General features: G+C 43.5%; 2 protein-coding genes across 2 annotated transcripts; one reads left to right on the top strand and one right to left on the bottom strand.

Moving 5' to 3' along the window:
* Positions 1 to 20,011: 20,011 nt before the first annotated feature.
* Positions 20,012 to 84,699, bottom strand: LOC137347457 (xenotropic and polytropic retrovirus receptor 1 homolog). The gene is made up of 15 exons (XM_068011900.1): positions 84,631 to 84,699; positions 77,553 to 77,604; positions 44,970 to 45,071; positions 41,887 to 42,104; positions 40,508 to 40,657; positions 39,159 to 39,242; positions 37,804 to 37,885; positions 35,302 to 35,489; positions 34,159 to 34,338; positions 32,852 to 33,020; positions 31,839 to 32,033; positions 29,572 to 29,744; positions 27,704 to 27,840; positions 22,868 to 23,077; positions 20,012 to 20,075 (listed from the first exon to the last, which is right to left on the bottom strand). Exons 1-15 carry the CDS (start codon positions 84,697 to 84,699, stop codon positions 20,012 to 20,014), a joined length of 2,073 nt encoding a protein of 690 aa, XP_067868001.1.
* Positions 84,700 to 107,378: 22,679 nt separating this feature from the next.
* Positions 107,379 to 136,753, top strand: ubac1 (UBA domain containing 1). The gene is made up of 10 exons (XM_068012223.1): positions 107,379 to 107,730; positions 118,567 to 118,687; positions 122,273 to 122,346; positions 122,751 to 122,858; positions 124,348 to 124,450; positions 126,446 to 126,554; positions 128,321 to 128,534; positions 129,908 to 129,994; positions 130,878 to 131,016; positions 133,089 to 136,753. The coding sequence occupies exons 1-10, from the start codon at positions 107,593 to 107,595 to the stop codon at positions 133,202 to 133,204; spliced, it is 1,209 nt and encodes a 402-aa protein (XP_067868324.1). The 5' UTR covers positions 107,379 to 107,592; the 3' UTR covers positions 133,205 to 136,753.
* The last annotated feature ends 7,426 nt before the right edge of the window (positions 136,754 to 144,179 follow it).

A 144,179-nucleotide genomic window follows, 5' to 3' on the forward strand; every position in this document is an offset into this window, starting at 1 on the left:
ATGTAGTCTACATGGACTTCAGTAAGGCTCTTGATAAGGTCCCACATGGGAGATTGGTCAAGAAGGTAAGAGCCCATGGGATCCAGGGTAATTTGGCAAATTGGATCCAAAATTGGCTTAGTGGCAGGCAGGAGGCAGAGGGTGATGGTCAAGGGTTGTTTTTGCGATTGGAAGCCTGTGACCAGTGGTGTACCACAGGGATCGGTGATGGGACCCTTGCTGTTTGTAGTGTACCTTAATGTTTTAGACGTGAATATAGGCGGTATGATCAGTTAGTTCACAGATGACACGAAAATTGGTGGCGTTGTAAATAGTGAGGAGGAAAGCCTTAGATTACAGGACAATATAGATTAGCTGGTAAAATGGGCAGAGCAATGACAAATGGAATTTAATCCTGAGAAGTGTAAGGTGATGCATTTTGGGAGGACTAACGAGGCAAGGGGATATACAATGAATGGTAGGCCCCTAGGAAGTACAGAGGGTCAGAGGGACCTTGGTGTACTTGTCCATAGATCACTGAAGGCAGCAGCACAGGTAGCTAAGGTGGTTAGGAAGGCATATGGGATACTTGCCTTTATTAGCCGAGGCATAGAGTATAAGAACAGGGAGGTTATGATGGAGCTGTATAAAATGCTAGTTAGGCCATGATTGGAGTACTGTGTACAGTTCTGGGCACCACACTATAGGAAGGATGTGATTGCACTGGAGAGGGTGCAGAGGAGATTCACCAGGATGTTGCCTAGGCTGGAGCATTTCAGCTTTGAAGAGAGACTGGATAGGCTAGGGTTGTTTTCCTTAGAGCAGAAAAGGCTGAGGGGGGACCTGATTGAGGTATACAAAATTATGAGGGGTGTAGATAGGAAGGAACTTTTTCCCTTAGTGGAGGTGTCAATAACCAGGGGGCATAGATTTAAAGTGAGGGGCAGGAGGTTTAGAGGGGATTTGAGGAAAAAATTGTTGGAATCTGGCACGCACTGCCTGAAGAGGTGGTAGAGGCAGGAACCCTCACAACATTTAAGAAGTATTTAGATGAGCACTTGAAACGCCATAGTATACAAGGCTACGGGCCAAGTGTTGGAATATGGGATTAGAATAGATAGTTGCATGATGGCCGGCACAGACATGATTGGCTAAAGGGCCTGTTTCTGTGCTGTATGACTCTATGGGCACTTGAGGTGCATATCCAGACTGCTTTTGAATGAGTTGAGGGTCTCTGGCTCAACTATCCTTTCAGGCAGATAGTTCCAGACCATCACCAACTTCTGGGTGAAAAGGTTTTTCTGCATTACCCCTCTAATTTTTCTACTAATTGCTTTAAATCTGTGCCCCCTTGTCACTGACCTCTCTGCTAAGGTGAATAGACACTTCTCCACTCTATCCAGGCCCCTTAAAACTTTGTACATTTCAATCAGATCTCCCCTCAGTCTTCTCTGTTCCAAGGAGAACAACACCAGCCTATCCAATCTTTCCTCATAGCTGCATTTTTCAAGTCCCGGCAACATCCTCGTAAATCTCCTCTGTACCCTCTCTAGTGCAATTACATCCTTTCTGTAATGAGGTAACTAGAACTGCACACAGTACTCAAGTTGTGGCCTAACCGATGAGTTATACAGTTCCAGCATAAGCTCCCTGATCTTGTATTCTATATCTCTGCTAATAAAGGAAAGGATTCCATATGCCATAACCACCTTATTGACCTGTCCGACCTTCAGGGATCTGTGGGCATTCACTTCAAGGTCCCTTACCTCCTCTACACCTCTCAGTATTTTCCCATTAATCGTGTATTCCTTTGCCTTGTTTGACCTCCCCAAATGCAGCATCTCACACTTCTCCAGGTTGAATTCCATTTGCCACTTTCCTGCCCATCTGACCAGACGATCAGTATCTTCCTACAGCTATCCTCCTCGCTATCTACCACACGACCGATCTTTGTGTTGTCCGCAAACTTCTTGATCATGCCCCCTACGTTTACGTCCAAATTGTTAATATACACCACAAAAAGCAGGGGACCCAGTACTGAGCCCTACGGAACGCCATGGAAACAGCCCTCCAGTGACTAAAACATCCGTCAACAATTACCCTTTGTTTCCTGCCTCTGAGCCAATTTTGTATTCACCTTGCTGCATTTCCCTGGATCCCATGGGATTTTATTTTTTTAACCAGTCTGCCATGTGGGACCTTGTCAAAAGCCTTGCTAGAATCCATGTAGACCACATCAACTACACTACCCTCATCTATCTTCCTTGTTACTTCATAAAATTCGATCATGTTGGTCAAACAAAATCTTCCCTTAAATCCATGCTGACTATACTTCATTAACCTGTGCCTTTCTAAGTGACAGTTTATCCTGTCTCTCAGAATAGATTCCAATAATTTGCCCACTACTGAGGTTAGACTGACTGGCCTGTAATAATGCGGTCTATACTTCACTGCCTTTTTAAACAGAGGTACAACATTAGCAGTTCTTCAATCCTCCGGCACACACCTGTATCCAGTGAGGACTGGAAAATGATGCTCAGACTCTCTGCTATTTCCTCTCTCGCTTCTTCTAACAGTCTAGGATACATTTTATCTGGCCCTGGTTATTTATCAACTTTCAAGGATGCTAATCCCATTAATACTTCCTATCTCCCTATATTTATCACATGCAGTACTTCACACTCTACCTCCTTAATTACAATATCTGCACTTTCCCCCTCTTTTGTGAAGAAAGACGCAAAGTATTCATTAAGAACCGTACCAATATCTTCCGCCCCGACACATAGGTTACCTTTTTGGTCTTTTATGGGCCCTACTCTCTCCTTAGTTATCTTCTTACTCCTAATGTATTGATAAAACATCTTTGGGTTCACCTTGATTTTGCTTGCCAATATTCTTTCACGCCTTCTCTTTGGTTTCCTAATTTCCTTTTTGATTTCACCTCTCCACTTTCTATACTCCTCTTGGCTTTCTGTAGTATTGAGTTTTCTGCCTTATCTTACTCTGTAGGCTCCTTGACATCCATGGGGCTCTAGATTTGGCTGCCTTACCCTTTTTGTGGGAACATGTTTACCCTGAACCCCTTGAATCTCCCCTTTGAATGCCTCGCACTGTCTGACACTGATTTACCTTCAAGAGCTGTTTCCAGTCCACTTTCGCTAAATCACTCCTCAGTTTAGTAAAATTGGCCTTGCCCCAATTGAGAACTCTAACTCTTGTTCTATCTTTGTTCTTTTCCATAATTAGGTTAAAACTGACTGAATTATGATTGCTATCACCAAAATGCTCTCCCACTGCCATCCCTTCCACCTGCCTATCTTCATTTCCTAAAACTAAGTCTAAAACTGTGCCCTCTCTTGTTGGACTTGCTCCATACTGGGCAAAAAAGTTCTCCTGAATGCACTTCAAGAATTCTGTTCCCTCAATTCCTTTCACACTAATACAATCCCAGTTAATATTGGGGTAGTTAAAATTCCCTACTATTACTGCCCTATTGTTCTTGCACTTCTCAGAGATTTGCCTACGTATATGCTCTTCTATTTCCCTCTGACTGTTATGGGGTCTATAGTACACCCCCAGCAGTGTGATTGCCCCTTTTTTGTTCCTTGGCTCCATCCATATGATGAACCTTCCAACATATCATCCCTCCTCACAGTTGTAATACTTTCCTTAACCAAAATTGCCACTCCCCCTCCTTATCCCTCTCGCTATCGCGTCTGAAAACCCTGTAACCAGGAATGTTGAGCTGCCATTCCTGTCCCTCCTTAAGCCATGTTTCTGTAATAGCTATGATATACTGTCATGTGTCTATCTGTGCCCTCAGCTCATCTGCTTTATTTGCTATACTCCTTTTATTGAAATAGATACCCTTGAGCACTGCCAAACTTTAAAAAAATTTTCTAACCTTTGTTTCCTCTTGTCTTCCAGACTCATCCATTAATTTTCCACCTTCCATTTTAATTTCTGATTTTGTCCCAGCTGAGTCTACCCTCCGGTCCCCATCCCTCTGCCAAACTAGCTTAAACCCTCCCCAACAGCACTTGCAAAACGTCCCACAAAGAACTCAGTCCCGGCTCTGTTCGGGTGCAACCTGTCCGGCCTGTACAGGTCCCATCTCCCCCAGAGCCGGTCCTAATGTCTCAGGAATCTGAAGCCCTCCCTCCTGCACCATCTTTCCAGCCACGCATTCATCTGTATTATCTTTCAATTTCTATACTCGCTTGCGCGTGGCACTGGGAGCAATCTGGAGATTACTACTTTTGAGGTACTGCTTGCTAATTTCTTATCTAGCTCCCTAAATGTTGACTGCAAGACGACATCCCTCTTTCTGCCTATGTTGTTGGTTCCGATATGGACCACGACTGGCTGTTCACCCTCCCCCTTCAGGATGCTCTGCAGCTGCTCAGTGACATCCTTGCCCCTGGCACCAGGGAGGCAACACACCATCCTGGATTCACATCTGCGGCCATAGAAATGCCTGTCTGTTCCTTGACTATTGAATCACCTATCACGATGGCTCTTCCAGTCTTCCCTGTACACCACCCCCCCACACCCCATGCAGCTGAGCCACCTGTGGTGCCATGGACTTGGCTCTGGCTGCACTCCCCAGGTGAAGCATCACTTTTCTCAGTATTTAGAACTGGATACCTGTTGGAGAGTGAGATGCACTCGGGTCTCCTCCACTACCTGCCTGATTCTTTTTGACTGGCGGTCACCCATTCCCACTCTCCCTTCCTACTCTTAAGCTGTGGGATGATCACATCTATAAACTTGCTATCCATGTAGCTCTCATCCTCGTGAATGCAGCGCAGTGTCGCCAGCTGCCGCTCAAGTTCCAAAACCTGGAGCTGAAGCTGCTTCAATTGACAACACTTCTTTCATAAATGGTTCTCCAGGATACGGGAAGCATCCTGGAACTCCCACATAGCACAGGAGGTGTACTCTCGAGGTTGAAGCAACCCTGCCATTCATTGATTTATTAGTTGACCCTTTTAAGCTATTGCTTAAAAAAAACTTACCAATACTAAACAGCTTAGAATTATTAATAAAACCTTACTAGTACTCCTAAATCCTACTAAAAATCAGTACAGTTCACTAGTTAAAATAAACGTTACTCAAAACAAAATACCAGCTACTCGCTTGTTCCTTATTAAGCTATTTACACATGCAACCTAACAGTAGTGTACTAACCCAGCTATTCTTCTGCTCTGCTCGCTCTAACCTGTCTCCCTCTGAACTTGCTGCACTCTGTTCTCTCAGGTCTAACCCCGACATTGTCATTTAAACCTGCAGACAAGGGTGGTGCTGGTGTTGTCTGGCATACTGACCTCTACCTTGCAGAGGCTCAGCGCCAACTCTCAGACACTTCTTCCTCCCTCCCCCGGACCATGACCCCACCACCGAACATCAAGCTACTGTCCACAGGACTGTCACTGACTTCATCTCCTCTGGAGATCTTCCCTTTACAACTTCCAACTTCATAGTCCCGCAACCCCGGACAGCCCGCTTCTACCTCCTTCCTAAAATCCACAAACTGGACTGTCCTGTTAGACCCATTGTTTCAGCCTGTTCCTGCCCCACTGAACTTACTTCTTCCTATCTTGACTCTATCTTTTCTCCCCTGGTCCAGTCTCTTCACACCTACATCTGTGACTCTTCTGATGCCCTATGTCATTTTGACAATTTCCAGTTTCCTGGCCCTAACCGCTTCCTCTTCACTATGGACATCCAAACTCTCTCCACCTCCATCCCACACCAGGAAGGTTTGTGGGCTCTCCACTTCTTCCTTGAACAGAGGCCCAACCAGTCCCCATCCACCACCACCCTCCTCCACCTGGCTGAACTTGTTCTCACATTGAACAACTTCTCCTTCAACTCCACTCAATTCATTCAAGTAAATGGTTTTGCTATGGGTACCCTAGTTATGCCTGTCTTTTTGTGGGATATGTCGAACATTCCTTGTTCCAGTCCTACTCAGGCACCCTTCCCCAACTTTTTCCAGTACATTGATGACTGTATCGGTACTGTTTCCTGCTCCCAACCCGAACTGGAAAACTTTATCAACTTTGCTTCTAATTTCCACCCTTCTCTCACCTTTACATGGTCTATTTCCAACAATTCCCTACTCTTCCTCGACTTCTCTGTCTCCATCTCTGGGGATAGGCTGTCCACTAATGTTCATTTCTAGCTCACCGACTCCCACAGCTACCTCGACTACACCTCTTCACACCCTGCCTCTTGTAAGGACTCCATTCCATTCTCCCAGTATCTCCATCTCCAACGCATCTGCTATGATGATGCTACCTTCCACGACAGCGCCTCTGGTATGTCTTCCTTTTTCCTCAACCGAGGATTTCCCCCAATGTGATTGACAGGGCCTTCAACCATGTCCGGCCCATTTCCCGCACTTCTGCCCTCACACCTTCCCCTCCTTCCCGGTACCGCGACAGGGTTCCCCTTGTCCTCACTCTCCACCCCACCAGCCTCCACATCCAGAGGCTCATCCTCTGCCATTTTCGTCACCTCCAGTGTGATGCCACCACCAAACGCATCGTCCCCTCTCCTCCCCTGTCAGCATTCCGAAGGGATCGCTCCCTCTGCTGCACCCTGGTCCACTCCTCCATTACCCCCGACACCTCGTCCCCTTCCCGTGGCACCTTCCCATGCAATTGCAGGAGGGGAAATACCTGCCCTTTTACCTCCTCTCTCCTCACCATCCAAGGCCCCTAACACTCCTTTCAGGTGAAGCAGCGATTTACTTGTACTTCTTTCAATTTAGTATACTGTATTCGCTGCTCACAATGCAGTCCCCTCTACATTGGGGAGACCAAATGCAGATTGTGTGACCGCTTTGCGGAACACCTCTGCTCAGTCTGAAAGCATAACCCCGAGCTTCCGGTTGCTTGCCATTTCAACACCCCCCTCCCCCCCCACCCCTCTGCTCTCATGCCAACATTTCTGTCTTTGGCCAGTGTTCCAGTGAACATCAATGCAAGCTCAAGGAGCAGCACCTGATCTTCCAATTAGTAACTCTCCAGCCTTGTGGACTGAACATGGAGTTCAATAACTTCAGAGCATGACTGGTCTTTTTTAAATTTATTTTTTAATCATGTGCCCGCTTTTCATGTAGTCAGAGCTGCTCATTATTCCGCTGTTAACAGTCTCTCTGGAATAATGCTTTGTCTTTCAGCACAAGCATTAACACATACTTTGCCTTTGCCCCAGGACAGCTTTGTTATTTAATCACCCTCTGCCCTATCAAACACCTTCCCCTTTGTTCTCTTCCCCACCCCCCTCCCCTTCACTTGCTTAAAACCTAAATCTTTTCTAACCTTTGCCAGTTCTGATGAAAGATCACAGACCTGAAGCGTTAACTTTGCTTCTCTCCACAGATGCTGCCAGACCTGCTGAGTATTTCCAGCACCTTTTTTTTTGTTCTAGTTATTTACAGTTATTCCCTAACTGCAGTTACTCACCAACCAATCACCTTGCAGCTTTCCTATGACATCACTGCTCACTTTGTTTTCAAACTCTGGTGCGCCTAAATTCCTCTCCGTTGCTCTCCTGGAAGGTAAGTGTTCTAGGCCACGATCCTCAGGCTCTATTTAACTTCTCCCCGCTTCGTGTTCTTCCTGCAGGTACGCTCCTCTCCGGAAGGTAAGTGCGTGTAGCATCGAGGCTGACCCTACAGTGCTGTGCTAAGGGAGTGCTGCACTGTTGGACATGCTGTGTTTGGAATGAGATGTTAAATTGAGACCCCTCCTGCCCTCTGAAGCAGACGTAAAAGATCCTGTAACGCTGTTTGAAGAAAAGCTGGCAAATTCTACTGGTGTCTTGGTCATACTTATCCCTCAACCGGCATAACTAAAACAGCATATCTGGTCATTTATCTGCTTGTTTGTGGGACCTTGCTGTGTGCAAAATGGCTGCTGCATTTCCCTACCAAGCTTCAACAACTTGCATTTATATGATGCTCTAATATAGTAAAACATCCCAAGACACTTCATGGGCATAATTAGACACAGACAGAGATATTAGGACAGGTGACTTAAACAATGTACTTCATTGGCTGTGAAATGGGATGTCCTGAGGAATTAAATAAATGCAAGTTCTTTCCCTAGCTCTTTGTCTTGTGTTTGAAGCTCACCATGCTTAGAAACAAACAAGGTTATGACTGATTAAAATTTCCCTTCTTCATGTAAGAGTACTGAGGCCAATTGCAGCGTTCCTACCAGCGCTCTGCACAAACTGGGGATCGAACCTGGGACCTCCCCAGCCTCCGTGACTCATTGACTGTACACTGAATAAACAGGGCCATTTTAAAGAGGGAATAACGGAAAGCAGTACTGGAACTAGGTCAGTTAGTGTTTGAAAGGTTGCTTCAAGTGGAACTCCTGAGTTCCATCCAAAATGTTAACCTTTGTTTTTCTTTCAGAAGCTGTTGTGCATTTCTGGAATTTTCTATTTCAGCCGTTCTGAGTTTTTTAAATTTCTGCTTATCCTGTGAAGTACTTTTTAATGTTTACAGTTCTATTGAATGTACTGTAAATTACTGAACCGTCGGTTCAGCTCCCAAACCTGTACAGGACGAGTGTGCGCACGAGTGGCCCTAGCCGCAGTTAGTTTTTAGTTTAGAGATACAGCACTGAAACAGGCCCTTCGGCCCACCGAGTCTGTGCCAACCATCAACCACCCATTTATACTAATCCTACACTAATTCCATATTCCTACCACATCCCCACCTGTCCCTATATTTCCCTACCACCTACCTATACTAGGGGCAATTTATAATGGCCAATTTACCTATCAACCTGCAAGTCTTTTGACATGTGGGAGGAAACCCACGCAGACACAGGGAGAACTTGCAAACTCCACACAGGCACTACCCAGAATTGAACTCGGGTCGCTGGAGCTGTGAGGCTGCGGTGCTAACCACTGCGCCACTGTGGATCAATGGATTAAATCCAGAGATTTGCCAGTTTGTGATTCAGTCCAAATAACTGAGGACAAGGTCCTGAAACAGCCAATGCCGCTGGAGCTGGGCATTAAAGCAGCCTGTCAAGACGGTGTCTATTTTAGGAAGTTAACATCTGTCCACTGCTTGGAGGACATGTTGATGGATTGTACCTGGTCAATCCAGTGGTGGCCTTTGCCATGGCAATCCTGTACAGCCCCAGCCTGCTGCTAGTTTGCCAGCAACCTTATTGTTAGTTAGGTGAGATTATGTTTCAAAACTTCTGTAATCACTAGTTCGTATCGATAACTGGACTAAAAGTGGATTCTGCTTGGCTGCAGTCCTGCACAAAGCTGAAGAAAATGGCCAACTGAGGCTGGAGTCTGTTTAGTGTGGAGCAATATTCACCCTCGTTTAAGGAAATGAGGGACAGGGTTATGAGGTAAAATGCAAACTAAACTTTCCCATAAAGAAAAATGCAAATCTCAATGGGGAATAAAATCTGGCAATACAGAACAAATCAGACTGTACCTGAAAGGGGCAAGGCAGTGTAATGTTTTCAGTGTAATGCTACATCAGATATTGACTTGTGCATTTCCACTTGCATGAAAAGGATCAGTGACTGAACTGGTTGGTCTCAAATTCCAGTTATTAAAATTCTCCTTGTTTCGTCATAGAGGTATTGACGTCTCTAAAGGAAAATTGGTGAAACCTGCTAGTCTCATGCTAGTTTGTTGGGCACACAAATAAATGTAGAAGGGGCCAAGGTTATCAGAAAACTGTTGGACAGGAAGAAATTAAATGGAGCCAAAAATGATGTACAGCAGAATTGTAGTTCTGGATAAGTTTGTACAGTCCAATTTTCCTTCAGACATATCAACATCGCTACAAGGAATAAAGGGGGATGTTACCAATTGCAGTGGTTTGGGGCTGTATAATTGGAAATCTTTACCAATAATTGCCGCATATACATACAGTCCATCTGGGGTCATTGGACAATGATGTGCAGCGGAAACTATTGCTCAATTTTTTTCTTACTCTTCCACTGCAGTCCCCTATCTGAGGTGCTGAGGCCAAATGAAGCAACAAACCGAGTTGAGATGGGCTAACTCAATGCAGATCACAGACCAAACCTGGAACCTCACTGATCTCTACATCCTAGTGCAGAGCGTGTTCATTACTCATAGAGGCATCTGGCATATATTCTATTAATGGCACTGCAGCTGATCACAATGCAAGACTTGTGCATCATGCAAATGTGGCATAACTGCGTATGATGTGTCATTTGCATGATGCACTGTGGCATTTGTTCAGAAGAACAATGGCATAGCAAATTTAACATTAAAATGAGCCCATTTTAACATTCAGAAGTCATGCTTCACAGCTACTTAAATTTTTTTTTCAAATCGCATTCAGATTAGAAGTTACATTTCGGATAGTCAATTTAGATCTGAACGAGTTTGTTTAAAATTCCATCCGATCTTTATAACTCTACAAAAGAGAGTCAGGTCTGTGTTCTTGGAACATTAGATGAATATCTAATTGGCTCTTCCTCTCAGCTTTGATATTCTCAGTACTTAATCAGTCATTTGAAACCACACTGGAGTGTTAGAGGTATAATCAGTAAATTAACTTGGGTTGTAATGCAAAAAACTGCTGTAAATGTTTTAGTCTTGCTCCAGAGTAATAGAGCTGAAATGGTGTCAGCATGTTCAGTGAGTCAGTAAATGCATAACTTGTGGTACAGAACTGTACAAACCAGGTTGGTCCCACATTCTATTCCTGGTCTTTGTTGAATTATTCCGCCAAGGCAGAAGTGAGCTTTGGGCCCCAGAATGCTCATATTAGAATCGGGGTATGTTAGCATAGTGGTTATGTCACTGAATTACTAGGCCAGAGGTTTAACTATCAAAACGGAGGCATGAGTTCAAATCCCACCACAGCATCTGGGAAATTTAAGTTCAATTAAATAAATCTGGAATTTAAAAGCTAGTATTGGTGATTATGAAACTACTGGATTGTCATAGAAATGCATCAGGTACGCTGCTGTCCTTTAGGGAAGGGAATAGCCATCCTTATCTGGTTTGGCATGATACATGCGGTTAGCTCTTAACTGCACTCTGAAATGGCCTCACAAGCCTCTCAGTAAGGGCAACTAGGGATGGATAATAAATTCTGGCCTTATGAGTGATGCACACATCCAATGAATAAATAAAAATACCATCCATTCTTGCTGGGAAGTGGGTGCCGTGGTGTGGACAGGATTGGTTCAGGCTTTGCCCTTTTTACAAGTGAATTGCCAGCTTGCCATTCTGTGCACAAGCTTGCACACCAAGCCTGGTCAGAGTGCTAGTGCACAGTAATCACCTTTGAAATCCCATAGATACCACAGTAAAGGTTGCTGCCTTCAGGAGACTGAGGGAAGAACATAAAGGGAAAGAAAGTCTTGTATTTATATGCAGCTTTCACAGCCTCAGGACATCCCAAAGCACCTTACAGCCAATAAAGTACTTCTGAAGTGTAGTCACTGTTGTAATATAGGAAACACAGCAGCTAATTTGTGCGCAGCAAGATCCCACAAACAGCAATGCTATAATCAGATAATCTGTTTTTGTGATGTTGATTGAGGGAATAGCGCCTAAAAGTCTTTTACATTCACCCAAGAGGAGAGACAGGGCTTCGCTTTTACATCTCATCTGAAAGACAGCACCTCCGACACTGCAGCACTCCCTCAGTACTGCACTCAGATTTATGTGCTCAACTCTCTGGAAATGCACACAGTTGAAATGCCAGAGCAAAGTAATCGCCAGTGAAACCCAATAGATATCGCAGCATGGGTCACCGCCTTCAGGAGACTGAGGGAAAGACGTACACACAGCTGGTCCTTTTGAAAGATACATCTTGCCAATAAATCTGAAGTTGGGCATCATGGGCACAAATGTACTCAGAACAGTATTAAATCATTGCAAGCTGTTTATAAGAGGTTTTAAAAAAAAAACTCAAGTAATTTAGTTCATCTTCCTGTCCATCAGATTGAATTGAAACCTCTCGGGGGAGCTTAGGTTGAGTAGAAGACTAAATGGTCTTGATCTGAGTGTTTAACTCCTATTTTACTGAGTTCTCTAATCTCGAATGGGACAGGGTGACCGAGACAGAGCTGGGGTCTACAATTGTCCGCTTGGTTAGGGAAGGATAAAGTTGGCCAGGGCATCAGCTCCAGGTCGCCACCCAGTGACATCTGCTGGAAATTACACTTGTGAATGTCTCGTGGATGTTACCATCTCTTTTCCCCCATGTCAAGGGGGAACATGCCAACACTTGTGTAAGCTGACACGTAAAGCACGCGACGTGGATGAGATACCAGGCGGTGGTGGCCGAGCTGAATAAATGTACCTCAGCACCTTCAGCAGAGATGGAGGGAAGGGAAATCTTTTAATAGCTAATCGTGAAAGCTGTGGAACGATTTGATTCATAGATTCATAGCTTCCCTGCTCTGTCTCCACATTTTGAAGTGCTAGGAACCATTGAACGTTTTTTCTGTTGCTGGTGAGCACTCTATTGGTTTAAAGAATGTAACGGGTTAAAATACTGAATAGCATATTGGATACCAACAATTCTAAGGATAGAATTGTTTTTTTTCCAGCTTTAATCTTGTAATCTAAAAATTGAAACTTAAACAAAATAAGAGAATTGTTAATGCTGTTCAGAAAAGCATGCAGAAAATGTACTTTTTGATCCAATTGTTTTGGGAACTAAAGTCAAGCTGCTGAATGAAGATTGGTGAAGAAGGATATCTTGTTCTTGTGTTCAATCCTTTAGTTAGCATATGGGGCAAATATGTTGTCCAGCTCAAATGAGATGGATGTGCCTTGCAGAATGGATCCTGACCAGTTTTTTCTGTTTGTCTGGATTATGTATATGTGTGTCAGAAAATCTATGTTTGAAACTGTATGTGTATTCATCAAGCTATCTGAGAATGCATTAATGTGGCTAGTTCTCAGCCAATCACACACACATGCATACTCCTTTGCATCTGTCAGTAACTGTGGATCTCTACCTTACATCAAAGTGTTTCTGCTTGACTTTTGCTGCAATGGGACTTTCTCGGGGTGGGGGGGGTGGGGGGCTGCTCTTGGTGTGCAATCTCCCCATGCTGCCACTCGGTGGCAGAAGGTTTGCAGGATCCGGTTTGTGGCTGGACCAGGGGCCGTGTCCTGTAACAAGCCGAGGATGTCAGCTCCTGTCAAATCCAAAACCAGACAGGAATTTTTGGTAGGGGGTGGGCAGAAGAGGGGGGAATGAGTAAGGAGTTGGGTGGAGGAGGAACAGCTGGGGAAGGAGGAGAGGGAGCAGAGAGGGTAGAGGAAGGGGGAGTGAGGAGGGTGAAGAATGGGTGGGAAGAGGAGGGGAGGGTGGAGGAGGGCAAGAGTGAGGAGAGGAAGAGAAGGGGTGGGGATGATGAGGGAGGAGGAGGGGAGGATTTATAGGATTGTGGTTTGAGGCCTTAATTTGTTGCAGAGAAATATTTTTCTATCCTTAATAAGTAGTGACTCCACCAGAAGGTGAAAAAAATGTTTTATGTATTAATAATGAAAGTGTGTTTGGATGGGTGACAATATGGATGCAAAACTTTCTCCTGCCACTGGCAATTGATCATCAGCAATCTGAGTGGCAGTTACTAGTGCTAGTACATGTACTTCCTGCAGGGTGAGGAGCTGCTCTGATTGCAGGTACTGAACTGTACCAATACAGGTTCTACCAGCTTGTCTCTGGCTAACACTCTGAGACCACCAGCAGATATAACGTTTACCCCAGGCTAAACATTCCAGTGCGCAAAGTGACTCCTGACAATGCAGCCAAGCAATGTCATCAGAGCATTCCCAGATGTGCAGAATGGTTTCTTCCTGCCAGTGTGGTGCTGTGCATGTGCAGTTTACGTCAGCACCTGGCTTGCCAGGAGTAATTTGCGCACATGCTATAAAACATCATCACATGCTGTAACGGGGCTGCCCGATCCCCACCTCCCCACTGCCCTCCCTCAGCCACTCTCTCCCCACCTCCCCGCTGCCTTCCCTCAGCCACTCGCTCCCCACCTCCCCACTGCCTTCCCTCAGCCACTCGCTCCCGGCCTCGCCACTGCCTTCCCTCAGCCACTCTCTCCCCACCCCCCACTGCCTTCCCTCAGCCACTCGCTCCCCACCTCCCCGCTGCCTTCCATCAGCCACTCACTCCCCACCTCCCCGCTGCCTTCCATCAGCCACTTGCTCCCCACCTCACCACTGCCCTCCCTCAGCCACTTTCTCCCCACCTCCCGCTCCCGGCCTCGCCCCTGCCTTCCCTCAGCCACTCGCCCCTGCCTTCCCTCAGCCACTCGCCCCTGCCTTCCCTCAGCCACTCGCCCCTGCCTTCCCTCAGCCACTCACTCCCGGCCTCACCGCTGCCTTCCCTCAGCCACTCGCTCCCGGCCTCACCGCTGCCTTCCCTCAGCCACTCGCTCCCCACCTCACCACTGTCCTCCCTCAGCCACTCGCTCCCGGCCTCACCACTGCCTTCCCTCAGGCACTCGCTCCCCGAGTCAACTCCCCCCATCATTAACCGCTACTTTTAAGACCCTAGGATGAAGTCCATCAGGACCCGGGGACTTGTCGGCCCGCAGCTCCAACAATTTGTTCAGTCCCACTTTCCTGGTGATTGTAATTTTCTTGAGTTCCTCCCTCCCTTCCATTTCCTCATTTACAGCTGTTTCTGGGATGTTACTAGCATCCTCTACAGTGAAGACTGACGCAAAATATCTGTTCAATTCATCTGCCATCTCCTTATTTTCCCTTCTTAATTCCCCAGACGCACTTTCTATAGGACCAATGCTCACTTTGTTAACTTTTTTTAAAAATATCTATAGAAACTCTTACTATCTGTCTTTATATTTCTAGCTGGCTTTCTACTCTAATTTTTCCCTCCTTATCAATCTTTTAGTCATCCTTTGTAGTTTTTTGTATTCTGTCCAATCTTCTGACCTGCCTCCCATCTTTGTGCAATTATATGCTTTTTCTTTAAGTTTGATACTGTCTTTGACTATTTTTTAGTTAACCCAGTTCTACCATGCCAGTCTTTGAGCCACACATTCATTTCCCCAATCTTATTTGCCCTATGCCAATTTGCATGTGGCTCAGGTAATAATCCAGAGATTATTACCTTTGAGGTTCTGCTTAATTTGGTGCCTAGTTCCTCATACTGACCATGCAGAATGCCCTTCCTTGTCCTGCCTATGTCGTTGGTACCTACATGGACCACAACGACTTGCTACCCCTTTCCACTGTAAGTTCCCCTCCAAATTAAAGGATCTCGCAACAGCCCAGTATTTGCTAGAACACTTTCACCAATGCAGACTCCTGGGTGACATTGGGTTTCGAACAGGTTCTCTAGCACATTACCTGCTGCGTGCTGCTTGGTGAATGACTGACTATAAGAGGTGAGGCTTTTACTTCCCATACATTTAATTATCATGTTCCTGTGCTGTGGAATTCTCACCAGCTCCGAGTGCCAATAACAAGATATTTTTATCGGAGATGCTTTGCAGGGAGGCTGGCTTTTGATGACAGCGTTAGTGCATGTTGAATGAAATGTACTGTTACTGTGAATGCCATCGCTTCACGCCCACCCCTAGTATTTTCTTCAGCTGCTTTTTCCACTCTCAGAAGCAGTTTATTAGTTGGTTTAATGGGGTTTTTTTCTGTTCCTAAAAATACTTCTGTTTTTCTCGCTGAGTCTTGCCTAAAATGTGTGGGGGTTTGTTTTTCTTTTGCTTTTCTCAATTGCTGACCCACTGTGGGTGACATATTGGTGTAACTGACTGCCCTTGACATCAAGGCAGCATTTGATCAAGTATGGCATCAAGGAGCCCGAGCAAAACTGGAGTCAATGGGAATCGGGAAAAACTCTTCGCGAGTTGGAGTCAAACCTAGCACAAAGGAAGATGGTTGTGGTTGTTGGAGGTCAGTCATCTCGGCCCCAGGACATTGATGCAGGAGTTCCTCAGAGTAGTCTCCTAGACCCAACCATCTTCAGCTGCTTCATCAATGACCTCCCCTCCATCGTAAGGTCAGAAGTGGGGATGCTCGCTGATGATTGCACAGTGTTCAGTAGCATTCGCGATGACTCAGATACTGAAGCAGCCTGTGTCCCGATGCAGCAAGACCTGGACAACATCCAGGCTTGGACTGATAAGTGGCAAGTAACATTCACACCACACAAGTGCCAGGCAATGACCATCTAAAACAAGAGTGACCTCCCTTTGATATTCAATGGCATTACCATTACTGAATCCCCCACTATCAATATACTGCAGATTACCATTGACCAGAAACTGAACTGGACCAGCCACATAAATGCTGTGGCTACAAGAGCAGGTCAGAGGCTGGGAATTCTGCAGCGAGTAACTCACCTCCTGACTCCCCAATGCCTGTCCACCATCTACAAGGCACAAGTCAGAAGTGTGATGGAATACTCTTCACTTGCCTGAATGGATGCTGCTCCAACAACACTCAACAAACTCAACACTATCCAGGACAAAGCAGCCCGCTTGATTAGCACCCCATCCAACACCTTCAATATTCAGTGTGGCAGTAGTGTGTACCATCTACAAGATGCACTGCAGCAACTCACCAAGGCTCCTTTGACAGCATCTTCCAAACCCATGACCTCTACCACCTAGAAGGACAAGGGCAGCAGATGCATGGGAACATCACCACCTGCAAGTTCCTCTCCAAGCCCCACACCATCCTGACTTGGAACTATATCGCCGTTCCTTCACTGTCGCTGGGTCAAAATCTTGGAACTCCCTTCCTAATAGCAGTGTGGGTGTACTTACCCCACATGGATTGCAGTGGTTCAAGAAGGCAGCTCAAGGTTAATTAGGAATGGGTAATTAATGCTGGCTTAGCCAGTGATGCCCACATCCCATGAATGAATAAAAAAAACTCTCACTAGCCATCCTGTGGCCTTTTCAATTTAGTATCAATCATGACCCAAAGCAATTACCAAACAGGAACTCCTATAGCCAGCAGACAGACCAGATTGCCCTGTGGGTTGGGCTGGTTCAAAAAGACAGACTTGCATTTATATAACAACTTTCGCAACCTCCATGTACTTTTGAAGTGTAGTCACTGTTGTAATGTAGGAAATGCAGCAGCTAATTTGTGCACAGTAAACCATCTGATAATGACCAAATAATCTGTTTTTGTGTTATTGATTGAGATATGAATGTTCACTATGGAGAATTCTCCTGTTATTCTTCGAAATAGTGCCATCAGATCTTTTACATCCAGCTGGGAGGGTAGATAGTGGCACAGTTTGATATCTCATCTGAAAGATGGCATCGCTGATAGTGCAGCACTCCCTCAGCACTGTACTGGACTGTCAGCCTAGGTTTTGTGTTCATGACTCTGGCATGAGAATTGATCCCACAACCTTCTTAAAGAGACGAGTGCTACCAAGTGAGCCACAGCTGAGACCTTAAGCAAGTAATTAGTATCATGTATAGCAGTATGTATGTGTGTGTGTGTGTGTGTGTGTGTGTGTGTGAAGGAAAGGCTGATATTTGCAATATCAAATTCCTTGGTTTCTGGATTAAAAAGATAATACAATGGGCTAGATCTTGCTGGCAAAATAATGTGATGTTTACAGTGCACGTCATTATTAATAGACAAGGACATCCGGGGATCAGGAGGCATACAATAAGCTGCGAATCTCCAGAATTTGCTGGTCGAAAAACACCATGCAAACAGAATCTCACCCTCAGCATCCACGTTATTTTTAACAACCTGCTGGATTTGCATATTAATTGCGCATTAAACTCACTGCAGCAAGTTAACCCTGACAATTAAGAACCTTTTTAACAATGTAATAATCGTTAATGTATTGTCTATCAACCCTTCTGGCCCAGAGAGGAACAATTTAAACTGTTTAATCTCATTCCTGCGTGTTAGACAACTGTTAGAGATTTTTAAAACTCAAATTTAAAATAAATTTTTTGTCTTCCTTTTCCTTTCTGTCACTTTTTTTTTGTCTCTTTTACTCCAATCCCTCTCTCCATCTCTTTATTTCTTTTTCTGTACCTGATTTGGATCTAATTCACCCAATTTCTTTCTCTCTTGTTCCTCTGTTTCTTTCTCAATCCTTCAAGCTCCTTGGTTAAGGAGACAGACTATTGTTTCTGCAGCTCACTGAGGTGGGAGATGCTTGTTGTCCTTACTGCACCATTATCAGCTCACACTTCCAGAAAGTTGTAGCGCAAATATTTGTGAGCTGAAGAGTGCAGAAAATAGTCTAAATAACAGCAAAATCCAGTGTCATATCACTCCAGCAATGGAATAGAGCTGGCTTCACATCCAGTGAATCTCTTCTCCAGAATAATCACTGCCATACACCCAACAGGTTTATTGCTAAGAAATTTAATATTATTCAAAGCAATCGCAAGCGAAATCAATGCACAAAAATACTTTCTATGCAAGAGGATGAAGAAACAAAAACTATGGAGAATTTTCCTTTACCGTCTATTATAAAATGTCATTTTCACTGGAAGGCTATGTACAAGATTAAACCTGAAAAATATTTTGATTATATACACCAGAATTATTTACATATTAGTCTACCTCCTGGTGTTTGTGTGCAGTGAGCCTAGTTTCATTCTCCTGCAAGGCAGTATTATAACCCACGTGATGTTTGATTGACCTGTTTGGATTTGCCCTCGTGGTCAAAGTTGGACACCACCAGTCTGTAGGCACAGCCTCATGCCTTCCATCCTAGTGGCCTCATCGGTGGGTATCGATTACTGATCCTTTTCACATACCCTCTAGGAAGGGTAGTTCACAAAACGGAGTGAGTTGATCCAGTTTTTCCAGATCGTCCATTACAAACATATTAAAACAACTGACTCTTAAGTAAAAGCACAGCGATGATGGAAACTTACCTACGCGATTAGGACATAACAAGCAGCCTCTTGGTGCTACTACCCGACACATGGCTAACACTACAGGGCAGCAGCTGACCAGTGAACTGCCATTACTTGACCTCTCAGTCAAGCTGTTGCACTGTAAGATGAGACCGAGCCTAAATAATCACGTTAAATTCTCGGGTTCTCCCATATTAAATAATCCCAGACTGGGATTTTAACCATCTTTTCCTTTGAGTATGACACGTCGGTCTGGAGTAGAACTGCTTCATTCAAAAATCCAAGATACGATCGGAAACATTCTTCCTCCTAAATAGTCTCAGGTCCTCATTTTTTGCTCTACTTACTCCAGCCATGTATTTCTCTACCAGTTTGTCTATCCAGATGGCTAGCGCTCCACAGCTTTTTCTCAAGCTCTGTGCTTCTAGTATTTTCTATTAATCTGTTTGTCTCTGTGTCAAATGTGTCTCTAGTACCTGCTTACCTGTAGCAGTCTGAGTCTGTCTCTAAACTGTCCACCTGCCCACAACACTTTGTGTGGGTGTGTGTCTGGTTTTCGAACACTGACCATCTCCCTGGCTATTTCTTTTTAAGTCTTGCTATCCAAATTATACGAGATTCTATTACTCAATTTTGTTTCACACAGTCAATAGCAGTTAAATCAGGGACTCTTTTATTCCATTGATATTAACTGTCCGGATCAGCAATTTAGAAACATAACTGATGACGTCAGAAATCCAACATAATGATTGGACAAGGATTCACACCCACAATTCACCATACAAGTTCCTGATCTCACTTGTGTTACCAAAAGAAGGAGAAGGGGGAGGCCAGGCACTCATTCCACAAAGAAGGACAATTAGAGGGTGAACCAGACATGGTCAGAAGCCTGGGAGCGGATATTGGGACCAAGGAAACAGATCGAGCAAGAAAACCCTTTGCAGGTGCAGGAGCATTTGAAAAGAACGATTGCTTTTTTTTCAAAAAAAAGTACTTTGTTTTACAAAAGTATGAACATTGTCTGAAGTTGGTGCCTTCAGAGTCTTTAAATTTTTCTCTTTGGCCGGATGAGCCTTGGAGTGTATAAAACAACCCCAATGTCTTCTATCGGCTGTTAAAAGGAACCTAGTTCAGCTCTTTGTAGCATCGCCCTCCATCTCTTCAATGTGCACTTTAGTTTCCAAGCATTTGACTCTGAAGAACAAACAAGTAGCATTTACTACAAAGACATACCTTTTCTTTAAGGAAAGACTTGCATTCATACAGTACTTGGTCATGTCTTTCCGGAGCACCTTAAAGTGCTTCACAGACAGTGAATTGCTCTGAACTGTTATGCTATGTAGCTAGATCCCACAAACGGGAAAGAGATGAATGGCCAGTTTATCTGTCCTTCCGTTATGGGATTTTATTTTTGATGTCCACATGAAGAGGTAGGCAGATTCTCTGTGTGCTCTAGAAATTGTTATGTTCTAAGATGGAAAAGAGCCTGGGCAAGTTGTGTCTTCCAGAATGCTAACCTAGGGCTTAGACAGATGATACTTCACTGTCACTGAGTCAAAATCATGGACCTCCCTATCTAACACTTAATAAGATCATGGTTGATCCTCTACTTCAACTCCACTTTCCCAACTTATCCCCGTATCCCTTGATTCCCTTAGAGTCCAAAAATCTATCGATCTCAGTCTTGAATATACTCAATGACTGAGCATTAACAGGCTTCTGGAGTTGAGAATTCTAATACAACACTCTGAGTGAAGAAATTTCTCCGCATCTCAATCCTAAATGGCCAACGCCCTATCCTGGGACTACGCCCCCTTGTTCTAGACTTCCAAACTTTTACTACATTCCAAACCCGTGACCTCAAACACCTAGTAGGGCATGGGAACACCACGACCTGCAACTTCCCCTCCAAGTGTCACATCGTCCTGACTTGGAACTATATCGCTTTTCCTTCATTTTGTCACTGGGTCAAAATCCTGGAACTCCCTTCCTAACAGAACGGTGGGTGCACCTACTACCTGCTGGCTCGCCACCACCTTCTCGAGGGCAATTAGGATTGGGTAATAAATGCTGGCCTTGCCAGCGACGCCCACATCATGAGACTCCATAATAAAAATTGAAAGCTGTCTTGCCTGAAAATTGGGAAGGAATTGAAATACACTTTGCTGTCTGGCTCTTCGGTTCTCTTTGGTTCTCGAAATTGTATTACGACATTTAGAAACAAAAGTCCACTATGAACCAAAATTGAAATACAGAAAGAAAATACAAGACCCGAAGCATTTAATTCTTATACTTTTTTTTTTAACCTGGTGTGATCCTATGAATTTACACAGTGGTAAATAAATAGAAAAACCGCAGGTGCCCACAGAAACTGGCTTGTTCATAATATCTTCACAGTCGCAGAATGTCCCAAGCTACTTCGTTGGGAGAGGGGCCTAAATTCTCTGGTGATTAGAAAAATGAGGTGATCCCACTCAAACATAAAAGATTGAGAGGGCTTAACAAGGTAGCTGCTGACAGGATGTTTCCCCTGGCTGGAGAGCGTAGAATTAGGGGGTATAGTCTCAGGATAAAGGGTCACCCATTTAGGATTGAGATGAGTAATGTCTTCACTCAGAGAATGGTGTTTGGAATTCTCTAGCCCCCAGAGGGCTGTGGATAAACTTTTGGACTCTAAAGGAATCAAGAGATATGCAGATTGGGTGCAAAGGTGGAATTGAGGTAGAAGATCATCAGTAAATGGCAGCGCAGGGTCAAGGGGCCTTATGGCCTACTCCAGCTCCTATTTCTTGTGTCCTTATGAAGGACACCAGGCAGGAGTTAAGAGTATTAGGGGGAAAGAACATAACCCACAGTTGGTGAGACAGGTTTTCAGGAGATGGGAAGAGAGATGTGACAAAATGGAGAGGGGAAGATTCCAGAGCGTAAGGGGACAATGGCTGAAGTCTGCTATCACGCCCTGGATTCAAAGGCAGGGCAAGTGTTTTAGAGCAGTGGGAAGACACCTAGAAATACTGACGCAAAAATATGAATAGGATTGATGACATTGGCGGATTTGCCACAATATCTTAATTTGGTTCCGGTTTTAGGGGAAGGTCCACAATACAAATGGTAAGCAAAGGAATGGAGCACCAGCTTCAGCTGGCACTGTTTTGTAATTGGTGCTCGATAGACAATTCACAAAGAGCAGCAGCACCACCTACTGATCATAAATTGCTCCCATAACAAACCACCTGGAAACTGGGTGGATTATCATTTAGTCACAAACTTCAGTTTTGCTCCCCTCTGCCCTTGAAGCTGCTGCATTAATATAGGATAAGTTTGGTCGGCTGTGCTCTGTTCACCTAGCCATTCCCTAATGGATGAATTTATACATTGTTGGTGGGCTATTTGGCTGAAGGGCATGACAGGGGCGCATCGTGTTCCTGCACAGAGCTTTCCAGTAGGGGGGTCACTGGATGGTGACCGGGGCTGATTATACCCCCAGCTCCCCTCTTACACTAGCCCAAGGGCACTGAGGTCTTGGCTAATATCAACTCACTCAACACTGGGTTGGGGAAGGAATGGGAATTTTCCTGGTTTGTATGATTCCATTCTTCACGAGGAACCAAGATTAACAGCTGAGTTGTGAGGCAAGATGGAAACCGAGTGAGTTTTTTTATGGCTATTGCAGTTTTTAAAAAAATAAACATTGTGCTGGATTCTACTGGCTTTAAAAAGCAAACCGTATCTGGGAAGGATCTCTGCTAGATCTCCAATTCTAGCGCATCCCCAATTTTAATCGCTCCACCATTGGTGGCCATGCTCCCTAAACCTCTCCACCTCTCCCTCCTTTTAGATGCTCCTTAAAAACCTATGACTTTGACCAAGCTTTTGGTCACTTGCCCTAATATCCCCTTATTTTGTTTGATAATGTTCCTGTAAAGCACCTTGGGACGTTTTACAGGGAATTTTTAAATGCAAGTTTTGTTGTTTCATAAACTGACCTTGACCGTTTGAAGGAGAAGCTGGTTTTCCGCTTGCCACCTTTGACCTTTCTGCGATTCCTGACCCCTTCTTTCTGGTCCATCATCAGCAGCACAGCTGCCTGGTTGACTCCGTTCATAGGCGCTATGGAGATGTCTCGGACTGCTCGGAACTGGCCACAGTTGTTCAGATGCTCATTTTCCAGCCGGAAGAAGTTCCAGACAAACCGCCTGTGGAGAGTGACGTGAAAAGAAACAAAAATCAATAACCACTCTAAGCATAAATGTAGCAAAAAGCCACAGGAGAAATGAGCCAGAACAAGATTATTTTGGGCTAAATATCTGCACTTTAACAAGTTGAATCTCTCCTCCATTCTCCCACCAACCGCCCTTGCCCCTGACCTCTACCTCCATATTATTGTGATACCATTATTCCCGACCAGAATTAATCAAGGATAATCAGCATGGATTTGTTAAGGGAAGATCTTGTATGATTAACATGATTGAATTTTTTGAAGAAGGGCGGCACAGTGGCGCAGTGGTTAGCATCGCAGCCTCACAGCTCCAGCGACCCGGATTCAATTCTGGGTACTGCCTGTGTGGAGTTTGCAAGTTCTCCCTGTGTCTGCGTGGGTTTTCTCCGGGTGCTCCGGTTTCCTCCCACTAGCCAAAAGACTTACAGGTTGGTAGGTAAATTGGCCATTATAAATTGCCCCTAGTATAGGTAGGTGGTAGGGAAATATAGGGACAGGTGGGGATGTGGTAGGAATATGGGATTAGTGTAGGATTAGTATAAATGGGTGGTTGATGGTCGGCACAGATTCGGTGGGCCGAAGGGCCTGTTTCAGTGCTGTATCTCTAAACTAAACTAACAAGGAGGATAGATGAGGGTAGTGCAGTTGATGTGGTCTACATGGATTTTAGCAAGGCTTTTGACAAGGTCCCACATGGCAGACTGGTTAAAAAAAATAAAAGCGCATGGGATCCAGGGAAATGCAGCAAGGTGGATATAAAATTGGCTCAGTGGCAGGAAACAAAGGGTAATTGTTGACAGGTGTTTTAGCGACTGGAGGGCTGTTTCCAGTGGCGTTCCACAGGGCTCAGTGCTGGGTCCCCTGCTTTTTTGTGGTATATATTAATAATTTGGATGTAAATGTAGGGGGCATGATCAAGAAGTTTGCAGATGACACAAAGATTGGTCGTGTGGTCGATAGCGAGGAGGATAGCTGCAGGCTGCAGGAAGATATCCATGGACTGGTCAGATGGGCAGAAAAGTAGCAAATTGAATTCAACCTGGAGAAGTGTGAGGTGATGCATTTGGGGAGGTCAAACAAAGCAAAGGAATACACGATTAATAGGAAAATACTGAGAAGTGTAGAGGAAGTGAGGGACCTTGGAGTGAATGTCCACAGATCCCTGAAGGTGGCAGAACAGGTCGATAAGGTGGATAAGAAGGCATATGGAATACTTTATTAGCAGAGCTATAGAATATAAGAGCAGGGAGGTTATACTGGAACTGTATAAATCATTTGTTAGGCCACAACTTGAGTACTGTGTGCAGTTCTGGTTGCCTCATTACAGAAAGGATGTAATTGGACTAGAGAGGGTGCAGAGGAGATTTACGAGGATGTTGCCAGGACTGGAAAAATGCAGCTATGAGGAAAGATTGGATAGGCTGGGGTTGCTCTCCTTGAAACAGAGAAGGCTGAGGGGAGATTTGATTAAAATGTACAGGATTGTGAAGGGCCTGGATAGAGTGGATGTGAAGGCCTATTTACCTTATCAGAGAGGTCAGTGACTAGGGGGCACAGACTTTAAGTGATTGGTAGAAAGATTAGAGGGAAGATGAGGAAAAGTATTTTCATCCAGAGGGTGGTAGGGGTCTGGAACTCACTGCTGAAAGGGTAGTAGAGGCAAAAACCCTCAACTCATTTAAAAGGTGTCTGGATATGCACCTCAGGTGCTCTAATCTGCAGGGCTTTGGACCAAATGCTGGGTGCCTCGGTTTTCAGCCAGTGCAGACACGATGGGCCAAGTGGCCTCTTTCTGTGCTGTAAACTTTCTATGATTCTAGGAATGAAGATGATTGGATAATTCCTCCCTCAATCACACCTGCAGACAACAATACTGTAAGTGACTGGGATTCATTTTAAGCACAGAATTTGTATCATGTTACTACCCTCCACTCACTAATTTGCTGGAAAAATCTCCCTGATTTTGTTGGGAGACATTGCTGTAATTTCAGTCACGAGCTCGGTTTGCTGTAGTTTGTATGGACTCTGTTTTTAAATGGACTCTAGTGCACTGTTTAAATGGACTCGACTGTTTGCTGTGAGTCCTGCCCTGCCTCCAACTCATTGGCTGACACAGTGTCAATAGTCATAAGAAAAGAAAATGCTAGAAATACTTGGAAGGTCTTGCAGCATCTGGAGCAAGAGAAACAGTTAACATTTCAAGTCAGTGAGCTTCCAGCAGATGCTGCCTGACCTGCTGAGTATTTCCACTATTTTCTTTTTTTAATTTCAGATCTCCAGGATCTGCACTATTTTGATTTTATATTGGTGTCAACAAACACTCTGGCCATGGTTTCATCCATTTTCCTTTATGAACATATGAATTAGGAGGGGTAGGCCACTCGGCCCCTCAAGCCTGCTCTGCCATTCAACAAGATCATGGATGATCTGATTGTAACCTCAACTCCACATTCTCGCCAACCCCCAAAAGCCTATCATTCCCCTGCTTATCAAGAATCTATCTACCTCTGCCTTAAAAATATCAAAGACTCTGCTTCCACCACCTTTTGAGGAAGAGAATTCCAAAGACTCACGACCCTTAGAGAGAAACAATTTCTCCTCATCTCTGTCTTAAATGGGCGACCCCTTGTTTTTAAACAGTGACCCCTAGTTCCAGATTCTCCCACAAGAGGAAACATCCTTTCCACATCCACCCTGTCAAGACCCCGCAGGATCTTATATGTTTCAATCAAGTCGCCTCTTACTGTTCTAAATTGCAGCAGATACAAGCCGAGCCTGTCCAACTTTTCCTCAGAAAACAACCCGTCCATTCCAGGCATTAGTCTAATAAACCTTCTCTGAACTGCTTCCAATGCATTTATATCCTTCCTTAAAGAAGGAGACCAGTACTGTACACCGTACACCAGATGTGGTCTCACCAATGCCTTGTATAACTGAAGCATAACCTCCCTATTTCTGTATTCAGTTCCCCTCACAATAAATGATAATATTCTATTAGCTTTCTTAACAGTGGTTCTCAAAGTGTGGTCCGTGGACCACTGGTGGTCTTCGAGGGTCCTCCAGGTGGTACGCAGACCAGTCCTAACTGCAAGTCACTGACACACAATACCCGGGACAAGGCTATATGAGAAAACAGGCCAGAACCCTCAACCCTACCACGCACCTGATGTCACACAACGAAACCGGCTCCCACATGCATAGCACGAGTCATCATAAGCATAAGCAACATCAATGTAGTTTTATAAGCAAGATTTATGTTACTGTTGATTTTGTTTGATTAATATAGATGTAAGATAAGTATTAGTTTGTCAGAAGATTATTGTGATGATTTTATAAAACATGTTAGAATGTTTCAAATAAACAAGTTCTCTCATAGTATTAATGTTTGTTAAATGAAAATGTCTCTATGCTCGTTTCAGGGCTGAATTAATATTTTACTTATGATATATAATAAAAATATAAATACATATAAATTACATTTAGTTGTGAAAAAGCAGTGAAATATTTATAGTTTCCATAAGTTTCATGTTACTTCTGATGGGTTTTTTGGCGGTGGCAGGCAAAAGTGGGTGGGGCCGGCCCAGTAGGCCATCCGCGGGGTCTTTTGCTCCGCCTAAGTGGTCCTTGAACGAAAAAGTTCGAGAACCACTGCTTTCAGATTATGGTTGCTGGAGCCCCCTCCTGGCCCAGTTGGTAATTGTACTGCACTAACAGCCTGCATTAAAGACCTGCTTGGGTCTGCAAAAAGAACCCGACCCAAGCCCGACAGAACCACATCCGACCCGAGCCCAACCCGGCCTGAGTCCTTCCATTTTTTCCCACGCCTGACCCGACCCCACCCGACTTAACTTCTGTTTTTCACTTTGTTGCTGATCTGCACAAGCTTAAAATAACTGTAACAAAACCACCTTTCTAGTCCAAAAATTTAATTAACATTGGAGCCACTTACCTGTGATAGAGCATGTCCAATCCATCCCAACCCCGAATGCCGGATCCGGAAGTGCAACTCGTCCCGACCCATGTCGTCAGGTCCCATCGGGTAGCAGGTCTTTAGTCTTCATTGAGCCAAGCCAGAGGAGTGATGCAATTGGCTATTGGCTCATCCAACAGTGTAGTGCCATCTCAGAACTGCACCGAAGCAGCAGCCTGGATTTTGTGCTCAAAGTCTCTGGGGGTGGAACTTGAACCCACCACCTTCTGACTCAGAGGCAAGAGTACCACCCACTGAGCCACAGCTGACACAAGCCAAACACTATCCTACGCCGTAGTGCCCTCCCTCCATCACCTCCGCATTCAAACTGAGACTCATCAGACAATTTCCCACTCGACCTCATTCATCTCCATGAGCTCAAAACTGTGGAATTCCTCACCTCCCTTCATATTCCCTTCCTGCAACACTCTTCAGCCCTTTAAGAACCCACATTAGACAATACCTCACCAATATTTTTTCATTGCCCTTCTTTCCCCTCCTGCTTTTTTTTTTAAACCTTAGCGCTTCTCTGCACCATGAAACTAGGGTCTTGTCCTAGATTTCTCACTGACTGGGAAAAGAAAACAATTAAACAGGGCCAGGAACTTCCTGTTGAGTTGCATCACCTCTCACCTGAAGACTTCTAGAGGAGCCAAGGTCGTTGAGATAATTTCTGCCACATCGGACTGCTTATTCTGAGCGAATAAGATATTGAGGGCCCAGGCAATTCGCAGTACCACATCCTGAAGAATGGCACAGTAATAGTAGACCTACAGGGCAGAGGGAGTCTAGATCAGAACCAATTCTCAACAGCAAATGACTGATAACAACACAGGTTTGAATGAGCAGGGTCCTTGTGCCCAGTTGATCTCATCCTTCCAGAATGTCAACCCTTTTGCATTACATTATATATTGCATACTATTCACAGCATAGAAACAGGCCATTCAGCCCAACTGGTCCATGCTGGTTTTTATGTTCCACATAAGCCTTCTCCCACCATACTTCATTTATCCCCATCAACATGTCCTTCTATTCCCTCATCCTTGATGTACCTATCTGGCTTCCCCTTACCTATGACAGGCATACGGGTTATGTTGCTGCACTGGTAATCTAGAGATTGGATTAATAGAGTGGGAGAGGTGAGTTCTAATCCTACCACGGCAACTTGGGAATTTAAATCCAGTTAATTAAAAATGAAAAGAATCTTGAATTAATGGACAATAAGTGCTCGCCTTGCCAATGATGCCTGCATCCTGAGAATGAATATGTATTTTTTTTTTAAAAGGCTGTGTTTGCTGACAATGCAACCACTAGGTGGTGCAGTACTGGTATATGTGCAAATGCTGCTTCATTGACTGTGACGTTTCAGGCAGCTGCCAGTATTAAAGATGGCACTGCTCAATTTGACACGAAAAAGCAAATTAAACCCAAATGCCGCTTCTTTTCCTTGCTCCCTCCCTCAATCACTGCATTCAGTTTCTTACTCCCTCGTGAAGGGAAGTGGCGATCGCAGGAGGCAGTGGGATACTGAATGCAGCACTCGCAGGAGGGAGTGGGATACTGTTGGGTTGAGTGTGGAAGCAGCAATCGTGGCCATTGAGGGGTGAGGCAATACTAGGACATCATTACGTCTGAGAACATTATGTGGTGATGTCATCGCGCGCGTGATTCAAACTAACAAATGCTCAGAGGCACTGATAACCTCGGCGATTGCTCTGCATTGTCAGGAGATACTTCCGGGAAAAAAAGACTATGCCATTTGCCTCAATTGCTCCATGTGGTTGCGAGTTCCACGTTCTAACGAATGTGTGGGTAAAGGAGTAAATTGTCTTCTCATTACAGCTGTAACAGCCACCTGAAGAGGTGGGCAGGCAGAACCTGGGTATGAAGGCTACCATTGGCTGTAGGACTAACATTTGTCAATTATACCAGGTGACATTCCATGGGAAGTCAAGGGCTGAGTCTTTAGTTGAAGTAGCATTATAGGGCAAGGGTGACACAGAGGTAATTCAGTCCCCATTTTGAAGTCATATATTTTGCCCTTTTTTTTAACGATACTTTAATATTATTCATAATTCAAATTGGAAAACTTGCAACAATTTGGGAAGCAGAGAAGTAGAGTTGGTTGGAGTATGGAGGTTTCTCTGCTTTACTGGCTAAGGAACTGGAAGAGGCAAAACTGAAGCTCCAGTGCCACCACTGGTGGGAGGGTGTAATTACAGTGTGACAAGTTTACATAGGCAATTTCCAGTACATATTGTAGACAGATGAATTTATGATGGAAAAAGTTGACACATAGTGTGGAAAAAGCATGACAACAGCAAGTAAGGTTTTACAGGCAGGAAGTACACCCTGATGGGAGATTTGTAATATATCATAGATAAATACAATGGGTGTTTTCTCCACAAGAAGGTTCCACAAGATGTGATCTTCAGCTTCCTAAGGGATTAAACAGTGAGTTGGTTATTGTAAATGTATTTTAGGTTAAACATGCCCTTACTTTATATTGGTATACTGTCTCCTCCCTCAGGAATTTGTTCTCCTTGGTCTTCTTGTCTAACAGCCCCCAGTCCATCTTCAGGTCCCACCCGACAGTGAAAATGGTGCTGACACAAGCAGTCACAGCCCACAGGTAAAAGTAAACCTTCACACCAATCGTCAGCTGTGAGCGTTCTGAGGAAAAGAGAGTGAACACATCGCGGGCACTCAAGTGTTAGAATTCATTCCTCTGCGACCTGGCAATACGTCAGAGTGAACAATCATGTCTCCCTAACATTGGGGTGATTAATTCTTGTTGGGGGTGGGGGTGCCGTTAGTGATCTTTTTAATGACCAATGGCACTCTACAGCAAGGTGCATAACAATGGCAACACAACAAAATGTTTAGCCCCTCCTCCTTGATAAAATAACCTGCTCCACCGGGCACGTTTCCAAGTCAGTCATTGCTGACAAGCAAGAAAAGTGTTGGCAGCTCTTACCTCAACTTTCTTAATTGTCCTGGCACACACATTTGTCAGGTGAACTTCTGCCAGTAACATTAAGTTGGAGAGTGCCCTGCTCTGCACTTTCTAATGCTAGTCGGTGAGAGGCAGGAGTCAGTCAGTGAGTTGGTGATAAGGTGGAGAGTGGACATTAGTTGTGGCAGTTAGTGGCACTGGGAGCAGCAATATGAAGTAGGAACAGGCACAGATTTGAGTCCCAGTCTGAATAGTTCCAGTCCGAGCCATATTGAGCAGTGAGATGTCAAGTGGAGATTGCTGTATATCTCCAAAGTGGGGCAGGAGGGAATGTAAAATAAAGAGGTGGGGTGTGCAACGCCTGGCCAATCACAAAGGCATATGTGACAGTGATGCGGCGACCCTCCATGCCACCCTGTAGCCATGGCAGGTCAGCTGGGCAAAGCAAAAGGGGTAATTTCGCAAAAAAGACGGGAACTTAACCAAAAAAAAAAAATCGCCAAAGAAATATGAGATCCGAAAATAACTGAATTGGAAGAATCTTGCAAATATTGTGATAGCTATTCATTCACAGTCTTGATTGAACAGAATCAGAAGGACATGGGATCAGCACTGAGGCAGAGAACAGAGGAGGATGCTCAGAACCTGATCCTGTAAGTGGTGCTGAGGGGACAGGACGAGCAGGAACCTTTCCTTATTCTGACTCTTTGGTTCTTTGGAAACAGTTGCCCCATTCTCATTTTGTAAAAATACTTTGAGCCTTATGAATTAGCCCAATCCATTTCTTTTCACTTTCAAATCCAATTTCAATGTCATTGTGCCGTTGGGAAGTTGACTCTGGATGTACATGAGATTCCCTGGGATTTGGGTCCCTTCCTGTTGCTCTGAAGCAGACTAGAACAGCCGTGGGCTGCACAACTGTTAAATAGAGCAAGAACACCAAATTACAATACAACAACAACTTGCATTTATACAGCACCAGTAAACTGTCCCAAGGCGTGTAATCAAACAAAATTTGACACGGAGAGACATAAGGAGATATGAGGACAGGGTGAATAAAAGCTTGGTCGAAGAGGTAGGTTTTAAAAGTGTATCTTAAAGGATGTGAGAGAGAGAGAGAGACAGAGTGGTTTAGTTTAGGAAGGGAATTCCTGAGCTTTACGTTCTAGGCAGCTGATGCCACCAATGGAGGAGTGATTAAAATCGAGGATGAGCAAGTTTTTAAGTTTCTTTCAATTGTTCCTCCGTTCTCTCCCATCCAGTGCATTTGATCATCCTCAGTTACAGTAAACTCAGAGTGGAACTGTTTATCAATGAGAAAAACTGGCCCATTTGCTCAACGCCACTTCATTTAAACTCTTGTAATCATGAATTAGCTGAGTATGTGCTTTTGTTGGTTACCCTCTCAAGGGGACCACTGACTCCAAACCTAATCAGGCTAATCATGGTCTGTGGACTGAATGATTGCTCACATTACAATTTTGAAAAAGCATTGATTTTAGTTCAGCTGCAGAAAATGGACAGTCTTAGGAGTCAAAGGGCTTTTTAATCTTATAAATATGCACGTGGTTTCAGATAAAATCATAGCCTTAAGAATCAGAGAATGCAGAAACTCTTTTTGTATTAGCAAGTCTTTTTGCATGACTTGTACCAGTGTGGAGTTAACTGGTCACTAATTCTGAACTGACACCTGCGCCTATTGACTGCTTCATTAGATGGTCGATCCATAACTGAGCAGAGCTCAGATGCAGTGAAACCCCTGGATAGCGAAACCTCTCTCTCTCGGAAAGTAGACGAGCGATTGAACTTGCCTTTTTCGGTTGAGTACAGAGCTGCAAAGGTCACCATGATGAAAACCGTGGAGTATTTTCCGGCATTTGCTAAATGTGGGAATGCATCCCTGCTGTCCCTGTATCGACGGAGACACTGAGCGAATCGGATCCAGGGTGGAATACACTGGATGAAACAGGTCACTCCGTAGGAGTAACCATTACTTACAAATTTATCTGCGGCAGACAAAAGGGATAAAGTGAATTCGATGTCATGTAGAGGACGCTCAATAAAAATTCAAATACATGATGCGTTCTCTGAATGAGGAAGGGCGGAGGCTGCATACCCTGCAGGGAGTTGTTCACCTCCTGAATCCTCAGAGCCTCCCCACCATCTACAAGGCCCAAGTTGGGAGTGTGACAGCATATTCACAACTCCCCTGGGTGGTAACAGCCACAACAACACTCAAGAAACTCAATGCCATTCAGAAGAGAGCATTCTGCTTGATGAGTGCTCTGGCTTCCAGACTCGGTATCCAATCACTGTGCCACAGTGTACTGCAGCTGCAGTATGTACCATCGATAGGATGCACTGCAGCAAATAGTCAAGGCTTCCTCCCTTGTGACCTCTACCACCAAGAAGGGCAAGAGGACCAAGTTCATGGGAACACCATTGCCTCCAGATTCTCCTGCAATTCACACACCGTCCCAACTTGGACCTATATCATCCATTCCCTTATCGTCACTGGGTCAGAATCCTGGAACTCCCCCTAATGCCATAGTGGGAGCACCTTCACCTCTCGGCCTCCATGGATTCATATAGATCGTCCACCACCACCACCTTCTCAGGGCATCTAGGGTTGGGCAATAAATGCCGGCCTTACTATTTTTGTCCACTCAGAGAACATATAAAAGATGTACAGAGTAAAGCCTGCCACGTCTTTTCATTTCTATATATTCCAAGTCTTTAATGAATACAGAGCTTTGTATTAACGCACGGTTACATCATGTGGTGAGGCTGGCTGACAATAGTGATTTTTAAAACTGTGTTTTACCTGCTGGGGGGCTCAGGAGGCCCTGGTTGTTGTCCCAGTTCACTTCAAACACGTAGAAGCAGATCAAGGACCAGAGGTCGAGGAAAACAGTTCCCATGCTGTTGAGTTGATCCGCCAGCCAGAAATCAGCGAAGCCAACTTTATGGAAGGGAGCAGTTAACACCCGACACTGTTTGGAATGAATTGAAGACAGCAATGACTAAAGTCTGAGCTGCATCACAAATCAGCTGAATCACAGAACCCTGCAGCACAGAAACAGTCCATTCGGCCCATCGTGCACGTGCTGGCTCTTTTTGAGAGAGTTTATCCGATTAATCCCATACTTCCCCCTGCTCTTTCCCCATAACCCTGAAAGTATTTCTGCTTTCGAGTATTTACCCAATTCCTTTTTAAAAGTTACGATTGAATCTGCTTCCACCAACCTTTTCAGGCAGCGCATTCCAGATCATGACAACTCGTTACATTAAAATAAACTCTTGACTCCTCCTTGGTTCTTTTGCAAGTTACCTTAAAAGTGTGTCCTCTAGTCAACAGAATCCAAAACACATCTAGGACTGACATCACTCATCCCAACAAGCACAGAAACTTGGGCCCTCCACAGAGGCCCAGCACAGCCGCAGTTAAAATCTTATATTTGGGTGTAATTGCCTTTCGACTTGACACCTTCAGTGTGAGCATTTCACAGTCCAGTACCCTCCATGAGGATGATGGTGCTGAAAGTAGCAACTTCCAATTCCTACAGTCCCTTTCCCTTTGAGAGTCCAGTGACTGCTGGAAGCCTTTTGATGACGGGGGATGGGGTCTACTTCCTCCTGTGATGCCATGTCATTCCCTGGCAAGAATGGCAGCAGACACATGCTTACATGCCCTCTACCGGTTGCCAAGAGTACCAGAGATGGTGGATGGGGGAACATTCTCCCAGCAATTTCTCTCTCTCTCTCCAGTGGGATTGTAACCTCGAACCTCCACTTGCCTCCTCCACCCAACAGGACAGTGAAATCATGAAAGTCGTGCAGCGAGGATTCTCAGAGCATTATCGTCCAAGGATTGAGTTATCAGGGAGATTGGGAAGCAAAAGCCATGGCTGGAGAATGGGATCCTTCCCATTCGGAGCGATTCACAGCTGGAAAATGGGACCGTTTCCACCCAGGTGCTGTTTTTCCTACATTACAACAGTGACTATGCTTCAAAAACAATTCATTGGCTATGAAACACTTTGGACATCCGAAGGCAATGAACGGCACTACCTAAAATGCAAGTTCTTTCTTTTTCTTTCCCAGTCCAGCTGCCTCCGCTGATGCACTTACCAGGAGTTTTAATAACCAGACCCGGGACTTATAGTAGAAGGTTTTGGTTGGGTTCAGGAGCAGCAACAACATGAATCCGTACAGGACCAGGGGGTTGACTGGCATTGGAGTGTGGATGTAAGAACTGAAGAGGCAGGCGAGCAGACTCGAGCACCAGAGGACCCCCAGGAAACCGGCCAACTGAAACAGAAAGATGCAGGTGAGAAACTCTCACTACTTGGACCTGTCCCAGACAGGACGTACTGACAGCATTGGAGTCATGCCCACACCATGATAAATCACCAAAAAAATATAGTTTTTAGGTTCTTTGTTGGGCATCGCTGGCAAGCTCAGCATTTAATGCCCATCCTCAAAAGGTGGTGGGTCTGGCTGGATGCAAATGAATGGCTCGTTAGGTCACTTCAGAGGAGTTAAGGGTCAACCACACTGGTGGGGATTAGAACCAGGTAAGGATGATAGATTTTATGACAATCAAATAGCTTGATGGTCACTTTTACTGATACCAACTTCTTAATTGCATATTTTTGAACACTGAATTGAAATTCTCAAACTGCCATGGGGTGACTTAATTGAGGTGTATAAAATTATAAGGGATCTAGACAGAGTAAATAGGGGTCAAAAACCAGGGGCTTAGATTTAAAGTAGTTGATAGAAGGATTAGAGGGGAGATGAGGAAACATATTTTCACCCAGAGGGTGGTAGGGACCTGGAACTCACTGCCTGAAAGGGTGGGAGAGGCAGAAACTCTCACCAGGTTTAAAAAGTACTTGGATGTCTACTTGAAGAGCTGTGAGCTGCAGGGTTATATACCTAGTGCAGGAAGGTGGGATTAGGCTGGGTAGCTCTTTGCGACCAACACAGACACGATGGGTCAAATGGCCTCCTTCTGTGTCGGAAACATGCTGTGATTCTATGGATTTGAACGCATGTTCTCTAGATTACTAGTCCAGTGACACAACTGCTTGACCACCGTATCCCTGTATGTAGAATATTGCACCATCTCCTACTCTGGACTTTCAATGGAGAATAACACCAGGCCTGCTAAAATGGGTGTCTGACCTGACCCCAACCCGCCCCATCACTTGGCCTTAATAAGGCAGCAGCTTCCATTGTCCTTTAGGAAAGAGGTACCATCAGACTCACCTCAAAGAATTGCTGATGGGAGAGGTGGTTCCTGGGGTCAAGTTCAAATATCAGACTGTGGTTCACTCCCGCCTTTCTCCAGCCATAGGTGTTAATTCCCAACAGGAAGATAAACTCAATCACAATGAAGCCTCCTCGATAAGCCCTAAGTAGGGGCCACACGCTGGCTTCCTGGGATACATAAATACCTGGGAGGATAAAGACACTCAGCAAGGAACAACATAATACTGCTCTGGCTGTGGATAGGCAATGTGAGGCAACGAGATTGTCATTTAACCAAAGGGCTATAACCATATAAACAAATACTGAGACTGGACAGAAAGTCTAACTAGAGCAGTTCTGATCATCACATTATAAAAAGGTTATAGAGGCAATAGAGAAGGTGAAGAACGGCCAACTCTCATGAATTTATCCCGAGATGCAATTTGTAAGGAAAATTTCACCTCACTCAGGATTTTGTGATAGAACACTCAAAACACAATTTTTTTTCCATTGTATTGAATGGTCTGTTGAAATGTCAATCTTTGCTGCTTGGCTTTGTGATTGGCTGCTGCTGGGACATATGAGTTATGTTTCATCCTATAAGGAGGCAGCTGTTTCAGCCAATCATGACTGTGATGGGAGGATGGCTCCATCTTTAACATGTGGAGATAACAATTGGATTTTTTTAAGAAGTATTTGGTAAAGCATTTTCAGATGCAGTAATATAGTTTTTCTAAGGAACTCTGACCTTTTAGAGAATAAATAAGCTACTAATGAGGTTTAAAAATCAACTGTCAATCTTCATTGGCTTATGTTTGAATAAAATAGTAACTTGTGATGTTTATACCAAATCTCCTCATGTTTAAGAATTTGTCTCTTAATTTATGAGACAATGGGGTCAGAAGTGCAAAAAAGGGATGATTCCAGAACCCGAGAGGCTATAACGATCAGCAAAGATTGAACGCAAGCTGAGGCTCCTTTTCGAAAAGGAAAGGCTGAGGGGTGAACCTGTTACAGGTCTTCAAAATGATGAAGTTTGATAGGATGGACATAGAAAAGGTATTTCCACTTGTGGGTGCCATCAATATAAGATGGTAATAAATCCAATCAGAAATTGAGGAGAAAGGTTTTTACCCAGAGTGTTAAAATGGGGAACTCGCTACCACATGCAGTAGTTCAGATGAATAGTATAGATGCATTTAAGGAGAAGCTACATAAACACATGGGGGAAAGGAATAGAAGCATATGAAGATACATTGATGGGGTGAAATGAAGTAGGATGGGAGGAGGCTTGTGTGGAGCATAAACACCAGCATAGACCAGTTGGGCCAAATGGCCTGTTTCTGTGTTGTAGATAGTATGTAATTCCAGTTACCCTTTTTGAGGGCATTAGAGCTTGGTTTTGGTATAACAAGCTCATATCACAATAAACACTACCCTGCTGCAGTGGCACATTATTAGGATTTCAGTGGTAGCTTTTAATCATAAGTTTTATTTTACTTGTAGATAAAATTCAATTTGTCAACAGCATACTCAACAATAGGGTTGTCAATGCCAGAGGTTTCATCACATGACCTCCTGCTTTCAACTGCCCCACCTGGTTGAACGGCCATTTTCTCCTCATCTCCAATACTTTTACAACTAGTAAATGAAAATGATCACAGAAAATGGAGATTAAAAACTATTTTTTTAATTCCCCTCTGATTTTCCTCCTAGAGTTGCTTGCAGCAATGCCCAGTAGATTAATTATCAATGCCTGGAGGGATGGTAGTGTCAATATGATCTAAGGCATGAGTGAGTTGGATAGGCCGATAAGTGTTGGACACTGCGGTGGGGGCCAGGAAAAGGTTGACTGACATCAAGAATCACCCAATTGGATATTGGAGAGTCTATTCCTTTCTGATTGGGCGGGGGACATGTTGGGCAACCAATGGCAAGGCTGGAATTCATGTGATGAAACCTTCAGAATATGTCCAACTTGAGTTGGCAATCCTACCAATAGGCCTTTGATGGTGTTTGGGCTTCCTTACATCCTTAATTACAGTCTGAAGCAAGTGACAAAGAGGAACCAGAAACAAGAAAGTGTAAGACATCCCATGCCACTTTTCCTATAAATATTTCATTTCGTGAAAGCGTTACTTCAGAGAACTCCAGAGAAAGGTAAAAATTGAACGTCCGCCCTTTCTAAACGATTAATGTTGAGCTGCAGCAAGTAACATTATCCAAGCCCTGGCCCTGCAGTTCCTGGGAGAGTGAGGTTACATGAGACGCTGTAAAACAGGCCTGTGAGTATCTCACTCTGCAGCATGTGAGCTAGGCCTCACTCTACTCATTACCCTTTTGGCAGTCAATGTCGTGCTGACCTGTGTTACTGGAGCCACCTGTCTGCCACAGTCATTTGATCTGCACATGTCGCTGAATTATTCATGCCAACCTGTCAGTAGAGTTGTTTACAAATAACTTGAGAATACACAATGAGACCCTTGCTCCTTTCGCAGTTGGCTGGTTCCAAGTGCTTACCTTTGATAATTATCAGCACCACAAGTGCCATTATCAGTCCACACTGCACCCCCACCCGAAAGGTTGTCCACACCGGTGCTGTCTGACAGGGCACAGAATACGACACATTAATGTTGGATGTTAGGAACTGTTCTGTAGTCATTCAACAACAACTTATATTTATCTAGCGTCTCTAACATAATAAAATGTCCCAAGGGGCTTCACAGGAACATTATAAAATGAAGTATGACACCGAGCCACAAAAGGAGATATTAGGTCAGATGTCCAAAAGCTTGGTCAAAGAGGTAGGTTTTAAGGAGTATCTTAAATGAAGAAAGAGAGGTGGAGAGGTGTAGGGACAGTATTCCAGAGCTTGGGGCCTAGACAATTTAAGGCGCAGCCACCAATGGTGGAGCGATTAAAATCAGGGATGCACAAGAGGCCAGAATTAGAAGAGTGCAGATATCTTGAGGGTTGTGGGGCTGGAGGAGATTACAGAGATAGGGAGGGGCGAGGCCAGGAAGGGATTTGAAAACAAGGATGAGAATTTTAAAATCAAGACCTTGCTTGACCGGGAGCCAATGGAGGTCATTGAGAACAGGGGTGATAGGGGAACAGGACTTGGTGCGAGTTAAGACACGGACAGCAGAGTTTTGGATGACCTCAGGTTTATGGAGGGTAGAATGTGGGAGACCAGCCTGTATTGCATTGGAATAGTTAAGTCTAGAGGTAACAAAGGTATGAATGAGGGCTTCAGCAGCAGATGAGCTGAGACAGGGGTGAAGATGGGCAATGTTACAGAGGCGGAAATAGTCGCTGTTAGTGATGGCATGAAAATGAGGTTGGAAGCTCATATCGGGGTCAAATGTGACAACAAGGACGTGAACAGACTGGCTTAATCTCAGACTGTTGCCCGGGGGAGAAATGGAGTTGGTAGCGAGGAAACGGAGTTCGAAGCCTTCAGGAAAACCGTGAGTCCAACTCTTTATCACCTCCTCAAACCATTTTTTTTCCACAAATATACTTTATTCATTAAATTTGTAAAAGTACATTACATTACAGTTCAAATTTCACATTACATGAAGTGCAATAAAGAACAGTTTCTTTCAATACAGTACATGAGGAGCCTCACTGCACTTGACATTACTGGTTATATTTACAATGTACATTTACATTTCATCCCCTCAAACCATATCCATCCAACACACACACTCCACTCTCACACTGACACTCAGACACACTCCACTCTCACACTGACACTCAGACACACTCCACTCTCACACTGACACTCAGACACACTCCACTCTCACACTGACACTCAGACACACTCCACTCTCACACTCTCCAATGTATTGATCTGTTGGAAGTGGACTGACCTGTGCTGCCCCTAGTGGTGGAACACGAAGCCTCTTCATCGCTCGTGCTCTATCTCCCCCTTCCAGCTGATTGGTGTAGAGTGACTGTGAAGAACATGGAGGTTTATTCACATTTAAATAATAGTGAAGACTTCTTTGCTGTAATAGAAATAATTGTCATTTCTACATTTGTTGAATCAAATCATGCTTTCTGGTGTTACTTTATGGCCTGAATTAAGTCAGTGGAACTCAATGGTCTCACTAATTCTGTGTGCAGACAGCAGCAACGCTTTTTAATATGTGATTGTATGGACTATAACAGTGAGTGTGAATAATTCTCACAACAGAAGTGCCATTGTTTAGCATCTCTGTGTGCATTGTTGGACAGTTTCCTTCTGCTCAGAATAGCTGCCCCTTGCTTAAGATTCAAATTTAAATTACCTTTACATGGTGACTATTATTCATCAATAACTACCCCTCTCCCTCTGCCCATGTATTACCATCTCTGTAACTACCCCTCTCACTCTGCCCATGTATTACCATCTCTGTAACTACCCCTCTCCCTCTGCCCATGTATTACCATCTCTGTAACTACCCCTCTCCCTCTGCCCATGTATTACCATCTCTGTAACTACCCCTCTCCCTCTGCCCATGTATTACCATCTCTGTAACTACCCCTCTCCCTCTGCCCATGTATTACCATCTCTGTAACTACCCCTCTCCCTCTGCCCATGTATTACCATCTCTGTAACTACCCCTCTCCCTCTGCCCATGTATTACCATCTCTGTAACTACCCCTCTCCCTCTGCCCATGTATTACCATCTCTGTAACTACCCCTCTCCCTCTGCCCATGTATTACCATCTCTGTAACTACCCCTCTCCCTCTGCCCATGTATTACCATCTCTGTAACTACCCCTCTCCCTCTGCCTGTGTTTTCACAGTCCAATGCTATTGAATGGAGCAGCTCCTATACTAGCCCATGGGCTGCACTGAATAAATTGTTTGGAACTACTTGACGCAAGCATACAGACATACAGAAGTAACGGTTTTGTCAGGTCACAGGCCTGTGTTGTGCAATTCAAGTGCGAAACAATGTACGGTGGGCCCAGATATATCTCCAATGCAGTGATCTTGCCCCATAGATAGGGGTGTATATTCTCCTCTAACATCCTGCAGCAGTAGCACTTCATGCTCACAGGCTGCTCTGTGAATGTAACGTTGTCTAACAGGCCCGCAGGGCGACGAGTGGCAGGTGACAGTATAACTCAAATCGGAACATAGTGATCATTTTAGCCTCGCTGTTTCGGGACTCGACAATTAAGGGATAAAGAGCCCCTTTTGTTAACCCTTTGTCACACCCTTGCTTACCTCCACCTCGGTTATCAGCTGGTCAATCTTTTTACTAGTATAAACCGGAGAGGCCTCCACCTGAACTGCCTGCCAGCCTGTCCCTTTTGTCGTGTCAAACATCTTGTCATATTTCTTCAGGATTTTGCTGAAACCGGTAAGGTTGAGATTCTGGAACGGAACATGAGGTAGCTCAGTCAGGTCATCAAGATAAGGTGTAGGAGGAGAGGCAGAAGGAATATATTGGGTCGGAAGCGTAATGGCACATTCACGATGCACACTGTTATTAATGTGCGAATCAGCAGCCAGTTCAGGGGATTATAAAGCGACAAGTTGTGAGTTACAAAACTCCAGAACTTGCTGGTCGATGTCATCCATCCTATCCTCAGCCTCCTCACTATTTTTAAGAACTTGCTGCATTTGCACATTAGTTGCCCACTAAACTTGCAGTAGAAAGCTAAGGCTGCTAATGATCCATTGTTTAAACAAAGGCCAGATTGCGCGGTCAGCAGCAAAGCATCAGCGCTTCGTCAGTTTGAATCTGGCGCCAAGTCAAGGGGCTCTCCAGGTATCCAGCAGCAGTGATGTCATCAAACAGTGTAAGCAGCCAATCGCATTGAAGTATTCTCACAGACACCAAACCAACAAGTTAAGTGCACTGATTGTCCTTGACTTTTAATTAAATTTTACAAAGGGCAAAATAAATGAATGGGATATACACATGGGATTAAGGTAGAAGCTGAAATTTGTAAAAAATAGTTTTAAAAAAATTTAAATTATGCAAAAGGTTTTATCATAATGGAGAAATTTGATGGTCCAAAAATATAAAATTAGTTTTTCAGGGCCAGGGAGGTTTTTCATCAGTAATTATGAACTTAGTACACTGTTAAAAACATAGTTACTCCTCATTCAACAAGCTGTAATTTTTTGAACAGTTTTTACAGAGAGACTAATATCATAAAAGGGTAGGTTTTCATCAGTTCAGTGATTTCTACTTGCTTGTAGTCTGGGTGGACTTCAAAGTATAGAAAAACAGGTTCAAAACTCAGTTCTGATGCAAGGTCATTGACCTGAAAAGTTAACTCTGTTTCTCTCTCCACAGATGCTGCCAGACCTGCTGAGTATGTCCAGCATTTTCTACTTTTATCTCATATTTCCACACTCTGTAGTATTTCGCTTTTGTACCAGATATTCTTTGCTCTATTGTGGGTATGAGGTCGATTGAGTGCCCCTCCCCCGACCATGTGCAGACTGTGAAAGGATGGGATGGGATATGATAAATGGTCATTTTGGGTTCCAATGTTTCATTCAACTTATTACAACACAAAATACATTTTTTTTAAAACTCTTTTTCTCCTGGACCCCAATAATCAGATAGGCCAAAATGACTACCCACATACCTGGTAATTCTGCAGTAGAACTAGACTTAGGTAGAGCTCACTGAAGGCCAGCTTCAGGTCACACATTGTCTTGTGTCGTGCTCGGTGTCTGTGAGGCCTATGAAGGATGCTTCGCCAATGCCCTGCTGATCTCGCACTGTCACCTCTCTGCGCATCCAGCACTGCTTCAAGTTCACTCTGTAGCGTTGCTAATCGTCTCTGGGCTTCTGCAAGTTTTTCTAGAATTGGGTGGGGTGGGGAGAAATAGTTATTTCATTGAGGTGTAATGTGACAAAATGACAGCCTTGTATGGAGTTACGTTATCTAAAGTGCTCCCATTCGCAATGAATGTACTTTGGCAACAAAAGTCAAGGATGTACAGGATCCATGACAATGAGTGGGGATCAGTAGGGAACTAAAACACAAGTGATGGAAAGATTAATACGTAAGTAATAAGCCTGCTTCACATGATCGCTTATTCCTAAGAACTATTCCCCATTGTTCATTGTATTCATACTACGTGTTCATCTAAATCTGGTGCAGAACTTGTTAAAAATGGGATAAGTAATTGCCTGTAAGTTTTAGCTTATGGATCAGTCACCTACTGGATGCTATATGGGACGGAAAAACATCATCTTCAGATTGTGGAGCGATGGTGGCCATTTTGATGATAATTGGAGAGAGTTGATTTATTTTAATTGGAGCATCGAAATTTTGCTTTATTAAATAGCCCAGAGCCAGGTGGTGAGTGTAAGGGTTTTTGTTTTGTATCTACATGGTTGCAATGAAGTTGGGAGGTTTAAAAAACCCCTTCCCCAGAGGTAGAAATGTAATTAACCTCAAAGTAAGCATAGATGCTCCAAACAGTTTGAGCTGTTTGGCCAAAGTATGTTCCATGGGCCAAAGGATGTTTTTAGGGCTTACTTTTTTTTACTCTTCCTGGTATAAATCAAGTATTTTAACTGGGATGCAATAATCTTGTTTCAGCTTACTGAATTCCCTATCCCCAACCCACACTTCCTTGGAGCAGAGCTTTTTATATAGAATTACATGGAAACAGGTCCTACTAGTCCATGTTGGTGTTTTACAAGCAGTATCCTAATCCCATGTCCACCACCCCCACCATTCCCTAATCCATTACCCCTTTTTCATTCAACCGCCAATCTAACTTATTTTTCAATGTTGACATGGTCTCTACCTCAACGATAAACACCAATAAAGAAAGTTAGGTCCATAGTATGGAAGGCCACCAATGATGCAGAGAGTAGAGTGAAGACCAGGACATCAAGATGTACTGAATTGGATAATGCCACAGTTGGACCTGTTGAAATGAACGGATAGCTGAGTAGCCGATTACGCTCTTAGCTGATAGTTCCTGAGTTATGTTCATCAAGTTACAGTGCTTCACTTTGGGTTGTTTAGAATGCTGCCAATCTCAGCAATGGTCGCTCCCAGTCATATAATGTTCTGTCCAGTGAGGGTTTCATCTGCTGGGAAAATTCTCCATTTATATCTGGGCAAAGCGTGTTACATCTGGTGTATAACTAAATCTGTTAGTTATTCCAGATCACTGTGTCCAATAAAACATTTATATTTAAATAGGTATTTCATATGATAACAGGCAAGAATACATTTATGCAGCACCTCAACACAAGTCTTACAAACATCCCAAAGTATTTCGCCTAGAATGAATTATACAATGAACAAACAGCAAAGTGACTGCATTTAAATGGATAAACACGGCAGCCATTTCACACAGCATGATCCCACAAACAGGGATGAAATACATTTTCAGTTTGCTTGTCTTGTCCAATGTGACGAAAACAATTTATCTGATCAGTATCTCATTGCTGTTTGTGGAAGCTTACTGTGCACAAATTGGCTGCCACAACAGTGACAACACTCCAAAAAAATATTTAATTGGCTGTAAATCACTTTGAGACATCCTGAGGTTGTGAAAGGCGCTGAAGAGATGTTTGTTCTTTATCACCAATTTTAGCACTTGATGTAATTCCATGTTACCACACTCAAAGAGAGCGATGGTTGGAGAATTGGAATACAATGCAGCAGCCCTATCTCTGATTTGCACTGCCTTTGATGTCTCAGGGAAGCTCTGCTCACAGAAGACCCTCTGTATTTCATTATACTGTCCCAGCTTACATGAAGAGCAATCTGTTGGCGCGAAATTCTGTTTCTTTCGTGGCTGCTTCACGTCATAACTCATAACACAGTGGTGCAGTGGTTAGCACCGTAGCCTCACAGCTCCAGTGACCCGGGTTCAGTTCTGGGTACTGCCTGTGCGGAGTTTGCAAGTTCTCTCTGTAACTGTGTGGGTTTCTGCTGGGTGCTCTGGTTTCCTCCCACAGCCAAAGACCTGGAGGTTGATAGGTAAATTGGCCATTGTAAATTGCCCCTAGTGTAGGTAGGTGGTAGGGAATATGGGATTAATATAAATGGGTGGTTGTTGGTCAGCACAGACTTGGTGGGCTGAAGGGCCTGTTTCAGTGCTGTATCGCTAAATAAAATAAAAGTAAATAACGTTCTGTGAAGCACAGAGAGCCACTTCTTGGCTATTTTATCCATCACAATTGTGGAAATTGTTGACATTTCACAAATACTACTCATTAAACTGATTAGTTTAGAGAGTCACTGGTGTTTATACAGTGTTGAAAATTGTCTAATTTTATGGTTGTTATCAGGCATTCAGTTTTATGGTTTCAGTCAGGAGATTCCAGAACTAATCCATAAATTGAGAATTATTGATGCAAATCATTAGTGATTATAAACTAATTATAGCTAAAGTATGATTTCCCCCACCTGCTAATTGAGGGAAATCAAAGATAGTTGATAGAATCATAGAATCTTACAGCACATAAGGAGGCCATTCAGTTTGTCGTACCTGTGCTGGCTCTTTAAGACAGTTCTCCAATTTAGTCCTATACCCCAGCTTTCTCCCCGTAGCCCTGCAAATTAATCCTCTTAAAATATCCCCTGTCCATTTGCCACCACCCTTGCAGGCAGTGCATTCTCGATCAAGAATCTCACTGTCAGCAACTTTAGGAGGATCCATATATACAAAGAACAATAAAAACAGCAAAGTTTACCTGCATAAAATGTGTTTACTTTGGTTAGTTCCTTTTCGCTTATCTGGAAGAATCTCTCTTCAAATGATGCGTGGTATCGCTGAATGACTGCACGTTCTGTGACTGCAAAGACAAATACAGAAGATACACCAAAAGACATGGTTCAAGTCAACAAGAAATCCAGAGCATTTTACATTCTTTATACCTTACATATGTTAGTAGATCTCCTGTGGCATTGCTCATGATGAGTCTGAGGATAACATGTGACAGGAGGTAAATGTGACTCTTACAGGAACTGCACACCATACACAAGACTTTTAATAGATTATAGATAGGGTAGAATGACTCCACTGCCAGCATAATAGTCCATCATTGGAGGTCTGAGCAACATGCTATAACTAGATTGCAATGCAGATCGTAATAACTAGATAGCCTATCTTAAATCTCAGTGGTAGTATGGGAGGCATGTACTCTGAAAGTAATGTAGCTGTTAGATGTTTAAACTGTTTAGGTATGCATGTTTAATATTCTATAAGGTGACTGATAGTGTTATTCCCTCACTGTGATGGGAACCAACTGCACTAATGTAACTTGCGCCTGCTCTCTTTTCCAAGTTACAGACTAATTTAGAAAGCTTGTATTTATTACTAAGCTAAGGACCTCCTGCTTACTTGTCAACCTTAACCAAACACAGCTACCATCCAATTCTGCCTCTGCCCATTATCTCTGTCTGCCTCAATCCTACCATCAAATAGTTACACCCACAGCTGGCAACAGTTCAGTGGCCATATCTCAGACCATTTGCAGAACTGGATTCAGAAGCCTCATTCTCCTTATGCAAGATGACGCTACTCATGCACAGATAGGCAAGAAGCTGTGATCCATCCACTTGCTCATGCTTAAAGCATACGTGTTGGGGATGGGCTCCAAGTCTCCTGTGCACCTGTATTTTTGCTCCTGCATTGATTGCTTTCCCTAGCGTTAGTCCAGAAACTATTAGACCAATAGGTACACAAGTGGGCTAAAGATGACATGCTTCCTTACTGATCTGGTGGCCAGTTTGTGTTCAATTGTATGCCTGCCTTCTGAAATTTCTCCACACTTAGATCAACCAAAAAATGCAGGGAAAGATAAGGGTTGAGCTGACTATACTGAAGGATAATTACACTCACCCATTCAGTGGATGTAAGAGGGTCCATTCAGTAAGACAGAGGTCAACCATAGCAACTGGAAGGGGACTATTACCTACAGAACTGGCACAGGGAATCACAAATCCATGTGTGAAAGCGAGTCAACATGCCGAGTGAAGAAGGCATTACCACAGAAATTCTGCACCATGGCAAGTTGTGAAATTGAATTTAGAAAAGCTGGGCTGCCACCAGAAAACTGATCATGAAAAGCTTTTTAACTTGTTGTACAAACCCAACTGCTTCACTAATGTCCTTCAAGAAAGAGGTTCCACCACCCCTTCCAAGCTAGGTTTGCAGATGTCAGGCTTGGCTCAGTGGGTAGCACTCTTACTGCTGAGTCAGCAGGTTGTGGATTCAAGTCCCACTCCAGTGACTTGTGCACAAGATCTAGGCTGACACTCCAGTGCAGTACTGAGGGACTGCTGCATTAGCAGAAGTACCATCTTTCAAGTGCAATGTTAAATTGAGGCCATGTCAGCGATTGCAGGTAGATGTAAAAGATCCCATGGCATTATTCTGAAGAAGAGTAAGGGAGTTCTTCCCAGTGTCCTGCTTAATATCCCTCAAACGACATCACTAAAGCAGATTATCTGCTAATTGTGGGACATTGCTAAGTGGCTGCTGCATTTCTTATATTACAACTGTGACTACAGTTTAAAAGTATTTCAATGTCTGTAAAATGCTTTAGAACATTCTGAGATTGCGAAAGGTGCAATTGAAATACAAGTTTTTCTTTTAATTTTACATGTTATAGTGGCCTAGAAAGGCACGCAGCTGTTAAAAAAAACGTCAGAAGGCCCAGCATCGCCTTCTCAGGGTAGCTAGGGATGGGCGATAAATTTGCCTTGTCAGTGATGCCTGCATCCTGAGATAAAGCAAAGAACATATATTTTATTTGCTTTGCATGTGCGCATTGTTATCCATTCCCATCTGGTTTTGCACAGCTCCAGGCAAAACAAAGTCTTCCCTACTGTGCCTCAACTTCCGAAAAGCAGCCCATACTGCATCAATTTCCTTACTGTCAACCAGGCTTCCTTGTGTTAGACTGAGGTGGGAAGAGTGCACTGTTTTTCTCTAGTCCCACTTCTCCATGGGTCATATCACATATTTAAATGTTTTATCCAGTTACCAATATGGCCAATTATATCTATTTTTATTTCAGAATAAAATCCACCAACCAGGTTTCTTTAATAAACAACAGAAAAATAAATTATTATAAAACAAGACTTAGTCAATAAAGATGCAAAGCTTTAATACAGTTTGAAAAATGACAGTAAATATATACTCTTTTAAATGCCCAACACACACACACACACACACACACACACACAAACACCGTTTAAAGGAAAAATAAAGACACTTTGGCCAAATTCTTGCTAATTATTGAAGAAAAAGGATAAGATATGTTCCAGATATCATATGGTCTGGCATCCAAGTACACATAGACAGGTCACTGGGATATTTTAAGAAGCAGCTCATTCAGGAGATGTCGAAAGGAAGTCCTCCAGGAGATTTTCAGGAGAAATGTGGCATCAGGGGTTTTAGCTATCACACACTGGAGCTTTTAAGGTTTCTCAGAGAGGTGGAAAAAGATGAGCTGGGTGCTTCTCTCTTAGCAGGCTGACCTCCAACTAACTCAAAACAGTATCCAAAAATGAAACCCACTCTTGAGCACCATAAATATTGACATGTCACTTCTCTGATAAACAACTCCCATAGTCAGAAGGCACCTGTTGTTTACTTAGCGGAAAACATGTGACATCCAGTAAATGTTTTTAAACAGAGTCCTTCCAGTGACCCTTTAAAAAAACAAAGTCCAGCATCTATGGAATCACGTCATCTCCACAATTCTAAAATACAAGTCCTCAAATAAACCATAAAAAAGCACTTTTTGTAACATATGTTTGATTGACGACTTCAGTCAAACTGTGGGAGGTTTGGTTTTGTAATCCCCCCAAAATCAGTAGGAAATTAACTGAGACCCCTGACAAAAATCACCCACAAGGCTTTCACCCCATCCATGAGGGGCTAGAAAAGTACATATCCCACCTTGACGCCCCAAACCGCATTCTTTAACACATGAACGTTAGAGTTCCAGAGTTAAATCTGTGCAGATTTCCAATTGGGAACTTTATAACTTCCAATAATTTTCCTCTCTGAGTGACAGGTAATAGCATGGAAAAGAATGAGGCTTTAATCAAAATGATGTTGGAGTTGACCGGGCAGTTTATTTGCAGACCAAAATTAGGCATTGGAACCAAGAGGAATGTTTTTATGCAAAAGTAATGGAGTTGTGCAACGACTTAGTAGGGAAGGACAGAAAGGGACAGAGTGGGCTCAAGAGGCAGAAAGATGTGTTTCTAGGGAGAGAGGGTTAAATAAGGATCTGCTGAGTATGTTATCAGATAGGACTGATCTATTAAGAAGGAATAGGCAAGTTGGGTCTTAAGGGCCTTTTCAGTTCTTAAATATTCTTTTATCTATCAGATGATATTACATGTATTTTCAGCACAGAAACAGGCCATTCGGCCCAACTGGTTCATGCTGCTGTTTATGCTCCACATGAGCCTCCTCCCACCCCTTTTTCATCTAACCGCATCAACATTTCCTTATATTCCTTTCTCCCACAAGGGTTTATCCAGCTTTCCCTTGAATGTATCCATGCTATTCACCTCAACTACTCCCTACGTTAGTGACTTCTACATTTTAACTACAATCTCTCCTAAATTCCATATTGGAATTATCAACAACTATCTTCTATATATGCCCCCCAGTTCTGGCCTCGCAAGTGGAAACATCGGGTGAGATTTTAACTCAGTCATAACCCAGCCACTTGGACAGAGTTAAGATCGGGTCCATCTTCTGCATGTCTACCCTGCCAAGCCCTCTCACAACCTTAAAGACCACTATCACTTCTCAGTCTTCTCTCTATTAGAATGAATACAAAAGGCTATCCACTTCTCCACTGAGACGTCCCTTTGGGAATGTTGTATTTAATTACACCCATGGGGTGATTTGCGTGTTTGTTTATGACAGTTTGAAAACTGACTAGATTAATCTATTTGCAATTTGCTCATTATCAGGGAAGGGTTTTTATTCCTCTGCAAAGCTAATTGATTGTAAACTGAAAGAAACAACTCTATCAGGCATTCATGATGGCTTTAGGATAATAGAAAGCAGGAGCTACTGTTTGTAATTAGTTCATCTGCAGATTGTCCCCATTGATTTATTACCATCTGTTTCTCCCCTGTATAAATACACAGGCTGATAAAACACAAGTTCGGGAACCAGGACAAAGAAGCAGCTGAATCGGAAAGAAATTTGTGCTTGTCACATCTAGAGGAGAGAGCTACATTCGTGTAGTGAAGCATACAGGCAAAATATATCCTTATTTGTAATGATTTGATAGACTTGGGTTTAACAGATGCTTTTGCTTGCCTGGGGCTAATTTTGACTTGGTCCCAATTAATTGTTTTCTCAGAATTCGTTAGTGGGACTTTGAACTCACACTTTCAGTGCCACCCGATATTTTAGAATTATTTTTATCCCAGGGAACAGAGCAAGTATTTTGTTTAACTCCAGCTGTGGCTGAAACAGGTCCAGTCTCTTTCTTGGGGGAAGTGAGAAGGAGCTAACATCAAGCTATTGGGACTCAAGGTGGCAGCAGTAATTGATTGCTGTGTTTTTTGGTATCTCTGTGTTGTGTTGACCCCAGCCTAGAGAGCATTGGGTTGCTGTTCCCAAACTTCTCACAAACTAGTTCCTAAGGGGAGCATGAGAGAAGTCCAGGCTGACCCATTCGCAAATTTCTGTTAAAGTAATGCTGCCATTAAAGCTGAAGAGATCCTTTCATTGGCTCCCATCAAAAACACCTTAACCTTTAGCCTCTAATTCCATTCCCCTCCCCAGCTGATCCTGCTTCCAGGCTGCTCGTTCAGGTTTTCCTCAACAATGGGCCTTCCTGGGGTTCTGCTTGCTCCTGAGCTGAGTTTCAAATCCCATGTCCTATCCATCACCAGGACTATTTGTTTTCAACCTCCCCAACATCACTCACCTCTACCCTTACATCTAAGGAGACCAATCCCAGCTTCTCTAGTCTCCCCACGTATCTGAAGTCCCTCTTCCCTTGTATAAATCTGATAAATCTCCTCTGCACCCTCTCCAAGGTCTTGAAATCCTTTCTAAAGTGTGGTGCCTAGAATTGGACACAATACTCCGGCTGTGGCCTAACTGGCGATTCATAAAAGTTTAGCATAGCTTTCTCACTGGCCTATCCCAATCTACCCTTCATTATTTATTTGAAACACCTCCATCCGATCAGTCTTTAATCTTCTCATCTCTTATTTCCAGCTTCTTAATCATCTCTTGAACATTTGATTTTCTTTGCAATTGACAATGACAGAGGTCTGATCAGCTGTTACCAGGAAAGCATTACAGTGTCTTAATAGTTGGCCAATGTTCCCAAATGATGTTCACCCATTGCTTACTGATCCACATTGGCTCCCTCGATGTTAAAATTCTCATCCTCTTGTTCCAATCCCTCCTTGGCCTCGCCCCTCCCTATCTCTCAAACCTTCTTCAGGTCTATAACACCCCCAAGATCTCTACATTCCTCCAATTCTGGCTTCTTGAGCATCCCCAATTTCAATCCCCACGTGCCTTCAACAGTCTAAGTCCTAAGCTCTGAAATTCCCATGCTAAACCTGTCCTCCTCTCTACGTCTCATGGTCTCTTCCTTTAAGACGCCTTAAAACTTACCTCTTTTACCAAGCTTTTGGTCACCTATACTAATATCTCCTTAATTGGCTTGATGTCAAATCTTGTTTGATAATTGCTCCTGTGGGATGTTTTACTGCATTAAAGATGCTATATAAATACAAGTTGTGGTGGTTGTAAATGCTCCTGGAGTTGAACATCGAACCTTTAAAGGACTGTCACTCTTTGGGAAAAGGAAAGAGATGGAGGCTCCAATTGCAAAGACAGGTGTTCGGCAGCAGATTCTTTGTTCGAACCCATGAAGTGCAGCATTGTCTTTAACCAGACAGCCATTTGTTTCATGATGAATAAATACTGACAGCACAAATAAAACGTTCTCCTTCATTAATAATACAAATAGAAATCGATCCCCACTCAGCCATTGGAGTTTCAGTCAGTGCTGAGGTTACAGTCTTTAACGCTAATCTTGGTCAGTACAATGCACAAGTCTTTATCGAATAATCAGCACAAACAAATCTCCTATTGCTTGTAGTCACTGTGTGCACCACCATGACAATTAGGCACCTAGGGTGGGGTTGGTGTACAGGACAGTCAAACAGCTGGAGTTTCTAGCCTCTCATTATGGGTCTCCATGGAAACACCCATGTTCCAAAGCAGCTGCTCTACGGGCTGTTCCCAGCGACGCACACCGAGACAAACATCAACTGCTGCTGGAAGACCATCAACTCGGTGAAAGACGCTCTTTGGTCTGTCCAAAACTTGCTGGTCTTCCAGCGCAAAGAGCTGTCCACGACCAAGTGTTGCAGACTGGCACATTCCAAGGTCCAGGACAATGTGCTGAGGGATGCACTAAAGGTTGGGGCAACTGCCACAAAGGCTCAATGGGGAAAGGCCACAGTCTTAAGGCCCTCCCGCATAGTACATTGAGGGGCTGGAACCCCTCGGGCTGTATGTTTGCCATGAAATGCATTTTGTAAGTATAACCTGTAATTGAGGTGCCTCACTACACTTACAGAGGACCACCTACTGTAGCGAAAGAAATTGAACTGTATTGCACTTCATGTAATTTCAAATTTGAATTATTATGTAATATACTTTTACAAATTTTATGAATAAAGTATATTTTTTGAAAAATAGCCACTGCCTGCTATTGGGTTAACAGTGGATTTTGGAGCTGGCTAGTAAAACAGAAGAACAAGGAACCCCCAAAAGCTGCTCAATGTTGGCAGTGTGCCCATGAGTGTTGGTAGGAAGCTGTGAGTGATTGATCAGATGGTATGGGCAGTTGCACCATGCCGCCCATGTACAGTTAGGTAAAAGTACGGATATTGGGAAAGAAAGTGATTGTGATGAGCAAGAGTCCTGCCATTGATAGAATCTCGATTCTGAGTTCCCTAATGCCTTACCGTGTAAAAGCTCAGTATGAAACTGAGCCATGCAGATCAGGAAGGTCCCAGGTTTAATCTTTTGTCCGTGCTGGGTTTGCTAAACTCAGGCAGTTTGCTAAACTGGTCTAGGAAGGAACCAAATCAGCTATGATTCCTGCTCCAGACAGCTATCCAGCAAACTCAACCAGAAAGTGCACCTGCGTAGACTTTGCTTGGGGACAGCTCTGGGGCTTGCGTGCAATGTTCCTTATGGTAGAAGAGCATTCCAACAGTCACCATCTCGGTTCACCCATGAAGAATGACAAGTTGGTTAGGGTATCGGAGGGTCACCTATACCTATGGAAGTATACCTCATAGTCTTCTTCTTCTTCTTCTTTTTAAGGAGTAGGAAAATCAGAGAACAAAATACCGAGAATGCTGAGACTAGAGAGGTGATGTTACAACTGGAATTAAAGATGGCAACGGTACAATCAGTCTAGAGCAGGGTTGTCCAACATACGGCCGACAGGTATAAACTGTTCCCGGGGCCATTCCTCATCCTTACCATGACTGGAGATGAGAAATTTCCCTTTGTGAGAATCGGCTTTTAAACTATTGTGCTGTCAGTTTCACAGGTGACAGTTGCTGACATTGGGAACAATCATTTCCCAACAGATTCAGGGTTTTCTGGCTGGTTCTGACTTATTTTTAAAACAGCGAGGGGAGGGGGGAGAGAGAGTCAAAGAGTCATTTACCTATGGCACAGAAGGAGGCCATTCTGTCCATCGAGCCCATGCTGGCGCTCCACGGAGCTATGCAGTCAGTTCCACTCCCTGGCTCAAGCCCCGTTGCCCTACAAGTCTATTTCTCTCAGGTGGCCATCCAACCTCCTCTTGAAGTCATTGATCGTCTCCACTTCCATCACCCTTGTGGGCAGCGAGTTCCAGGTCATTACCACCCGCTGCATAAAAAATTCCTTCCTCATATCTCCCCCTGCATATTTTACACAAAACGTTCAATCTGTGTCCCCTAGTCCGAGAGGGGAGGGGGAAGGGAAGACAGATCAAGGTCTCTCCTGAAAGGTGGACACCTATCCAGAATACTCTGCATCGCTACATCAAGTGTGTGGGCAGAGACTGACTACTTATTAAAGCAAAAACAATACCAGATATGTCACTAAATCAGTTTTCAATATAGTGACGAGAAAGTAAGTTAATAAATTAGTCTACTAATTTAAAGCTTCTTCACAAAAATTCACATTTGTTGTTTTTATTAGTAAGATAAAATTTTAATCTTTTGAAATTTGCTCACCGGCTCCCCCCCACCCCCCACCCTCCCTCCCACACCCTGTGCTGAACAAAAATCGCAGTGCGGCCCTCCGCCCGAAAAGGTTGGACAAGCTTGGTCTAGAGTTTTATGCAGGTGCGGATGCGGGCGAGGTTCCTGCAATTGGGGCCTGGGGAAGTGAGCAGAGCAATTAAAAAAAAACTTGTATTTATAAAGCAACTTTCATGCCACAGGATGTCCCAAAGTGCTTTACAGCCAATTAAGTACTTTAGAACTGTAGTCACTGTTATACTTTATGAAATGTGGCAGCCAATTTACACACAGAAAGCTCCCACAAACAACAATGTGATAATGACCAGATCACCTGCTTGACTGATGTTGATTGACGGATAAATATTGGCCAGGAGATCAGGGAAAACTCCCCTGTTCTTCTTTGAAATAGCGTCATGGGATCTTTTATGTCCATCTGACAGGGCAGCCAGGGTCTTGGTCTAACCTCTCATCCTAAAGACGGCACCTCCGACAGTGCAGCACTTTCTCAGTACTGCACTGGAGTGTTGGCTTTGGCTTTTGTGCTCAAGACCTGTAGTGGGACTGAACCCACAACCTTTTGACTCAGACACGAGAGTGCCAACTGAGCCATGGCTGACAATAGCCATGGTAATACTGATAAAATAGGGAAAGAGAAGAGAGGTGACTGAAGACAGGTGACCAGACAGAGTAACAAGGGGAGTGACAGGGGACAGGTGATTGATGAGAGTGACAAGAGATCGCTAGGGATGGTGACCAGAGGGGTGACTGAAGAGTAACTGGGGAAACGATGAACGATCACTAGGGAAAGGCACGGTTAAGAGAAGAGCCATCTATCAGACAAGCTTTTTCTTGTGATGCCAACTCACAAATTACTCTGCTTTGCTCCAGGTGGGTGGGATTGTGCATTGCTTGACTGGTTTGGTTCCTCTTGACTTTCTGCCCGTTCTTGGGCAGAAAGGGTTCTGGGAGCAGGAAAACCACACACCTTATGCAGCCGAGTAATGGTTGAGACATAAGGGCATCCGAAGCACTGAAATGCACTGTGCCAGCTGTTCAATATTTTTAATGTAAAAATAAATATTGATTTTTCCAGGATGCACATTACATTTGACTTAAAGTAAATGGAGATTGAATTGGACTGGATATATATTCCTTTCTGATTAACATTTGTGACCTGTGGAAAAGTGGAACTAGAAAAGACAGTACACTCCTCCCACCTCGGTCATAACAACATGATTCATTTTATCAATACTCTCAGTTACAGTTTATTTTTCCTGAATTAATTTATTTTGTTTGTGATCGTGTCGAATGATCATTTCAAGACAATAGCAGTGAGAAATTTAAAGGCCTTAATAATAATGGCTGCCAAAGCAATCATGAAGCAGGTTAAGTGAATGTCACAACTTTACTTGCACTTTTTTTTGACATTAAATTGATAGCAGCAAGTTTTATAAATCCACAAGATAAGTTAGATCAATAAATTCACAGGGAGTTTTAAAAAGTAAAAGAAGTTTTGGACAATTTTTGCTCTAGCCATAGTCCCAAAGAACCATAGGCATCTCTCCCCATTACAGAGACACAGTTGGTGAAGTACAGCTTGAGGGTTCACCACTTCTCAAGTGTGGGGCAAGGTGAAGAGGCAGCCCTCCATGAGCTACCACAGCTGGCAGGGGGATTGAACCCACACTGTTGGCATCTTTCATGCTAGCAATCTAACCAACTGAGCTAACTGACCCCCCCCCCCCCCCCCCCTTTAGATAATTACAAAGCTAATTTAATAGGATGTTGTCCTGTTTTAACCGGAGCTCTTTCGTATCACTGCTTCTTTACATTTATGTACAGCAAGTTTGAAGCCGCTGCTTTGGTGACTCCACCCTATCCTACACCCCCAGACTTTTTTTCAAAGTTTGGCCAGACAAGAAGTAGTTAACCCGTTACTTCTATTTGACAAGTTGCAATTCTGAGTGTTATGACATCATGCTGCATTAAAATTGACACATGCATGCTTTATAGATTAACCCATTCAAGGGCTCTCCAGAGGCACAACAATGGATTTTCTGTTCTCTTTTACAGCTGATCCTGGTTTTTAGAATCACATCAGTGCTGATGGCACAGGATTATCAAGAGTATTTATTTTACAAGAAGGTAGCAGTTTTTGCTGGAAAGTCAAGGGTGCAAGGTGATGATGTGGGGGAGGTGGTGGCGTAGTGTTATTGTCACTGGACTAGTAACCCAGAGACCCAGGGTATTGCTCTGGGGACATGGGTTCAAATCCCACCACAGCAGAAGGTGGAATTTGAATTCAATTAATAAATCTGGAATTAAAAAGCTAGTCTAATGATGGCCATGTAACCATTGTCAATTGTTGTAAAAACCCATCTGGTTCACTAATGTCCTTTAGGGAAAGAAATCTGCTGTCCTTACCTGGTCTGGCCTACATATGACTCCAGACCAACAGCAATGTGGTTGACCCTTACATGCCCTCTGAAATGGCCTAGCAAGCCACTCAGTTGTATCTAACCGCTAGCACTGTGGGTGTACCTACCCCACATGGACTGCATGGTTCAAGAAGGCAGCTCACAACAACCTTCTCAAGGGCAATTAGGGATGGGCAATAAATGCTGGCCTGGCCAGCGACGCCCACATCCCATGAATGAATAAAAAAGAAAAAAGCCCTGGTAAGAATTTAAAATCAGATCTGCAGACATCGGAAGGACATCATCAAATGTCCCAGCATGATAGCAAGCTTAATGTTTGAAAGGTCTTGACAAATACATAAATAGGAAGGGAATAGAGGGATATGGGCCCCGGAAGTGCAGAAGGTGTTAGTTTAGGCAGGCATCAAGATCGGCGCAGGCTTGGAGGGCTGAATGGCCTGTTCCTGTGCTGTACAGTTCTTTGTTCTTTGTCATTGACCTGAAACGTTAACCCTGTTTCTCTCTCTACAGATGCTACCTGACCTGTTGAATATTTCCAGCATTTTCTGTTTTTATTTCAGATTTCCAATATCTGCAGTATTTTGTTTTTGTATCAATTGATACAAGTTGCTGTTCAAGCACTTGAGAAGGTTAAAATACTTATCCGCCACCCAGCATTGGACAAGCAGAAATTTCCTCCAACTAAACATTGGGAAGACTGAAGCCATTGTCTTTGGTCCCCACCACAAATTCAGTTCCCTCGGTACCCACTCCAACCCTCTCACTGGTCATTCTCTGAGGCTAAACCAGACCACTCGCCACTGTGTCATCTTATTTGACTCTGATCTGAGCTTCCGATCTGATTATCCTCTCCATCAGCAAGACCATCTACATCAACCTCCATAACATCACCCAACTCAATCCTTGCCTCAGCTCACCTGCTGCTGAAACACTCATCAATTGTTCCCCCAAGACTTGACTATTCCAATGCACTCCTGGCTGGTCACCCATCTTGCACCCCCCATAAACTTGAGCTTATTCAAAACTCTGCTGCCTATATCCAAATTGTCACCAAGTCCCGCTTATCAACCCTGTGCTCGCTGGCCGACATTGGCTTCCGGTCCAGCAACATCTTGATCATTCTTGTTATCAAATCCCTCCATGACCTCACTGCTCCCTATCTCTGTAACCAGTGCTACAATCCTCCAAGATCTCTGTGCTTCTCTAGTACAGGCCCCTTGAGCATCCCTAAATTTCATTGCTCTGCAATGGCGGTCTGCTTTCAGCTCCCTGGGCCCTAAGCTATAGAATTCCCTCCCTAAACCTCTCCACCTCTCTACCACTCCCTCTTCCTTGAAGATGTTTCTTCAAACCTACCTTCACTTGCCCTAATATTTCCTTATGTTGCTTGGTGTCAAATTTTGATTGATCGGCTGACGTGTAGCACCTTGAGTCATTTCACTACATCAAATGCAGTATATAAATGCAAGTTATTATTGTTGTTGAAGCGTTCCCATTGAAGAACAGGGTATAATCACATTTCTTCATTAAAAAAGAATTGACTACAAATCGTGAGCACTCTGAAACGGTTTGGGTGTCAGGATCCAGGGACCAGTACTCAGGACTTCCAAACAGGGAAGGGAACTGCGATTATTGAACATTGACAAATCCTGTCAGTCCAACAATACCAGTCCAGTCTGCACCTAATCCTGATGTTGAGGGGGGAGAACTGTTGTGCAAATGGTAACTAACGTCCCTTTTCTTGCATTCCCTCTGGAATTAGTATGATCTTGAAAAGATAAAATGAACTCAGGCACAGTAGAGCAGGGAAAAGGCATTCAAGGTAGGTGAGCTGATGATGTGAAGAAATAAAAGCTATGTTTTAATGGGAAACCGAATGGAATCTATTGTCATCGTCCTAGGTGATCATGGTTGAATTTGAGAGGTTAGGGAGAAGATGTGTGAGTGCATCCACGTGCAATATAAATCACTTGGGCACAACTTGACAAATGATCTTGCTCTACTATCAATACTCAATCTAGTTAGGGTCAGAAAAGAATAGTTCATTGATTGCTTTCTCTTGGACATGGTTGTGTCCTTGGCTCTACTGAACAATGAGAAGAATGCGCTTGATAGCCTGGCCACTAATCCAAACATGCAGGGAGACATTCTAATCAAACACCTCCAGATCCCCCTGACCTGTGGATAGATAGCTTCGAAGGACAGGCATGGCTTGTATCAGATGTCCCGTGCTGCATGATCTTGGGATACGGCTGTGTGTGCAGAAGTGACCTGTTGAGTGTTAAGCAGCCATTAAGCTGGCATGATGAAGATGAACTGAAGAATGAGTTCCAGTCACGTTCAGTCATGCTGAAAGTGCCACAACGTGAAATCGTCAGTGGGGTTCAGGAGAGTGAGAACATATACTGTAGCACTCGTGATTTAAAGACTTTACTCGTGCCTCTGACATATGATCCACAGAGAAACCGATTTTCTGCATTAGGCTGAGTGAAGCAACCGGGATAGAATTAAACGCACTGGTACCAATCAGAGCTATTGAAGTTAAAATAGAGAAGGACAAAGAACTGAAAATTCAAAACTAAGGGTGGTCCCCGAAAAACTGAAATTAAAATGATCCAAATTATGGATAAGAGTAAAACAATACTGGACGATCTTTTAAGTCCAGGTGATACATTTTTGATACTTGGAGTACATGGTGTGAGATACATTTTGAACTTTATTTACTATTCAATGTATGATGATATTCATAATATTTTTGATGAGATGTTAGATGACACCAATGGGCACAGATCTATATAATAGACTAGATTGAGTTAGGCATATGATACAAATGAAATTTTTAGTGTTGGCCGGAAATACTCTAAAGACCACAAAAGGGGGATTGTAAGAAAAGGGTTAATCGAATTGCCCTTCAGTCGGCTAATGTTATACTGCTATTGATTTCTCTTTATATTGCACTAATAGTAACCTTTAGCTTTTGCCTGTTAAGTAAGGAGGTATAAGACAATTTAGTTGCACCACAGTGACCACTGAACTGCCAAGTAAGATTAAACTTAAAGCAATGGTTAGCCTAGTCAATTCAGTAAAGTTATTAAAAAGACATTCCAGTGCAAACTGATGCATATATTTAAGAGAACATTGACCAGTTGATTACAAGTTGATTACCAGGATGTTGCCTGGTCTGGAGGGCCATTAGCTATGAGGAGAGGTTGGATAAACTCGGATTGTTTTCACTGGAACGACGGAGGTGGAGGGGCAACATGATAGAGGTTTACAAAGTTATAAGCGGCATGAACAGAGTGGATAGTCAGAAGCTTTTTCCCAGGGTGGAAGAGTCAGTTACTAGGGGACATAGGTTTAAGGTGAGAGGGGCAAAGTTTAAAGGGGATGTGCGAGGCAAGTTCTTTACACAGAGGGTGGTGAGTGCCTGGAACTTGTTGCCGGGGGAAGGTGGTGGAAGCAGGTACCATAGAGACGTTTAAGAGGTATCTTGACAAATACATGAATAGGATGGGAATAGAGGGATACGGACCCCGGAAGTGCAGAAGGTTTTAGTTTAGGCAGGCATCAAGATTGGTGCAGGCTTGGAGGGCCGAATGGCCTGTTCCTGTGCTGTACTGTTCTTTGTTCTTTGTTCTTTTGTTCTGTAGAAGGAATAATTTATGAATACATCATCCTTTTTACAGGAGGGAGATTGGTATGGAATGGTTCAGAATTATAATCATAAGTTTCGCTTGGTAGGATAGCAATTATATGTAACAAGAGTGAAACTATTGATAAGACAAAAAAGTAGGGGAGTTATACCAGTCTACAAAAAAGAAAAAAAAACTTGTTAAAATTAATTCTCATTAGAAATCTCCATCAGGACAGTATTATGTAATGCAGAAATGAATGATTTGTCATGTAGAAGGGATTGCACAATAATATAAATAGGAGAGCAGATGGATACAAGTGATACAAACGGACATCAATCTCACAACATACATAGGAGGGTTGATGGGATTAAAGGGGCAACATGGATACAAACTGGCTCAGGGATAGAAAGCAGAGAGTAGTGGTGAAAGGTTATTTTTCAAATTGGAGGGAAGAATACAATGGTGTTCCCCAGGGGTTAATATTAGGACCAGTGCTCTTTTTGATATATATTAATAACCTGGACTTGCATATACATGCCATAATTTCAAAGTTTCCAGTTGATACGAAACTCAGAAATATTGTAAACAATCAGGAGAACATAGACTCGTAAAATGGGCAGATATGTGGAAGATGAAATTTAACACAGGGTGTGTGAATGTTGGCCTTGCCAGTGATGCCCACATCCTGTGAATGAACCAAAAGAAATGATACATTTAGGTAGGAGGAATGAGAAGTAAGATGGTACAATTTTAAAGAGGTTGCAGGGACAGAGGGACCTGGGGATCTACATACACAAATCTTTGAAGTTGATAAGGCTGTTAAACATATGGAATCCTTGGCTATACAAATAGATGAATCGAGTGCAAGAGCAAGAAAATTATGCTAAATCTTTATAAAACACTGGTTAGGCTTCAGCTGGAGTATTGCTTTCAATTCTGGACACCACACTTTAGGAAGGATGTCAAGGCCTTGGTGAGAGTGCAGAGGAGATTGACTAAAATGGTGCCAGGGATGAAAGACTAGAGAGACTGGGGTTGTTCATTGGAGCAGAGAAAGTTAAGGGGAGATTTGATTGAGGTGTTCAAAAACAGTTTTGATAGTTTCTCCTTATTTACTCTGTTTCCAGTGGCAGAAGGGTCAGTAACCGGAGGACACAGATTTAAGGTCACTGACAAAAGAATCAGAGGCACCATGAGAAATTTTTTTACACAGTGAGTTGTTGTGATCTGGAATGGACTGCCTGAAAAGGTGGTGGAAGCAGATTCTGTAGCAACTTTCAAAAGTGAATTGGATAAATACTTGAATGCAAAACTAAGGGCTACGGGGAAATAGCAGGGTAGAGGGATTAATTGGATAGCTCTGCCAAACAGCCAGCGTGAAGGGCTGAATGGCCTCCTTTTATGCTGTTTAATTCTGTAATTCTATAATTTTCTGACAGGCACCAATGTTACTCATTCTGATGGAGTCTAGTATTACACACATTCTACACACATTCTACAACTAGCAGAGTTGGTGGGTACCTGTTTTAGACAGTGACATTCATCACCCAGTCCGAGTTCCAGTGTTACATATGGACATTGGCCACTACAAGTAGGAGAGCTGATGTGTACTGAAGTTACACGGAAACATTCACAAAAATATAAATAGTAGAGCTGATGTGTTCAAATGATACACACTGGTCACATATGAAAGTTGCTGGGTACCAACAGATTTTGCACAATATTAATAGGACAGTTGATGGGTACCAGTGTAATGCATTAATATTCATTATACTGTATAAACAGTAGAGCTGATGTACACAATAATATTTATTATTCTCTATAAATAAGGGAGATGATTTGTACCACTGTTACATACCAACATTTATCACATTGTATGGGGTCCAAGTGTTACATAACAACATTCAGCACTCTCTATATTTAGGACAGCTAATGGGAATCAGTGTTACATACTGACATTTATCACACTATAACTATGAGTCTTGATGTTATACACTGACATTCATTCTAATGAATAAATAAGAGACAAACTGACATTCAACACATGCTATAAATTGGAGAGCTGATGGATACAAGTGTCACGCATTGATATTCATCACACTGTATCAGCAGAACAGTGGATGGGTAACAGTGTTAACAACATTCATCATACAATATCAATAGGAGAGCTGATGGCTACCAGTGTTATACACTTACATTCATCATACTGTATGAATAGGAGAGCTGAATGTGTTCTAGTGTTACATACTGACATTCACCAAACTGTATAATTTACTATAAGCCCACTGACTCCTACAGCTACCTTGGCTATACTTCCTCACACCCCATTTCCGGTCAGGATTCTATTCCATTCTCCCAGTTACACCGTCTCTGTCACATCTGTTTGGATGATGCCACCTGCCACACTAGCGCTTTCGATATGTCTTCCTTTTTCCTCAAACAAGGATTCTCTGCCACGGTGGTTAACAGGGCGCTTGACCATGTCTGTTCTATTTCACACACTTTTGCTCTCACTTCTTCCCCTCCCTCCCAGAACTATGATAGGATTCCTCGTCCTCACCTTCCACCCTACCAGCCTTCTTATTCAATGGATCATTCGCTGCAATTTCCACCACCACCAGCATGATGCCACCACCAAACACATCTTCCGCCACCCCCCCCCCTCCCCTTTCTACATTCTAAAGGGACCATTCCCTCCATGACACCCTGGACCCCTCCTCAGTCATCCCACAACACCCCAACCCTATGGCACCTTTCCACACAAGTGCAGAAGATGCAACACCTGCTCTTTTACCTCCTCCCTTCTCACCATCCAAGGCCCCAGTCATTTCTTCCAGGTGAATCAGCCATTTACTTGTACTTTTTTCAATTTAGTATACTGTATTCGCTGCCCATGATGTGGTCTCCTCTATACTGGGCAGATCAAACACAGACTGGGTGACCACTTTGCTGAACACCTCTGTTCAGTCCCTGAGCTTCCAGTTGGCTGTCATTTTCATTCTCCACCTTGCTCCCACTCTGCCCTTACTGTTCTTGGTCTAGTGCAGTGTTCCAATGAAGCTCAATGCAAGCTCGAGGAACAGCACCTCATCTTTCGACTGGGCACTTTACGCCCTTCTGGACTCAACAATGGGATCAACAGTTTTAGATCTTAACCTCTGCTTATTTTGTTTCATTTTTCTTTGCTGGTTTGCTTTTTTTCCTCTTGTTTATCTCATTTCTTTCAGTTTGCTTTGGGACAGCAGCTATTCAGGGTCCTGCCATTCACACCTTCTCTAGACACATCTTTTCTTTCTTTACTGTCCCATTACCACTTCCATTAGCCATGAAACCTTTTGTCATTTAATCTCTCCTGCGCTCCGCCCTATCATACACCTTCCCTTTTGTTCTTCTTCCCACCCTTCCCCCTATCACTTGTTCAAAACCAATTATATTTCTAACTTTTCCCAATTCTGATCAAACGTTAACTCTATTTCTCTCTCCACAGATGCTGCCTGACCAGCTGAGTATTTCCAGCATTTTCTGTTTTTATTTCAGATTTCCAGCATCTGCAGTATTTTGCTTTTGTATATTGTATAAATAGGAGACCTACTTTATGTCAGTCTTACAACTTGCATTCATAAGAACAACTTGTATTTATATTACAACATAGTAAAACAGGAGCATTAGCAAGCAAAATTTGTCACTGAGCCATATAAGGAGATATTAGGACAGAAAAGCTTGGTCAGAGAGGTAGATTTTACGAAGCATCTTAAAGGAGGAGAGAAAGATAGTGAGGCTGAGAAATTTAGGGAGGAAGTTCCAGAGTTTTGGGGTTAGGCAGCCAAAGGCACAGTCAGCAATGGTGGAGTGATTAAAATTGGGGATACAAAAGAGGCCAGAATTGGAAAAACACAGAGGCCTTGAACTGTTGTAGGGCTGGAGGAGGTTACAGAGATAAAGAGGGGCAAGGCCATGGAGGGTTTTGAAGACAAAGATAATTTTAAAATTGAGGCATTGCTGAACTGGGAGATAATATAAAAGCAAAATACTGCGGATGCTGGAAATCTGAAATAAAAACAAGAAATGCTGGAATCACTCAGCAGGTCTGGCAGCATCTGTGGAAAGAGAAGCAGAGTTAACGTTTCGGGTCAGTGACCCTTCTTCGGAACCCCTTCTTCTTCGGTTCCGAAGAAGGGTCACTGACCCGAAACGTTAACTCTGCTTCTCTTTCCACAGATGCTGCCAGACCTGCTGAGTGATTCCAGCATTTCTTGTTTTTATATGAGAGATAATATAGGTCAGGGATCACAGGTATGATGTGTGAATGGGGCTTGGTGCGAGTTAGGATACAGAAAGCAGAATTTTGGATGGGCTCAAATCGATGTGGAGTGGAAGATGGGAATCTGGCCAGGAGAGCATTGGAATAATAAAATCTAGAGGTAACAAAGGCATGGATGAGGGTTACAGCAGCAGATGAACTGAGATAGAGGCAGAACCAGGCATCATTATGGAGGTAGAAATAGGTGGACTTGGAGTGGACATGTGGTCAGAACTCATCTCGGGGTCAAATACAATGACAAACTTGCAAACTGACATTTATATCGCTGCATATGTTATGCACGGTCTTTCATTACACTGTCTATATAAGAGTTCATGGATATCAATGATACACATTAATGCTTTGTAGACTGTATAAACAGGGAGAGTTTAGGAATAAGTGTTACACAGACATTCATTGCAAGATACAAATAGGACAGTTTTTGGTTACTAGTGAAACGGACTGATATGCGTCACACAATATAAATTGGAGAGCTGATAGGTACCATCCCTCCACATGGATGTATCAGCCATGGTTCAATTGGTAGCATTCTCACCTCTGAGACTTGAGCACTAAACTCTAGGCTCACACTCTCGCTCAGTTCTGGGTTTTGCGGATGAGACATTAAACCAAGGATCTGCCCTCTCAGGTGAATGTTAAAGATCCTATGGTGCTATTTTGAAGAAGAGCAGGGAAGTTCCCTTTAGTGTCCTTCCCAATATTTATCCCTCAGTCAACATCACAAAAACAGATTATCCGGTCATTATGTTTGCTGGAGCTTGCTGTGTACAAATTGGCTGCTGTTTTTCCTACATTACAACAGTGATTACACTTCAGTTGCACTTCATTGGCTGTGAAGTGCCTTGGGATGTCCTGTCATTGTGAAAGGCGCTATATAAATGTATGTCTTTCTTTCTGATATTTACACCATGGCTGGATTTTGTGCTGGAGGCGGGGTTCCCGGCACTAGGTCAAAAAGGTGGGGAGAACCCCCACCTCTGCTTTTTCTGCCCTCCACCCCGGAGCGATCCTCCAATCTTTTTAAATTAAAATTTCAGGAGGCGGGATCCATGTCTTTAAAGGGATGGCGATCCCGCCTCCAAGAGCTGCCAGCCAATCAGAGCACTGGTGGTTCAGTAGTATCAGCAGCACCACTGGGACTGCAGAGGCCTCGGACCCAGGCCCAGTGCTGGAACCCCAGAGGTAAGTGAGGTGGGGTTGCCGGGGCCTGTCCAGTGAGTGAGGGGGGGGGGGGGGGGGGGGGTGGGTTAGGGGCGTGGTCATGCAGTCCGGGGGAGGGTGTCCGGGGGATAAAGTTGTTCATGGTGGGGGTCCTCTGTGGGCCACAAATTGTCCACAAAGGAGGGAACCCTCCTCCAGGCCTGCAAAGCGCCCTCCCCGTGTGGCAGAGGCCCCCACCCCCACCTCCCCCCGCTGCTGGTATGATTTCAGCCCTCCGCCCCACTGCACCCCCGCCCCCCGTTGCATTACTCCGTGCCCCCACCCCACCCCCCGCCTCTGATCCAGCCTGTAACTGGGAAGGCTGATGGGCACCAGTGTCACACGCTGACATGATCTTACTTTAAATAAGGGAAGCTGATGGGACCAGTGTTACACTCATGTTAATCAATGTATAACTAGGAGATGGGCACTAGTGAAGCATTGTGGATTTTTTGATTTGCACTTTTTGTTCCTGCTGTTAAGGAGGACCAGCTAGAGACAGGAAGAGACTACCATTCACAACAGCCTGTAAGCTTGCTAAGGGGAGAGACAAGTAGTTCGTGCAATCACAGCACTGGAATTCCCTCCCTAAGCCGCTTCATTCCACCTCTCTCTCCTCCTTTAAGACACTCCTTAAAACCTGCCTCTTTGACCAAGCTTTTGGTCATCTGCCCTAATATCTCCTCAAGCTACTTGGTGTCAAACGTTGTTTGATTACACCCCTATGAAGCACCTTGGGATGTTTTACCATGTTAAAGGTGCTATGTAAATACAAGTTGTTGTAGGACAATGAAGGTAGGAGATTAAGTACAGCTCTGGGTGCTGCTAGCGGATTTGGAAACCTGGAACCTGAAGCTCAGAAAACTTATACAGCACATTGAATCTGCTAAACAGGGGTACATTAGTGCCAAACACCTGTAAGGAAAGAGTTAATCAGACTGTCCTGAAATCTGCTATTGTTATACTGCTATTGATTTCTCTTTATATTGTAGTGATAGTAATCTTTAGATTTTGATCTTAAAGCTAAGGTCAGTTTAGTCACTCGAGTAAACATAATAAAATGACATGCTATTGTATTCTTACATTTAATCAGTCAATGACAAGTGCAAGAAAAATAATTTGTCCGCCAAAAGAAAAATATCTCGATATACATCTTTTTTAGAAAATGGCGATTGGTCCAAGATGAAAGATAAGCTCATGGTTAAAAGTCTCACTTGGTGGTATAGCAATTATATGTAACAAGAGGGAAACTATTGATAAGATGACAAAGTTGGGGCAGTTGTACCGAAAGATAACTCATTAAAACTAAAGTTATCAATTAGGGAAAAACCTGTTTAAATTCTCCATAGGTGGAATTTCATTATGTAATGTAGAGATGTGTGAATTGTCATTTGGAAGGAGTAAGAGAAATGTACAAAAATTATGTACTTGGATTTGTAAAGACCTTAGATACCGAACTCAGAATTATAACACATTTGAATCCCCGTTAGATGTGGTTGTAGGTGTTACCCTAAGTGTACGTTTATGTAGTATTAGATCTAATGTGGGTTTAATAAAACTGTGACAACTGATCTTCAATATTTAAAATCTTATTAAGTAAGGAGTAAATTATAAATAAGAACATCTATCTTATAACACAACGAAGGTAGGAAGAACAATTTGGGGACTCCAAGGAGCTGTAGACCCTTCGGGGAGTGTGAGAGTCGGCTCAGGGAGCTGAGAAAGGAAAAGAAACTCAAGAATATGCAAACAAAGGCATTCTGGCTATTAGCAGTTTCATTTAAAGTTTGTAAGGGAAAAGTAAAGGATGAGAAATTGATGCAGAAGCAGTTAGAGATGGTGGAGTGAGACAATGATTTGGCTGAATGTAATGAAGCGGAGGTTAAACAGGTGCTGGAGAATGAAATCCAGCAACTTGATAATGAGATTGTTGAACAACGAGTAGCAGGAATAGCTTACTCAGAATTACTACTTTCCATAGAAAGAGACCATCTCAAAACTGAGAATGAAATGCTAATGAATCAAGTCAGTGAACAGCTGGAGAAGAAATGTGAAAGGCGTAAAGGAATGTGGAATGAGAGTTGCAGGGCTGAGGGCAGCAGAGTAAGAGGCAATTCTGGCGACTGAATCAAGACAGGGACTGGGATTCTCGACTGGTTCCGCAGCGCCCCTTTCTCTCTGTGCTCTACGTCGTTACACCCCTCTGTTCCACCAACTGAGAGGGAACAAATTGTGCAGGAGGGCAAGGTTTTTTCACAGCAAACAAAGGCTGTAAACAAATGGCATAACAATCCCTTGTTTAGACACATCAACTGTAAAAGAAGTAGGGAAGAAAGATAATAAAAACCCACAAGGTTATTGCCCAGACCTTCACCACACCAGGCTTGGGTGAAAAGGCATACTGCAGACCTGAGTTTTTTAAATCAGTACTTCCAGGGTTAGGTAGCAAACATCAGAAATTAAAAATTGGTTTGAGAGGAAAAGGATAAAAGTGAAAGGCTACAGGAGTTTGTTTGTTTTCAGAGTACTGTCTTTTTAAAAATGTGTGTGAATGTTCACTTTTTCAACCATTGGCTGTGGCTTTTCTAAGCCTTAGCTTAATTAACATTAAGAATGTTACAAGTATTTCAATCTTTGCTTTAATTGCAAAACCAGTTATAGTCAATAATGGTTACAGTTATTTGAAGTAAAGAGCAAAAAAAAGATAATCTATTGGGTATTTTGTACTTTGGCGCTGTTTCGTAACTTTATATGGGTTATTTGAGATATTGAGTCTCTCTGATTGTGGATCTGAACTGAATTAAAGAAATTGATGCTAACTAACCTGGGATTACCAACTGTGCGATTGTGTCAGCTGTGATTCAGTTAATAGCAACTCACTTCTAAGTCACAAGGTTGTGTTTCATATCCCACTCTAAAGACTTGGCATGCAAATCTAGGTGACACTCCAGTGCAGTACTGAGGGATTGCTACACTGTCAGAGGTGCCGCCTTTTGGATGAGATGCTAAACCGAGGTCCCGTCTGCTCTCTAAGGTGGACGTAAAAGATCCCATGGCACTATTTCAAAGAAGAGCAGGGGAGTTATCCCCAGTGTCCTGACCAATATATATCTCTCAATCAACATCACATAAACAGATTATCTTGTCCTTATCACATTGCTTTTTGTGGGAGCTTGCTGTGTGCAAATTGGCTGCAGCATTTCCTACATTACAACAGTGACTAGACTTCAAGCGTATTTCATTGGCTGTAACACACTTTGGGATGTTCTGAAATTGTGAAAGGCACTATATAAATGCAAGACCTCCTTTCTATTAAATTAATAACTGCATTACAACTGTGTCTGTAAGGTGCTTTAGGACATCCTGAGAAGGTGACAGGTCCAAATAAATGCAGTCTTTTTTCTTTTACTAGTCATCTACTGTGGCCACTTTAGAAAACCAAAAGTCAAAACCAATTTAACGCTTCCATCAGAGAATTAATAAAATAGTTATCGAACACCTACCAACAACAAAAATTAGGATTTAATCTGAAACATATGTGATGTACCCTTGTTCATCGCTTTCCAATTATAAGGCAAAGAAATAAGCACAAACAGGCTTTTTTAGGTTTAAAGAAGAAAAGTGAAATTTATCAAAACTTAAACTTAAACTCTAATTCGGTTAATGTCTTTGGATACACGCCACGCCCCACACCAGCATGCATACGTGATACGCACATGCAAATAGAGACAGAAAAGAGCAGAAGAAAAATAAAGTAGGGAGGTTTGAGGCAATCTCAGAAGAGAGGTTTTTGTTACTGTGCTTAAAGCTCGCTGTAGTCCTTGCTTGTAGGTAGATCTTGCTTTTCATTGGGGCCCAGTATTCTTCTTAAACCTTGTTCACTGTAGGAGACTTTTCTCTCTTGGGGTTCATGTGATATTTCGTGCGGGGGCTCCTCGGCAGACCTTCCGTGTCAGTAGGCCACCGAGTTAAAAGCACATCACCGAGGAATGCAGCACGTGATTAAAATTCAGCCCGGTGTGAGTGTGTGTATACGTGAGAAGCACAAACAACTTGGGAACAAACCAGCAAAGGGAATCGATCAGGAATCAATTCACAATCTAGTGAAAGTCAGGAAAGAGTAGTTGAGAATAGTTAATTGACAGAGCACCCTTGCAGATGGCTGTGTCCTTGCCTGTACTGAACGTATTTTACAACCTGGCTACCACCTGGAACTTGGGAATCATGCAGTGGAAGGTTATATGCAAAGATTTCCAGACACTGCACGATCTTTTTGATAAATGGCCAAAAGCAGGAATGACTTGTTTTGATGTCACATGTGGCATGATCACATATAAGAGCTAATGGATTTCAGTGTTACACACCGATGTTCATCACACTATATAAATATAAGGGCTAATGGGTATCAGTGTTACACATTGACATTGTACAATGTTGACATGGCTCAGTGGTAGCACTCTCATCACAGTCACAAGGTTGAGGGTTCAAGCCCCACTCCAAAGACCTGAGCACAAAATCTGGGATGTCACTTCAAAAATACTTCATTTGCTGTAAAGTGCTCTGAGGACTTAAAGGTTTTAGATTAGAGATACAGCACTGAAACAGGCCCTTCGGCCCACCAAGTCTGTGCCGAACATCAACCACCCATTTATACTAATCCTACACTAATCCCATATTCCTACCACATCCCCACCTGTCCCTATATTTCTCTACCACCTACCTATACTAGTGACAATTTATAATGGCCAATTTACCTATCAACCTGCAAGTCTTTTGGCTTGGGGGAGGAAACCGGAGCACCCGGAGAAAACCCACACAGACACAGGGAGAACTTGCAAACTCCACACAGGCAGTACCCGGAATTGAACCAGGGTCCCTGGAGCTGTGAGGTTGCGGTGCTAACCACTGCGCCACTGTGCTATTCAAATGTAAGTCTTTCTTTTTCAAGTCTTAATCAGTTAGAGCAGAGCTCAACACAGTTTAATAAATTAAAGGAGAATTAAATGCAAAAGTTTAAGAACAAGTTATCAGCATAGGAAACAGCTGGATTATCTCAATTGGTGGCTGTACTTATTAGGCTGGATTTTACCATAAAGTCGGTGGTGAACCCCCTTCCACCTAGCCCGGGGATCCAACCTGCATTTTACGGGTCCCCGGGCTTTAATTGTCCTGAGGCAGGACTTCCAGCTGCTTGAAGGAGGAAGTCCCACCTCAGTGAGCTGCTGGCCAATCAGCGGGCCAGCAGCTCTTAGTCCCAGCAGTGCCACCAGGAGGGGTGGCCATGGAGCCAGGAGACCAGGTGAGTTTGGCTTGCCTCGCCGAGGGGGTGATTGGTCGTGGCGGCGAGGCAAGGATAGTCATTTGGGGGGAGGGGGGGGCGTCTTGGGTCCCTGGGGTTGGTTGGGAGGCGGGGGCAGCCCTCAGTTGGTCACCCTGTGCCCGACTGCCATGGCAACCCCCGCGGCGCGCGGAAAGGCCAGCAGCTATCGCTGGGCGGCCTTTCATATCCCCAGCACACCCGCTTTCCATGGTAATATACCCATGGAGGTGGGCGAGGGCCCTTAAGTGGCCGTTAAGTGGCCAATTAAGGGCCTTGATTGGCCTCAGGTGGGCGGGCCATTTCCCCCTCCACCCCCCTCCCCTCCAACTGCCGTAAAGTTTGCCAGAGGCAGAAGCGGGGCGGGAAGGCCTCCGGAGCCTCCCGCTCAATTTTATGCCGCTCCCACGCCACCATCCGACCTACTGGGGTGGCGTAAAATTCAGCCCCATGGCTTCTGTAGAAAGGAACCGTCTTGTAACTGAGAATGAGGTATTGAAGAATCAACTGATACAAGAGTGTGTAAAGTGTAAGATGTTGCGAGGCCCTAATCAGTTCACAGCTAGAGAAGGAATGTCAGGCTTGTGTTACGAAGTGAAAGTTAACAATAGTCTTAATGTAATCAACCAACTGATGGTTTCTGTTTATTTTAACAGGTTTAGATTTCCTGAAGAGGCAGGTTCTTCAAAGTGTGGAACTCTTCTACTTATCGAGTAACACATTGTGGTACAGTCATTTAAAGTAGCAATGTCAGAGACTAGGAAAACTTTTGTGCTTTCACTGATACAGTATTTCAGTATTTGGAAATAGGCTCAATATTTTGAATGATAACTGAGTAGCCTAGACATATTCAGGCTAATTTATTTGGCTAAATTCATGGGAAATTAAACCTACGGTTTTAATTGTATCATGAACTAAGTGCAAGTTTATGAATTCACAGGAAGCATTGTTACATACAATTACATAGGGCTGAATTTTACCAGCCGCTCGATGCCGTGGGCCGTGGCGGGGAGGCCCGTAAAATGCCCGCCACGACCCACGACGCCGAGAAGGCCCTACCGGATATTAATGGCGGCGGTGAGGCCTCGGTGTGGCACCCCTGCTGCCAAGCGGCGGGGCCTTCATACAAATTTTGAAATTAGATAAATTAAAATGAACTTGCCTGCTGACGCCAGCTGTCCCACGTCGATTTACGAACATACGAATTTGGAGCAGGAGTAGGCCACTCGGCCCCTCGAGCCTGCTCCGCCATTCAATAAGTTCATGGCTGAACTGATTACTCTACATTTCCACCTACCCCCCCGATAACCTTTCACCCCTTTGCTTATCAAGAATCTATCTACCTCTGTCTTAAAAATATTCAAAGACTCTGCTTCCACCGCCTTTTGAGGAATGAGAATTCCAAAGACTCAGAGAGAAAACATTTCTCCTCATCTCTGTCTTAAATGGGTGACCCCTTATTTTTAAACAGTGACCCCTTGTTCTAGATCCTCCCACAAGGGGAAACATCCTTTCCACATTCACCCTGTCAAGACCCCTCATTCTTTCCTGTTAACCGACCGCACCTCGCATGCCTTCGGTACTCCATTGGAGTTCTGAGGCGAGGCACTGGTGGGGAGGAGGGAGGTATAAAATTATCAGGGCAGGAGGAGTGGGGGAGCAGGGAAAACACTTGTTATTGGCTGTGGGGAGGGCAGGAAGGGGTTGAAGGGCAAATGTCACGAGGTTGGGGGAGGGGGAATGTTTGCAATGGCAATAAGAGTTTATTCAGGGTCGGTGACCCTAAAACAGACATTGGGGGGGGGGGGGGGCATTAAAAGGGCCTCCAGGTTTCAATAATATTTTGTTAACAAGTATGCACAAATTCCCCTTTAAATATTACAATTTCATCTAAGAGCTTGAAGCCCTTTAAAAAGGCGCTGGCACCTGTGCAGTGTCGCCCGACGCCCTTGCCGGGGATGTGACAGCTCCGCCCCCTCCATTTAAAGAGCCCCTGCGTGAAATATCACGTGTGCACCTCGGGGGCACTTCTGTGTTGGTCGGCCGCCGACTTCACAGCACACTGCTGTGGAGCTTGGCGCGCCGATAAAATCCAGCCCTTAGAATGTCCAGCACAGAAACAGGCCATTCAGCCCAACTGGTCTATCCCAGTGTTTATGCTCCACACTAACCTCCTCTTATTCTATTTTATGTAACCCTATCAACATATCCTTATATTTCTTTTTCCCTCATATACTTATCGAGCATCCCTTTAAATGCTATTTGTCTCAACTACTCCTTGTGGTAGCATTGTACCACAGTTAAATGCACAAGACAACTACACTTACAGGACAATGTCCTACTTCTTGTCTGTGAGATTTGAGATCTGAATCGATTGTTTTCAGTTTCAGTTTTGTCCTCAGTCAGAGCTTCAGAACAGTTTAACTTGCTACTTCTACAGGCTGTCCTAAACTCTACTAATGTTGTCGCATGATTGGTTTCTCTTTATGTAATGATATTGTCAATCTTTAACCTTTGCCTATTAAAAAGAGACATATAATTCCATTTAGAAGCAGTGACCTCCGGAAATAAGAGCAATAGTCAGTTTGATAACTTCAGTAAACCTAATTAAAGATGTACCCCACTGCAAACTGGTTCCTAAAGTTTCAGAGAACCTTAATCATTTGCTATCAGGTGTTGGAAGATAAGTTAGTTCAGCAAAGGAAAACATCTGGGTATAGGTCATCATTATAAGATTATAAACCTCTTCATTTAATCTAACACTATTTTTAACTTCTCATTTTGGCCACAGTTGGACTGTGGGGTTTGTGTTCCTTAACGAACTGTATAATCATTGTGAATCTTGAATTAATTTTTTAAATGTTTGTCATTGCCTATCTACTATCATATTTTTTAATCTCGTTTTCCCAATCAATCTTAGCCAAATCATAAATCATACCTACAGAGTTTGGTATGTCCAGGTTTAAGACTCTAGTTTTAGACTTAACTTAATCACTCGCAAACTCAATATAAAATTCAATCATACTATGATCATTCTTCCCCAGAAGCTTCTTAACCACAAAGTTATTAATTAACCCTGTCTCATTGCACAGTATCAGATCCAGTACTAGATTCAAAATAGCTCATTCCCTAGTTGGTTCCTTGAATAGTAATCTAGTAAACTATTTGCCCTCTATCTGTCTTCATGGTAGGAGACACAAAAAACATTCTGGAAGTAGTAGGGAACTAAGGGTCCCGTGAAAATGAGGAACTTAAGAATATTAGTATTAGTAAAGACTAGGTGTACTAGTACTAGAGAAATTAATGGATAAAAAAAAAATGACAAAACCCCTGGACCTGATGGCCAACACGTTAGGGTTAAAGGCCGGCTCAGGTCTGCAAATGAAACCCGACCCGAGCCCAACAGAGCCATATCTGACCCGAGCCCGACCCGGCCCAAGTCCTTTCATTTTTTTCCTGCAGCCCGACTCGATCCGACCATCAGTTAACCTAGCTTCCGTTTCTCACTTTGTTGCTTATCAGCACAAGCTTAAAAAAACTGTAACTAAACAACCTTTCAAGTCCAAAAAGTACATTAACATTGGAGCCACGTACCAGAGGTGGTGCTAGAGTGTGTCCAACCGGGCCCGACCTGACCCAAGCCTGAATGCAGGACCTGGAAGAGCGAGCCGACCCAACCCGAACCAAACACATGTCGTCGGGTCCCATCAGGTTTGGGTTGGATAGACATGCTGTACTTAGGGTTTTAAAAGAGGTGATTAGAGAGACAGTGGATGCATTGGTTTTGATCTTCCAGAGTTCCCTAGATTGTAGAATGGTCCCTGTGGATTAGAAGGTAGCAAATGTAACTTCGCTATTTAAGAAAGGACGGAGAGAGAAAACAGGGAACTATAGGCCAGTTAGCCTGACATCAGTAACAGGAAAATGCTAGAATCTATTATTAGGGAGATGATAACAGCGCACTTAGAAAATCATAATATGATTGGGCAGAGTCAACACGGATTTATGAAAGGAAAATCATATTTGACAAATCTGTTAGAGCTTTTTGAAGATGTAATTAGTAGGATGGTTAAGGGGAAACCAATGGACATAGTGTATTTGGATTTTCAAAGATTACACCATAAACAGGAGAGTTGATGGGTAAGTGCTACATTGATATTTGTCACTCATGCAGCAAACTAATCAGAAATCCCTGTACTGTGCTTTACTGATGTGGTACATTATAGGACACTTCCATACTGTGATCCCGAAAGCAAAGGTAATCATGAGAGTTGATTTCCTGATCCAATACTCAAGGTGACTGTACAGTATAAACAGGGAAAATTTGCAGGTAATGGGCCTTTTTCTTACAATGAGGGGTAGGACAGAACATCTGCAAACTTACCAGATGGGCCAATCACAAATAATAGTTTTATAATTAGAATGAAAGGAGCAACAAGGATAACATTGTGGAAAAGGTGACCTATTTTCCAGTTATCTCATGTTTGTGAGGCAGTTAGTACAGTGGACTGTACAGTTTCTTCAGACAATTGAGTAAATCAAACAAACTGCATTCACCTAAAACTAACATGTTCCATGTATAGGTTTTGTTGGTTTGTTCAGGCTGGATTGCTGGTTTGTCCAGGTGAGCTGGAGCGTGCTTCAGGAGCTCACGTTCATTTTAAACATGTCCAGATTCTCTGCTTTCAAGAAACCTTTTCCAAAAGCTACTTATACTCATCTGTTTGAACATGCTTCTATCCCCACTGTCAGGCCTCCCCATTCTTCCAGCCTACCGCCTGTCTAACCCTGTCCACTGTCTAAGCCTGTCCACTGTCCAAGCCTATCCACTGAGCAAGCCCGTCCACTGTCGAAGCCTCACACCTGTCTCAGCCTGCCCATTGTCCGGGGCTCCCCATTGCCAGGCCTACCAAGGAAAATTCACAGGTAATGGGCCTTTTTCTTACAATGAGGGGAAGGGCAGGACATCTGCAAACTTTCTATGCTTCCCTGCTCTCCATGTTTCCATATCCCCCAGGCTTTCCTATATCTTTAGCTTTCCAGCTCCATAACTTCCCACTCCCTAGGTCTCCAAGTTCCCAAGCCTATCTTCTCCCCAGACCATCATGGTCCTCAAGCTTCATAACCCTGTCTCTGCTCTCCTGAGCCTCCCAAATTCCCATGCCTCCCTGCTCCCTAGGGCATGCTGATTGTTCAGTTGCAATGATCGTTAGGCATCTGGTCAGCTGAGTTTGCTAAAAGACATTACACTTTAGTAGCTTAATTTGAAATAAACTATATGCTGTCTGACCTAATGTTTTAAACAACTTTTTAAATTCCACACTTTTCCATACAGTATTTTGGAGAACATTTAGTTATTAATTTCCACACACTCATATGCAATAGCTTCCTCCTGTGCTGTAAGCTTTCTTTGGTTCTATGTGCAGTGCACTTTCAGCTTCTGTTGTGGCTTTATTTTTCCTTTTAACAGCCACATGTTATCTACAACAGAGCAGAAACCCCTCATCAACCCTATTTCAGAATCAATTGATACTTCTGAAGGGGTTGGGGTTGGACTTCTAGTTGCTTGCTGGTTTGCACATACACCAAAGAAAACGGATAGCTGTTGAAAAACACTGTCAGAGTTTTGAGATTTGTTGGCAGCTACATCTCAGGTAGCTTTCTGCTGCCATCTAAAGGCTCACATTCAACAGGGTGACTGACTGACTAATGAATGCAGCAGGACCATTGCAAAAACATTCATGCAAAATGATGTTATGTCATTTTTGTCAAGTTAACTCTTTGTAAATGTTTAGCAATGAAGACAATAAAATCTCGACAAGTCAACTCCTTGGGTTTAATTTTTTTTTTTGCAAGAAGTATTTCCTTCCTGCCATTCCTTATAAAAAGATCATCCAAACTCATGTCCGGTGCTGAATTTTAATGTTTCAGTTTAATTTTAATAAATGTTCCTTGCACAAACTCTCGTACAGGTATGCTCATACTGACAAGCCACAACCGGCTCTTAAATACCCTTTCTGTGGTTGCGTAAAGATGTCTTTGAAGTTGTAATTGTAAACTGTGGAACAACATTTTGCCTTGTATGAATTATTGATGTGAAAGAATGATTTCATATTTCAACCAGAGTAGAATGTGATTATTAATTAAATCCATTGCCATGGCCATTGCCTGATAAGGATACATTCAGAAGCTTAATTATTCATCGCTGACCTGTATTTTATTGGCATGATTGAAAGTCAAGGTAAAAGTAACAACAACAATTGGCATTTATATAGCACCTTTAATTAGGTAAAACATCCTAAGGTGCTTTACAGGCACATAATCAGACAAAAACTTGACACCAAGCCAAAGAAGGAGACATTAGGATAGGTGACCAAAGGTTTGGTCAGAAAGGTAGGTTTTCGGGAGGGTCTTAGATACAGCACTGAAACAGGCCCTTCGGCCCACCGAGTCTGTGCCGAACATCAACCACCCATTTATACTAATCCTACACTAATCCCATATTCCTACCTGTCATCCCCACCTGTCCCTATATTTCCCTACCTATACTAGTGACAATTTATAATGGCCAATTTACCTATCAACCTGCAAGTCTTTTGGCTTGTGGGAGGAAACCGGAGCACCCGGAGAAAACCCACACAGACACAGGGAGAACTTGCAAACTCCACACAGACAGTACCCGGAATCGAACCCGGGTCCCTGGAGCTGCGAGGCTGCGGTGCTAACCACTGCGCCACTGTGCCGCTCTTAAAGAATGAGAGAGAGGTGGAGAGGTTTAGGCATGGAATTCCAAAGCTTTGGCCCCAGATATCTTATGCAGTCTTATGCCATAAATATTTGAAAAAAAAACTATTGAATCATATTAAACACTACAGCACTTGTTTTGTTTTTGGAACTATCTTGAAGTTAAACCCTCTTTCATTATATATAAATTAAATCATATTTCAGCATTAAATATTAACTCCCTGGTTACTGACTGCGATGAGAAGTCAGCATAATGCCAGGTGCAAGTCAGGATATTCTATTCAGGTTAGTGGAAGCTGCATCTGTGATAGAGAATGCTGTGGTTCCATTCCATAGTAACACCAATTGCATCTTACCTTCTGGCACTGGGGCTTGGCTCTGAGCCATGTACAGCATCTTTTTCAAAACCTGTTTAAAAGAAAAATATACAGTATAAGAATGGATCCATGTAGTATCATCCCAAATCTTGGGGTGCATGGGGTAGGGGGGAAGGGCAATTGAGACCAACCCAACCCTAACAGTTATCCTGCAAGTTTCTACCTTAGGAGTGATGTGGTTCATCATATCTCACTGATGAAAGAATGTCAGTATTACTGTGCTAAATTAGCAGTGTATTCTGCGTGATAGTTGTGGTTTCATACTGTTGGTGATGTCCTATTTTATAGCCAAAGCACGTGGGGCACAATAAGCTTTTTTTTTTATTTGGTCATGGGATGTGGTCATTGCCTATCTCTAGTTGCCCTTCAGAAGGTGGGGGTGAGCTGCCTTCTTGAACCACTGCAGTCGTGTGGGATAGATACACCCACAGTGCTGTCAGGGAGGGAGTTCCAGGATTTTGACTCACTTCAACCTGACAAAGAGTTGTAAATAAGGTGGCATTGCCCTTCCAAAAAATGTTGAATCCAGTAAGAGGTCAAGAACTTGGAGTTGGCGCAGAAAAGATTTACCAGCAATGACAGGCTTCAGTTATGTGAAGAGACTGGGATTGTTCACCTTAGAGCAGAAAAGGTTTAGGGGAAATTTAACAGAGATGTTCAAAATAATGAAGGGTGTTGATAAGAGTAAGTAAGGAGAAATTGTTTCCGCTGGCAGGAGGGTCAGTAACTAGAGGTCATAGATTTAAAATAATTGGCAGAAGACCTAGAGGGGAGGAGAGGAGGAATTGTTTTAAGCAGTGAGTTGTTATAATCGAGAATGCACTGAAAGGGCAGTGGAAGCAGATTGAACAGTAACTTTCAAAAGGGAATTGGATATATACTTGAAAAGGAAAAATTTGCAAGGCTGTGTGGAAAAAGCATAGCAGAGGGACTCATTGGATAGCTCATTCGAAGAGCTGGCAGAGGCACGATGGGCTGAATGGCCTCCTCCTGTGGTGTAAGATTCCCTGATCTCTGTGTTGCTGTGGCACCTTCCCATTTCTAATAATGGATATCATCCTGTTAGACATTTTACCACATCCAGAGGATATTGACCAAACCACTTTGGGCTTCACCCTATAATTAGCGTCAGGTTGGCCCAATGGGTAGAACTTTCCATGCTTAGCCAGAAGGTTGAGGATTCAGTCCCACTAGGGCCCCAGTGCATAACCTCTGCGGTACTGCAGTGTCTCAGGAGCTGCTCCTTGAATAAAAGATAATAAACTAAGACCCTTTTTGCTGGTTCAGATGAATATTCAAAAGCATTATCGGGAAGTTGATGCCTATGGTATTCTGGAAATTTGAGATCAGATAGACTGAAAGGCAAATTTATCTAAATTGATCTTGTGGAACCTCCCAACTAAATCAATCTGTGCTTCCATCATTAAGGTACGTCCAGGCCCTGACAAATTGCGAGCCAGCAACGTTAGTCCTTGGAGCTTGATTCATTCAAGGTCACCCTGGTAATTTCATCACCATGAAATACAATGTCATGGAAGAGAGCATGTGCACAAAACCCAATACAAATATTTTCTTAAATGGTCATTACAGCCAATGATAAACAGAACAGAGACAATGTCCTTGTGTTTTGCACACAGATCTGCCACCTGGACTCCTATTTAAAGTGACTGGCTGTGTCCTAGTGTGTCTACAATCCATTTAATTGTAAAAGATTCTTTAAAATGTTGAAAGCATGTATTTGAAAACTCTTTCTTCAGTAAGTGGGACAAGTGTTTACATGACATTGAAGTGCCCCTAAATAACAGACTGGGATTCTGTTCTCTTGGAAAAAGAAGGCTGAGGGGTGACCTGATAGAGGTCTTCAACATGATGAAAGGGTTTTATGGGGTAAATGCAAAGAAGATGTTTCCAATTGTGGGGAGACCAGAACTAGGGGCCACGAATACAATATAGTCACTAATGAATCCAATAGGGAATTCAGGAGAAATTTCTTTACCTAGCGAGTAGTAAGAATGTGGAACTCACCACCACAAGGAGTGGTTTAGGTGAATAGCATCGATGCATTTAAGGGGAAGCTAGATAAACACATGAAAGAGAAAGGAATAGAACGATGTGCTGATAGGGTTAGATAAAGAGGGTTGGGAGGAAACTAGTATGAAGCATAAACACTGGCATGGACCAGCTGGGCCGAATGGCCTGCTTCTGTCCTTCATGTTCAATATAATTCCATTTATCTGCAGAACAATTCAGTAGGAAATGCACTCCAATTAGTTTAGCAGCTGTATGAAAGACACAGAGAATATCATTTTAACGTTAAAGATCTTTTGGTATAAGTGTTGTAGTTCTGTGGAGCTCCAATGAACAGCATATGGGATCCATCCTATGATTCAACCAGTGGCAGGTTTCAGCTGTCAACCTGGGGGAGATGAGTGGAAACCAGATGACTCCCGAGAGAGAGAAAGAGAATCAGAGGGCTTGCACATCTCTCTCTGTAACCAACATTAACTAGGTTCGCACATTGGCCTCATTTTGGTGAGCATTGAGTCTGCATCAACAGGAAGGAATCAAGTCTGGACAGGACTTGACATTAATGTGGCAATGTTACAGCTTCAAATTGTAAAGGGGAACTTTCCTTATAGATCACAGGTCCCATGCATTGCCCAAACGTGAAAAACTTTTAATGGCTGTAACTGGGCATCTCCTGGCTGGCCTCTCATCTTCCACCCTCTGTAAACTTCTGTTCATCCAAAGCTCTACAGCCCGTAACCTAACTCGCACCACGTCCCATTCACTCATCAATTTTGTGCAACCCAGTCCAGCAAATCCCTCCGCCTTGCTCCTCCCTATCTCTGTATCCTACTCCAGCCCCACAACCCTCAGATAACTCTTGTGTTCTTCCAATTATGACTTCTTGCGCCTGTCTGATTTTCATTGTCCCACGATTGGCAATTGTGGCTTCAGCTGTCTAGGCCCCAAACTCTGGAATTCCCTCTCTAAACCTTTCTACTTCTTTTTCTCCTCCTTTAAGATGCTCCTTAAAACCTACATCTTTTATTTTTTTTTTTTTATTTTTTTTTTTATTTATTTAGAGATACAGCACTGAAACAGGCCCTTCGGCCCACCGAGTCTGTGCCGACCATCAACCACCCATTTATACTAATCCTACACTAATCCCATATTCCTACCACATCCCCACCTGTCCCTATATTCCCCTACCACCTACCTATACTAGGGGCAATTTATAACGGTGGTAGGTGGTAGGTGGTAGGGGAATATAGGGACAGGTGAGTATGTGGTAGGTAAATATGGGATTAGTGTAAGATTAGTATAAATGGGTGGTTGATGGTCGGCACAGACTCGGTGGGACGTAGGGCCTGTTTCAGTGCTGTATCTCTAAATCAAAATCTAAAATCAAATCAAGACAATGGTGCCACACACGCGTCACTCAAAGGCGTGTGTGGATACAACTGGCACCATTGCATGGTGGATGATGCTGCTGAAAGAAGGGTGGTTGTGAAGGGCATAGTCCAACTTGCCCCATCGTTCACAATTTCAACATACATGCAAGGAGGTGGAGTGAGGCTTGGTGCAAATCTGACTGCAGCTAATTGCATTGCTGCATTGGCCACAGATGCCCTTACAGTGGATGGCACAGCGTGGCTCACCTGATGAAGACAGTCTCCTATAAGAAGGTGTTTCAAAAACTGCAGATATGGTTAGCTGTAGTCAGATTTTCACCAGGCCTGACTCCACCTCCTTGCATGTATGTTGAAACTTTATAGAACTGAAATGTTACCTCTGTTTCTCCCTCCACACTTGCTGCCTGACCTGCTGAGTGTTTTCGTAATTTCCTGTTTTCATTTTAAACTTCCATCGAATCTTGGTTAGAACACACTCAGAGTACTGTGCACAGTTCTGCTCTCCATAATTATAAAAAAATTATATAGAGGCACTAGAGAAGGTGCATAAAAAGGATTTACAAGAATGTTACCAGAACTGAGAGGTTATAACTATCTGGAAAGACTGAACAGGCTGTACCTCTTTTCTTCTCTAGAAAACAGAAGGTTGAGGAGTGACCAAATAGTGTTGTTTAAAGTTATGAAGGGGTTTGATAGGCTAGACCAGGGGTTTGCAACCTTTTTACCTAAAGAGCCTTTTAAAAATAAATTGCCAAAAATAAAAACTATTGGGAGCCACAAGATGAAAATTCAGCATTTCTAAACCAAATATTTGGCAAATTGTCAAGTGTCTCTGATAGAATGCACAACTTACAGACAAAATGAATAAAATACATGTCTCAAATATATATATATCAATAGAAAAAAAATTGAAATTACAATAGACCTAACTCTGAATTATCGTGTTTTTTGACCTTTTATTGCACCTTTTTTGATTCTTTTCTTTGTACCTCCAGTATATGCATATTCAGGTTTTATGTGTCAATTTGCATGAATTATGCATAAGCATGTTTGCAAAGAAAAATGGTGAACCGTATTAATTTAATGGAAAAACAGCAAGTTTCCACTTTGAATACAAAAGTAACAGGAAATGTACACATAAAACTGAAAGAATGCTTTTTGTCTTTGTGTTTTTCATAACAGATCTCGTAATAAGTGGAATTTGTTTACTATCATTTTGTCAGTAAAGTCATCTTTAAAACAAACTTTAACTTGACATGCAGTTTTTTTGGCTATTGAGTCTCATGATAAAAAACTTCAAATAGCCCATTCAGAATAATTTATCATCTCAGCTATAATAGAAACAATAATGGCTTAATCATGAAACCTGTTCCTTGAACCAAAAGCATTATCAAGAACTGTGGTGTAGCTATACCACTCAAACAGGTTTATCTAGAGTACAATGATGTTTATCGTTAAAATAATCATTTGAAACTGTAAAGTGCAGCATAATCATTAGCCTTTTATCCCCACGATAAAAACACGGCTCTTGCTACTCTTGACTTAATTTTTTAAGCTTTTTTCATGATAATGCGATCCAACTTGAAAAGGTTGGGAGCTGCCATTCAGACATTAAGGAGCCAGAGGTTGCCGATCCCTGGGCTGTTTCCACTTGTGGGGGAGTTCAAACTAGGGATCATAAGTATAAGGTACTCATTAATAAATCCAATAAGAGTTTTCAGGAGAAACTTCTTTACCCAGAGAGTGATCAGAATGTGAATTTTATAGATGCATTTAAGGGGAATTTAATAAGAACATAAGGGAGAAAGGAAGAGAAGGTTATGCTGATAGGAGTAGATGAAGTAGGGTGGGAGGAGGCTCGTGTGCAGCATGAACACGAGCATAGACCAGTTGGGCTGAATGGCCTGTTTCTGTGCTGTACATTCTAAGCAATTCTATGTAATTAAAATGAAATGTTATGGATGTAAATAATAACATGAAATGGGAATTTGCTAAATCTGTTTCTTTGTCAGTATGATCAACAACTTCTGTTAGAGCAACAGTTAGACTGTGGTGATTATTGTCTGCAAACCGCTCTCATCAATTTCAAAGTTCCTGAGTTGTTGGCACTGGGTTTGAGAATGTATTTCAGAAATTAACACTTAATAGGGAGCGATTCAAATAAACAACGAAAACTTGCATTTATATAGCATTTTTAACTTGGTAAAATATCCTAAGGAGCTTCACAGGAGCATTATCAGCAAAATTTGACACTGTGCTGTATAAGGAGATATTAAGACAGATGACCAAATGCTTGGTCAAAGAAGTAGGTTCAAAGAGTGTTTCAAAAGGAGAATAGAAAGGTAGAGAGGCAGAGAGGTTAAAGGGGGTGGGGGGTGAGGTTTAGGCAAGGCCGTCAGTGGTGAAGTGATTAAAATAGGGGATGCACAAAATACATTAAAGCAGGTCAAAGAACAGTTTGGGGGAAGTGGGTAGAAGGTGACCCCCTAAGCAGTTGTTTGTATTGCCGGCTAGCTTATCAAGGTTCAAGTGCTGCCTTTGTAATTGAGGTCCATGGCAAATACTTGGTGCCATTTCCCCAATATAGCCAGCTGTTCGGGGTTAGCAGGGACAGTGTGAGTAGTGGGGACTGAACTGCTGAAACCGGGACATGCGTGTGACTGGGATGCTCCCGAGGAAGCATCCATCACTGTGGTGAGTCAGGCCTTCACATGTGTCAATTGTACCATCTGGTCTGTTGTCCCAGTTTCCTTCAGTAATAGAAACCGCCACATACTCTCGCCCTCTGCTAGAAGGAGTCACATGCACCTCTGCCTCAAGGATTTCAGCAGATGGACACAGAGCACCTTTGACTTGCCTGGCATCCATCCATCGGTCCTCCCCTTCTTCCTCCAAACAGCCGCCGTTACGCAAGCAAACATAGCTGCCATTTTGCACACATCAAGATCCCACAAACAGCAATGAGATGCGTGACTAGCTCATTGGTTTTCAGAGGGTGTTGGTTGAGGGAAGGATGCTGGCTAGGGCACTCTGATCTGTTTTGCTCAACACAAAGGTTTCTTTAAAAACTGCCTGGCAGAAGACACCTGGTTTGGCATCTCTGAAGCACAACATCTCTTTGAACGCACACCTCACTGCACTCCACCATTAGCTTAGAGTATGTGCTGAAGTCCTGGACCAACTTTCTGACTTTTGAATATCCGAGCATCTCCGTTCATTCTCAGTAATGCATCCTTCTAAACCCTTACCTCGAATGATTGCCAGCCTTTACTGTTAACTCTATGAACTTGATTGAGCAGCCCTCATACACACAGGGAAAATAAACTAATAACAATTGGTTCAAAAGATAGTTAAATCTGACAAAAATTGGCCAAACAACAGTTAAAATGGGACACAGACATGGTCTGATTTAACAGGTCGTCAATGCACACCCACCCTCCACATTTTGGTCTCTAACTTTAAGGTGCTCGCCATCGAGTCAATTTCTAAAAGTGAGTTTCCTTTCGCTGCAGTTTCACCTCTCACAAGATCGACTTTCACTGAGAGAGAGGAATAAAAGAGGACGAGATCCAACTGCACTTACGATCTAGTTTAGATACAACGAAATAAGAGGAATTTTAAATCGCTGAAGCCCCCACCTCGTATTCGATGTATTGTTTCCTCCATTCCGGCGTTAGATGCGCCGATAAATGTTCAGCAAATTTCATTGCTGTGAAAAGCGCCGAGAATTGAGGATTTTCCAAGGAAACATACCAAGAGACAGAAGAAAAGAGGGAATGATCAAACCAGTCCACCGCCTTGGAGCCTCTCCGTGTTTAGACCAGCGACAGATACTGTGATAAAAATGAGTATTTTCTGTACAATGATTAATGTGGAGTAGATCCCTGATACCGTTCTCTGGCGTCTAGGTCACAGCAACAGGATCACTGCCCAATAAATAATTCAGTGCACCTCTGAAGGGAGGGAGGGAGCACAGCAGAGTGAGACAAGCAACAAAAGTCAGACTTTATCACCCAACTCTTTCAGTGTTACTTTAAATATGGCTTAATTTTTTAAAAAAAATTATTTTAGTCGTTTGACATCATGACGTGAAACAGACATTCATGAGCCTTGCATTTTGAAACACAATTATTTTATTGCAATTTGTGCCAGGGCTTAGGGGGTTAAATTATGAGGGCAGGTTTGCATAAGTTTGACTTGTGTTACGACCGAGGCCGGAGGCGTGCACTGTTTATTCTAGTTCCACTTCTCCGTGGGTCACAACATATATTTAAATTTTTTCCCACTTACCGATACGATCAATCATGGACTCTATTTTTATCCCAGAATAAAACACACCAGCCAGGTTTCTCTAATAGACAACAAAATTATCAGTTTATTATAAAACAAGTCTTAACCAGTAATGAAGTAAAGCATAAACACACAGATTGAAATATTAAAGTTCCCTTTTTACCTTAGCCCCACACACTCATACACACACACATACACACACACGCCGATTAAATGGAAAAATAAAGGGATTTTTGTTTTTAGACATCTATTACAGACAAAAATACTTGGGCTGAATACTTGTTCATTCTTGAAGAAACAGCAGATGAGATACGTTGTGTTCCAAAACTGGCATACAGTCTGGCCTCCAAGTACAAGTAGACGGGTCACTGGGATTTTTCAGAACAGTTGCTTTTTATACATATATAAAGAGCAAGAGGGTAACCAGGGAAAGGGTTGGCCCACTCAAGGACAGAGATGGGAATCTATGTGGAGCCAGAGGAAATGGGCGAGGCGCTAAATAAGTACTTTGCATCAGTATTCACCAAAGAGAAGGACTTGGTGGATGATGAGCCTAGGGAAGGGAGTGCAGATAGTCTCAGTCATCTCATTATCAAAAAGGAGGAGGTGTTGGGTATCTTGCAAAGCATTAAGGTAGATAAGTCCCGAGGGCCTGATGGGATCTACCCTAGAATACTGAGGGAGGCAAGGCAAGAAATTGCTGGGGCCTTGACAGAAATCTTTGCATCCTCATTGGCTACAGGTGAGGTCCCAGAGGACTGGAGAATAGCCAATGTTGTGCCTTTGTTTAAGAAGGGTGGCAAGGATAATCCAGGAAATTATAGGCCAGTGAGCCTTAAGTCAGTGGTAGGGAAACTATTAGAGAGGATTCTTCGGGACAGGATTTACTCCCATTTGGAAACAAACAAACTTATTAGCGAGAGACAGCATGGTTTTGTGAAGGGGAGGTCGTGCCTTACTAATTTGATTGAGTTTTTTGAGGAAGTGACGAAGATGATTGATGAAGGAAAGGCAGTGGATGTTATCTATATGGACTTTAGTAAAGCCTTTGACAAGGTCCCGCATGGCAGACTGGTACAAAAGGTGAAGTCACACGGGATCAGAGGTGAGCTGGCAAGATGGATACAGAACTGGCTCGGTCATAGAAGACAGAGGGTATCAGTGGATGCGTGTTTTTCTGAATGGAGGATGTGACTAGTGGTGTTCCGCAGGGATCAGTGCTGGGACCTTTGCTGTTTGTAGTATATATAAATGATTTGGAGGAAAATGTAGCTGGTCTGACTAGTAAGTTTGCAGACGACACAAAGATTGGTGGAGTTGCGGATAATGATGAGGATTGTCAGAGGATACAGCAGGATATAGATCGGTTGGAGACTTGGGCGGAGAAATGGCAGATGGAGTTTACTCCAGACAAATGTGAGGTAATGCATTTTGGAAGGTCTAATGCAGGTGGGAGGTATACAGTAAATGGCAGAACCCTTAGGAGTATTGACAGGCAGAGAGATCTGGGCGTACAGGTCCACAGGTCACTGAAAGTGGCAACGCAGGTAGATAAGGTAGTCAAGAAGGCATACAGCATGCTTGCCTTCATCGGTCGGGGCATAGAGTATAAAAATTGGCAAGTCATGTTGCAGCTGTACAGAACCTTAGTTAGGCCACACTTAGAATATTGCGTGCAATTCTGGTTGCCACACTACCAGAAGGACGTGGGGGCTTTGGAGAGGGTACAGAGGAGGTTTACCAGGATGTTGCCTGGTCTGGAGGGCATTAGCTATGAGGAGAGGTTGGAAAAACTCGGATTGTTTTCACTGGAACGACGGAGGTGGAGGGGCGACATGATAGAGGTTTACAAAGTTATGAGCGGCATGGACAGAGTGGATAGTCAGAAGCTTTTTCCCAGGGTGGAAGAGTCAGTTACTAGGGGACATAGGTTTAAGGTGTGAGGGGCAAAGTTTAGAGAGGATGTGCGAGGCAAGTTTTTTACACAGAGGGTGGTGAGTGCCTGGAACTTGCTGCCAGGGGCGGTGGTGGAAGCAGATACGATAGCGACATTTAAGAGACATCTTGACAAATACATGAATAGGAAGGGAATAGAGGGATATGGGCCCCAGAAGTGCAGAAGGTGTTAGTTTAGGCAGGCATCAAGATCGGCGCAGGCTTGGAGGGCCGAATGGCCTGTTCCTGTGCTGTACTGTTCTTTGTTCTTTTCGGGCGGCGTTGAGAATTAATTTAGCAGGCTTTTCTTCAAAGACAGGAGACGAGATGAGTTGACACAGTGGAATTTGCAGGGTCTTTTAGAGTGTTGCTGGAAAGTTGAGCTGGGTTGTGGTCTTCTCTCCTTCCTTGGGAATTCTCTTCTCTCCTTGGAAGTTCTCTCCCTTTTTTACACAGTTCAACCCTAACTCAAAACAATTCAAAGCGAAACCGGCAACAGGAAGTCAACCATTTGACCTCCATCAATCTTGACCTGTTACTTCTTCGTAAACAACTTCTCCAGATGTCCAAAGTTCTCTGTTGTTTATTGACCTCGAAGTCAGGTGGTTTCCCAGAAAGGCTTGTTGTTGCTGCTGGAAGTCAGGTGGTTTCCCGGAAAGGCTTGTTTTCCTCACAAGACTTCTCAGTGCCCCTTTTAAAAAAACATTTCCAGGGACTGTTTTTCAAACTCAAGTGGCCTTTACATGACCCCCTTTGAAAACCCCAAGGTTTAACAATTCTTTAATCTTTTAAAAATTAATCCTCAAAAAATATACTTAACAAAACACAGAGGCACTTTCATAACACTTGTTTCATTGATTATAGAAGTTTGAGGGATGATCTGATCCAGTTGTTTCATATAATAGACATGGAGAAAACATTTCCTTTGGAATTGGGCAAGAGGATATAATCTTAAAAGTTAGACCAAGGCCATTTAGGGATGAAACGAGGAAGCACCTTTTTCACACAAAAGCTGTTGCAAAGCTGGAATTCTCTCTCCCCCCCAAAAGGCTGTGGATGTTGGAACGATTGGAGCTTTCAAGACAGGGGAATTGGTGTAAACAGACTCACTGGGGTGTCTGCCAATCTTCCGCCAAAGTTCCAGTGGCAGGTAAGGTAACTGGCAGAAATTCGACCCCATTTGTCTCCATGGAAACCTACTCCTTTGGTACATCATGGGAGAATCGATAGACAACAAACAGCCTCCCAACTAAGGAGGATAGCTGATGAAATCATCATTTTGACAACATCACAGTAAATATACAGTACCATGCACAATAAACCTGTAAAACATTGCCTGATTCACAAAAAAACAAACACACCCCATTCATTTGCCTTTTACTCTTCAAAAATGTTTCCCTCCCAAGGCCTGAGTTTGCAGAACACCCAACAATTAACACAGTACTTGATCAAAGAACCATAGAATCATAGGGAACACAAGGAGGCCCATTCGGCCCATCATGCTTGATAGCTCTTTCAAAGAGCTCTCCCAATAGTTCACCCAATAGTCCCACTCCCCCTGCTTTTTCCTCATAGCTCTGTATTTTTCCCTTTCCTAGGATTTATCCAGTTCCCTTCTGCAAGTTACTATTGAATCTGCTTCCACCGCCCTTTCAAGCAGTGAATTCCAGGTCATAATTTGCTGCATTAAAATCATTTCAGAGAATTGCATCTGACTTTTCCCCCTTGATCGCATGGGGGCGGAGTAGAGGGGGGTAGGAGGGTGGAGCGCGGGGTGGGGGATGGGGAGGCTGAAGCAATTTCTGGCACCTGATTTAGTGTCATAATCTTAGAACTTCTCTGAGTGTTGTCTCCTGTTATGAGGTACAGAGTCACATGGCAAAGTGCCACCATCTTCTTGAAGCAGTTCAGTAATATGAAGAGGGCTCCGGTCTCCATTAGTGACTCAGTACCAAGGCAATTCCATAACATGTGGAGGGATCATATCCCACCACAACAGTCCTGCTGTTGCCACATCCTTTCTCGCTTAACATCTGTCTCTCAAACTACTAAGCCATCTCCAATCTCTCCTGCCACTCCATGTCTACCTCTCCCACCTCTCCTTATTTGAGATCCTCCAGATTGGTTAACTTCCAACAACACTGAAACCATCCAAGTCAAAATCACCAATGATATAACTGTGTGGTTAGAGTCATAAAGTTATACAGCACAGAAACAGGCCCTTCAGCCCATCATGTCTGTGCCGGCCGTCAAGCACCTAACTATTCTAATCCCATTTTCCAGCACTTGGCCCATAGCCTTGTATGCTATGGCATTTCAAGTACTCATCTAAATACTTCTTAAATGTTGTGAGGGTTCCTGCCTCTACCACCTCTTAAGGTCCAGATTCCAACCACCCTCTGGGTGAATTTTGTTTTCCTTAGATCTCCTCTAAACCTCCTGTGTCTTGCCTTAAATCTATGCCCCCTGGTTATTGACCCCTCTGCTAAGAGAAAAAGTTTCTTCCTATCTAACCTATCAATGCCCCTCATAATTTTGTATACCTCAATCAGGTCCCCCCTCAGCCTTCTCTGCTCTAAGCAAAACAACCCTAGCCTTTTCCATCTCTCTTCATAGCTGAAATGCTCCAGCCCAGGCAATATCCTGGTGAGTCTCCTCTGCACCCTCTCCAGTGCAATCACATCCTTCCTATAGTGTGGTGCCCAGAACTGTACACAGTACTCCAGCTGTGGCCTAACTAACATTTTATACAGCTCCATCATAACCTCCCTGCTCTTATATTCTATGCCTCGGCTAATAAAGGCAAGTATCCCGTATGCCTTCCTAACCACCTTATCTACCTGTGCTGCTGCCTTCAGTGATCTATGGACATATACACCAAGGTCCCTCTGATCCTCTGTATTTCCTAGGGTCTTACCATCCATTGTATATTCCCTTGCTTTGTTAGTCCTCCCAAAATGCATCACCTCACACTCCTCAGGAATAAATTCCATTTGCCACAGCTCCGCCCATCTTACCAGCCCATCTATATCGTCCTGTAATCTAAGGCTTTCCTCCTCACTATTTACGACACCACCAATTTTCGTGTCATCTGCGAACTTACTGATCATACCTCCTATATTCACGTCTAAATTATTAATGTACACTACAAACAGCAAGGGTCCCAGCACCGATCCCTGCGGTACACCACTGGTCACAGTTTTCCACTTGCAAAAACAACCCTCGACCATTACCCTCTGCCTCCTGCCACTAAGCCAATTTTGGATCCAATTTGCCAAAATGCCCTGGATCCCTTCTTAATGTCCTTCTTAACCAATCTCCCATGTGGGACCTTAACAAAAGCCTTACTGAAGTACTTGTAGACTACATCAACTGCTTTATCCTCATCTACACATTTCGTCACTGCCTCAAAAAATTCAATCAGACACGATCTCCCCCTGACAAAGCCATGTTGACTATCCCTGATTAATCCCTGCCTCTCCAAGTGGAGATTAATCCTGTCCCTCAGAATTTTTTTTCCAGTAGTTTCCCTACCACTGATGCTAGACTCACTGGCCTGTAATTACCTGGTTTATCCCTGCTACCCTTCTTGAATAATGGTACCACATTCGCTGTCATCCAATCCTCTGGTCCCTCTCCTATGGCCAGACAGCATCTGAAAATTTGTGTCGGAGCCCCTGCTATCTCCTCCCTTGCCTCACACAACAGCCTGGGATACATCTCATCTGGGCCTGGGGATCTATCCACTTTTAAGCCTGTTAAAACAGCTTATTACTTCCTCCCTCTCAATGCTAATATGTTCAAGCATATCACAATCCCCCTCCCTGATTTCTACACCTACATCGCCCTTCTCCATAGTGAACACTGATGAAAAGTAATCATTTAAAACCTCACCTATGTCCTTCGGCTCCACACACAGATTGCCACTTTGGTCCCTAATGGGCCCCACTCGTTCCATGGTTATCCTCTCGCCCGTAATATACTTAGAAAATGCCGTGGCATTTTCCTTTATCGTGCCTGCCAATGTTTTTTCATGATCCCTCTTTGCTCTCCTAATTACTTTTTAAGTACCCTCCTACATTTTCTATACTCCTCTAGTGCCTCCACTGAAACCAGAACATGGTCTCTTTTCTTGTACTAGTCAATATCTCTACCTTCACTGCAATCTAACATTCCAACTTCCTCTATCAAAGAGATTGTCCACGGGAGATTTACAAGGATATTGCCAGGACTGGAAAAGTTTAGCTATGAGGGATGATTGGTAGGCTGGGGTTATTTTCTTTGGAACAGAGCAGATTGAGGGGAGATTTAATTGAGGTGAATAAAATTATGAGGGACCTAGTTGGAGTGGATAGGAAGGATCTATTTCCTTTAGCATAGAGGTCAATCAATAAAGTAATTAGCAGAAGGATTAGAAGAGAATTGAGGAGAAATTATTTCACCTAGAAGGTGGCAGATGTTAATTGTATATTAATTGTGTTTAATTGCATGTAGGTGGTGGGAATTAACAGAGGATTCACCTATGCCCATAGGAAAAGGAACAGACTGAATCTGTGTTTGTTAGATGAGCAGATGAATGTTTGCAATGTTTTTCTCCAAATAAATGTTGATAAAAGTGTATAAAGACCAGCTCCAGTTCTATCCTTCATAACCTGGCTTTCTGGAGTATAACAGTGGGGGACTGGAATTCACTGCTTGAAAGGATGGTAGAGGCTGAATCCCTCACCACATTTAAAAAGCGCTTGGATATGCACTTGAATTATTGCAACTTACAAGGCCACGGACCAAGAGCCGGAAAGTAGGATCAGTCTGGACCTTCTGTCTGATTCGTACTGATCCTTCTCCATGACCTTTGGAAGGCAATTTCTTAAATTCCATGGTGCCATTTGAAGAGACAAGGGGAGTTCATCTGTTGTTCCAGTACAGTAGCATGATGGTTGGATTACTGGACATAATTTCAAGGCCTGGACTAATGATCTGGAGCCATGAGTTCAAATTCCACCTTGGCAACTGGGGAATTTAAATTCAGTTAATTAAATAAAACTGGAATTATATCACCATCCCTTCACTGTCGCTGGGTCAAAATCCTGGAACTCCCTTCCTAACAGCACTGTGGGTGTATGTACCCCACATGGACTGCAGTGGTTCAAGAAGGTAGCTCACCATCACCTTCTCAAGGGCAATTAGGGATGGGCAATAAATGTTGGCCTGGCCAGCGACGCCCACATCCCATGAATGAATTTTTAAAAAGTGGCCTAGCAAACTACTCAGTTGTCTCAAAGGGCAATTAGGGATGCCCAGATCCCATGAGTAAATCAATTTAAAAAAGTAAGTGGGAAGCAAAGTGTGTAGGGCAACATGTTTGAAAGCTGGAAAGAAATGTCAGGAAAATTCAAAATAGCAGTGACTGTAGTTAGCATTGATAAAGTAGAGAAAAGCTATGATTTTGAGAGAGGTTGGAAGCTAGGTGGGTCCATCAGAGGCTGATTATGCCACATGTTCTATGATATAATGGTGGCATTACATATCAAATTCACCTGCTGTACTTCCACCTGATTTTGTTATATTGTAAAAAACTGTTTTAGGTATCGCTGTAGTCAGATAATTATAGTACAGTGGGATTTCTTTTTACATTCAACTAAGGGGGCATATGGGGCCATGATTAAGGTCTCATCCAAAAGGCAACACTCCACCAAAGTATCAGTTTGGATTTTTAAAAATTCATTCATGGTCTGTGGGCATTGCTAATATTTATTGTCTATCCCTAATTACCCTTTAGAAAGCGGTGGTGAGCTACCTTCTTGAACTGCTGCAGTCCATGTGGTGTAGATCTCCCACAGTGCTGTTAGGAAGGGAGTTCCACAATTTTTACCCAGCAACAGTGAAGGAGTGGTGACATTCATCCAAGTCAGGATGGTGTGTGACTTGCAGGGGAGCTTGCAGGTGGTGGTGTTCCCATGCACCTGCTGCCCTTGTCCTTCTAGGTGGTAAAGGTTGCAGATTTGGGAGGTGCTGTCTCTAAAGCAGGACTTGAACCCATGAAATCTAGATCAGAGCCAAGAGTGCTACTATTGAGCTATAACAGGCATGTTGAATCCAATTTTGCAACTTGGCAAGATTGGATTTGATTTCACCAGCTAGTCCAGTATCCCAGCAATCACATCATGTAACTGGATCACTAAATGCATTCTTTATGTCATCCCTATTTATCATTAGCAGTGTCCTCAGTATCAATGTTCCTCATGAATTTGCACATGACATTGCTAACACTGCCATCTTGAAGAATCCATTTTACATGACTTACATGTTTTAAAAAATTCAGAGAGTTTTTTTTTTGTTCATTCTTAGAATGCAAGTTTCATTAGCCAGGCCAGCATTTATTGCCCGTTCCTAATTGCTCCTGAGAAGGTGGTGGTGAGCTGCTTCTTTGAACCGCTGCAGTCCATGTGGTGTAGGTACACCCACAGTGCTGTTAGGTAGGGAGTTCCAGGATTTTGACCAAACATGAACGAAGGAACAGCTGAAATATATCTAATGCTTTTTCCACTCCCTCCATCTTCAGTGTCCCAAATTCTTGTTTATTGTCTAGTTCAGGTGTGCTTTTTTGTGTCATTAAATAAGCCTTTGAAAACTGAGTGCGGTGCATTGTAGAAATCTTTCTCAGGAAATTAAAAGCAAAAGTGCCGAAAGCTTGAGTAAAGACTGACCCCTGGAGGCCTGAAAGGCACTTGCGACCGGAGATTCCTGTAACCCAGCTTCCAATTACCACAGGCTTAACACATCTGTTGTAAAATATTTACCTCAGGTCTTTGAAATGAATTCATGTAGGTGAAAAACACTCAGATTTTCCATTCATGAACTATGAAAAATTTAGCTCTGTATTGTTGTAATTTTATAACATAATTGAGTTTTCATTGAGCCATATTTTCTGATTTTTTTCTTGTTTGGTTATTTGTTTCTATATTTTCATCCTATTTACCTTATCTTATTTGCATACACTCACCCTGGCAGGAGTGGGTAGGGTAGAGGAGGGGAGGGGAGGGAAAGGGAGGGGCGAGGAGATACAATAGCAGTTCTGTTTTGATCTCATGTGTGTGTCAACCATGGAACAATGGGTGGCACTTTCATCTCTTAATCAAAAAGTTGTGGATTCGAGCCCTATTTCAGAGAGATGAGAAAGTAATCTAGGCTGGCATTCCAGTGCAGTACTGAGGGAGTAAAAGGGGGGGGAGGGGGGGTGGAATCTGGTGCAGGTAATAAGCCATTTCCTCAGTGCCCACCATCGACGTCCGGAAAGCTCATCCACGTCATTCGGGAGGTGAAGCATCATTTGGCAGACTTTTACCCCCCTTCCACCCCCCCCCACCCCCGTCCCCTTCCCTGCTCCACCCTCTCAGCTCACCCCCTCACAACCCTGTCCCAGCCCGCCCCCCCCCTCGCACCATCTTCACCCCGCACCCCCTTCCCCTGCACCCGCCCCCCCACCCCCTCCCTCTACCCCTCCCCCTTGCATCCCCTCCTCCCACCGGCACCATCCTACACCTGTGTAGGGGCCCCAACAACCCCACTGCCTTGTGGGCGTCTCGGGAGAGACCAAGGCTAAGGGAGTAAACCCTAACAGAAAATCCGGAGCGGAACCCCGTAGGCGGTCATGTGTCACCTTTGGCATGTTTCCGGCAGTTCCTGCAGCCATACTGGTGCCAAACGTCGTGTCCTGCACTCCTTTGGACCCCACCAGAAAGGCCGAGAGGGGGGCTTTGACGACTGGGCAACTCTCAACCTCCATAAATTTGCCCAGGCATGCGCCATGGAGAGGTCACTCCATAGTTGCCTCACAGCGACTGAAACAACACGGAAGGCAGCAGTTACGGGTTATAAGTCCAGATAAATTGGCGTAGAAACTGGGCGCCACGGGTTGCCTTTGTCGGTGGGAGAGGTCATTGCACCTCACTGGACAGCTACCGCCCGCCTCAAACCGGGCAGCCCCCGGTCAATAAGGTTCTGTCCCGCCACAGTCTGCCTGCTTCAATGGGTGCTTGGAGCTCAGGGTCATTGCCCGAAAGGTGGACTGATACACCGCACCAAACAACATGAAAAAAGGAAAGAAGGTACCAGCCCTTCGCTTTGCAAGCTGGAACGTCAGAACTATGTGTCCTGGCCTGTCGGAAGACCTTACACAAATCAACGATTCTCGGAAGACCGCCATCATTAACAACGAGCTCAGTAGACTCAATGTGGACATTGCAGCACTTCAGGAGACTCGCCTCCCCGCGAGTGGCTCTCTAGCAGAGCAAGACTACACCTTCTTCTGGCAGGGCAGGGATCCTGAAGAACCAAGACAGCATGGAGTGGGCTTCGCCATCAGAAACTCCTTGCTCAGCATGATAGAGCCTCCCTCAAATGGCTCGGAACGCATACTGTCCATCCGACTGCTCACCACCTCTGGTCCAGTACACCTACTCAGCATCTATGCTCCAACACTCTGTTCCGCACCTGAAGCTAAAGACCAGTTCTATGAACAACTCCATAACATCATTAGCAGCATCCCCAACACCGAACACCTATTCCTGCTGGGGGACTTTAATGCCAGGGTTGGGGCCGACCATGACTCATGGCCCTCCTGCCTTGGGCGCTATGGCGTTGGAAGGATGAATGAGAACGGGCAGAGACTGCTTGAGTTGTGTACCTATCATAACCTCTGCATCACCAACTCGTTCTTTCACACTAAACCCTGTCACCAGGTTTCATGGAGGCACCCAAGATCACGTCGTTGGCACCAGCTAGACCTCATTGTCACAAGGCGAGCCGCCTTAAACAGTGTTCAAATCACACGCAGCTTCCACAGTGCGGACTGCGACACCGACCACTCCCTGGTGTGCAGCAAGGTTAGACTCAGACCAAAGAAGTTGCATCATTCCAAGCAGAAGGGCCACCCGCGCATCAACACGAGCAGAATTTCTCATCCACAGCTGTTACAAAAATTTCTAAATTCACTTGTAACAGCCCTTCAAAACACTCCCACAGGGGATGCTGAGACCAAGTGGGCCCACATCAGAGACGCCATCTATGAGTCAGCTTTGACCACCTACGGCAAAAGTGCGAAGAGAAATGCAGACTGGTTTCAATCTCATATTGAAGAGCTGGAACCTGTCATAGCCGCTAAGCGCATTGCACTTTTGAACTACAAGAAAGCCCCCAGCGATTTAACATCCGCAGCACTTAAAGCAGCCAGAAGTACTGCACAAAGAACAGCTAGGCGTTGCGCAAACGACTACTGGCAACACCTATGCAGTCATATTCAGCTGGCCTCAGACACCGGAAACATCAGAGGAATGTATGATGGCATGAAGAGAGCTCTTGGGCCAACCATCAAGAAGATCACCCCCCTCAAATCTAAATCGGGGGACATAATCACTGACCAACGCAAACAGATGGACCGCTGGGTTGAGCACTACCTAGAACTGTACTCCAGGGAGAATGCTGTCACTGAGACTGCCCTCAATGCAGCCCAGTCCCTACCAGTCATGGATGAGCTGGACATACAGCCAACCAAATCGGAACTCAGTGATGCCATTGATTCCCTGGCCAGCGGAAAAGCCCCTGGGAAGGACAGCATTACCCCTGAAAAAATCAAGAGTGCCAAGCCTGCTATACTCTCAGCACTACATGAACTGCTATGCCTGTGCTGGGACGAGGGAGCAGTACCCCAGGACATGCGCGATGCCAACATCATCACCCTCTATAAAAACAAAGGTGACCGCGGTGACTGCAACAACTACCGTGGAATCTCCCTGCTCAGCATAGTCGGGAAAGTCTTTGCTCGAGTCGCTCTGAACAGGCTCCAGAAGCTGGCCGAGCGCGTCTACCCTGAGGCACAGTGTGGCTTTCGTGCAGAGAGATCGACTATTGACATGCTGTTCTCCCTTCGTCAGATACAAGAGAAATGCCGTGAACAACAGATGCCCCTCTACATTGCTTTCATTGATCTCACCAAAGCCTTTGACCTCGTCAGCAGACGTGGTCTCTTCAGACTACTAGAAAAGATCGGATGTCCACCAAAGCTACTAAGTATCATCACCTCATTCCATGACAATATGAAAGGCACAATTCAACATGGTGGCTCCTCATCAGAGCCCTTTCCTATCCTGAGTGGTGTGAAACAGGGCTGTGTTCTCGCACCCACACTTTTTGGGATTTTCTTCTCCCTGCTGCTTTCACATGCGTTCAAATCCTCTGAAGAAGGAATTTTCCTCCACACAAGATCAGGGGGCAGGTTGTTCAACCTTGCCCGTCTAAGAGCGAAGTCCAAAGTACGGAAAGTCCTCATCAGAGAACTCCTCTTTGCTGATGATGCTGCTTTAACATCTCACACTGAAGAATGCCTGCAGAGTCTCATCAACAGGTTTGCGTCTGCCTGCAATGAATTTGGCCTAACAATCAGCCTCAAGAAAACGAACATCATGGGGCAGGATGTCAGAAATGCTCCATCCATCAATATTGGCGACCACGCTCTGGAAGTGGTTCAAGAGTTCACCTACCTAGGCTCAACTATCACCAGTAACCTGTCTCTAGATGCAGAAATCAACAAGCGCATGGGTAAGGCTTCCACTGCTATGTCCAGACTGGCCAAGAGAGTGTGGGAAAATGGCGCACTGACACGGAACACAAAAGTCCGAGTGTATCAGGCCTGTGTCCTCAGTACCTTGCTCTACGGCAGCGAGGCCTGGACAACGTATGCCAGCCAAGAGCGACGTCTCAATTCATTCCATCTTCGCTGCCTTCGGAGAATACTTGGCATCAGGTGGCAGGACTATATCTCCAACACAGAAGTCCTTGAAGCGGCCAACACCCCCAGCTTATACACACTACTGAGTCAGAGGCGCTTGAGATAGCTTGGCCATGTGAGCCGCATGGAAGATGGCAGGATCCCCAAAGACACATTGTACAGCGAGCTCGCCACTGGTATCAGACCCACCGGCCGTCCATGTCTCCGTTATAAAGACGTCTGCAAACGCGACATGAAATCGTGTGACATTGATCACAAGTCGTGGGAGTCAGTTGCCAGCATTCGCCAGAGCTGGCGGGCAGCCATAAAGACAGGGCTAAATTGTGGCGAGTCGAAGAGACTTAGTAGTTGGCAGGAAAAAAGACAGAGGCGCAAGGGGAGAGCCAACTGTGCAACAGCCCCAACAAACAAATTTCTCTGCGGCACCTGTGGAAGAGCCTGTCACTCCAGAATTGGCCTTTATAGCCACTCCAGGCGCTGCTTCACAAACCACTGACCACCTCCAGGCGCGTATCCATTGTCTCTCGAGATAAGGAGGCCCAAAAGAAAGAACTGAGGGAGTACTGCACTGTCAGATGATGATATTAAACCATTTGTCTTTTCAGCTGGTGTTAAAGATCCAGCTACATTATTTGAAGAAGGGCGGGGATTTGTCTGGCCAACACATCCTCAACCACCACCTACAGTAGATTATCTGGTGCTATGACCGACTGCTCCTGTCAAAGCCCCTCATCAAAATATACCATTCTGATTGTGGTGGGACCAATGCACTGTTAATTCAATCCCGTCACTCCACAGATCGGCTAACATGTCATTTAAAACTTTCCATATTAAAGAAAGACCCAGCCAAATTGTACCTTCTATTAACCCACACCTCCCGCCGCCCCCACCCCCACCCCCCCGCCCGAATGAGGCTAACCAAACCAGGTGTCCTTAAATCAACAAGTTAACTCTTTAATTAAAAGAACTGAATTCTTGAACGCTATGAAGATATAAACACCATTTAAAATAGAAAAAATTAAAGTCCTTGCAAATTTACAGTCCAATGTTGTTTGAAGTCCTCACAAAATGTTGCTTGAAGTCCTCACAAGAAAATTACTTGAGGTCCTCACAGTCATCCGATGTGGGAAAAGGTTCTTCCACAGTAGAACAGTCCATAGTCTAACTTCAGCAGTAGGTGATGCTTTCCTTCTCCAGCGAATTTTAACAATTAACGACTTGCAAACACTTTCAATAGAATCAAGCTGACTTTAGAGTTTTTGAGGGATAAAAGATTGTCACAGTCTAACTTCCCTTTCTTCAATTTAAATTACCAGAGATCTCTGTTTTGGTTTGACTTTTTTTAGAATTTTGAGAGATAATAATTAAACAGACTAAAATCCTATTCCTTCAGTTTAAATGGTTGAGAGCTCTTTTCAGGTATGCTAAACACCACAGCTGTCTGTGTCCTCTGTGTCTGTCTGTTAGAACAAACTGTCTTCAACTAAAAGCCAGTTCAAAACTGAATTGTAACAAATGTATCGCATGAGACTCACTCCCAGTGGCTGTATCTATGGTAACGAGAATGCACCCTTTGAATTGCAGTCTCCAAATGGCTGTTTCTAAGGCAACGAAAATGCACCTTCCTATAACTCCTGAGGCTTGCTGGTTTTTTTAAAACAATACTGATCCCTTGCAAGCCTTAAAGGCAAACCGCATATTCCCGAGAAAAAACTACAGGACCATGACACTGGTCACTTATTTCATTGCTCTTTGTGGGATCTTGCTGTGCACAAATTGGCTGCTGTATTTCCTGCTAAAGCCTGGCTCAGGTATAAAATTAAAACGCGACCCGGGCCTGAGTCCTTTAAATTTTTTCATGCCCGACCCGACCCGACCCGAAAATATCAAACATGTTATTAGTACAGAAAAAAATCACGTCAAAACGTAGATTAAAAAGAAAACAATACAAAACAAAATAGTACAGTCCAGCCCGACCCGACCAGAACCCGACATATGTAGTCGGGTTCGGGTCGGGTAGCCAGGCTTAATTTCCTACATTACATTTCATAAGTACTTCATTTCCTGGAAAGTGTTTTGGGATGTTTGGAGGTTTTGAATGGTGCTATAAAAATGCAAATCCTGCCTTTAGGCTATTGTTGCATGTTACAACAGAATACCATATCTTACATATATTACAAGAGAAAGCACAGCAAATTAAAGAAATTAATTGTAGTTTAATTCAACCATTAGCACTGTAAATTTCAATATCACAGTTCGCATTTATTACCAAAGAATGCGCAGTAGAATTAAAGGAACTCAATTTAGCCAAGAAAACTTGTGTAACTCTAAAATAAATGAGAAAGAAATAGTAGTTCCACCTTGCCAGTGCAGGAGGTGCTGCTGGAATCTCCACCTTCACCCACCCAGCCTGTTTCTGTGCTATAAATACTATATAAATCCACATTTTGCACTTAGGGTTGTTGGAGTGCATTGAACATTGCATGATTTTGATGGAATAATGCAGGATAAACTGTTTTGAGTGGCACAATGGAGAGTAACCAGAGGACACAGACTTAAGGTGACTGGCAGAAGAACCAGAGACAACATGAGAAAACAGTTTTTTTACAATGATTTTTTGTGATTTGGAATGCACTGATGAAAGGGAAGTAGAAGCCAATTCAGTAATAACTTTCAAAGGGAATTGGGTAAATATTTGAAAGGGAAAAGATTACAGGGCCATGGGGAAAGAGTAGGGAGTGCAGTTAATTTCTCTGGTATTGCAGCATAGTGGTTATGGCACCATACTAGTAATCCAGAGGCCTGGACTAATAATTTGGAGATAGAGTCACAGAGATATACAGCACAGAAACGGGCCCTTCAGCCCATCGTGTCTGTGCCGGCCATCAAGCACCTAACTATTCTAATCCCAATTTCCAGCACTTGGCTCATAACCTTGTATGCTATGGCATTTCAAGTGCTCATCTAAATACTTCTTAAATGTAGTGAGGGTTCCTGCCTCTACCACCTCTTCAGGCAGTGCATTCCAGATTCCAACCACCCTCTGGGTGAAAATTTTTTTCCTCAAATCCCCTCTAAACCTCCTGCATCTTACCTTAAATCTATGTCCCCTGGCTATTGACGCTTCCGCTAAGGGAAAATGTTTCTTCCTATCTAACCTATCAATGCCCCTCATAATTTTGTATACCTCAATCATATCCCCCCTCAGCCTTCTCTGCTCTAAGCAAAACAACCCTAGCCTTTTCAGTCTTTCTTCATTGCTGAAATGCTCCAGCCCAGGCAACATCCTGGTGAATCTCCTCTGCACCCTCTCCAGTGCAATCACATCCTTCCCATGGTGTGGTGCCCAGAACTGTACACAGTACTCCAGCTGTGGCATAACTAGCATTTTATACAGCTCCATCATAACCTCCCTGCTCTTATATTCTATGCCTCGGCTAATAAAGGCAAGTAGCCCATATGCTTTCCTAACCACCTTATCTACCTGTGCTGCTGCCTTCAGTGATTTATGGACATGTACACCAAGGTCCCTCTGACCCTCTGTACTTCCTAGGGTCTTACCATCCATTGTATATTCCCTTGCCTTGTTAGTCCTCCCAAAATGCATCACCTCACACTTCTCAGGATTAAATTTCATTTGACACTGCTCCGCCCATTTACCAGCCCATCTACATCATCCTGTAATCTAAGGCTTTCTTCCTCACTATCACTGACAAAGCCATGTTGACTATCCCTGATTAATGCCTGCCTCTCCAAGTGGAGATTAATCCTGTCCCTCAGAATTTTTTTCCAGTAGTTTCCCTACCACCGATGCTAGACTCACTGGCCTGTAATTACCTGGTTTATCCCTGCTACCCTTCTTGAATAATGGTACCACATTCGCTGTCCTCCAATCCACTTGTACCTCTCCTGTGGCCAGAAAGGATTTGAAAATTTGTGTCAGAGGCCCTGCAATCTTCTCCCTTGCCTCACATAACAGCCTGGGATACATCTCATCTGGGCCTGGGGATTTATCCACTTTTAAGCTTGCTAAAACAGCTATTACTTCCTCCCTTTCAATGCTAATATGTTCAAGCATATCACAATCCCCCTCCCTGATCTCTACACCTACATCGTCCTTCTCCATAATGAACACAGATGAAAAGTAATCATTTAAAACCTCCCCTATATCCTCCAGCTCCACACAGAGAGTGCCACTTTGATCCCTAATGGGCCCTACTCTTTCCCCGGTTATCCTCTTGCCCTTAATATATTTTATTTATTTATTTAGAGATACAGCACTGAAACAGGCCCTTCGGCCCACCGAGTGTGTGCCGACCAACAACCACCCATTTATACTAATCCTACATTATACCCATATTCTCTACCACATCCCCACCATTCTCCTACCACCTCCCTACACTCGGAGCAATTTACCTATCAACCTGCAAGTCTTTTGGAGGTGGGAGAAAACCGGAGCACCCGGCAGAAACCCACGCAGACACAGGGAGGACTTGCAAACTCCGCACAGGCAGTACCCAGAACTGAACCCGGGTCGCTGGAGCTGTGAGGCTGCGGTGCTAACCACTGCGCCACTGTGCCGCGCTACTTATAAAACGCCTTAGGATTTTCCTTCATCTTGCCTGCCAGTGTTTTTTCATGGTCCCTCTTTGCTCTCCTAATTACTTTTTTAAGTACCCCCCTATACTTTCTATACTCCTCTAGTCCCTCCACTGTTTTCAGCACTCTGAATCTGCCATAAGCCTCCTTTTTTTTACTGATCCAATCCTCTATATCCCTTGACATCCAGGGTTCCCTGGACTTGTTGGACCTACCCTTCACCTTAATGGGTACATGTTGGCTCTGAAATCTCACTATTTCCTCTTTGAATGACTCCCACTAATCTGATGTCGACTTTCCTGCAAGTAACTGCTTCCAGTCCACTTTGGCCAGATCCTGTTTTATCATCTTAAAATCGGCCTTCCCCCAATTCAATACCTTTATTTTCGGCCCATCTTTGTCCTTTTCCATAACTACCTTAAATCTCACAGAGTTATGGTCACCATCCCCAAAATGTTCCCGCACTGACACTTCTACCACTTGTCCAGCTACATTGGGCGGCACAGTGGCGCAGTGGTTAGCACTGCAGCCTCACAGCTCCAGGGACCCGGGTTCGATTCCGGGTACTGCCTGTGTGGAGTTTGCAAGTTCTCCCTGTGTCTGCGTGGGTTTTCTCCGGGTGCTCCGGTTTCCTCCCACATGCCAAAAGACTTGCAGGTTGATAGGTAAATTGGCCATTATAAATTGTCACTAGTATAGGTAGGTGGTAGGGAAATATAGGGGCAGGTGGGGATGTTTGGTAGGAATATGGGATTAGTGTAGGATTAGTATAAATGGGTGGTTGATGTTCGGCACAGACTCGGTGGGCCGAAGGGCCTGTTTCAGTGCTGTATCTCTAATCTAATCTAATCTAAAATCTAATTCCCTAGGATTAGGTCCAGTACTGCCCCTTCTCTTGTAGGACTTTCTACGTGCCGGCTCAAAAAGCTCTCCTGTATACATTTTAAGAATTCCGCCCCCTTTAAGCCTTTTGCACTAAGGCTATCTCAATTGATAGTGGGGAAGTTGAAATCCCCTACTATTATTACCCTATTATTTTTACACCTCTCTGAGATTTGCCTACATATCTGCTCCTCTATCTCTCCCTGACTGTTTGGCGGCCTGTAGTTCACTCCCAGCCAAGTGATTGCCCCCTTTTTGTTTTTAAGTTCTACCCATATGGCCTCATTTGAGGAACCTTCTAAGATATCATCCCTCCTTACTGCAGTAATTGACTGCTTGACCAATAGTGCAATGCCACCTCCTCTTTTACCCCTCACCTGTCATGCCTGAAGATTCTATACCCTGGAATATTGAGCTGCCAGTCCTGCCCCTCCCTCAGCCATGTCTCTGTGATAGCAATAATATCATAATGTCATGTGCTAATCAATGCCCTCAATTCATCTGCCTTCCAGCAATCCAGCCTTGCATTTTTCACTTGTGCCTTAACATCTGCCTTCCAGACTGACTCATTTTCTCTTCTATATTTGACTGTGCATTACCCCTTACTGTAACTCCACTCTGCATCCCATCCCCCTGCCAAATTAGTTTAAACCCCCTCCCCAACAGCACCAGCAAACCTCCCAGCAAGGATGTTGGTCCCGTTCTGGTTCAGGTGCAACCCGTCCAACGTGTACAGGTCCCACCTTTGTCAGAAACAGACCCAGTGATCCAGGAAACTAAAGCCTTCCCTCCTGTACCACATCCTCAGCCACGCATTCATCTGCTCTATCCTCCTATTCCTATACTCACTAGCACGTGGCACTGGGAGTAATCCAGAGATTACAACCTTTGAGGTCCTGCTTTTTAATCTGCTACCTAGCTCCCTAAATTCTTGTTGCAGGACCTCATCCCTCTTTCTACCTGTGTCGTTGGTACCAATGTGTACCACGACCTCTGACTGTTCACCCTCTCCCTTCAAAATGTCCTGCAGCTGCTCCGAGACATCCTTGACCCTAGCACCACGGAGGCAACATACCATCCTGGAGTCTCATTTGCGGCCACAGAAACACCCGTCTGTTCCCCTTACGATTAAATCCCCTATCAGTATGGCTCTCCCACTCTTTTTCACTGTCCCTGTGAGAGTGTATGAGAGTATGCCCCTTTTAAATTGCTGGAACTCCCACTCGCCGGTGCCTGTCTCCTCGCAGGTCCGCTTGGTCTCGCTGTGAGTTCAAATCCCACCACCCTGAAATAAATCTCCAGTAAAAAGCTAGTATCAGTAATTTGACTATAAATACTGGACTGTTGCAAAAAACCATCTAGTTCATTAATGCCCTTTAGTTAGGAAGGTGAATGGTATGTTGGCCTTCATCGCAAGAGGATTTGAGTACAGGAGCAGGGATGTCTTACTGCAGTTATACAGCGCCTTGGTGAGACCACATCTGGAGTATTGTGTGCAGTTTTGGTCTCCTTATCTGAGGAAGGATGTTCTTGCCGTGGAGGGATTGCAAAGAAGATTTACCAGGCTGATTTCTGGGATGGCAGGATTGATGTATGAGGAGAGAGTGGGTCAACTAGACCTATATTCACTAGAGTTTAGAAGAATGAGAGGGGATCTCATAGAAACCTATAAAATTCTAACAGTACTAGACAGGCTAGATGCAGGGAGGATGTTGCCGATGGCTGGGGAGTCCAGAATCGGGGGTCACAGTCTCAGGATATGGGGTATGCCATTTAGAACTGAGATGAGGAGAAATTACTTCACTCAGAGGGTGGTGAACCTGTGGAATTCTCTACCGCAGAAGGCAGTGGAGGCCAAGTCATTAAATATATTCAAGAAGGACATAGATATATTTCTTAATGCCAAAGGGATCAAGGGAGAAAGCGGGAACAGGGTACTGAATTAGACGATCAGCCATGATCTTTTTTGAATGGTGGAGCAGGCCCAAAGGGCCGAATGGCCCACTCCAGCTCCTATTTTCTATGTTTCTATGGTGCTATGTTTAGAGAAGGAAATCTGCTGTCCATACCTGGTCTGGCCTACATTTGACTCCAGTGGTTGACTCTTAACTACCTTCTGAAATGGTCTAGCAAGCCACTCAGTTCATGGGAGTGCAAGTTCTCCTCCAAGTCGCACACCACCCTGACTTGGAAATATAGCACCTCGATGGGTCAAAGTTCTGATCCTTACCTAACACCACACCGACTACAATGGTTCAAGAAGGCTCACCACTACCTCTCAATGGCAACTAAAGATGGGTAATAAATGCTGGCCTTGCCAGTGGTGCCCACATCCCTGGAATGAATAAAGGATAGCTCTGTCAAAGAGTTGCCACGGGCATGATAGGTCGAAAGGCCTCCTTCTGTGCTATATGTAAAGTCAGTTGTGGCTCAATTGGTAGCAGTCTCACCTCTGAGTCACAAGGTTGGGTGGGTTCAAGTTCCACACCAGGACTTGAGTCCAAAAATCTGGGCTGATATTCTACTGCGGTGCTGTCTGTCGGGTGGGACATTAAACTGAGATCCTGTGAGCCCCCACAGGTGAGTATAAGAGATCCTGTGGTCACAATTTCCAAGAAGAGCAGGGGCGTTATCCCCAGTGCCCTGGTTGATATTTATCTCTCAATCAACACCACACAAAAAAAATTATGTGGTCATTATCACATTGCTGTTTGGCGGGAGCTTGCTGTGCACGGATTGGCGGCAGCTTTTCCTACATTGTAACAGTGACTACACTTGAAAAAGTGCTTCATTGGCTGTAAAGCGCTTTGTGGTACAGTCCTGAGCTTGGGAGAGGTGCTATATAAATGCTAGTCTTTATGATTCCAAGAATCTTTCTTTATTTATTTCCAAAATATACTTTATTCATAAAAATCTGTAAAAATTACATTCCCAAACAGTTTAAAACAGCATCAAGTCAAAAAATACAAACAGTGCAAAGGTGATCAGTTTCCTTCAATACAATCATGAGTTGCCTCACAACTCTTCCATTTCATTGTCATGCCATATACATTTTTACATTTACAGCACACAAAATTTCTCTGATACAGTTCGAGGGGTTTCCCATGGATCCAGCCCATCAGTTCAGCTTGGTGGGGGGACCTTACACTGTGGTCTTTCCCCATTGAGCCTTTGCTGCGGCTGCCCCAAGCTTTAGTGCATCCCTCAGCACGTAGTCCTGGACCTTGGAATGTGCCAGTCTGCAACATTCGGTGGTGGACAACTCTTTGCGCTGGAAGACCAGCACGTTTTGGGCAGACCAAAGGGCGTCTTTCACCGAATTGATAGTCCTCCAGCAGCAGTTGATGTTTGTCTCGGTGTGCGTCCCTGGGAACAGCCCGTAGAGCACAGACCCTGTGTTATAGAGCTGGTTGGGATGAACCTCGACAAAAACTACTGCATCTCTTTCCACACTTGCTTTGCAAAGACACATTGCAGGAGAAGGTGGGCGACCGTCTCTTCCCCACCACAGCCACCGCAGGGGCATTGCGCGGAGGGGGCGAGACTTTGGGCGTGCATGAAGGATCTGACGGGGAGGGCCCTTCTCACCACCAGCCAAGCTACATCTTGGTGCTTGTTTGAAAGTTCTGGCGATGAGGCATTCCGCCAAATGACTTTGGCGGTCTGCTCGGGGAACCAACCGACAGGATCCCCCGTCTCCTTCTCCCGTAGGGCCTTGAGGACGTTCCGTGCGGACCACTGCCTGATGGATCGGTGGTCGAAGGTGTTTTCCCGCAGAAACATTCCAAGAATCATGCAATCCCAGCACGTGGAGAAGGTTGCGAACTACAATGACCAAAATGCATTGCGCGGAGCGCACATGCGCAGTGGCTTGACCCCGCCGGGAGCGGGTGAAAGGTGAAGGGTCGCACTGGACGATGAGCTAGTTTGCGGGCAGCGAGCGGAGGAAAGACGGAGGCATTTTCTGTGGAGTCGGAAAGCTCGGCGGAGCGGGAGGAGGGAGCCCAGCGGTCAGGCCGGGCCCGGCCCAGAGCGATGGTTGGCGCCGTGAGGAGGCTAATTAGTCAGATTTAGAAGTCGGGTGATTAAAGCGGCGGGGAGCGGGGCCATGTTTGTGCAGGAGGAGAAGATCTTCGCCGGAAAGGTGCTGCGGCTCCACATCTGCACCATGGAGGGGGCCGAGTGGCTGGAGGAGGTGACCGAGGACACCAGCATCGAGAAACTCAAGGAGCGCTGCTTGAAACACGTAAGCCAGGCCGCTGTCCCCGGGTGGGGGAGGGGAGGAGGCCGGGGGGGAGGGGTGGGGGCAGAGGAGGGGAGGAGGCCAGGGGGGGAGGGGTGGGGGCAGAGGAGGGGGGTCGGGACAGGAGCCATGAGAGATTGTGGGGGGGGAGGGTTGGGCCCTGGGGGGAGCCAACTGCCTCCCTGTAATTGCATACATTCCTAATAAACCCCCATGTATTGTACAAGACTGGCTCTCAACCTTCCTCTTTCTGTACTGGAAACTAGCTTGTTAAGTCCTTTTAAAAAAAAAATGCTTCCACCTTTTTGTTTCTAATGTAATGAGTTAATATGTCACTGCAATTTGCTCATTATTAAAGGATTTAATTAACTCCGTTGCCCTCTTCTGTTTGGCTGGAAACAAGTTACAGCATAGAACTGCAGTATTAAATTACAGTTCTGCTCTTAAACCAGTGCACTTGAATCCATTTTTAGTTTTCTTTTAAATAAAGCCTTGCAATTTATCGTAGGGCTTGAAATATCAAAGAAATCTGCCTCAGGTATTTTGTGTCAGGAGGTTGCTCACTTCTGTCACCAGTGCTCCCAGTTATTTACAAACTGGAATGTAAGTGCTGTGACAGGATGGCAGGTTTTTGCTCATCTGTATATGTCCATGTAATTGTTTTTATGCAGTCAGTTTTGTCATTGTAAATAAAGAATCTGCTGTGTTACGTGGTAAGGACCTGCCTGAAGTGCCAATATTAGCTTCGTGGTCGGAAGGTTGTGGGATCAAACCCTACTCCAGAGACTCGAGAGTTCTTAATCTACATTGGCGCTTCAGTGCAAAACTGAGTTAAGTGCTGCAATGTCGGAGGTGCTGTCTTGAAGCTGAGATCCTGTTTAGGTGTATATGGCACTGTTAGAGGAAGAGGCAGGGAGTTCTCCTGACCCACAGTCATCCTACAGCCGCAAAGCACCAGAAATTATGATCTCATTTCAATTTGTGGGACCTTGTTATGCGCATACTGGCTTCTGAGTCTGCCTGCATAACAATGACTACAATTTCAAATGTCATTCTTTGGCTGTGAAATGCTTTGGGATATCCTGAGGACATTACAGGTGCTTTAAAAATGCAAACTTTTTTTTCCCTATACTGAAATGCAAAACCAGATTTATTCTCGATCTACCTAAGAAATATTTATGGCCCAATCCCAATCTAATAGCTCAGATTTGCTCGAGCTGCTTCAGTTATGAAGGGGATTAGTACAACCTAGGTTCACTGTATAGGAGATGTAGTCCAAAAGACAATGCATAGCTTAAAATGACCTGATGTCTGTCTTTTACATCGAAGATAGGATCAGTGGTGATATTTTTAGCACGTTGCTTGCTTTTTTGCTATTAAATTACTGAGTGTTTCTTCTCAGTGCTTTTTTTTTGTCCATGCTTCTGGTGATCTCTGAGGACATGGGAAGTTTGGAATGTTGTCTTTTGAGTGGAAATTAATTTTATGATTTAGATTCCTTGTTTTATTTGTCCTCAGGCAGTTAAAGAAAAGTGAGCATACGGTACTGTAAACAGATCAGAAATATCCTGCATTCACAATTTTCTCAAAGTTATAGCACTCCACTTGCTAATATGTCCACTAGTTCCTGTTAAGAGTGAAGTGCAACATTTTAAGTGCAGGGTGTTTAGTTCTAAGGATGTCTTTATTGATTTCATTTTGATACAATAGTTCTGTATGTCTCTTCTGTTGAGATGCCCTTCTTAGTTTTAACATTGTAGTTTAGAAGACTGGTAGACCTTTTGTGCTCTGTCCATTTGACTGATCTTGTCGCCCAGAGAAGGGATAATTGACGCTATAAAAACATAAATTGTCTCCATGTATGTGCATTTTTGTCATTCTCTGCAATGTGTGTCATCCTAAAGTCGATTTAAAGGTCTCAGGATCCAAGTGTTCTGCTCATGACAGTTTAATAGGTAAGCGCATTGCTCAGCGTGTAACTAAACAATGTAGAAGAAAGAAATGCTGGAACCACTCAGCAGGTCTGGCAGTATCTGTGGAAAGAGAAGCAGAGTTAACATTTCGGGTCAGTGACCCTTCATCGGAACAGTCACTGACCCGAAACGTTAACTCTGCTTCTCTTTCCACAGATGCTGCCAGACCTGCTGAGTGGTTCCAGCATTTCTTGTTTTTATTTCAGATTTCCAGGATCCGCAGTATTTTGTTTTTATATTAATGTAGAAGAAAGAATGAGTTGGTTGCAGCAATTGGCCTCAGCATCCTGGGCTACGAAAGGGAATATCAGCCTGATCATTAATAGCTATCCAGAGAACTCTGAAACTCTGACATGAAGAGTGTGTGTGTGTGTGCTTGAATGTATTAATAATTGCATATCAGAAAGCTGCGATGCCCTCCACAGTCGAATTGCCTGCCAATACATGCTGGTAAGGCTCACTTATGAAGCACATTACCCAAGTTTTAGTCAGTACCTGAGGGAAGAGACTAATAAATTCTTGGGATTATTTAGTGAAAGGATAAACAGCATCTGTAGGTTGCAGCAGAAAGCTGCAAGTGTCCTTTCACTTATCAACAGATCGTTTTAACAATCCCCTAGATTAGTGTATCCTTAAAAAACCCCCCAGCTAATTCCAGGTCCCCGTTAGGGCAGCAATAATTCAGTTGTTAGCTATAAGTAGGAGTGGCTCGTGATCAGCCAAGGGTGAAACAAGAACAAGCAAAAGCTTGTGCAGGAAAACTTCTCAATTCACTTTTACAGTGAGGATAGACTAGTGGATGCCAAAAGGGAGGGAAAACTGAGGATTAGGGTGGTAGTGGGGGGGTGGGGGCAGGAGACGGGGTCAGATGCACAATTCTTATGGTTTTTCTGAAGGGTTTTAGGGAGTTTCATTAAAGTGAGGAGGGAGGTGCAGGGGAGAGGAGCTTAATGACTGAGTTAAGTGCCATCGATGCTAGAGTGAGGGGAATGAAGTTAGAGGAAAGGGGGAAGGAGTGGGAGACATAAGGCTGAAGTCGATCACTGACTTTGAAAACTAGGGTGCAGATTTGTTTGTCAACTTCCTGGGTCAGTGTGGATCTCAGAGAGAATGTAAGTGTGCACTTTGTGACTGTGAGGATGCTGCTGCAGCATTTTGTACTTTTTTTTAAATAGAAATTTGAGGCGTGGTGGTTGACTAGGAGAGTGTTAGAGGTTGAGCCTGTAAGTGCTGAAGGTGTGGATTCGTGTTTTGGTAATGGTGCAAGAAAGTTATTTCAGTAATGGAGCAGATTTTGTTGGGGGATGCTGAGGCCAAGCAGCACATCAAGGTTCCACGTTCCCAGATTCAACAGCCAGTGAGGTTGATGGAATCCAGACCATAGGCACATAGCTAACAGTGGGAGCCAAAGTGGATGGCTTTAGTTTTGTTGACAAACTGGAATATTGTTGAAATATCGTCATTCAGTTGTTGATATTGGACAGGCAGTTTAAGAGTATAGCAAGAGTTTGCAAGTGACATTGTGTTTATCCTTCCATCTGAGGAACTGGCCTTTTCTCTTTGGTTTGTTGCCATATCTAATAATTTGAGGTCTGCTGTTGCTCTTTGGCTGCAGCAAAAGAGCTGTTATTTTCTGGTGAATACTCAGGATGTCCATCAGTCTGACTTCCATTGGGTATAGTTGCTGGGTCTTGCTCAGCATCAGTAAATTAGCAGGCGTCCCACATCGCTGTTATCTCATTCCCCAGTGGTCTGATTCATTGTGCTGGTGAAATTTGTTTAAGTTTATTACATCCTAACCATGCAAGCAGAACCATAATTCTGTCCATTGAAACAGTGTGCATTCTGCTGCAGTTTTTGGACTGTAGCTGGGTGGAATTTTTGAAATTCTGGCCCAATTTTATTGAATTGTGGCTTGACCACAATTGGATGCCCAGACTGCCTGAGCGGCATCATTCTTAGACTTGGGGAAAGCTGTGTAACAGTATGCTAGCTAAACTATACTATTATGAGAGTCAATTGGCAATGGTATTTCAGGAATAAAAACAGTGCTGGAAATACTCAGGTCTCGCAGCATCTGTGGAGAGAGAAACAGTTAATGTTTCAGGTCTGTGACCTTTCATCAGAACTGGAACGTTAACTTTGTTTTTCCCTACACAGATACTGCCAGACCTCCTGAGTATTTCCAGCACTTATTGTTTTTTATTTCAGATTTCCAGCATCTGCAATATTTTGCTTTTATTCTACTTCAGGAGTCTGTTTTCCTTTTTAAAAAAAACAGGGCTGAGTTTCCAGTCCAAATTTCCTGTGCATCTTTAATTCTGTTGTCCCCAGCAAAATCCTTGTTCTTTTCCACCCTAGTCATCCCCCATCCCCTCCCCCCAGTATGGACCCCATACTTTTCCCCTTTAAGTCTAAAGGACACAGACTTGAATTTATGGCTCACAGCTGGCTTAGCCATTCATCACCTGATCTGACTGGCCATGTCAAGCACTGTTGGGCTCTGCCCTCCTCTGTTAAAACTTCTTGCTGCTTCACGATCATCCTGGAGTGCAAACATATATAAACTAATAGCAAGTCAGTTGAGATGACAAAATAAATCCCAAGAGCTGTATGGCATGGAATGCACACCAAAGGGTGTGGTTAGACCACAAAACACAAAGGGAAAATGCCATCACCCTTCAAGCTCATTCCTTTGACAGGCCATGGACAATTGAGTTCTCTGCCCAGCCCATTATAACATTTGAGGAAGAATGCTACCAGACATCTTCCCCTGAAAAGGTGGAAGACTTAGCTCTCCTTACACCCAATCAGGCACCTTCCTCACTGTATGTTCTTTTAAAAAGATTCACTAGTTTAGTTGGGAGTTGATTCCACATTTGGTGAAGAGGGTGGAGTAGGCAAAGAAGAGAATTCCCTGTAGTGTAGCTAGTGCATGCAAGCTGCTTTGTTTTGCTGGACATTGGATTATGGTTGACTGTTGTGTTAATATTGCTGCAATCCATTGTGTAGGCCACATAGTGGATACTGAGTGAAATGCAAGTTTTCTAAAATTGTATTTCAGAGTCATGATGTATTTTGGAAAGCTATTGCATTATGCCTACAGGAGGTGAGCATTGATGCGTTTAGGTTGGCTTGGCATGGTTGTACTTGTATGCAGAATTCAGGGTTGAAGGAATTTCCTGTTGATCTTGGGTGGGTTGGAAAATGAAGGGGATCTGGCTACCAGTGGTCCTGTAGGTTGACCAGGTTCGTATTGCCTGACAGTAGATGGATCACTGTTGCTGATATGCATTCTGTTTCTGGGCAGTGTGGTAAGGTGGAGAATTTTATCAAGTGACCTGACAAGAACGGGCCCCCGACATCTCAGTGTTTCTCCAGAGGCAGGTAGGGGTGGGGGGGGGGGGGGGGGTGGCGGCCACACTTTACTCGTTTGGATTGAGCCACCTTTGTTTTGGGGACTGCTGCACTCCTGAACAGTGGAAGGTGATGGACCTTTGTGTAACTTGGTGAGAGCTTTGTTAGGCTGTGTATTGTGGAGGACCTGGGATCTCTTGTGTCTTGATTCAGCTAGCAATATGGGTCCATGTCCTATGTGAATTTTTGTGCCATAGGATTTGTGAAGCTGTAAGCTTTCATTTCTCCCTTCCACAAGTCATTGATTCCTTTCCTGAGGTCAAGTACCAGGGACACCGCTCACCCTCTGGTATCTCATCCAAGTGACCATTGTTCAAACAAGGGGGACTTCACAGCCATTTTTGATCCCGTCCTTGCTCACTGTCCACTGGTGCACTTCCAGCAGGGGATGCTGGACACTGGCTAACTTTTTAACCTTCCTGTCCCAGCTGTGCTGTGGCTAATTATAGCATCTAACCACTGATCTGCTAAAACTGGTTAACTCAGCACAACCTAGTGTTCGAGCTTCCTGCTGTGTATGGCGCAGAGGTTATTTTCAGCAGTGATCTGGAAAATATTCACTCCCTGTGATTTACACGGAAATAGAAGGGCATTACCAATTTTTTTTTCTTTTAGATTTCATAAAAAGGCACCTTTTTGATGACTGATAATGTGATTGTTCCCTGTCTTGTGTTAAATAGAGGTACTCTGAGCTGAACGATTTGCTGCAGACTAAATATATCTATTTGTAAAGATTGTACAGTGAAGTAAAAAATGAAGGTGGTTTGTGGCATAGTGAGTTGGAGATGGCAGATTGGGTGAAATGTGCTGGTGTTGTTCAGGAAACTTGCTGCCCACCTGTTATTCTGTATTATATGCTGTTTTTATGTCAGTTAACTGTGGGAAATGGTAACATTCGCATTATTGCAGTCACAGTACCAATTGGAGATTGGAGCGTTGTGGAGAAAGACTAGAGAAGAGTAGGCTTTTGAACAATGAAAGTAGGTGGCTAATGTGGAACCTCCGAGATGTCCAAGATTGTATACTGCATAGAAAAGTAAATCTGAAGCACCACTTTGCCAAATAGTGATGGGCAAATATAAAATTGATGTCAAAAAGTTGTTCGCACAGAATGATCACCAAGTGGAACGGACATCTGAAGGTGATGAAGGCAGAGATGCTGGAATTTAAGAAACGGATGCTGTGGTTGGTAGGACCCTGTAGGCGTCTTCAAGGTAAATGAACTAAAATGGGCCTTCCTCATCAGTATCTGTCTTGAGTAAAGGGATGTTCTCTATTGGTGTAGCTCTTCTGGCCTGCCACCCATCCTCTCCACTCCTTAAAATTGATTTAATCTAAAACTATGCTACTGGTATCCTAACCCACTTCCCAAGTCTCTCTTGCACATCGCCCCTGTGCTTGATGACAAACATTGGTTTTCAGTCCATCAACACCTCACATTTAAAAAATCTCATCCTTGTGTTCAAATCCCTCCATGGCCTCACCCCTCCTTATCTGTAACCTCCTCCAACCCAATAACTCTCCAAGAACTCTGCATTCCTCCAACTCTGCCTACTTGTGTTTCCCTCACTCCCTTGGCCCCTCCAGTGCTGTCATGCTTTCAACCATCTAGACTCTCAGCTCTGCAATATATCTTTCTCCATTTTAAGACCCTGCTGGATCAATTACTAACTTTGGGAGGGAACATTTAGGTTCAACCAGGTGAGGAATGTTAGTTATAAAAAAAGAAAATGCTAGAAACATTCAACAAGTCAGACAGTATCTGTGGAGACAGAAACTTAAAACCTATCTCTTGACCAAGCTTTTAGTCACCCTTCCGAACATCATCTTTTGGCTTGGTGTCAATTTTTGTCTGATTACGTTTCTGTGAAGTGCATCAGGGCATCTTGCTACATTAAGATGCTACATAAATGTGGACCTTAGTTGTATAGCTGGAAATTTATTCTGTACCAATCCATATCATTTCCGATGAGGTCTTGTTTTTTACCACAGCATGTCTGATACAGAACAATATTCCAAGCCCCAACAGTAACATCCTGTCCTGACGAGAGGTCATGGACCTGAGATATTAATTCTGTTTCTGTCTCCACAGATACTGCTTGACTTGAGTGTTTCCAGCATTTTCTGTTTTTTATAACTAACATTTCTCACCTGGTTGAATATAAAAATTCCCTCCCAAAGTTGGTAAATGATTCAGCAGCATTTATTGTTTTGAAGCTCTACCATTTACCGTGTTTGGTACCCACTTTTTTAAACAAAAAGCTCAGCCTCAGCAAAGAGACCTGAGCATTAGGACTTGAACTGATTAAAACATATAAACCGACCTGGGTGATATTACAGTAATTGTAACTGAATCACACCTGCCAGAGTAACTATTCTAACACTCTGGGAAACACCAAACTTCCGCTCGCATACGAAATCCTTTGTAATTATGTTCTTGAGGCTCGCCTAATGCTGGAACGGCCACGTTTATTGTCCATCCTCAGTTGCCTGAGAAGCTGACGGTGGCCACTACCTTGAACCACTGCAGCACTTGTTATGGCACTCCCATGATGTTGTGCAACAGGAAATTGACCCAGTGACAATTAATAGAGAGCAATGTATCTCAGTTAGCTCCTGTGTGATCAAAGGGTATTGGTGAATGTGATTGGTGTTGTAGTGTTGCAGCTCTTGCCCTTCCAGGTGGTAAAGGAGCTGTCACCTGATATTTATACTTCTCTAGGACTTCACCAAGGAGAAGGACTTGGTGGATGATGAGCCTAGGGAAGGGAGTGCAGATAGACTCAGTCATCTCATTATCAAAAAGGAGGAGGTGTTGGGTGTCTTGCAAAGCATTAAGGTAGATAAGTCCCCAGGGCCTGATGGGATCTACCCTAGAATACTGAGGGAGGCAAGGGAAGAAATTGCTGGGGCCTTGACAGAAATCTTTGTATCCTCATTGGCTACAGGTCCCAGAGGACTGGAGAATAGCCAATGTTCCTTTGTTTAAGAAGTGTGGTAAGGATAATCCAGGAAATTATAGGCCGGTGAGCCTTAAGTCAGTGGTAGGGAAACTATTAGAGAGGATTCTTCGGGACAGGATTTACTCCCATTTGGAAACAACGAACTTATTCGCGAGAGACAGCATGGTTTTGTGAAGGGGAGGTCGTGTCTTAATAATTTGATTGAGTTTTTTGAGGAAGTGACGAAGATGATTGATGAGGGAAGGGCGGTGGATGTTGTCTATACGGACTTTAGTAAAGCCTTTGACAAGGTCCCGCGTGGCAGACTGGTGCAAAAGGTGAAGTCACACGGGATCAGAGGTGAGCTGGCAAGATGGATACAGAACTGGCTCAGTCACAGAGGACAGAGAGTAACAGTGGATGGGTGTTTTTCTGAATGGAGGGATCAGTGCTGGGACCTTTGCTGTTTGTAGTATATATAAATGATTCGGCGGAAAATGTAGCTGGTCTGATTAGTAAATTTGCGGACGACACAAAGGTTGGTGGAGTTGCAGATAATGATGAGGATTGTCAGAGGATACAGCAGGATATAGATCGGTTGGAGACTTGGGCGGAGAAATGCAGATGGGGTTTAATCCAGACAAATGTGAGGTAATGCATTTTGGAAGGTCTAATGCAGGTGGGAGGTATACAGTAAATGGCAGAACCCTTAGGAGTATTGACAGGCAGAGAGATCTGGGCATACAGGTCCACAGGTCACTGAAAGTGGCAACGCAGGTAGATAAGGTAGTCAAGAAGGCATACGGCATGCTTGTCTTCATCGTTCGGGGCATAGAGTATAAAAATTGGCAAGAAATGTTGCAGCTGTACAGAACCTTAGTTAGGCCACACTTAGAATATTGCGTGCAATTCTGGACGCCACACTACCAGAAGGACGTGGAGGCTTTGGAGAGGGTACAGAGGAGGTTTACCAGGATGTTGCCTGGCCTGGAGGGCATTAGCTATGAGGAGAGGTTGGAAAAACTCGGATTGTTTTCACTGGAACGACGGAGGTGGAGGGGCGACATGATAGAGGTTTACAAAGTTATGAGTGGCATGGACAGAGTGGATAGTCAGAATCTTTTTCCCAGGGTGGAAGAGTCAGTTACTAGGGGACATAGGTTTAAGGTGCGAGGGGCAAAGTTTAGAGGGAATGTGCAAGGCAGGTTTTTTACACAGAAGGTGGTGAGTGCCTGGAACTTGCTGCCAGGGGAGGTGGTGGAAGCAGATACGATAATGACGTTTAAGAGATATTTTGACAAATGTATGAATAGGAAGGGAATAGAGGGATATGGGCCCCGGAAGTGCAGAAGGTGTTAGTTTAGGCAGGCATCAAGATCGGCGCAGGCTTGGAGGGCCGCAAGGCCTGTTCTTGTGCTGTACTGTTTTTTGTTCAATGAAGAGTAAGAGTGAGTGTGTGAAATTTTTGTATTTTTCTTGAACTGTGCAAAAAAAAAAACCACCCAGCAGTATAATTATAATCTTCATTCCAGTCTTCAATTCTTTGTAGCTAGATCATTTGAGAGTTGTTTAATACTACAATGATGTACTATCGTTGACGGGGCTATTGCAGGACATGGTAGCAATGTGACATGCTTCATTAAGAGGATTGGACATAACATTATCGAATGGTTCTGTGAGATTAAGCATGAATAGCTGAGCTGAAAGATTCCATCTAAGGCATTGGTGTGGATGCTATTGAAGGGAAAAAAGAGCCAAAGGTCAGGCTGGGTACCTCAACCTGACTGCTATTTAGTGCTCCCTGCAGAAAATGCACACAACAGATGAGAATAGGATTTTTCCTGGCTGTGATGTTCAGGCACCAGTGCCCACATATTTATACCCTGATAAGGGGTAAGATGGCTTTAGGTGGGGAAGAGAGTTAGTTGGTAAAGAGGGGAAAATTTGTGAGAAGCATATTAAGGTAATGTAGAAGGTTTACGTATGATTTTGTTTTTCCTTTTTTCCCTGGTACCCAGTACGCAAAACTGGACCTAGCAGCAACAACAACAATGGTTATTGCTTCAGTATTAAGGAGGTAAAGGGTTGAGTCCAGTAAAGGCCTGCTCGGGTCTGCAAATGAGACCCGACCCGAACCCAGCAGAACCCCATCCGGCCCGAGTCCTTCCAATTTTTTCCTGCACCCGACCCGACCGTCAGTTAACCTACCTTCCGTCTTTCACTTTGTTCCTTACCTGCACAAGCTTAGAATAACTAACAAACCACCTTTAAAGTCCAAAAAGTAAATTAACATTAGAGTCACTTACCTGAGGTGGTGATAGAGCGTGTCCGATCCGGCCCGACCCAAGCCCAAATGCTGGATCCGGAAGTGTGACCCGACCTGAACCCAACACATGTCGTCAGGTCCTGTTGGGTTTGGGTTGGGTAGCAGGCCTTTAGAGTCCAGGCCTGCAGTGCATAGTACCCTTAAAACACTTTTTAACAGCATAATTGGATATGTCTTGCAGTGTGTACAAGGAGGATTAGAGGATCCAAAGACAGTAACACACCACAAACTCCTTCACGCTACTTCAGAGAGGGTGCTGTCAGACACAAAGACTGTCATCGAGGAGAACCTCCAGGATAAAGGTAAATGGAGAGAGAGGGTGTCTGGGAAAAAATATGACATTTTACCATGTTCTGGATGATTCTGAAATTGTGCAACCTCTGCTTTGGGAAGAGCAGGAAGTTCATTTGAGAGTGTGTCGTCCCCTCTATATTCGGTCCTATTCCTGCTACAATAACCTGCAGAGTAGCAGATGGCTGGGAATGTGTTATATGGAGAGTAACAGATGGTTGGAGTGGGTAATGTGCTTCAGTGGTTTAGGTCAACCAAGCAACTGATTCACGCAACCAAGCATGGAGAAAGTGTTGCCGTCTTAAAGATGCTAAAAGCGGTCTCTTATTTTTATATGGTTTCATTGGCTTTTCCCCTTTTTTTAGCATTACTGTTGAGTTTCAGTCTTCTGTTACAGCTGTTGGAGGCGGTACAGTGAAGGTTCATTAGATTGTTCCCTGCAAGGAGGGGGTTGTCCTATGATGGGCTGTAATTTGGCCTGTATGCTCTGGAGTTTAGAAAAATGGGAGGGGATCCCATTGAATCATATAAGATTCTAAAGGGGCTGGATAGGGTAGCCACTGAGAGATTATTCCCGCTTGTCAGAGAGTCTAAAATCTGGGGGCACAGTCTCTGGATAAGGAGCCGATCACTTAGGACTGAGATCAGAAATTAGTTCACTCAAAGGGTTGTGAATCTTTGGAAGTCTCTTCCCCAGAGGATTGTGGATTCTCCATCATTGAATACATTTAAGGCTGGGATAGATAAATTTTGGTCTCTCGGAATCCAGGGATGTGGTGAGCTGGTAGGAAAGTGGAATTGAATCATAAGATCAGCCGTGATGATATTGAATGGTGGAGCAGGCTCAATGGACCACCTGGTCTACTCCTCCCATTTCTTGTGTTCTTGTGTTGAGTTTTTGCCAGGTAGCTTCATGTGTTAGTTTCTTTACTGTCTCAGTTTCTTAATACCGGTCCGTTGTGCAGAAAACCATTGAGGTTGAAAGGAGCATGAGACGGCAGGGTGAATAAAGAAGTGGTGAGGTGCAGAGCTAGGGTTTTAAAAGCCTGAAGACTGTTGGAGGAAAAATAAATTCACGTGGATAAAAGGGAGTTTATAAATTGATTCTAGACAGTAAGTTCATATACAAAACACTCAATTTTTAAGTTCATTCTGGGGTGTGCTTAGCAAGGCCAGCATTTATTGCCCATCCTTGCCCTTGAGAAGGTGCTGATGAATTTTCTTTTGAACCACTGCAGTCTATTTGATGAAGGTACTCCCATAGTGCTGTTAGGCAGGGAGTTCCAGGATTTTGACCCAGTGATAGTGAACTTGGATTATGATTATTATATTTTAGAAAAACAGCCAGTGAAGGATAGAACTGAAACCAGTCTTCACACATTTTTGTAAGATTTTATTTACAGAGATGCACATTACAATCATGTACCTCCTAACCCCACAATCGCAGTTTGTTTCTTCCTATTTATACCTTTTTTGAAGTACCAAATAAATTAGAGCAAGGGAGTAGATATCTATTATGAGGGGACACCACTACCATATGGTAACAAAAACCAAACTATAAAGGGAAACTTAACTAAATCAAACTAAGTCGCGGAAGGCCTCAAGGGTACCGATTGACACCGCATGCTCTCCAGGGAAGAAAGTTTCATGCCCTGAGCGGGAATGAAATCTGTCCTGAGGCACGGAGGCTTGTAAGCCCAAACCACTAGACCACCAGGGAATCCAGTTTATGCACACCACCTGCATACAATGAAACAGAATTAATATGCAATTGACAAAGATGCCCTGTGTGTGTTGCACAGTCATGGATTGCAGGGTTTCAGATGATTCCTGCCTTATCTGGGAGTGCCCTAACACGTCTTCCTCACTCCTGGACAAGATACAGGGGAAAATCTTACCTGAGTAATCCTCCTTGTGGTTGAGCTGTACTTTCCTTTTGAAGGTTTGGAGAAGGATGAGGTAAAAGGAAAATAGAAATATTGGATTGTACCAAGGCATGGTTCTAGAGCATCCTCACTGGTTCAGAGATTTTGTTCAGCCCCGTAGTCGAACCTACAAACCAGGAAGGTCCCAGCTTTGGTCCCTGGTCTGTGCTAAGTTGGGTGATCTTGGTGGAGCTATAATGGGTCGCTGCATTCCTAGGTTAGGGAGGGGAAAATCGCCTAGGGTTCTTGCTCACCCGTATCTGTTGAGGGCTGCTACAAGAGCAGTTATGTAAACATTAGTTAAGGATAGAACCAGGCTTGGTTGTAATGCTCATGGTGGTAGCATGAATAGAACCATAGAGAAAGTACAGCACAGAAGGAGGCCATTCAGCTCATCATGTCTGCGCCAGCCCAATAAACTATCTGCCCAAACTAATCCCATCTTCTAGCTCTTGGTCCATAGCCCCACAGGTTACAGCACTTCAGGTACATGTTCAGTTACCCCTTAAAAGAATTGAGGGCCTCTGCCTCCACCACCATTCCTGGCAGTGAATTCCAGACACCCACCACCCTCTGGGTGAAAAAGTTTCCCCTCATGCCCTCTCTAATCCTTCCACCAATCATCTTAAATCTATGTCCCGTGGTAACTGACCTCACCAACAGGTGAAACAGGTCCATCCTGTCCACTCTGTCTAGGCCCCTCATAATTTTGTACACCTTAATCAAGTCACCCCTCGGCCTGCTCTGTTCTAAGGAAAACAGCCCTAGCCTCTCCAATCTTTCCTCATAGATGCAGTTTTCGAGCCCTGGCTACATTCTTGTAAATCTCCTCTGTACTCTTTCCAGAGCAATTATGTCCTTTCTGTAATGTGGCGACCAGAACTGTACACAATACTTCAGCTGTGGCCTAACCAGCATTTTATACAGTACCAGCATTACATCCCTGCTTTTGTACTCTCTGCCTTTGGCCAATAAAGGAAAGCATTCCATATGCCTTCTTCGCCACTCTATCTACCTGTCCTACCACCTTCAGGGATCTGTGGACATGCAGCTCTCAATATCCTCCTGTTTATTATGTATTCCCTCGCTTTATTTGCCCTCCCTAAATGCAATACCTCACATTTCTCTGGATTGAATTCCATTTGCCACTTTTCCGACCATTCAATCAAATCATTGATATAATTTTGGAGTCCACTGCTTTCCTCCTCATTATGAGCTACATGGCCAATTTTTGTGTCATCAGCAAGTTTCCCGATCATTGCCTAATAGTAAAGGTGAAAAACAACAATTTAATAGCGCTGTGTCCCAGCAGGGCCTTTACAAGAGAGAAAAATTTAAAAGACAATAATCCAGATAATGCAGCAAAGAAGTATGCTATTATTGGACCTTTAGTGTCTAGGGCCACAACTTTGAAACTAAGATCCATGGTCACCAATATCTCAAAAAAAAAATGTTCCTGGAGAGTGTCCAGGTAAAACATTGGTACGATGTTTGTTTAATATACTGCGGGTAATTCCTGTTGCTGAACTGGATAGTGCTGTTAACCCTGACCCACTGTTTTGTCTGTATTAGTCAGATGGTGAGATGACTGAGTAATCTGTTCAGATAATGCACTATCTGCTGCTATCCCAACCACATGTCCATGTTGTCCTTTGTCTTTTTCTATTCCAGATGTTTTATTGTTAATTAAAAAGCGCGCACCTGCTGCACCTCCTAAGATGGCTGATGTGTCTGCTGAAGAAAAGGTAAGCCCTTTTAATTTCTTGGTTAAACTCTTATTGTGTTAAAACTCTATCTCCCATATAACTGCTGGTTGCTTGTATTTATCAGTACTGTCTGCTTAAAAAGCAACAAAAACTGCTGGCGCATCACATGCTTTTTATGATGGCTGTGTCTCCATTTATTTTCCTTGATACTGAGTTCGGAAGGCACTGAATCTGAAGCATAAACTTCTACATAGCTGTTGGCATTTCCTGTAGAGGGGCAAGGAGGGATAACTGAATGTTCTTTGTCCTTGACCCAGGCTGGTATTTGAAATCTGCTTGCCTTGACCAGGTATTGAGTGCTGTATGACTAGTTATACACATGCTCACTTTTCACAAAGTGCAATCATCACATGTAGTGAATTTTGCCTTTCCCTTTCTGCCAGAAGAAACAAGAGCAAAAGGCACCAGATAAAGAGGCCATCATGAAGGTGACGGCTCAACTTGCTGCTCAGCAAGCCGATCGGCTGGTCACCCAGCACAACCTGCGAGATGTATGTGACTCATTTTATTTACATCACTTTTTGAAAATTTTCTGTTTTTAAAACTAAAAGTCTTTCACAAAATATATAAGACCTTATTCCTACGCGCACTTCTGATCAGCTTTTCTCGTGATTTCCTATGCAGCGTCACCACTGGCAGGAGGGTGAGAGTGTAGGCAGTTTCCAATATAAATGTGGGTATAGGAATTTAAAATGGAAATATTATGTTGACAGAATGTACTACCTAATTAAATGGTGATTTAATTATTTCTGAGCGCCGTGGGGCTTTCATTGGCAGAATCAGCAGTTGCCTGAGGGCTTCACAGGAGAGCAATGGGGATTCTGTAGTAAACGCAGACCACAGTAAAAGCTGTTCAGTAAAACCAATCACCCTCTTCACCTGAGGTCTACACTTGATCTTGGCTCCCCTAGGCAATGCTACGGGAGATCGCCCAAATGAAAATCTTAACAATGATTGGAGAAATACAGTCCCTGTTGGGAACATGCTTATCAAAAGTGTTTACAAAATTAGTTTTCATATTTAAATAATTTGTAACAAACTTCAGTGCTGGTTAAAGCTGAAGCTGTGTTTAAATTGGTGAAATGAGCCTCAAAGGTCCCACAAAGTTAAACCGTGAGGTCTGACTATGTACAGTGATTTGTACACTAGCTGCAGCATGGCTAAATGACTGAGCAAAAAAAGCCAAAATCACCAACTACCAGATCTGCTAAAGCACTTTCTGACACTGATCTGTGTCACACTAATCCGTGTCACATAGACAGTCACTGTGCTTTGTTCCAAGCAATGAACTAGTAAATGGACTCATTGTGTGAGTATGAGAGTATTTGGATATTAAATAAGACAGAAGCTAGAATCAGTGGAGTGTAGATGAGTTGGGCAATATTGATGGATGATTAGTTGCAGTGTATTAGAGACATTGACACAAAATAATTAAATGAACAATAGATCTTGCAAAAGGGATGTGATTAATTGACTGCTACTGGCAAAATACAATTTCTGCATTAGCTGATTGTTTCTGAGCTATGTTCATCCAAAAATGCGATTTACCACAGTGCTTATTCCAGTTTGATATTTGTTACAGTTCAGTGGCAACATTGCACAAATTTGTGTAAATTTGCTTCTCTATTAGCACCATTATTTTTCATTAGTTTGGAGGAATCCTTTAAATTGTAATTTGCGATTCAGCCACTGTATTCAACCTCAGTGCATACCTTTTGAGTAACATGTCATTAGCATTATCTCTAGATGAAGGCAATGCAGTTAAGGAGTTGAGCTTCACTTGTATAGTTCGGCTTCATCTTAATGCCTCACTTTACCATCACTGTCTTTGCCTCATTTTTAATTCAGAGTGAGAATTGGGTGAAGGCCAACCAGCAGCCACTGCCCCTGCCCCTGTTTTGTTTGGGGGTGTGGAGGAGGTGGGGGATCATGGTAATTCATCAATTGGGAATAAATTGTAAACTGATGTGTAATTTTTAGTTTCAGACAGAACTCAGGAAAATCCTTGTTTCCCTAATAGAAGTGGCACAGAAGCTGCTAGCTCTAAATCCAGATGCTGTTGAACTATTTAAAAAGGCAAATGGTAAGATCACTAATCTACTAATACAGGGCCAATGCGGCTGTTTCTATCTAGCTCTGTTGTTAGTTGCTGTTCATGTACTCTTCTCAAGTTACTGACTATATTTTTGAAATTATTTATATATGCCCTTGATGCCTCAATGATTTAAGTGTAGATTGGGAAGAGGTTTGTGTTTAGTTAGCCAGTTTGAGTAGGGCAGTGGCGGAATGCTGCAATTAGCCTCGGCATCCCTAGGGCTTGGAAGGGGAGCATTGGCCAGCAGCAGCTGCCGGAAAGTGTTTGTGTGGTCCTTGGATGACTAAACTTGGATGTGAACGTTCTGCTAGACACTGTTGAGTAGTGTACAAAGCACATCAGCAAATGCTGCTACACAAATGTCCTCTCAGATGTGGTTCCAGGGAACTTGGGTACATGTTGAACTTTACCCCATTGGGAGTCACTAACCTTGGGAGAAAAAAAATATGAGCCGCAAACAGGAAACAAAAGCTGAAACTGTTGTAAGATTAGAGGTGAGTTACATCCAGTGGTCTTATGAATTGAAATTGTTGCCCAAAGTGCTCAGTCCCCACTCCTGTTAGTACTGTAGGAATGTGACACACACAGCCTGTTCCCAGGCTGTCTATAATAGACACATTCAAAGCAAATGAGAGAAGATTGAGGGAACTCAGGAACTGAAGAGGTGTTTGCCTTTGAGCTACAGTTCCAGTTCTGATTTGATCCTTTCCCTTTTAACCTCCTTGTTTTTGCTACAATCAGATATATAAGAATATGTATTGAAACAAAATTCTATACACACTTTGCAAAATGTTCATTCTGATTGTCATATTGTACTGAGTGTTTGAGTGCATGTACTGTGGAAATTTGAAATGATACAATTACTGATGCACTAAGCTATTTCAACAGAAATGCTCTCTGCTTCCTTCCCCCCCTCACCAAGTTAATGAGCAATGAATTTGGGAGCAATTTTGGACTTTAAATAATGTAATGAAGAGAATCATTCCATGACAGTAATAGGAAAAGCAAGAAATATTACAGCTTTTAGTTTTATGAAGTATTTTCAAGCTGTCAAGTGGGGTGCAACAACTTGCATTTATATCATGCGTTTAAGATAGAAAATGTCAGGAAGTGCTTTACAAAGGGTGGGAGGAGGCACAATAGATTTGTCATACAGCACTGAAACAGGCCCTCCGGCCCATCGAGTCTGTGCCGACCAACAACCACCCATTTATACTAATCCTTAATCCCATATTCCCTACCACATCCCCACCATACTCCTACCACCTACCTACACTAGGGGCAATTTACAATGGCCAATTTACCAATCAACCTGCAAGTCTTTGGCTGTGGGAGGAAACCGGAGCACCCGGCGGAAACCCACGCGGTCACAGGGAGAATTTGCAAACTCCGCACAGGCAGTACCCAGAACTGAACCTGGGTCACTGGAGCTGTGAGGCTGCAGTGCTAACCACTGCGCCACTGTGGAGGAATGGACACGAAGCTCATAATTTCCAAGCTAGGCCGGGGAGTAATGGTTCAATTGACCAGTTGATTTGGGTATAGGACTAGGTATATTTTTTTTTATCAACTCAGTACTTCGAATACTATTGTATTTGAAGAACATTGGTCTTGATTTGCCACAGTGGTAGGATGGGTAAACCTATGAAAACTGTTGGCCTGTCCGTTTTCCCACTAGTTAGAGGCAATAAACCTGCATCAGAAAGAGTAATATCTCTGACTCGTGATCTGTCGTGAAAAAGTAAGATGTTTTGGAGCTGGAATTGCTGCAATTCAGTGTAAGTATTGTCGATAAGATTTTTATTCGAAGGAAACAAAGGAGCTCAAGTTTCAGTAGCTTTGGCATGTCTGTGGTGCTCTTGCATTGGGACTGTTTATGAAATGACTTTCTAATGCCTGCCTGAGGATGCATTTGTTGTTTCATGATTGTTTCAGGATGAACAGTTTTGATGCAAGTGTTAATGGATTTTTCCCCTTTGGTAGCAATGTTGGATGAGGATGAGGAGGACCGAGTGGATGAGGCAGCACTACGCCAGCTGACTGAGATGGGATTCCCCGAGAGTCGAGCAGTAAAAGCACTGCGGCTGAATCAGTGAGTCTGTCTTGGGGAATCTTTTTTGCATCTGATATATTTACGTGGAGATTTCCCTGTTGGATGTTTATGTACGTGTATAAAGTATTTTTTGGGGGAGTTTATTGCACACATATTAGAATGCTTTGGGTTGCATAGTTCTGTCCCTTTTTTGGTAGCACTAAGTAGTGAGGGTTGACAAGCAGGATCTTTCCAGTGGGGGAGGGGGAGAATGTGATTGAGTTAAGTGGGAATCTTCCTGTATTCTACTTACACAATCGTAAGGCCACTTAAAGGGGAGCAAAGGTCTATGAGAATTACTATTTATTCAAGGGACTTTCCTCTCTATCGCCTCCCATTCATTAAGAAAGAAAATGGCCTGGTTGCAAATCTTTTTGAAAATAAAACACGCTAATATTACCCCAGCATGGGGACTGAGAGTAATCTGCCTCCCTACTAGGCTGCTCTGGTGATCTCCATTATAAGTGTTACGACCAGGTGAGCAAGGGGTCTCAGGCTCCCCTTTCGTCCCTTATCTGGTTTGACTGCAACAGGGTTTATCCTTTTAACAGTGATTTAACTTACCAACTCGGTGAGCACTTGCTCCTGTTACTCTAATATATGCTTGCAAATGAACCAATCAGACAGGTTTTCTTGAGTTTAAACAAGAAAGATGTAAGTTTATTAACCTTATCACTCTAAACCAGGTAAAATTACTAAAGTTCACCGCATCCATATACTCATTCATACGAGAGGCACGCACACATGCAAATAGATACAGAGGGGAAAAAGCAGAGTTGGGAGGTTGGAGTAGAGTGTTAAATAAAAATGGAATTTAAATACGGACGTGTCTTTGGGTGAAATTGAAGTCTTGAAGTCCTCGCTGGGCCATGTGCACAATTCATGCTTGCTTCTCTGATCCGGAAGGCCGAAGAGAGACTTTATCCATCCTCCTTGTTGATGGCTGTGAGGATCTGTAGATATGAAGTTTAGCTGCAGCCAAGGCCTTCCTGGGACTTTGCTGGAAAGGGAGAGAGGAGAGATGTTTCTTCTTGCTCTCTGAGGCACAATTCACAAACTCAGTTACGCAGGCAAGCATGTCATGTGATCACCTTTTTGTTTGAAACAAGTTTTTTGGAATTCAAAGTTCTCCTCTCAAGCTGTGCTTGGTAGAGGGGGTGTTGGCTCTTTCAACGTCAATGGGTGTCGATGGCTTTTGCCGACTAACATTGACAAAACCATTCTAGTTGATTGAATCAGGGAGCACCTCCATTGTTCTGGCTAGACTGGGCAATCACCTCTGTCTCCCAGCCGGCCTTTAGCTTCTCATATGCAAATTGTATATGGCCATCTATAGCTGTTCTGTTCTGCTTTTTAAAAGTTATTTGTAATGTTCAGTAAAAGGTCTCCGACAAAGTTTCATATGCCAAAATAAATGTTTTTCCATTTGGCATGTGGGTTTTCCGTCGCATAAGTCCCAATGAGTCTCTGGTCACTCTCGAGACTAGAACAAAGGAAAATCTTTAAAGTGGCTAAAGATTGTTTACTGCACCTAAACGTTTCTGCACGTATAAGGGTGCAGAAACTTAGTTATATTTTCCAAACCCAACTCTCTAAATCTTTAAACCTTACTTAATGGAGGGTTCAGGTCAGTGACAGACTGTGTTATCAGTTGGAATGCTGTGGCGGAAATGCAATATAATTGCATAGTGCAGTGCTTATATCCCCACCTGCACCAATACTTGCTGTCAGACTGCCAACTTGTAGATTTTCCCTTCTCTCTACAGCATGTCCGTGACACAGGCCATGGAATGGCTAATTGAGCATGCAGAAGACCCTACAATTGATGCGCCGCTGCCCGGTGATGCGACAGCTGGGGGGTCGAGAGCAGCTGCAAGGGACGCAAAGCCAGAAGCTGTCAATGAAATTGCCAAACAAGATGAGTTGACTGACATCTTCAAGAAAATTAGGCGGAAACGGGAATTCCGACCAGAACCCAGAGTGAGCGGAATGAATTTCACTTCAATGCATGTGCCATGAACTGAATTTTCCTTGCACTTGAATTGTACCTTTCGCATAATTTGGAGTGCTTTCTGATGCTAAGCATAGTGCCATATTAATACATAACTGAAAGTTGAGGTGTACCACTTTCCCAGAAAAGCAGTAACTTATTAATGAGTCCTGGGAAGCATGATGCTGTAAGAACTGCTGTTTTTTTCACTTGAAAGTTCCAATTCTTTTCCTCGTTGTCACACCCTCATTCCAAGAATCCTACTGTTATTACACCAGTAATATGTGATCAATCCAACCAGTTGATGATTTGTCTTCCTGACTCTAATCAATGTGCGGATTCCTATGGAAGTCTCTTGTAGCTCAGGGATGTTGTAAGGCAAAGTGCTTGTACCTTTGAGTTACTCAAACAGTGGCCAAAGATTCCAGTGAGAGGGCCAAAACAGTATTCAAGGGTAGAGTTGTACAAAGGAAACCCTACACCAGCCCGAATTCTGGACCCGGAAGTCCGACCCCATCCCGACCTGAACCGGGCACATGTCGTCGGGACCCATCGGTACATGGGTAAAGGCCTGCTACCCGACGGCATGTGTCGGGTTCAGGTCGGGTCAGGCTTCCATGTCCAGCATTCGGACTTGGGTCGGGTTTCGTTTGCACACACCTACTCAAAAGCACTTTCCCTAAGCCTGCCAGAATTCTCTGTTTAGGGGGCTGGGTGAGGTTGTGCAGAGTACTATGCAACAAAAGCAATTACTGCAGCATAGTTGAAGAACCAGGAGGGATGTTGAATGCTCTACGTTCCAATTCCTGGCTATGATTTTGCTGACAAAATTAGGAAGTCTGATTTTCTGCTACGCAGATGCCAGCAGTAGTAGCCTGAAGGTGTGAGATCCCAGTTTGAGGATCTTATTTCTGCTCTGGAACTGCTGCTTTCTCAGCTTGCTGCACTAGGACTGTTCCTTGCAGTGGCCACTAGGCAATATGTATATGTGGAGGGGGGGCGAGGGAAGATTAAAGATGATGCTGAATTGTGTTAACAAGCGGCAGTGGGGCAGGGCAGAATTGCTCTGGTTACCATGTGTAGTGACATTGTATATCCAAAAAGAACTTATTCATGATTTTGCTACATGTGTCCAGAGAATTTTGTTTTTAAGAGGTTCTGGTCCTGTTAATATTGTTTTTAAGATCCCTCCTCTACTTTGAGTGCTGTTAATGGGCACTGAGCAAAAAATTAAGCTGATCCCAGACAGACTGTATCTGCTTATGTAAGTAGCATGGAGTTTCCAAAAGTTACTAATTTATATGTCTACTGTATAGACAAGTGATATGCAAATAATTGAACAATTGGTGGTCAATTTTGATAGGCTATGATTGCTCTGATGGAAATGGGATTCGATGAAAAGGAAGTAATAGATGCTTTGCGAGTGAACAATAACCAACAAGATGCTGCTGTAAGTACCTGAAGACAAGATTATTAGAGAAAATGTAAACTGCTTAAATCCATTGTGTATGTATTGTATTGAAGTTCAATGTTCTTGTTTTAGTTATTGGACTGTTGGTCTGCTTCATTGTGCGTAGTCCAGATAAACTCGGAGTACTTAGTTTGTGTGTTTGGGGGAGATTGAAATTAAATGGGGGGTGGGGGAATGAGTCAACATGGAGAATGACACTCTAGTCTTCTCTGAGGAGTGCACTTGGCCTTGTTCCACTTTTATCTTTTCTGGCCCCCTATAACATGTGCTATTTCTGGATGTGCCCTTTTGAAATTCTCAGTAACTTTACTGAAATAGGAGGTAAATATAGAAAAGAAATAGTAGTGGTCACAGTACAGGTTACTGTGGATTGATCTCGAAGATTTGAATTTGGATGCTTTGAATTTTCTCCCCTTTTTTTTTTCCTTTTTCTTTTTCTTTCCCGCCACCCCCTTTAAAAAAAAAAAAGTGCTTGTGAAGTTTGTTGGGATTATCACGAGTCTTTAAAGAGCCCTATATGAAATAGCTAACTGAACTGTGGAATTCTTTGTGTATGCATCACTGTGCCAGACTAATATTTTAACTTTCACTCCGAGCCTCCCAGGAATTTGTAATTGCACAGCAACAAGACGGGTTGCCAAGACTATGAATTTGAAGGGGTGGAGGGTGGGGTGGGGGGGGGGGGGGGTGCTCTTGTCAGAGTACTGACACTGTTTTAATGGTGCTGTAAACAAAGCTATCCCTGAAACAACAAAGTTGCTGAAACCCTATTCTCAACCTGTCACTATTTATTGTAACAATCTGTGGAGAACCAGTTTAGTCTATCAATTGCTGACGAGTATAATCAATTTTTATTTTTCAGTGTGAATGGCTGCTGGGTGATAGAAAGCCGTCTCCTGAGGAATTAGATAATGGCATCGACACTGAAAGTCCATTATTTCAGGCCATTCTGGACAACCCTGTTGTACAACTGGGACTGATTAATCCTAAAACACTGCTTGGTAAGTTTTCTTAAAATGCTTTGATCTCTCAAAGTATTAAATGAGGTTAGGATTCAAACTATTTTCTTTTTGGGTTTTGCACCCAGTCAATCTTTCTCCCTGTAGCGAGCTCCTCCCATCTTGGCCTTTTCTCTTGAAGATGTCAGCCACTGAGATTCCTTTCCATAGGTGCCTGTGTCCTTCAGTACCCCTAATTGTGCATTCTTCATATGTAAGAAATGCTGGGTGTTGACAGGCTATTCAGCAGCCAGCCCTGATCCTGTCTTTCTGATGCGCACACACGCACACATTTGCAACAGGGATTGCTGAATAGTGATCAGCAGTGGAACCCTGCCAATTTTCTCCTTAGCTACCTAGGACATTAGTAGCATCCCTATGCTGTTTGGAAAGAGAAACAGAGTTGACATTTCAGGTCAGTGATCTTTCGTCAGTGCTCTCCATAGATGCTGCCAGACCTGCTGAGTATTTCAAACATTTTCTGGTTTTCTTCCAGAGATTCACCAGTTGTATAGTGAGTGGAGTCCTGTCTTTATTGCTGTAGTAGGGACGTCTTGCTGTGTATCGAAGCATAAGATTCACAAGTCTGGACTTCGATGTGCACTTCAGCTGAAAGTTTATATGTCCCTCAAAGCCCACAGCCTCAGTGTTGCACTTAGTAATGCTGCTATCCATGGATGTTAAGAAGGCAGTCTGTAGCAGTGGATACCTGTGCTATTGCAATGTTGCTCTCTCCATTGAGCTAATGGACTGCTGATCTTTCTGAGCAAAGAAAAACCTCAGTGTGGAAAATGCATAAACAATAATGTGGTACAAAAATAGCTTTCCCTGTGGACATCAGCTTATGTGCAATAGAACAATGGCTGTGATGGACCTGCTGATTCCCTATGCCAGCTGTTGTCAACTGACTTCTTTTGGAGCAACTCAGCTTGTTTTTGTCATAGTTAATAGATGTGTAAAATTATACCAAGCATATAGGATCATAATTTTTGAGGTGTTCCTCTTTTTTTTAAAAAGAGTAAAAATCTGTTGTTGCTTTTACTGCTTTTGCAGTGCTCTTCAGTCTAGTTATTGGGAGGGTCCGGCCTGTGGACTTCCATAGTATTGTCGGCAGTGCTACTCCATACACTCTACCTCAAATGTGTCTCATAAGATGGATCTTCCTTACGTTTCCCCTCTCCTGAACCGTTCGCGTCCAAGATACCTGTGTAGTAGCCCAATTGAGGGCTGGCAGAGGTCATCCATCAACGATGCTTCATCTCAATCCAATCTTAGGAAAAAGTGCAATTAATTCTCTTTAAAAAGTCCATCTATGACCAGAAGAGGAGGTAGAAGGAATGATTTTAGCCATTCTTTATCCTTGAGCACTCTGCTTCAGGCAAAACTCTAATCTGGTTTATCCTTCAATAAAGGGCTTCCTATTTTACTGGATTACATTCTCTTGCAGTACATGTCACCTGGCTCTGTGTTTCTCATGGCATTTGATTGCCCTGTGACTAGTTTCTGCCCCTCCCCTACCAACCATAAGCGGATTCTGGTGAGTGAGCTTTGCTCACGCTTTTACATCTCAAATTTGTGAAGAAGCCTGATTTGTTTTCCAGCAGCATGAATTTAATAAAGCAGTGAGCTTTTCCAGGGACAACGTAGTGTTTTGATTTCTTATTAGCAGAAGTTGCTTATTTGTCACATAATTGCATTCACTTACTTGGAGCTGAGTAATGTAATCTCTTAACGGTAAAGGAATATACTTCACATATCTTAAATTTGCTGTATTGTGGTAAAGTATGCAATTTCTACAGTAAGTGACTAGTTTGGTGGGAATTGCATAATATCTGATCTGCACAAAAACCTGCTTTAAAAAAAATTGTGTAAAATTCATTTAATGGCCAAGTCATAGTTTATGGTTTTCGATTGAATTTTTGTTTGTTTTCTTAAGATTATTTAAAAAGATTATCTTTTTTCTAATTTTGTCTAATTGTCTGCTATAGAATATCATTTTGATATTACACAGGCCTGCAATTCACTTTTCTCTCCCTGCCTCTTTCCTCCCACCCACAACATCTGTTCTCTTGTAGCATTTGAAGATATGCTGGAAAATCCGTTGAACAGCACTCAGTGGATGAATGATCCCGAAACGGGTCCTGTGATGCTGCAGATTTCTAGAATTTTCCAGACTCTGAATCGTACGTAGGGGATCCCCCTCTGATCTGACAGAGGTGCTTCCAGCTGCTGTTCTGCAGAAAAGGGTGCCATTTCCTGAGACGAGCATTTGTGGATTGTTCACTACTGGACCCTGTTTGTACTTGATATGGGTAGCTTGCAACTACATCCACTTAACTACTGTTGCCTTTGGATCTAGTGCTTAACAGGCCTTGATTTGAGGTTTTTAATTTAAAGTAAAAGGTTTTAGTAAATCGTACAAGAGTTTGAGACACAAAAGAGAACACTTATAGAAACAAAACAAAATAGTAATCCAAAACAAAAGCAGAAAATGTTGGAGATACTCAGCAGGTCAAGCTGCATCTGTGGGGAGAGAAACAAGAGTTAACATTTCGGGTCGTGACCTTTCCTCAGAACTATCGTCTCTCCACAGACGCTGCATGACCTGAGTATTTCCAGCATTTTCTATTTCAGACTTCCAGCATCTGCAGTATTTTGCTTTTGCAAATAGTAATCTAACTTTGCTAGGCAAAAGGCAGCAATTGTACCTTGTGGCATTTGGGCTTCTGTTTTGAGAACAGCCGAAGAGTAAAGGGTAAAAGGTGTGGCATCCACTTATTGGATGTTTACGATTGTCTGACTATCTCAATTTCCGAGCCCTTTACCTCTCTTCGCAAAGGAGCAAATGACATTTTGGTAAAAGGATGCACTGCACTGTTCCTCCATAAACGTACCAAAGCAAACTTGGAAAAAATCTTAATGTGGGGAGTGGTGACACTCTTGTAGATGAGTGGAAGTTTCCTTTCAGGTCACTACACAGATTTGGGTTCTGTTAGATACATCCTACAACATCAGGGTGTCAAATAGGTCTGTTTAATATGCAGAATGCTCCTCCCACTCAGCTTTTTTGAAAAAAAATTCATGTATTGAAAAGGAATGTTTATTTTGCAGCTTTGGAGAGTAGCCATTTTTCTCACTACATGATGCCATGGTGCTCATTACTGCTGTGTATAAAGAATCTATAAATGTTGATATTATAGAATGGTCTATTTGGAGATCTTGTACAGATAAATTTTTACTTGTGACAACTCAGATTTTCTATGTACCAGCCTGCACTCTGGAATGAGGGAAAAAAATAAACCCAGAGACATTGTGACATAGGATGAAGAATCTGTCTACTAGAATCGATGGTTGCCCTTAGCAGATGAGGACATTTTGCTTTCAGAATATTTTTACTACAATGGGTGAGACACTAACATTGCTCTTGAGGATTTGAATGCTGGAGGAGTGCTCTGCATATTAAAGGGAAGTGATTTGGTTGCTGGGATTTAACTTTCAGTGCCAGAGTATCTAAAAGCAGCAACATTTTAACAAAGATCAGTAACTGAGACTGTCCAAATAAACCCAGAGAAGGAAGTGCTTTGGTCTTTGTGCAGTGAAATCGTAAGCTCATTGTTCTTGAAAGAATTGGCGATACCACTACTCATGGAGACGACAGTAATTCTTCCCCTGTGGTGCTTGGTTGTGTTTTATAAGTGTTCTCCTTTCTTAAAAGAATTGTACTGAAACCATTGGGATCTGACTATTTTAAAGACTGATGCATAGTTCACTGTAACCAGAGCATCAGGTGAAAGACTTCTTGAGTTTGTACTTCAGAGTGTGAGATTAGCAGTGCTTTAAAAGACAAGGCCAAGCAGTGTGAAAGGTTTTTTGAGTATTTATTTTAGCTGAAAGAATTGTCAAAAGTTTTGAATTAAAGGGAGAGATGCCAGGCTTGCGACTAGCTGGCTGCTTTTTGAAATTTGGTTGACTTGCTTTTAATTTCCGACTGTTTCTTTCAAAAAGATCTGCCTGATTCATTATCATCACTGTCCGTACTGAACCAAACCAGTTCGCCTGTTTCCAAATTGGCTCCAACTAGATTTGGTTACCCAGGAGACAACTTTCATTGCCTGAACTGCAATTTTAAAGTGATACAGAAGGTGCCTGGCCCCTTGTAGTGTGTTTAGAGATTGGTTTGATTTCCCCTGATCAACCAGTGTTTCAACACTCCATAGTGTCTGCATGTTCGTGCAACTCTGCTATCTCAATCTGCCAGGTTACAGGTTAATTATTGTCCCCTTACTCCACTTCAATGTTGTTTTTCCTGAGTATATGAAAGATTAAGGCAATCCAGTCCTTTCACAGTTCCACAAGTACTATCCATTACTAGCCTTTGGTGATATCCCAGCTTTGGAGTGGATCGTCGTGATTTTTTTTTCTTATTCCCATCCTTGTCCTCTCCTTCATCGAACAGGTGAGTTATAAATAGCAAACTTCACCCTCTGCCAGACGCCTGTGTATGAATATTTGAAACTGGGTGTCTAATTGAGAATCAAATGTTCCACAGTTGTCTGCTTGGGTGTGTAATCTGGCACCTTTTTGTCATGTACAACTTAAAAAGGAGCCCGTTCTAAAGTGCAGTCTATTGTAATCTTCCTCTCGACATCTAAATGATAAATTCCTGTTGTGCGTAAATTAATAAGGATTTGGAAACCACTTGTCACATCTTGCCCTGGTCTATTCCCTGAGTATGTAGAGTTGGATAATGGTAGTCCCTAATATGACAGCTTTTGTCCATTCAACCTGGAAACGGTCAAAAAATCCTATAAGGGATTGCCTGGTACTTGGTTCATTAATATCCACTGATGTGGTTCCATTATTATAGAGATGAGGAGCTTTTTTTAAAACAAAAAAGGCCAAAAGCTGAAATTCATTAAGACGTTTGAACTTTGCAATGCCACTTTTTCCCTCTTACCAAGTCATGGTTTAGTGCAAAATTGTCATAATCTAGAGCAGTATATGGGCTTTCAAATTGAGTGCCATCAAATAAAATATTTTATTTCTGATTGGCAGTTTTATATGCATCTTTTAAAATGTTAATGATCCACACTTTCTAACATTGCCACATCCCCGTTCTGGTTTACGGCTGTACAATGCAGATTTTACATGACTGGAAAAATGCTGCCAGGAGCTAATTGAAGCATCCATTTGCTAAAGGAACAAAACCTTTTTTTACTAACTCTTATCAGAAGGGAGGGAAGATGCTGCAGATACAAGGCAGGTAAATCAGCATTTGAAAGGGAAAGGCAGATTAATTTCGCACGTCAACCTTTCTCTTTCAGGTGTTGACACACAGGTTGTGCATTTCCAGTTTTTATTTAATTTCCACCATTCATAGTTTTGTGTTTTTTTTTACTTCTAATCAGTTACCTTTTAATGGGAGGGGTGTGGTGGGTGGGAGGAAAGGAGGCAAGTTTTGCTTTCATGTCTGAATTCAGAAAAATGTACTTGAACTACCACTAGCGGATGTCAACTGCATTACAATAGGAGGCATTTCTGGCAGAATGCAGATTGGATCTTACAGTAGGCACACTTGGCCAGCACCCCAGTCTGACCAGGTCTCTCTTATAATATATAATAATGTCACTTTTATCATTAATTCAGCAGTAAAACCGCGGTTGCATGACTAGTTAGACATAGGCTAGGTTCGGATTGCAGCTCGGCAGGGCTAACCAAAAATAAATGTCCTATTTTGTAAGATATAGTGTGTTGGTTCTTTTGATGCTGATTTTTACATTACATTAACTTAAAAGCTGGTGCTTCTGGTGACTGATCTGCTGAGGCTGGTCTCTATTTGGAGTCATAAAGTCATTACAGCACAGAAGGAGTTAGTTAGGTTGACTAATCTGCCATTTGATTCATTTAAGGGAGCAGTTTGATATTAAGCCTTGGATGAGTCACAATTTCCTCCAGTTTAACATTGGAGAGATGGAAGCCTGCCGCCAAGATAAGGACTCCTTTGGCATTGATGCCATCCCTCCTCCCCAGTCTCACAATAGAGCTGATCCAGACCATTCACAGCCTTGATGTACTGTTAGTCGCAGACCTGAACTTTAAAGCCACATCCATCTATCACCAAAACCACTCGCTTCCTCAGCAACATTGCCCTCCACCACCCCTTCACGTCTTTGTCACATCCAAACTTAACTAATCAAACACTGTCCTCACTGATCTCCCCTCCTTTTAATCGAAACTATAGTTACTTATCCTGTCCTGCTCACCCAATATCCCTCACCTGATCACCAATTAACCATATATCCAATTTATGATCCCATTATGTCTATAAATTTCTCTAACTTTTCCTTTTACCTATCTCTAACCTGCCCCTAAACAATCCACTGCTCTCATTCAGGCCTTGTTGGCATCAACTGCTCCACCCACTGCCCTACCAGCCCGTCATGCTGCCATTGGTGGGGAAGCATTCATCTACCTCGCCTTCTCGAAATCTCCACCTTTTTATTTTAATAATTCTTCAAAACCCATCTTAGATCTAGCTTTTAGTCACACCTCTAGATTTCTTCCTGCCTCAGCATCTGTTTTCATTATGCCTATCTGCAAAATCTCCTTGGGATTTTCTTGCTCAATCCACATTTATATAGTACATTTTTATCTTTCCTTCGTGTATCTTGCCACTTGGGTTGTCTAGTTGCTGACTGGAGAACCCTTTACTTGTTTTCTTCAGTTCGTCTGTTGTGGCACATTCGACATTGTAGGTGTGGATCCTCCCAGTGTGAATAATGGAGAAAGCATTTTTAAAAACCCATAAAGAAACTGTTGAAAAAAGAAAAAAAACCTGCCGTGCTGGAATCCTGGAATGGAAAACGCTGAAATGCTCAGCAGGTCAGGCAGAAACTGCAGAGAGGGGAACAGAGCTGGGATTTCAATACCAGTTCTGATGAAGAATCTACATTTGGAAAGTTAACTTATCTGTTCTCTCAACAGATGTTGACTGACATCCGACTGTTTCCAGTCAGTTTTTTTTTAGTTTTTTATATTTTTTACATTTTTTTTGTATGTTTATTTTATTTCATCTTAGTTTGTTCAGTTTGCTTACCCACTGTTTTTTTTCATGTTTGTACTTGCTGCTGTTCAATCGTCAGTCCGTTAACACCCTATCTGTACTAATGCTTTGTCTTTCAACACACCATTAACATATTCTTTGCCTTTGCTCCATGACCTTCTGCTCAGCTAATCTGTGGCCTTGTCCAATCCTCACCTCCTTTGTTATCTCTTGCCCCACCCCTGCCTTACTTGCTTATAACCGTTGACATTTCTAATATTTTCCAGTTCCAAAGAAGGGTCACTGACCCGAGACGTTAACTCTGCTTCTCTCGCCACAGATGCTGCCAGATCTGCTGAGTATTTCCAGCATTTCTTGTTTTTATTATGACTGTTTGCTGTTTGAGAAACCAATAATGTTGACTGCAATTGAAGGATTTTCTTTTGATAAGATTGAGTGTTTTTAATCCTAGGCCTGTGTGCCATTCAAATTTGCCTGCTTGAAATGCCAAAGTTTGGCCGGTCTCAGATGTGCTGGTCTGAATGTTAATCTGACATTTCATCTGAGAGAAAGAAGATATTGTCTGACTCATAATGTGAAGGAGGACATGGAAATGTGAAGGAAGATGAATTTTGCCTTGGTTATATCATACTATGCTCAAGCTAGGCTGGTGAAAACCAACATTTTTAGAAATAAAGAACTTAATGCCTGATCACATCCGAGGGGCATCTTCACAGCTAATGAATTACTTTTATAGTGAAGTTACTGTTTTTTGTTTTAATTGTGTTGTTGATTAAGGGATGAGTGTTGATTAGGACACAGGGAGAATTCCCCTACTCATCTCTGATTAGTGCCATGGAATTGCTTACATTCAACTCAACAGGCAGACAAGATTTCAGTTTGACATCTGCCCTGCGAGAAGGTGCTTCCTGACAACACTGTTCCTTCAGTATGGCACCGAAATATCAGCTTCGATTTATGTGAAGTCCTGAAGTGGACTTGAAGCTGCAACCCTCTGACCCAGACGTGATAGTGCTACCGTTGAGCCAACATTGTGTAATTGAGATCCTTGGTTTGTTTGTTTTTTTTCCATTTAAACTCGAGTAGTCAAATTGGGCCATTGTGTTTTTAGTTCTTTAGTCCACTTAGATTAGTTTTGAAGTCGCTGCTTATTTAGTTGTACTTTCATTTCTTTTTTTCATCCCATCTTGTAGCTGAATGTATTTTATTTGAAGGAATTGATCACGAGAAATGTGAATGAGGAAGGAGCTGCAGCCCATCCATAAAAATTTGCATTATCCCTCTTTCACGATCAAGTAATTGAACTGATTTTTTTTTTCAATTGGTTTGTTCCCCTCAGCAACATATCTTAAATGTAGTTGATACATCGTTGTAGGAATGTGTAGAAAATGATAAAACTTATTGTAAATATCTTGCTGTTTTGTTTTATCCTGATCTGCTGGAAAGTGTATCATATAGAATGACGAATGACTGTTGGCAGTGTTGGTTCTCATGTAGTGGCATGTGATTTTAATGAGGTATGGTACTAATGCAGTTTAATGCATATGTTGAGGCCCAATGATATATTTTAAATGGAGTGGCCGTTAGCCAAAGTGTGCAGTCATGCTGGCTAATGTTATCTAAATGTCCAGAGCTATTTAAAAATTGTGCCAGTGCTGCACCTATCCCGTGATAGTGCTCTCCACACTTTGTCTCTGAGGGGAGGAGCAATTGGAAAGATACTTGGTGCTGGGACAATGTGAATCAATATAAGCAGATCTGTACTGCTGGGCAAACTGACTAGCAAAGCTCAAATATTACATTGGTCAGTGTCCAATGTGCTGTCTTTTATGCGGTTGTTTTATTTAGTAGCTTTTCTAATTATGGAGATGTTTGTTGGGTGCTTTCTAAAAATAAAACAATGGAACTAGGTTTTATTCATGCCATTACACACTCACTCTTCTCTCTCTTTCGCACACCCTTTCCTGCCCTTTGTCTTATTGATGCCGCAGTGCTCAGCATTTGTCTGATCTTAAATAAAAGCAAAATACTGCACATGCTGGAAATCTGAAATAAAAACAAAGTGCTGGAAATACTCAGCGGCTCAGGCACATCTGTGGAAAGAGAAGCACAGTTAACATTTCAGGTCTGTGACCCTTCCTCACCTCCTTGTTGCTTTAAAGCTCCAAAAATGCCATCCTACACACTTCCTGTCTTCCCTGCCATCTCTCAAAGACCCATCACACCATCTCCAACTTTAACGTGTCCTTTCCCAGGATCTGAAATGTGTAGCTCTTCACCTTCCTCCTACCATCTGCAGGCTTTTGAAATCCAGACTTGTTATCTAGCCACTAATTATTAATTAACCTGATCTCCCTCTTGCACTTGCTTGAAACTTCACCATGGGCCTCAGCCCTTCAATTAGATTTCCAATTTTTCCTTTAACACTTTTGTGTATTTAAACTATTTCATGTTTCTGTGACAATACACAGCAGGAGGGCAGCGCAGTGGTTAGCACCGCAGTCTCTCAGCTCCAGCGACCCGGGTTCAGTTCTGGGTACTGCCTGTGTGGAGTTTGCAAGTTCTCCCTGTGTCTGCGTAGGTTTCCGCCGGGTGCTCCAGTTTCCTCCCACAGCCAAAGACTTGCAGGTTGATAGGTAAATTGGCCATTGTAAATTGCCCCTAGTGTAGGTAGGTGGTAGGAGAATGGTGGGGATGTGGTAGAGAATATGGGGTTAATGTAGGATTAGTATAAATGGGTGGTTGTTGGTTGGCACAAACTCGGTGGGCTGAAGGGCCTGGTTCAGTGCCGTATCTCATAAGTAAGTAAGGTGTTAGTCAAATGCTCAACTTCCAGAAAGTAACCAAAAGAATTGTTTAACCAAAAGAATTAGATGAATTAAACAGCATCTGAAAGGCAATTTTATATCCCTGTCCTGTAAAGTTTGTGGAATGTTGACATTGGCTGGGGTATGTATTACCATGGTTCAGTTGTTGTTACAGTTGAGCAATATTAAACTAAAAGCAAAATACTGCAGATGCTGGAAATCTGAAACAAAAACAAGAAATGCTGGATTCACTCAGCAGGTCTGGCAGCATCTGTGGAAAGAGAAGCGGAGTTAACGTTTCGGGTCAGTGACCCTTCACTGCAATATTAAACTTAAGGCCCTGTCTATCTTCAGTAAAAGATCCATGAAAAAATATAGGGGAGTTCTCCCTGATATTTTGGCCAATATTTATGTCTCAAGCAACATTACTTTTAAACAAAAAAAACCGAATAAATTGCATCATCATTATCACATAGCCAATTTGCACACAAAATAGCGATCACGTTTCCTATAACTGATTATATTTCAAAAGTGCTTCATTGGCTCTAAAGCACTTTGGGATGTCCTGAGGCTGTGAAAGGCGCTGTATAAATGCAAGTTCTTTTTTATTGGTGTTGCTAGTTTTTTTACCGGAGACACTGTCCCCAGACCTGTGCTATGGGAAATGCATGTTTCCGTTGTGCTGGCGTCCTGTGACTCAGCTGCCAGTTAATGGCATTTAGCAGTCAGTGCTCAAACTGCAGGTACTACATGAAAATTCTCTGCTGCTGCAGATGGGAATAAACCTCTTGTTCCTCGGGCATTGATTGACTAATGCTACTTGGTGGTGGTCCTTATTGAGTAAATTTTGCCCAGCAGTTAGTCAAGTCCATCTTGTTACAGGCTATTTCTGTACGCCCAGAAAGAAATGGCTAATTCTCCCCATTATTCTCATTTCCAAGTATCCATGGTAACTGTGCTGATCACGGAGTTTCTAGAATTCAAATAATATGTAGTTTACTGAATTACTGTGCAACTGTACTTCGTCAACTACTGTTGGGTCCTCATTAGGGTCTGTAACATGAGATATAAGGTGTCTGTTCTAAATGCAGTTTTTAGCTAGTTTGTCTAGATTTGCAAGCCTGCAAAAATGATCCAATATTGGGAATTGTTTTTATATCAGTGTGGAGGTGAGAGGGAGTGAGTATTAATAATAATGCATAGGTGCAGACTGGATGGGCCGAAGGGCCTCTTCTGCACAGTATTATTCTGTGATAAATATTTTGGTCGAAATCTTGTAAGCAAATGTATCCCTATATGTGATGGTAGATCTTCCACAGTTTGTTTTAAGATTACATTTTTTTTATTATTCATTCATGGGATGTGGGCGTCGTTGGCTAGGATAGCATTTATTGCCCATCCCTAGTTGCCCTTGAGAAGGTGGCGGTGAGCTGCCACCTTGAACCGCTGCAGTCCATGTGAGGTAGGTACACCCGCAGTGCTGTTAGGAAGGGAGTTCCAGGATTTTGACCCAGCGACTGTGAAGGAACGGCGATATAGTTCCAAGTCAGGATGGTGTGTGACTTGGAGGGGAACTTGCAGGCGGTGGTGTTCCCATGCATTTGCTGCTCTTGTCCTTCTAGTTGGTACAGGTGGTGGATTTGGACGGTGCTGTCTGAGGAGTCTTGTAGATGGTACACACTGCTGCCAGTGTGAGTCAGTGGTGGAGGGAGCGAATGTCACCCCATCCACAAACAATCAAGCGGGCTGCTTTATCCTGGATGGTGTTGAGCTTCTTGAGTCTTGTTGGAGCTGCACCCATCCAGGCAAGTGGAGAGTATTCCATCACACTGCAGACTTGTGCCTTGTAGATAGTGGACAGGCTTTGGGGAGTCAAGAGGTGAGTTACTTGCCACAGGATTCCTAGCCTCTGACCTGCTCTTGTAGCCACGGTATTTATATGGCTACTCCAGTTCAGTTTCTGGTCAATGGTAACCCCTAGGATGTTGATAGTGGGGAATTCAGCAATCGCAATGCCATTGAATGTCACGAGGAGATGGTTAGATTCTGTCTTTGGAGATGGTCATTGCCTGGCACTTGTGTGGCACGAATGTTATTTGCCACTTATCAGTACAAGCCTGGATATTGTCCAGGTCTTGCTGCATTTCTACACAGACTGCAATTATCTTTGTACAAAATGATAAAGGTTTTTAATTATAAACAAGAGTTTGAAGAGACCTGTTGGTAAGATGCAGGTGCAAGCCCTTGTTTAAAAGTGATTTAATCACCCCTACAGAGCAGAAGGTTTTCTGGTTTGATTCCTTGTTTGTGTTCAGTTAGTTGCACTCGGGTGGACTGTAAGTGGGGAGTCTGGGGTTCCATTTTGTCTGTGTGCTCCAGGAAGGAGGAGAATTGGGCAGAATTTCTGAGACCTTTACTTCAACAAAAATTTCATTTTGATTTTTTTAGGATGGGATTCGATTTGTCTGCAAAGACTCCCAGGGTTGAAAAGCCTGCTGACACGTTGTCAAAGCTCATATGATGATGAGAACTGCCTAAGTGAGATTCTAGAGATCACCAGACCCCATGGAAGCCTAGCCCTAGAAGGGAGAAAATTGCTGGGGAGGAAAGAGTTTAAAAAAAAAAATAATCTGGACAAGTTTTTTTTTAAAAAGCTTGCTGATTCAGAAAGATGAATGGGCAGTGGATTTCCTTCCTTTTGGACTTTCATCCAGAGAAAATCCTTAGAATGGGCAAGTGCCAGGTATCAGTACTAGATTGTGGACTTTCTCATTAGTTTTGGGACATTTACAAATATGTTAATTGTTCAAGTCTGGCAGCTGGATCACTTTTAGATTCCTTTTAAAGTCAGAGGTTAGTGTTCTCACTGACTCCTCATTCACACTGGTTGCTGCCCAGGTAGAGAGCTGGTGTAAATTCTGTCTGCACACCCTAGCCTAAAACACATGCACACATCCCCATCACTGCTGTCCAAACATGGTATAGGCACGATGAACCGAATGGCCTCTTGTGCAGCATAATTCTGTGATAACTCTATGCAACTCTGTTTCTTGAATAGTTAGTGATCTGCCTGTCTTAATCAGTGACTAACAGCGCTGGCATAGAACAGTGGACTGGAGGTGGTGCCTACACAGTATTGTTCGTGTCTGAGGTTGGCTTCTTGACTCATCAGCTAAATGGCGGAGAATAAAAATAGATAATTGAACACTTGGTTGCAGGGTAAAAGATGTGTGTTGATCTATCATACTAAAAGCCCTTTATCGCATTTGAGCACACTGTTTTAAAATGCCTGTGCT

Source organism: Heterodontus francisci, chromosome 32 (assembly GCF_036365525.1).
Source record: "Heterodontus francisci isolate sHetFra1 chromosome 32, sHetFra1.hap1, whole genome shotgun sequence".
NCBI lineage: Eukaryota > Metazoa > Chordata > Chondrichthyes > Heterodontiformes > Heterodontidae > Heterodontus > Heterodontus francisci.

Bases quoted from the DNA above. Each gene is read 5' to 3' on its own strand.
- LOC137347457 (XM_068011900.1), bottom strand. From the start codon at position 84,699: ATGAAATTTGCTGAACATTTATCGGCGCATCTAACGCCGGAATGGAGG. The intron at 77,605-84,630 runs GTGGGGGCTTCA...TCTTTTAAACAG, and splicing joins AACAATACATCGAATACGAG to GTTTTGAAAAAGATGCTGTA. The intron at 27,841-29,571 runs GTAAGGGCATGT...TCTGCCCTGTAG, and splicing joins AGACAGTATACCAATATAAA to GTCTACTATTACTGTGCCAT.
- ubac1 (XM_068012223.1), top strand. From the start codon at position 107,593: ATGTTTGTGCAGGAGGAGAAGATCTTCGCCGGAAAGGTGCTGCGGCTC. The intron at 118,688-122,272 runs GTAAATGGAGAG...TTTCTATTCCAG, and splicing joins GGAGAACCTCCAGGATAAAG to ATGTTTTATTGTTAATTAAA. The intron at 126,555-128,320 runs GTGAGTCTGTCT...TTCTCTCTACAG, and splicing joins AAAGCACTGCGGCTGAATCA to CATGTCCGTGACACAGGCCA.